At 43.5% G+C, this 143,836-nt stretch overlaps 2 protein-coding genes across 4 annotated transcripts; both read left to right on the plus strand.

Annotated features, from left to right (window-relative positions):
* Window positions 1-40,186: 40,186 nt before the first annotated feature.
* Window positions 40,187-69,693, plus strand: CD96 (CD96 molecule). 3 transcript variants are annotated; one of them, XM_086627369.1, is made up of 16 exons: window positions 40,250-40,361; window positions 43,350-43,766; window positions 47,153-47,262; window positions 48,843-49,065; window positions 55,337-55,392; window positions 57,859-57,949; window positions 58,128-58,304; window positions 59,522-59,575; window positions 60,664-60,708; window positions 61,611-61,685; window positions 62,229-62,231; window positions 64,379-64,450; window positions 66,359-66,439; window positions 67,079-67,168; window positions 68,241-68,364; window positions 69,585-69,693. In XM_086627369.1, exons 1-16 carry the CDS (start codon window positions 40,304-40,306, stop codon window positions 69,691-69,693), a joined length of 1,785 nt encoding a protein of 594 aa, XP_086483495.1. In that variant the 5' UTR covers window positions 40,250-40,303. The 3 variants fall into 3 exon arrangements, with proteins under 3 accessions (XP_086483572.1, XP_086483495.1, XP_086483432.1); XM_086627306.1 differs by lacking the exon at window positions 66,359-66,439 and having other exon boundaries at window positions 40,304-40,361; XM_086627446.1 differs by lacking the exons at window positions 62,229-62,231; window positions 66,359-66,439 and having other exon boundaries at window positions 40,187-40,361.
* A 9,407-nt stretch (window positions 69,694-79,100) lies between these two features.
* PLCXD2 (phosphatidylinositol specific phospholipase C X domain containing 2) lies at window positions 79,101-102,490 on the plus strand. Its single transcript, XM_086617304.1, has 4 exons — window positions 79,101-79,239; window positions 92,982-93,442; window positions 94,642-94,883; window positions 97,659-102,490. The coding sequence occupies exons 1-4, from the start codon at window positions 79,101-79,103 to the stop codon at window positions 97,819-97,821; spliced, it is 1,005 nt and encodes a 334-aa protein (XP_086473430.1). The 3' UTR covers window positions 97,822-102,490.
* The last annotated feature ends 41,346 nt before the right edge of the window (window positions 102,491-143,836 follow it).

A 143,836-nucleotide genomic window follows, 5' to 3' on the forward strand; every position in this document is an offset into this window, starting at 1 on the left:
CGGATCTCGGAGGGGATGAGAATGCAGTGCAAACAGCATCCTTTCTCAGGGCAGTTTTTCAGAGCAGTGGGTGACCACGAAGGGTGCGGGGCTGACATGGTGCGAGGAAGCTGGAAGAGAGTGGGCTGGTGGAGACAAGGGTAGGGAAAGCCTGGGCTTGTGATGCCAGTGACCTCCCAGCGCTGGATCCGGGGGTCTGTGTCTTGAAACTTTTCCCTTGTCAAACAAGGAGCATCGCTTTTGAAGAGTGGAAATGGGCGGCTGGAGAAGAGTAGGCTTTTCACCTCAGCACCTCTCAGGGCTCCCAGCCAGAAGCTGTCCCAGTTCAGCAGCAAAAGAGAGAGGAGGTGAGGAGGGGTGGGATCCCGCCTGGCCGTGAACATGATGATGACTAGATGATCTTTGAGGTCCCTTCCAACCCTAACCATTCTATGACTCTATAAGGCAGTGGTGAAACATTGCATTCTAGCGCGTGGGTCCCATTGTAAGGAACTGGGCTTTATGAGAGGAGGGGCTGGGAATCACCTCGGGTTTTCTCACGAATCTTTCCTCCTGTTCTTGCCCTGAACTCCCTGGCTTCCACAGAGGAGGGAGCAGATGTTCAAGAACGACCTTTTCTTGGCCAGTGTCAATGTGAGAAGCTAATAGCTGAAAATCTCATTTCTGGGAGAGGAAAAACATAAAGGAAAGGCAGGAAGAGGAAATGAAACAAAATATCTGTAAGTGGTTAAGTGTTAAGGAGCCTGCTAGGTGCCACTGAACTGAAATTATCTCTATTGCTACGAAAATATGAAAAGTTCTCCAAAGGAAACTTCTTAATTTTGAACATGCTGGATGTTCTTCCAGCCAAGAGGCATAACCTGTCAGGGAAAACAATTTTGCACAGATTACTCTGCGGAGTCCCTTTGGATGCTGAGAAACGGAGCAGTTATTCTTCAGTCTCTGGTGGAGTAGCCAGTGTTATCAAAACATGGTGAGCTGCAATGATTCCTACAATTACTCATGACTGATTTATCACTTGATTGTAGGAATTTAGTTTAAATAGATTTTTTTTTCCATCTCCCTTGCTCCCTAATTGATTTTTTTTTTTGAATGCTGAATCTTTGACTTCCTCTTGTAAAATAGATTAGAGTCATTATAGCTGCATGCTTTTTAATCATTCTGCTGCATAATTACTGTTGCTGCTGTTGTCTTCTGGTTTACACTGTTTCTTTATTAGCAGCTCTTATTGCCAGAAGCTTTAAATGTTTAATAATCTGTCAAGGTGTTAATTTGTTGGTTTTTTGTTGTTTTTTTTTTTTTTTCTTGAAGACCTTTTCAATGATATCTTCAAGCACCTGGCCTGGTCAGATGCTTTAATAGTCACTTATCTCTGTCTGGTTGGCTTCATGTTATTTTTACTTACCCTTCTTCCGGATAACCGAAGTTACCCATTCATCATATTGAACATGTAAGCAGGTCACATGCAACTGTATCAGGCAGTAGGAAAATAGGACCTCCAGAAATAGTAATAAGGCTGATGGCTGAAGATGACACATAGGCAAGCCTCCGTCTGTTGGCGCTAGCAAAAGAGCCTTATTGCAGCCTGATCCAGCACTCGTAGTAAGCACAGGCTCTAGTGGTTTTCTTAACACAGAGGGGTTATACCACCATTTCTTCTCTTTAATGCTTTTTGGGGTTTCCATTCAGGCTACCTGCAGAAATACAGTCATCCTTTTCTCCAAGCTACTGGAGCCGTTTGCTGTACAGCATGCCAGCTCTGGAGCAGCTTGCCTTTCTCAAATGCCAGATAAAGCCAGACAGTTCACGGACAGTATTTTATCTCTAGAAAAGGCTCTTGGATCTCAATTCTCGCTGTCTTGAGTGTAAGTCGCAGGGCTGCGGCTTCCCAAGAGGTCCTGAGAGGCTGTTCCCTAAGAGCTGGAGAAGCAAATAGTTCAGAACAGGTTAGTGAAACTGGGGACTTGGTGGCCTGTCGGTAGGTAAAGAACTGCAGCGGTAAGGAGATGCTCAATTCTGCTTATCCTTCGGGGAGAGGACAAAACATAACGGGTTTCTCTGGGTTAGAGGTAAGAAGAAAAACTTCTCAGCGCTGAAAGATGGGGAAGCCTGGGAACAGACCACCTGGTGACCTGGTGGCATTTCAGCTGCTGGGGGTTACTGAAGAGCACGTGAGATGTGAGTTTGTCAAGAGTGACAGAGATATAACGGGGTTCCTCCCTTCTGGCAAGGCAGCAGGTCAGGCTGCCTCTTAATTCTCTTCCCCCTCCTGCTTTCTGCACATGGAGGTGCAAGCCAGAGGAAATAGAAATGCTAGCAGTTGTGAAAAAGGAGGTAATTAATCATATTTTAAATAACATCTTACAGATTTATATGATCTTTAATTTATAGTTGTGTATTGAGGAATTGGTTACTTTTTTTTTTTTTTAGCATTCCTTCAGTCATTCAGTCATTTTAGGGTACGCTTTTTCTTTAATGGAAGTGACTGTCTGCATTTCTTCAGCACCTTGTCTGTGCCTTATTTTATCTTGCCAGAGGAAACTGGCAGATATTAATTCTTGGGGTTTTTCTTGTCTATATGATAATCCAGACAAGATTCTGATGATTTCAGTACAATAGCCTCCTCTCAGGAAAGCTTTGATTGTGCTAAAATATACTCTGAAGTGCTAATCTCTTAACCTTCTAGAGTTCATTATTTGGACAGATAAGAATTGAGTTTAAAGTGACCTATAAGATCTTCTTGCCAAGATATAATCTAGTTAAAATTTGCTCAAATTAAATTATGTGGACTGCATACCATGTATTGATTAGAAAAATCTTCTTAATGGAGTCATATAGTAAGACTCTTGACATTTTTTTTTCTCCTTTAATGGAGTCAGTTTTACAGAAACTTCATCATTTTGTTTTGTAAAGCTGTCACCAGCTTGATGGCTTCTCCATCAGATAAAGCTTTGACCTTAGGGCCACTTCCTCGTTTGAGGAAAACGCAACTGCAAAATTAACTAGTCCTGTGCCACTTAGGAATAAGTTTGTCAATATGAAGAAGTTTTGAATTATCACCTGAAGGGCTGATGCTGTGGCTTTAATTCGAGATGCATCTGCTGCCCTTTTGAAATAGGAATTTTGATAAGTGGTGCTTTTAAATGTACTTTTTGGTCATGATTTGTAATTCTTATTTCAGTTCTTTTTCAGACCAGGACAAAATCAAAGAAAGAAGCAGTTAAGTACACTGAGGAGACACCTTCAGCTATGATTCATGTTTTCTGGGAGTTGGGCAAGCAGTCAAGCAAGTTAAAGTCAAGAGCCGCTCTGTGTTGCTGGATAAATTTTTCACTGCCTTCTCTGGTCCCATCTATGGCTTCACTCTGCAAACTCTTTGTTTTGTGGATTGGAGACCTCTACAGCCATAGCCTGTGTGTCCCTGGGCTGTTCAGTGACCTCTACTAGAACAGCAGGAAGAAGCCTGATGCCTCAGCATTGATTAATTGCCAAAATATGTGGCAAAAGAGAAACAAAGGGGAAATGGAGTCTGCAGGTCTCTGCAAAGACAGTGGACCTTAGCGGGAAATTTGAATGTGCCTAAGAGTGATGAGTCTTTGAACTCTGTCTGACCTGCTCCAGTAGATTTGCTTTTAAAGACAGTAGTTTCAATAATGATATTGTTTTCTGAGGCTCTGTGGCTCATCTACAAACACTGCTTGTCTGATTGAGGAGGAAGGGAATAGATTGCTCTGTGTAAAACCAAAAACAAACAAAACAAAACAAAAAAAAACCAAAACCACCAAACAGAAAACCACCAACAAAACACCCCCTACCCCAAACAAAAACAAGAAACCAAAAATCAGTTTGAGTTTATTTTTTTAAGTGTCAAAAATCTCATATAAAAAGCTTTTGTGATAGGCAGATCCTAGTCACTTAATTGAGACAATGACTTGGTTTCGGTAAAAACAAAAAATTAAAAATTCAGTTGCCCTTTTTCTTTTTTAAGATATTTTGTAGCAAACCTGAAGTTGCCAGTATTTGTTCGATTCATTATAATTACTACAAGTGCTTCATCCACTCAGAAGCCTTCATGATACCCCCAGAGACTGCTAAGTTTTAATGTAAGCTGTATTTTTCTTTATCTCTGATTTTTCTCACACATGATTTCCCCTTTTCTCTAGATGTCTAGGTTTTGTTGCTATAGCATTTAATTTTTCACTTGAAAAGGTAAGAGCAAAGCAACAGTGTTTCATATCTTTTACCTGAATTTCTAGTGTCCAATTCTTACATAGAACTAACCTGTTTCTTTCTAAAATTATGTTGCAGGTTTGCTACTGAACAAGCTTAATCAATCAATAGTTCCTGTTTGATAGAGTAAATAAATGATGTTGTGGTGTGTGATAATCTCCAAGTTTTCCCACCTCGTAACAGAAGGCTCATACTGAGGTGGGAGTGTGGAAATGGAGGAGTTGACAGGCCCAGACAAATGAACGATTAAGTTGGTGTACTGAGGTCTGTGACAAAGCAGTAGAATAATGTAGAATACGTGCCTGGAATATCAAAATCTTACATGCTAGTTTAAAGTGTCCCAGGAGAGCTGCTGGACACATACTGTGTGCAAAATGAGCAATACTATTGTTACAGCAGATGAGGTTGTTTATCAGTGGCCTAAAACCTGGAAACACGAGAAAATGAGCCCAGAACTGTTTGAAAATAGGAACATGAGTATGTATTTCTAAACCAAAACCCTATCTATTTTGGGGAAATACATACTGAAGCAACCTCTTGTCAAAGAGGAAGAGTCCTAACATGTTGCAAGGAGCAAAGTGTGGGAGTTTTCAGCAGGTGGTCTTTTGATCCCAGGTTGCAGCCTGGCTGGTGGTGCCGTAAGTCGTACAAGTTGCACGTTTCAAATGTCACCGTTATCCAGCCACATCTGCAGTGTCACAAGTGAGAAAACAGCTATGGGAAGCCAACATATTCACAATATCTTTTGCTTCTGTTTTAGGTACAAGCCGTGCTGTAAAACATTGGCTTGTATTCATTCTTACTTAAGTTATTTCCCACCTCAGAAAAAGCAAACACGAGCAGTCAACGTAGTACACTGACCTGCACCTCCAGTTTGGACAGAAGTTGTATCATCTGCTTGAGCCGATGTACAAGCACTGCGAAAGAAATGGACCCCAATAAGGATATGGTTTTACTTTTGGGGTAAGTTAATATGCTTGCTTTATTTTTTTTTTAGTTCTGAGTTTCTTTTCTTCCCCTTAATGCCAATAAATTGCAGACTGGATGATAGAAAAGAACTTGGATTGTGAGTCGTAAATGGGATGATTGACTAAATACTGGTTGTAGGATCTACACTGCCGATGCACGAGCCAGAAAGTACATCTTGACTGTACGATTTTATTTCTGTTTTCATAGAAGCAGCAGTTAAAAAAATCATTATCACTTGCATCTGAGCTGATTGTGTTTGATTTGGAAGTGACTGGGATGCAATAAACAGGAAACCCCGGGGTGCCATTTTACTAAGGCAGTTTTCAGGGAGGAACCACAGCTTCTTCTGCAAAGCACTGTTGATTTACATGGATTTTCTTGTCATATGTTTTGGCAAAATGTATCAGCTTGTGCTTCTTAGCGTCAACAAATAATACTTGACTTGCAAACGAGCTCCTTGGCAAGTACCCAGCCACAGGAGGCTTGGAGACTTGACTGAATAAAAAAGACATTCATTTCACCAATTTGTGAACTGGCACTTTCCCTGTCGTGGTTGTCTGCAGCCCCTCTCTGATTCCTGCTCTTGATTCTTGGATATTGAAGCTATTCAGCCTGTTAGCTTCCACCAAATTCCAAGCAATGAAAATTAAACTTTTTTTTTTTTCAATTTCCATGTAAACGCCTTAAAGGGCTCTCAAGCTCATTTTTGCTCTCCTGTTTGAAATTCATCTTTTCTACCATGTGACATTGGTATCTTCTTCACTACACAGACCTTTCAAAACATTCACCTTTTAAAGAAAAAAAAAAAAAAAGAAAAGCAGCTTACTTTGTATTTTTCCTGTGCAGCCTTCTTGTTCATAATGAGCTTAAATATGAGGGTTATAAACCCATCTGGAAATAAAATTATGCGCTAGGTTCACTAAAAAAAGTAATTACATTATAATCAAACTGTCACTTTATGTGATAGTGGGAGATGAAATACACCATAAGCTGACAAAAGAAGAGGATGGCTTTCTCTTTTAGATATCATCCACGACACAAAGCAGTGAAGGGACTCTGAATTACATACAGCGTAACCAGGAAAGCTCTTGGAGCCGGGAAGGGGAAACACAGCACTAGGACCAGTGAGACAGAGATGCTTTCTTCTAGTGGAATGGGGGAACATTCAGCCCTATGCAGTTCTGGAGTCATTGTCCTTGTTTGCTCCACCTGAAGCTTGTGTGCCCCACTGAGCTGTCAGCTTGTATTCAACAGGGGCTGACTCGTGTCTCGGATTAAACATGCGAGTGAATTGGGAGAATCTAACTGTGTGAGGAGCCGCTTTGTTCTTGTCTCACCCTTTCCTGTGGCCCCTGTGACCCATGTTGCCTTAGTGTGAACAGAAATCTCCCGGTTTGAGGGGAAGTTCCCATTCCTGCGTAGCGAGAAGTACGTGTAGCCACTGAGTAGATGACCGCATTCAGCTGGAGTGATTTTCTTTAGTCCTTCTGGTCCTTGTCATGGAAACTGCTTCCCTGTTGTGGAGTGAAGTCCTTTTTCCCTCCTGGCATAATTTCTTCAAGATATGAGTCCGTTCCCTGCTTTCCTTTCTCTGGTGATGGACGCTTTACACAGGCAGTGACCCTTGCTCCGGCATTTAGGAACAAACTGGTGGCAAAGGGTGGTCATGAACGTGGGGCACAGGGAGAGGGAGAGGATCTGTTATTGTGATTTTTGGATACTGGCCTTGCCTTTCCCGCAGGGAGGAGCAGGCGGGTGGCCGTGAGTTTATTTTCATGGATGGACCGAAGCTGGTGGAAGACTGGTACCCAGGACAACCGCTCTTGCTGCCAGCAATGCATGTAATCAAAGAGAAATTTGTTTTCATATAGAGCCTTTCTTCTGGTCGCTGAAAAAAGCTTCAGAAACATGAACGGGTTCAACTTTGCGTTTCTGTAGTCTGATTTCTTTTCTATTCTAGAGGCAGAAATGGTGACATACCGGGAGGTCCATGCTGTGGAAGTGGCACAGCTGATACCTTTAGTCAGTGTCTTGCTTTTCTCTTTTGATGCTGTGAATACGGCAGCAGAGCAGCGCAGCGCAGCACAACACGCTGTGCTGGACGTGCACAGTGTCATTCTCTATGCACAGTGGATAAGACCCACTTTCTATATTCCTGCCACGTATCTATCTGGAAGATGGAAGCTGGGGGGAGCCCACTGGAGATTTCCCAATACTACGGCTTACTTTTTTGAATTTAAATCTCGAATTTGTTTAAGTACAATTAGTTTTATATTTCTAAGAGAACTGCAAACATTTCAGTTCTGAGAACATGAACATGAAATGAACCTTCATCAAAAAGAAGTAATAATAAAATCTTGTCCAAATGCCTATGTAACTGTGTAGTCTGTTTTGACAGCAGTATCTTTTGTCAGAAACAGGTTTTGACAGTAGCTCTCTCCCCAGATAAAAGTAACAGTTTTAAAGCTACTGTTTTTCCCTTCTGTCACCAGATCTCAGCACAAACAACTCCACTCATGGACTCCCAACAGTGGACTACTGATGAGCTGTAAGCTGTGTATTGAAGGACTCATGGGCTTAAATTGAGCATCGTCCTCATTTCAAGCTATGCTGCTGTTGCTGGCAATAGACTTGGTTAAAATTCCATAGTTTTCTTCTCATTAAATTCACGCTCCTATAGCCACCTTTATCATGCAAGATGTGTAAGATACCTTGAATTACAAAAAAAAAAACCCAAAACCTCAAACCAAAACAACAACCAAAAAAGAATTCTTATGACAGAGATGCAAGTAAGGTTTTCTTGGCTTCGATTGTGCAGATACTTTCATAAGGCCACTGTAGCCGGTTGAGCATAACAAGGCTATTTGAAATTAAAACTGCACTGATCCCAATGTCTTGGTTAGTCTCACTTTCCACATTGTTGTTCTGCTGCAAGGGTGAGGGCAGAGGTTCATCTCCACGCCCATCATGCTGCACACAGCAAGACTCACTGTTGAAGCCCCGAAGTCGCAGCAGATAGGTGGGTGGAATTTGTGCTCCCTGGTGCATTTGAATCCTTAAGAAAGGTGGAGGATTAGCATGTGCCTTTTGTATTCCCTCCCTTTGGGGCCCACTGCCTTTCTGGCTCTTTCTCGTTGTCCTCAAACTGACCTCAAGTTGCAACAGATGCTGCAAAAAAGGCTTCTAAATAGATCAGATGGTGCTCTCTTTAAAAAAAACCACACAACTGTTTAAACGGCTACGACTCGAGTTAAGTCGTAATGTGTAGGTAAGCTCCATCGTTTCCGCAAGGAAAGCTGAATTGAAGAAGCGGTATAATAACCTTCTTTTAGAAAACACACAAAAAACACAACAACTTGACTCTAGGATTGCTAATGCTGGTGCAGAAAGATGTAAGGCTTTTATTTCTCCTGCTGCTAGCCAAAGTGCATACACAGAAGATATTTTTTTTACAAAGCTAGCAAGCAGCTTTGAAGGTGCTGTCAAAGAATTGCCAATACAGTATACTCTCTGGCTTTTGACTTAGCCTAAACTAATCATCGTTAGAGTCCCATAAAGAACTACATCTTTCTGCTCTAGAATCCTCTTTGCCCTGTGAAGATCATAGCTATGTAATAATTTAGCGCAGATAGATGTGACATTGTAAGGCTAAATACTATGTTTTGTCTGCCTGCAGCCTGCAGCTACTGCCTAGAGACCTAAACACTATGCATGATAAAGAGGAAAATGCAAATTTTACCTTAAAAATTATGGGTTTGGGGTTTTTTTTGTAAGTGAAGTCATAGAAGTGTGTAAAGACAAAACTACCCAGCTGGGCCTGGAGCAATATTCTCGGGGTGTATCACAGTTACGGACAATAGCAGGGGACGTAACTGACTCATCTTAGCCTGAAAATAAGGGTGGCAAAATTACTTCAGTAAGTTCATGACACTGCATGTATCTAGGGAGTTTACACACAAGTTATGAATTCCGGCCTGACTCAATGAACTTCTTTTTAGATCTTGACAATTTTTTTTTTGTTTTCTTTCTTATTTTTTGTTCCACCTCTCTTGTGCCGCTTCTTGCAGCTACTATGCTGAGTGGAAAACAGACACTTGTTTATGAGCTGGTGTGTTAAAATCTATTCAGAGCCTGATGATTTTTCCTGATCCTGAAAGGATGAGAGCTTTGTATTATTTCTCTGCAGGGGCCAGGGCACAAAGTCTCTGGCACAGCTTGACACTGAGGGATAAAAGCTAGAGTTGCCCAAAATACACTAACAGACCAGGATTATTTTCTAGTCATTGGATGCATTTGCTCCATACTTTTGCTGGTGTTGCTATAGGTCCCTCAACTGTCACCAAAAGTCTACAGTTTTCCTAGAAACCAGGCCTGCATACACTAGTTTTTTTGAAAGCTGAAACTTGCATCCTTGTTTCTAAAATGGCTGAGCACCTCTGTCTCTTCAGGTTTTGTTGCTCTCCCTTTCTCTCTCCACCCCAATGCTGAGATGCATGATATGGGTGGTATGACTCTGAAACTGGTTTACTGACCATCCTCCTTACAAGAACTCATATGAAGAGTGGTGAGGCTGGTGACTCATGTAGATTCTTTCTGTCTTTTTCTTCAAGCATGCTTTGACTGAGGAAAATTAATATCACACTTCTTACAAACCTGTCCTTGTGGCTGACGCAAACCTTACTAAAAGCATGTCAAAACAACTTGCTTAAGCGTGGCAATTTGCTAAAAAGTAATGATGTTGGAAAACAGGATAAACTCATATGAAGACTTGTAGGAAAAGAGCTTTGGCTATTTCTAATCTTAAGATTGTAAATAGAATATCAGCTCAGAGGTGTATGATGAGTTTTGATTGCAGAGAAACCAAAGATGGAGGTTACAGGAATCAATCTCTGATGTATTTAAAAAAAAACAAAACAACATCTGTGCAGTGACTTTTCTCTGCATGCAGGAAAGAAGCCTTCAGTGTGATCCCTGCTCTTCCAGCAAAGGCGGCAAGGCTTGTTGACCTGGATGAAATAAATCACTGTTCTTAATACAATATGGGAATGAAATATGCTCTAAAATCTAACCTGTGTAGACCTAAAGACAGTTGGCAGTCTCACATGTACAAATGACAAGCTGCTGATCTGCTGTCATAGAGGCTTAAAAAAATCCAACTTTTTTTTTGCATGGCTCCAAACTTTCTTGTTCCTATTAGCCACCATTGGCAATGAGTTCTCTGTAAGGTAAATCCTGGCACTCAAGTTCTGGCCTTAAAAAGAGGTGGAGACCTGACCACAACAATATTTGATCTAATTACTTATTTTGTTAGGACTAAATCTCTTCTTCCAGTGGAGTCATTGCACTGCATGAAGGCATATAAATTCTGGACCCAGATTTCCTAGTAGAAAGTGGCATTCCACGCGAGTTTAGTATATGTCTTCAGCTCTATTCAGAAGCCTGTGCTTACCCCATCCTTACTGTCATCCTGATGTAAGCTTAAGCCATTTATCTCCACAGCCATATCTGATCAAGGTGTGGGCATTTGCCTTTAGCTATCTGTATTAATGCAAAGGTAAGAAATAAGCTCAAAATCTGAGACATAGATGTAATTGCTATATAGGTTTGGTGGTTTGTGTTTGGTTTTGGTTTTTTTTTTTTTTTAGATTTTCCTTCCCTTCAGTGCTATTAATTTATTTGATGAACCTCATCATGCAGACTTTCCAAACTGACTGCTTACCTCAATGCATGATACCTGCTTGTTACAAGCATGATTTACCCTTGCATACTCCAACCGATCATTTCGAGCACAACTATTCCAAAAGGGGAAATGTTATAAACAGAAAGTTAGAGCAAATTCAGGAATCAAAAAGAGAGCAGAGCTTACTTAGAGGCACAGAGTCCCAAAGGAGCTTTTTATGTACGGAACGTAAATCTAGCAAGTTGTAGTTGTTAAGACACATGGATGTCAAGGCTCGGGAGGAGTGACTTGCTAGACCATTAATAGCAGAGGCACATTACACCCAGATATGAAACTGCAAATAGAGTCAGAGCTCTGCCTTTATAAAGGTTTTGCACATTAGCACCATAACCTTGAAATTAATCTTCTCCTCCTTTAGCATTCTCATATCTGTTGCAAGTAAAGTTGCTCTGATACTCATTGAACTGTCTTTCATGCCAATGCTCTTTGGCAGCCATACTACGAAGATGCTGATGAAAGAAGAGAGGTCATTTTATGTGGAGCTGGTGTACCAGACGAGTGTTGCTCTGATTGAGTTCAAAGGAAAAGTGTGTGGCTTGATTTTATGGAAGCTGCCAACAGACCTGGTTGAAAAAATACCGCAGTCTGAAAGATAGCCTCATCTTTCTCACGGTCCGCCTAATTAAAAAGCTAATTGAAATCAGCTCAGAATGAGCTTTCTCCCTGTAGACATGATCTTTGCTCAGGCTTCAAGTGGTGCTTTTGAAGCATCAAAGTATGTAGACAGTGGTCACGGGCTGAGGCTGAGAGCAGACAGCACCCATTTTAAGCCTCTCCAGGACATATTTGAGAATGAAAACCTCGGCTGATTTAGCCTTTATTTGTCCTACAGGCAACTGGGAAACAGAGCAGTTTATGGGCTTTCCATCACTAAGAGATCTGAGAGTTATTGGCATGGAAATGAGATGTCAGGTTACAATAATGAGGCATATGTCATGAGGACATGATAAGCACCTAGTAAACTGCATGAGCTTTTTAATGGGCCTCTGCAGGAAAGACACTGTCTTAGGCAAGACTTAATATACTTAAGGCTCTGCACCAGTGAAGGTTCAGGTAGCAGCCAGAGAAAGGTAAGTGAACCACCAAGTATTTTTATGAAAAAACAGTGACAGAAGACAACCAGTAACAGAAACACAGCGTTATTGTTTTTGCACACATTCTCAGATGAATAACTTTGGTTGGTGAAAAGCAACCAAAGCCATGTCAGGCCACTTACTGAAAACGTCCCCATGTTAGCAGCCTGAAGTCCCCCAGTATTTCCTATCAGCAGCATACCTCTTCGTTCCCAACTACACCCACGTGCAGATGGAAGCCTGTTTCAGCGCTGAAAAAAGGGGTAGGGTAAAAGGTGAGGTTGACCAAAACATTCTTCTGTTAGAATTTATTGCCTGTGCAGTAGGTCCATGTATTTCTCTCCCTCGCCCGTTAGTCTCACAAATCACTTTATTTGTACCAGCCCCAAAATGATGCTCCCATGGTTATTAATTTCCAGTTCCACTAAAGCCAGTCAATAGTTTTCAGATCAGACTGTGTCCCCAGCTGTAGGCATCAGATTCATTCCATGGTTCCTCTTGCCTCTTCCCAGCCTGTCCTGATGCATTCTTGGTGATGTGGTAACACAGCAGTGCTGCAGCCTCTCCTGTCCTCTGGTTCAGGCTCTGAGGACCCACAACCGATCCCTCTTCAGGCAGGAGGCTGGACCAGAGACTCCCGAGGTCTTCTCCAGCCTGAATTATCCTGTGGCTCAGTGTTGGATCTCACAGGTACGCTGTTGGCTTGAAGCCAAGCTGGCTTTGAAATCGACGTTTTTGCTTGGTATAGCTTAAACATGCTGACTTTCTGGGATATCACCAGGTGGAACAACCAGCTCTGTCAGGCTTGGTAAGTAAGCTGGAGGGATCCTGTCCTGAAGGAGAACAGAGGGGAAAGAGGAACTCAGATTTGTGTGTGGGGAGCTGAAGCATGGAGCGGTGAAGCCAGTTCCTCAGGTTTACAAAGCCTGAGGAAGCTGAGAACAGAGCTGGGGAACTGAGAGTCTGAAAAGTATCTCTGTGTTTCTTCTCATGACTACATAGAAAAACAGACTTTTTTTTTTTTTTTTTTTCAGGAATACCAGCTGCTCTGGCTTGCTTGTGGCAGGACAAACTGTTTTCTGAAGCATGGAAGACAAGATCATTATTTGCAGCTGAACTTGTTAATGACTGAGCTTGTTATTTGTTAGTTGCCTTATTTAACATTTTTTAGAGGTACTCATAACGTCTACAGAGAGGACAGACACGTAACAGTCAATCTGACTTATGGAAATTAGAAGTAGGAAAATGGGCTTAGGTAATGGGGATGTCATAAATATCTCTGAGTTATGAAGTGATGTGTTATCAGAAAGGTCAGGAGTGGGACGCAGTCATTACTCACGACCTTGGATTCATCATGAGTCCCTTCTCTAATCCTTTTGCGTTGGTCCTTTTGTACCTTTGAAAAATACACTGATAAGCAGATAGCTGGAAATGGAGCCTAGAGAGGATCATATTGTGAGTTAAATTAACTCTCCCAGAGGTAGATAACCAGAGGTGGTAATTCTTCCCCGTGTGTTGGTGTTGCAGTGTTAGATATGGTGTATATTCAGATGCATTTCTCCAAGGAGAGGTGAGGCCAATGACTGATCGTTGCGTCACATAATCAAATAATTGTTTTTCAGCCTGCTGTAGATTACTATTGATGGCAAGAATTGCCAGGAGGCACTCACACAGGGAAAGGATCAGTGTGTGCATGACAGCCGACACAGCAAAGCTGAGAACTTACCCCAGAGAGGGGTATAAAAAGAGGGCAGAGCGGGAGGGGTTGGGGGGTGCGAGCCACCCAGTGATAACTCCAAGGTGGTTTAATGTTGTAGCTTGCTTTACTGGATTTTTGAGTGAGTTTTCGCAGGCTGACGGTCTGAGATCGCACTCTGCCTCTCTCAGGAAAGCCTGCGGTGACTGTTGTGTTCCCTCCACTTACGGGCTGTGTGATCAGGTTCGCTATCCCGAACTCGGTGAAGATGATGGCCATAAGGGCCCATTTATTAAAGGAGTAACTCTCACTTAAGGTGTCCCTGTAAGAAAGGAGGTGTAGTTCAGATGGGGGAGGTAAAGGGCAGAGATTCTGGCTACAATTCCCAAAAAGGAAGCCGGGTCAGTAGAGCACATGGGCATGTATGCTTACACATATTCGTGTCCCAGGAATACGCCTGGCGTGTACGTGCATCAGATTCAGATACCCATAATACCCACTACAGATACCAGCGCTGGACGGTTATCAGACAAGTATCGTAGGACAAGTGTGCATTCCTAATGTTTATGCCACAGACGTAGGCTGCAGGACTGAGGAAAAAATGCAGTGATTACATTTAAAATTGGAAAAGGTTCAAGGTGATTAACGGGCAATTGCATTGTATCTTTTGCTGCAATGAGCTAATTAGTAGAATTTTTATAAGCTTCTGGAAATCTTTAGATGTAACAGTATCTGTTCATTTCTTTGGAATTTTCCTCCATTGGCTTTTTCCAATTATTTAACAGCAGGGAGTACTCAGAGAGCATCAAGTAAATCAAAAAAGTGAAAACAGCATGTGGATGGACACATGTACAAACAGTCCTGTACTTGAGAAATCATTTTTTCAGACAAAATTATGGAACTAATTAACAGTAATTGCTGAATAACTTTGTTGTGTTTGTTTTACAGCTTTTCTTGCTTGGTTAAACTTCCACATAATCAATAAGTTGTCTCTCAGGTCTCACTGAGGGGTACGATGCTGGTAATTATTGACTTTGACTCCCTAGGAACAAAATCACTTCAGGAACCTTGAAGTTTAAGGTTAAGAAAGGTAACAGTATTCAGCTCTACAGGGCTCGTCTTGTTCCATGTCAGTTATTAAAAAATTAGGAAAGTGTGGAATGTGTTTGAAAGGAGTTATTCTGTGGGCTTGTAGACAAGATTATGAAGATCTGAAGCCTAGCATTTAGAAGCTGATTCAATGTCAGAGTGATGGAATTTAGGCTATGGAGATGTTATTTGTAAGTTTAAAATAATAGGAAAGGGTGACATCCTCAGAAAGTTTCTATTTGTGATTTTTTTCATTACCTCGCTGATGGTGGCTTGCTGCTGAGCATGGTTTATCATATGAAGATGACGAAGATACAGAGGATATGAAATAGAGTACCCTTCTGTGAAGTTCTGGTTCAACAAATCTGTCACTTCACATTTCTCAGTTCTGCTTTGTTATAAAACTGCGATGCCACTTCCATGATCAGTCCAACTTGTCTGACTAATAAAATACTCTGTTTAGCATAGGACTTGTAACATATGCTCAATCTTTATCTGAACTGGTGGAGAAACCATCCAGATGAGTGTAGTATGTACGTTCCTATTGCATTCAGTTGTTGAAGACACAGAGCGCTTAAAAAACCAAATCAAAACAGACAAAATTGAAAATCTCCTATTGTATTGGAATCTTTGTGTACAGATGATAGTGATTTTGTGGGGAGGCAGATCTCTTGAACAGGATGGTTGTTCACAGTCTGGATGGCAACAGGACTCTCCATTGCAGGGGCCTTTGTATCAGCATTGTATCCGTTGTTACTGACGATTTTAAGCTGCATAAAACGCACATAACTGTTCAAGAGATGGTGGCCATTTCTGCATCTGCAGGAACTATTTCTACTATTTCTAACTGTTCCACCTATGCAGAACTTGGTCGGTTTTGCAGCAGGAACTGCCTGGGGAGTCCCTGCGACAGCCGGATCCCTACCTAGGATGCTCATCAGCACACTGAAGCATAGAGATTGCTCTACCTATTGCAGCGATCTACCTGAGGGAATCTAGCATTTTCCAAAATTCCCTTCTGAATAGCTCCTGAGAAAGTTACTCATGTGTTTTGCTGTGATGCTGACTAAGAGTTTGGTCAACACAATGCCTCAAATCCATCTTTTGTCTCATCATTCCACTGATTTTTTCATGCAGAGACTAATTCGTGATCTGCCAAAATCCTGGAACCCAAGGAATTAAGGCCATAAATGTACTGGATGTGCAAGCAGGCACAGACTTGATTATACCACAATTATAATTATAGAACAAACTCGAGTTTCCTTCTCATATCTCACAAATAAATTAAATGCAATAGCTCTTGCCACATAATACACCTAACAGTAATTTACAAGGTGTATTTCCATTCTTGCTTGTGCCCCAGGAAATGATGGATGCTTACCTCCAAGCTCACACATCAGGAACTCCTTCATTTCTGTCATCACTAGCTAAAATAAGTCATTTACATCACCAAACTGAAGTTCAGTGTATCTACATGCAAAATATTGTTACCTGCTCGAAGCACTGCTCTCATGCCCTCAGTAAATTGAAAAGACAGCTTCTTCTTAAGCTGTGGGTTGAATTTCAACATGAATTAAATAAACGCAGCAACATTTTCCAGGATATTAGCTTATAAACTTAACACTAGCTATTTCACCTTTCATTTCTTGTTACTTGTGACACTTATACTTCTGTAACATTACAGTTGTTTACAATGGTTAGGTTGGTGAATAAAAACAAAATTAATAGAGCTTTTTCTGATAAGAAAATATCAGAAGACATTATTGAAAATGTCTTGACAGTTAAAGCATACGACTTAAAATGCTTCATAAAACACCAGTAATCTTTCAGAATTTTTGATCTGCAACTTCATGTGGCAGAGGAGTAAGAAGATAAAGTAATGTTAAGCAGCCTTTGGCAAACAAAAATGAACATGTAGAAGCCACACAATTCAAACTGACATTTTCTACAAACAAAGGCAACTCTACACTGTTCAATAATTGAAAAATCCCTGTGGCATGAACATACATAATGATGGGCAGCAAAAATACTTCATCTTCCTTGCAGTGCTTGTTGTGGGTTTCATGACTGGAGCTTGCTGAATTATTCATTGGAAACAGTTATTATTGTGGATGTGTCTCCTTTTTGCATTCAGAAGTCAAGAGATGCTGTGGTTCAGTTAGAAGAGGCCGTGATATCACAGGCACTGGGTCATCTCCAGTGCCCAGGTATACAGTGTTGGGATGAGAGAATCAAAACATCTCTTTGTAGAATCACAACTGTAGCTTGTAAAAATTTGATTTTCTCCCTAATTGCATTTAGTCAGGAGTTTATCATGCAATTAGCTGCCATACATGCTACATGGACTTGTTGTTCCCTAGTTTCAGGCTATATCTGGACACGCATCTCTGTGGATCTTCACACACATTTAGTGATGCGAGTGCACAAAAAGGAATGAATACAAGCTGTGAAGCTTCACCATCATCGTGTTTTCCCAGTTAGCCTCTTAACCAGTTCAAGGCTTTCTTTGATAACCTGATAGATGGACAAATATTTCTGGCAAGTGTACATGAAACTTGGTTTCAAGTAACCAGTCACCACCATGCCTGTTCAAACTAGTCATCGAGAGTTTTGTTTTAGCAGGCCACAGTTTTGCTGAGGTCACCAGCTTTGGAGCACAAGTTCCTTATGGCAAGGAAAAAGTTGCAGAAACTTCTTCAAAAGTATTGGCAGTGTTTTGCTGGGCATCAAGAAAGCTATCCCAGTCAGCTATTGCATGGTTAGTCTCCAAAGCAATAAATTGTCCAAAAACCTCATTCCTTGTGACTGTCATGATCTTTGGTGAAGTACAACCAGACTGTGACCATCTCATATATGGATAACAGTCAGCATTGTTGCATGGAAGGGGAGGAAGTCTCATACTTTTGGTTATGATGCCAATAAAGGGCTTAAGCATGTTCATCTCTTCCATTTTAATTTGTGAATAAATAGGCTACAAAAGCCAGATTCTTGCTTTGGATGGAGTCTTGTAAATCATAAGCAAACCACTGATGAGAGAGAGAGAAGCCTACCCACTAGATTTTAATAACTCTTGTGTGTAACTTTTTTTTTTCCTAGAAAAACGTTTCTAAAAGGGTGTAAAAACTTCTACCATTAAACTTCACCCATCTCTCTCTGCAGCATGTCTTTTTTAAATTAAAAATGCTTAATTACTTTGGCATATTATGGAAAGTAAGATTTTTTTAGTGCATACTAGAGTGTCTTGAGAACTGCGTGCTAAATTGTATCGATCTGCAATGTACCTGAATTTCTAGAAGAGTTTTTATGTTATTCTCATGCAGAGTCAATGAATGATGTGAGTTTATTTTTTTAATTCTTTGAAGGTGGAAAGGAAGAATTCTCTCAATACTATTTTAGAATTTGCTAAGCCTTTTGAGGATTGTTTTGTATTATAAGCAGCAAAGTTTTGTAGTTAAGGAGGGGAAGTAAAGGTAAACACTAATAAATCTACACACTATGTATTTGAATTATTTGTATTCTCTAGGGGATGAGAAGAGATAGTGCTAGGAAAAAATCCCCAATCCCAGGCATGTCTTTTTAAGCTCTAAACATTCAAATATGTTCCTTCCAGATTGCGTGTTTCCCACTGGTTGTCCTATAATTTTCTGTCCTCAGTTTTACCGTGCACTAAATATGTTGTTTTGTATTTTTTCCCTTGAGCCAAAAATCACAGATAGCTGTTCATGTACACATTTGTCAATGAAGTTGGCATGTACAAGGTGTAAGGATTTGAAAGTGAAAATCAAATAATGGATAGGAAAGAGAAAGAGACTTCAGCACTTGGGAAGCATAAGAAAAAAATTAATGTCATTAAATGTTAGTAAAAGATTCATGAGAAGTTTCAAATGAATGTTTGAATAGTCCAAGTAATTTAAAGATAACCAAAGTAATTGAGAAATTCAGCTTTTAGTTTAATTTGAAAAAGGAAAATATTTGTACAACAGAATGTTACTTTTCAATATGTGAAAAAGGAAATTACCATATATCCCTTCGAGCTCCAGCTTCTTCTAATTTTTAAAACCATCCTAAATGTGAAGTTTTCTTTACATGAAGCAAAATTAGATCCTTTTTTTGCCACCATTTGAGGGTGAGATGGGTGAACAGAGGAATCATTGTTTTCCAGACTTCATTAGCTAGCAAAGAATGGGCTTGCCTAGCCTCATCAATTCCAACACCGCATAAGCTGAATCCAACAGGAGCGTGACTCTAGTCACAGTGGAGCAAACCTATAGCTCTTTGTGTGCTCTGGTGACATCTCGCCACTGTGAGATGAAGAACCAGGGCACAGCTATGCCCCAGTAAAACCTCTCCCCGGCATATTTTTGGTTTCCTCATCCTGCCATCCTTGCACCTCCCTCTGTCATAAACACGAAGACCAAGAGGTGTGGGGTGGCTCCTTGCCAGGGCTGCTTTCAGCGCAGCTTATTCTTGAAGTTCTCTTCTGTTGGGACTTTCTGCTCTTGGCATCCCACTCTCAGATGCCTGGGGGCTTTCCCTGTCCTCAGAGTATCAGTGCTGGCATGGAGGGGAGGCCCTGGGGCCAGCTTCCTGAAGTCAAACACCACAAAAAACACCAACAGAAAACCCAACAAAAGGGACCTAGTACACGAAAACAGTGTTGTGGTACTCTGCTGTATCAATCAGTCCCCCATGTACCTCCTAAATATTTTGTTCAATGGCAAAAATATCAAAGGTAAATAAGCACATAGGATAGTTCATGTACACTTGTGAGCATAGCAGCTGAAGAAGCTGCCTCATAGGGGACCATAAATCCAATAGCCAGCTACTTTTAAAAGAGTAAAACCAGTAAGGTCCATTCGAAATATCACTGTGTTGCAATACCAATGACTCTATATATGTCGGAAATGGCTTTTGAACACCATCAATCAATCCTTTAGATTGCTAGAAGGAGAGGAGGTTTGGTCAGATGATGTCAAGAGATACCAGGTTGCAGTAACTCATAAAGGCACCTGCCTCACATTTGCAGATGGAACATTTCCAGAGATAAATATCAGGATAGCAGAGTCATTATCTAGGCTTTCTTGTTGAAGAAGAAATCTCAAAGAACTGATTTTTTTTTTTTTTTTTTTTTTTTTTTTTGTCCCCAAGAAGCAGTAAAAGAGAAATCCTGCCTCTAGCACTGCAACACAGTCTGCTGTAAAGGTGCACATTTGTGTTCAATGCTTCAGTCAATGCTTTTGAAGAGTGAGTTTAGTTGCTATGGAGAGGGAAATCTCCTCTACCACCAACAATGTCTCTCCTCCCCCTGAGAAACGTGAATAAGCAGTAAACAACATGACTTTCTTCACCCTACCCTTGCAGCGTGTTTCAGCACTGTTTGTAGGCACCAAAGGTATTAATTCCCATTTTTGTCATTTATCGAGAAGCAGAGTATGTTGGAAGCTGTGATTGCAGATCCCAAGGTGAGGACACAGTACAGGAGATGCTTGCCAGGTCTAAGTGCTGACCTCAGCCATCTCCAAAAGAGCTCCAGTTGAAGCAATAGGGCAATTCGCAGTAGCACCAATTGGCTTAAGCCCTGAGGGGTATGGGAGTCCGAACTGGTGGCCAGCCCCTGCCACCAGAACCTCCCCCCCCACATCAAACCATGATAATGGAACAAAATGCAATAACATGATTGGCTTTTCCACCACAGAGTAAAACCTACTGAAACCTTCATGTGGTAAATCCAGGTTCTGGTTCAGTAAAACGCCACATTTCTGAAAACAGTACTTGAAACACACTCAGGACAGTATAGAGATAAAGTGATAACCTTTCAGTGACTTAGATCTGGCCAGTGTGAAATAATTTTTTTGGATACAGGCACATCCCTTATAGAAAAGGACACGTTATTGAATTCTCTTTGTACAGGAAATTCTATTGATCCTTGCAAGCTCTCCCAGAGAGGTGTTGTAAACTGGAGCAGGCCCTCAAGACTCTATTTACTCTGAGCAGTCTTCAGAAGTGGTTCATTCAGGGTTAGGATAAAGGCGTGCTATTGCTTTTCTCCTGCTTTCTTGTGGGGTAAATGAAAAACTCTTTGCTTCAAAGCTGTCAGTCTAATGACCCTCACCAGAATTAATACAGCTTTTATGGAAAATATTATTTTGTTTAATTGCACCATGAAGAAAAGGGGAAAATAAAGGGGAAAACAGGATTGTAAGATGATGCCTTCAGAGATATAAATATAGCACGTAGAAATTCTAAAAAAGAGGGGAAATTAAAAAAAAAAAAGCATGTAATTTTTCCTGACAGTAGGATTAAGACACCTGATTAATTTTGTGCAAGAGACAGTTAACGAATTTTTTGAGTGAGACTTCAGTGTTTTCCTCTAAAAATGCTATTAAAAAAAAAATCCTTACAAGAGATGTCTCAGAAAATGACATTTTGATTGTTTTTCCCCTGATTAGGGGAAAGTTGAACTTCAGGAAAGCGGTTGGAGCTGCAGCTTTCCTGCTGTGGGATAATGCAGGGTATCTGAGACACATTCGGGTCAGCTGCTGAATTTACTTATTACTCAGATTTTTTACATATAGATGAGTGCTACCTCAAGTCTTAAAATTCCAGCTTTGTGCTACAGCCTGTTTTTTTAACCAGTTGTGTTTTATAACAGTCTAAGACTCTGAAGCAGAAGGTGATAGGATAAACAGGTTTTACATAGCTCTGCAAGTTTCATATGTATAAAGCATACATGGAACAAGAAAATGAAGGCAACGCGTTTCTTTTTCCAGCGCTATTGCAAATAAAATGATTGTTTATCAATAAATACATAATGCCTTTTACAACCACATTATAAACAGTGGAGGCTGAATGAATTTCAATTATGCAGGCCAACGATATCGTGCCATCCATTATATAAATCAAACCTAGCATAGGCCTGTAAGCTTTTGCTGCTTCAGTGATTTTTATGGCGACACAAAATGATAACTGGAAACCATATAGAACAAGGCAAATTAAGAATCTATTGGGGGGAAAATGCAATTGGAAATGAACATCCTGGAAGCTACATTCATGAGCCAAATGCCTTGTGAGATTTTATCTTCCATGCACAATGTGATGGTATTCCTGTGCATATATGGTTAAATTAATTTTCCCTTATCAGCATAAAAATGTAGCTGGCCAAAATAGATTAGAGCTGCATAATATGTTGGATCACATTTTATTTAGGTGGAGAAGAGGAAAATATTTAATTTCAGCCTGGAATGGTATTGAGCAGAATAAATGATTGAGTTCAAACAAAGAGATCGTGCTTCCCATGTTTTTTTTCTTTTGTCGCGTGAATGAAATGATCTGTAAATTCATGGCGAGATGATGATTTCCTCAGTTGCAGAACAGTGAAAAGAAAATAAAATTATTTCTCTGTGGTCAAACAGAAACTTCTGATCCCACTGGAGTCCAGTCTCACTCTTTGAAGGATTATTCTCTTTCTTGGGGTTGAGTCAGTCTGTTTGTGCAGTTTGAGGCTAAGGTGGGATGAGGCGGTCTGTGTCCTGCAGGACTGTCCTGTAACAGAACTCATCTTCTAAACAACTGCAAAATGCCCATGTCTGTTAACAAAACCCAACTTGGTCCACAGAGGATAAGCAGTTGGCTTCAAAGCAGCCCAGTCACGTTGTGCTATTAATGTGCCATTTGCTAGTAAGATTATATTCGCCTTTTTTAGCCAGTCATTTCGGTTCACCTCTAACTACTCTGAGCAAGTGGTGCCAGGGCCACTGGCCCAGGGCTGCCAGCTTGTCCCTCTGCTAAACACATGCAACAGCCCCTGGGACCCGGAGGACCCTGTGCCCTGTACGCAGCCCACTGAAACTCATGAAATGGATTATCATTTCATTGTGAGTCAGAAAAAAAAAAACAACAACCAGTAGGAGAAGGGTGGTATTTTTGTGTGTTTCTTTGTTTTTTTTTAATTCTGTTGTTTTACTTCTCCTTGTCATGTGTTTCTTGAGGTTGGTTAGTTTTTAATTTTTTTTCCTTCAGTCTCAATGCCATGGAGAATTATTCGACCTTCAGTTATTTTTTATGAAAACTTTTGAAGAAGACACCTAGAGTGTGCCTTAGATTCATGTTTCAATGACAAAAACCCCTTCAAACAAAACAGGCAAATGTCTGCAGTAGAAGGAGATTTACTTTGATGGGTACTTCCAGTTTCAGCCATGTAGATATTTTTAATTTCAAAATTCAATTCATTGAATTGAACAGGTGATGATTTAACCTTAAGATGATATTTAATTGCTTATTTTTTTATTTAATTGCTTATATTTGATGCTAGGTATTTCACTGTACTTCTTCAATATACCATATTTAATTCATACTTGTTTCTACTTATCTTAAACTAGGCAATATTTTGTGTACTGTGCTAAATGTTTTGGTCAATGTGCCCTTCTAATGGCCAGGACTCACTTCTCTCTGTACCCTGTGTGGTGGTAACCTCCCAATGGCATGCTGTGTTGCATAAGTAAGTCCCTCAGCGGCTGATGGCATCACTCTCCTGTGCCTGAGCTTCCCACGGACCTGAATGGAAATCTCAGTTGATCGGGAGCTTGGGAGATAATCTCTGTTCACAGCACCTCATTAGGATGGAAAATAGCTTCTTCAAACTGCATTTAAGACGACCGGTTTATCCTGAAAATGCCTTGAATAACTCCTATGGGACTGTTCATTATGCAGTAGTTTCTGGAGTATTATGGGTGAATGGAACCTCCTGAAGAAATACACATCCTGCTGCGTACATAATGGAAAATAGATGTATTTTCTCTAAATGTTGCAATGCCATCTCCATGCAAGACCATCAAAACGGTGGTAAGATGCCTTTGCTGTCATGAAAGGGCTGACCTTGTCGATATTTGGGGAGTTGGTCATTACATGGCTTAATGAATGGAAATGATCCTTTCAGAATGTAGGATTTTGTTGAAACTGTAGAGAGAGTAGATATCACTTCTTTAGAAATTGTTAGATTAGACTGTGTTCATTAAACACCAGAAGAATTTAGCTTAATAATATACATAAGCTAAGAATAATGAGACTGAGGTTTGTCCACTGTAGTTTTGTTTTTAGAAGTTTTGTATATCAAAATTGAAACTGTTCATAGCTTCTTATACTCCATATCAGAAGCCTCATATGCCCAACAGTGTACCTGGCTCTTGGTTTTTATACAGTTGTACCAACTGGTTTTGTGAAAGACATTCCCTTTCCTTGCAGATCTCACTTATATCTGTAGACCATTATGTTTCCAAGAAACAGCTTCCAAGAAACCCGATCCTATTTGGGTAACCAGATGAAATGAGAGACATTGAAATAAACAGTAAATAACTATAATTCACTGAGTATCCATCACCTGATTTTACCAGTAATAGCAATGTCTTTGGGTAAATTTAGTAAACTAAATCTAGTTGAAATAATTGTCAAAAAAAAAAATCATTCAGTTTGAGTTCTTTGTGATACAAATCAGATGTTTTAAACAGTCATTGCTTATCTTAGCGGAATTTTAAATGTCAGTTTCAATGCATAATCACTATATATTAAGGAGGAGAAATAAGAAAGAAGCATTTTCAAGGCACCAAAGATCTAGGATATAAAAGAAGAGTTCATTTTAAAAATTAATTCATGGAGAAAATTGGAAAAAAATCCCCGTTCTTGCACTCCCCCCACCCCAGCCTACCCCCAAATGGAGAGTGGAAGTGGCAGCTATTGTGGTAAAACATTCCTTGGGCTGTCTATGTTGGAGGAAATGAAAAACCATTAAATGGATAATAGAATAAAAGTGCAATGAGATGTTCACAGAATCCATCAATAAAAGGTTGGCAAGCAATTGCTAAAGACAGCCCTTTCTAAATGTAGCTTTATTGCCAGAGGATGGAAAATTGAGAGAGAATTTGCAAACAATTGAATTTATGGTAATGGCATAGAAGCGTATTGCACCACCAAAGCAAAGCACAGAGCAAATATAAAAGACAAAATACACCAATGTCCCATGGAAACCCTCGTGTTCCGCTTATTATCTCTTGGTACTGGAAACGGTAATATTCTGATATTAAAATGAAATACATTGCAAAATGCATTAGGAGGCAGTGACTGGGTGATATTCCGTGTCTGCATTAAGGTGAATTGTTGGACTAAAAGCGATTCAAGATGTGAGCAACGAGGAGCTTGTTCCTGTGCACTCAGGGTAGCTTTGTTTCGTAGCTTTGTTTCTTGGCTTCGGTGATACCTGGGCAGTCTGGTGCTCTTACCTTGTCAGTTTATGGGTAAATTACCTTGGGATAATTTCAGTCAATCTGAATTTTAAGCCTATTTGAAAATGCACTGTCGCTAGGTCTATTGCAGCAGCAGAGGTGACTGCTAAATGACAGACAGGAAGAAAATAATTAACTGACGGGCTCAGAGGTGGATCCTCCCAATAACCAGGTAAACTGGAAAGGAGAAAAACGACTTCTGCCACAGGTCACAGATATCTCTTGTGGACAAAGCCCCAGACAAAGCCAGATAGTGCTAAAACCCTGTGGTTGAAATACTACAGGCACCCAGAACCTTAAGTTTCAAGACAGCCTGCACTCGGTGGGCAGGTGAGTGTCGAGGGAGGGATGGGGAAGGCTCTCCAGTAAGGCACGTTCCGATTTTTGTGTGCAAAGAAATCGCTGGCACGTTTTCAAAGAGATTAATTATGTGTGGGTTTGTGTTTTTATTTTACTCCATGTCCTTGCCAACATCCTGCATCAGCAGCCGTTCCTCCCCTGGTGACCACAGGGGCTCCCGGCATCCTGGCTCCTACCTGGTCCCCGTTGCTGCCCCCATATAACCAGCTCCACTGCGACACGGCTGGCTGGGCCAGGAAAACACTCTGGCTTTAAAGGCAGTCTGGGTTTTTTTATTGGGTTTTTTGGTTTTTAATGCGCAGTTCCTGCTACTGCCAGGCAGAGCCAGTGAGAGGGTGATGGGATTTAGTGGGATGGGAGCGGATGCTTGATTCAACCCTTTTTCCCCCACTTTGGCGCACTTTACTGACTACACACACGGCGAGGCAGATGATGGGGAGCAGAGCTCCACTGCTGCCTCTCCTTTCCAAATATGCACCCGGCTCACAGTGACGCAAGGCTGCGGGAGGGCTGCGGCGCTGCCTTCGGCTTTCAGGTGGATGGTCTAATTCCCCGGTGACCTGAGGGCGGGCACGATGTGTTTGGGTGTCTGTGGCTAGGGCAGTGGGCATTGATGGGGTTACCTGACCGTGGTGCTGCGCTTTGCTGGGTCGAGAGTCTGGAGATAATTCTCTGCAAAGCACTGAGGGGATGGAGGGTTTGCTAGGTTTATCTCCTGCAGATTTGGGGTTGAGAATAGTGCTTGGAAACAGAACAAACGGGAATAAAATAACCCAGGTCAGTACGTGTCATTCAGAAGCATCTGCTCACCCCGAGGAGGGCACAGAGAGAGCTGAGCTTAAGTTCAGCTAAGCTGATCTTTCTGTAAGTCCTCTGCAAAGGCTGAACCTGCAAACAAGCTTCCCATACTAAAAAATCCTAGCTTGGAGGAACAGAAGAGAAAATCCATCTTTGTAAAGAACCAACAAAAATAATTAAAAATCTAATTTCTTGGAATTAGTCCCCAGACCTCAATAGCAAACACCAGGGATGGAAGATGGAGAGTTTTGAAAATGGTAGAAGGTTGCTATAAGGTAATATAAGTCAATAATATAAGTTAATGTAGGTCAATAATATCAGGTAATATAAGGCATAAACAGCGAGACACTCACTGACTTTCAAACCAGTATGGGACAAGGAGACCCCAAAGAAATTAACCGGAGAAATGAAAGCAAGTTGAGGCAACCTGTCTCAGCCTGGCCTCCCGGAAAGTAGAGCTTGGAGAAGATCCCTAAGTGTGAACAAAAACATGAGAGCGGCCGGCTGATGGCCCTGCTGCGGTGGTGGGACAAGCTACTGCCAGGCAGAGCATCTCTAAGCCAAGCCTCTGCTTTAAAGATAAAGCTTCGAACGTTAGCAGCTTGGGCTGCGGCACAGCCTTGCGTCTCTTTCCTTGAAAATGATTCCTGAAAGTCTAATTAGTGTGTATTACAGTGTTGCTGTTATTAATGACTCAACCTTTCCTGAAGTAAAATATTTATGATTTATGAGAGTTTTTTTGCTTTACACAGTTTCACCTGAAGCATAACAGTTGCTGTACCTCTGAAATGCCCATAAATGACAGAGGCACAGCAGCAAGAGTTCTGTTGAAAGATTTAAGTCTATTGTTCCAAGAAGTGTAGTTGTCTTGGCAGCAAACAAGGATTTAAGTACCTTTGAGACATTTGCCTTTAATTGTGGAGGAATGGCATCAACAGCTGCAAAAAAGTTTAAGCCTCATATGTTTGTCTTACTCATTAGCATCTCGTTGAGGCACTGATTACAAAGAGGAGGGCTGGAGAGGCACCTGTAGTGTGGTTGCCTTGGCTGAGGGGCAAGCAGAGTGAGTCTCTGGACCTCCAAATAGTTTATTTCTATGAGCAGCTAAAGGGCTGCAGGGTGGTCACGTAATGTTACAGGCAGCAGCTATCTGTACTTTAGCAGAGATGGGAAAAGTTCAAGGGTAGTATCAAGCCTGATAAAGCTGGGGAGCAACTGTGTGGATGTTGAGGGCTGGAATAGAGGCTGGCCATGTCCATTTATAGGGCAGAATGATTGGGATCATGTTGTTTCCCCTATCTTTGCCTTTGGCATCCAGGAGTTTGATGTGTTTGGCACTGTTGCCCCAGGAGCAGCGCTGTAGGTACAACAGAGTGCATGGGAAGTAGGGAAGAAAGGTTTTGGTTTTAGCCAGAGCAGCTCAAGATCTGTATTCTCTTTTTCTGTACCACCAAAGCTCTTGTGATAAAAGGTGAATACCTAGAAATTTTTTTTTTTAAATTCTATTTCCCAGATTACTTTTTGTATTAGGAAAAGATTGAGTGGCCCTGTCTACATTTTTTCAAAAAGCCACAATAGAAACTACGTATAACACCTTCACAACTGTGCCACCTCTCTAATTATGAACACTTCAAACTTTGTTTGTTAGAAAGCTGTGCCGGACTTTCCAAGTGCCGATACGCAGTCATGGCTACTGCTTTCTCCCCAGGAGCTGCTTATCCCACCAGTCACTACCAGCATGGTGGCAGTTTGACGAGCTCTGCCAAGGCTGGCTGCTTTACATCACTGGCTAGTGATAACAAGTGCTCAGCAGGCTGTCTTTGCCCCTTCTGCTTCCTCCTATTCCCCCAGCCAGGAATCTTAATTTGCTCAGCCCGTCTTTAAGCAGAGATCTGATTCAGTGTTGTATTTGTCATCCCCAACTTCCTTTGTTCGAGTAGGACAGCTGAAAAGTAGCAAATGCAACACTGCGCCTGGTGGGGTCCAGCAGTGTAGGAATCCTTGTTTGAAGGCTGGAGTTGGGCTCTCCTTTTGTATAAATGAAATCAGTTCTTCACAGAGGGAACTGTGCATTTGCTTGTCAATCACTGCCTTCTGCCAAGTGCTCAGCTTTCGTTCTGGGTCTGTTCACCACCAGCCCTGTCTTCAATTTATTCTGTAAGAATTGAGACGCTGTAATTGGACTTCTCCAAGTCTGCACAGCCTTGTCCTAAAGTACCCCAAGTGTCTTATCCAGGCTTCGATTACTTCTCTGACAGACTACAGGCATCCTGCTTGTTTGTTTATTAGGCAGCTTCTTATCTCAGTTGTAGTCTTAAGAAACTCCATCATTTCAGTGGCACAGCTCCAGTAATTAGGCTTCCTGCTTGTCTGGTCTGGCTGGTGCTACCTTAGCCTGTGTAAAGAGAGCAGAAGAGAGAGGTGTAAGAAAGAAAATGTTACCACTGGCAGCAGTCAACAGTATAAGGTAAGAACCCTGGATCGTACATGTCAGATGCTGTATCCTATAAAGCTGGGGTGCCGAGCAGACCAAAAACATGCTAACACAAGGCCGGAGACCAAAAAGACGGATAAGATAAGATAGATTAACTTTTTACAGAAACGGCTTATTGCCTTTTTCCATTGTCAGCCCACACTAATTACATATTCACTGGGAAGATGAGCTTGACTTGAGGTTGCAGATATACAGCTGACTCTTCATCAAGTGGCTACATGCACCTAACAGGCTGCTAAAGTACAAATACGCTGATTTTTCACCTGCAATAATACCTGAATTTAGAAAAACATTGAGGATTTCCAAATGCCATTTATCCCCAGGAGAAGGGAGCCTGACTTGAATGCATTTGAAGGCGCTGAAATTAGAAATGTTTTAATGATGTGTTCCCACTGGTGAGCACACATAACAGCAGCAAATATTTATCCAGATGGATGAACCCAAGAATCAGTTACGGCCTTAAGCTGTCACCGCTCCTAGCCAGTCGCATATTTCACTGATGGGTCTTGCTGACGTGCCATCTTCCTCGCTGAGAGCATTGAGGTGTCTCCAGCTGCTTGCCAGCCCTTCCCTCTCTTCACTGGGTTGCTCCCAGTCTCTCATTGGGCTGTGCCAAGTACATCGGCCACCGGAGCTGGTCCATCTGCTGACCTTTCACAGGGGAGCAATTTGGGGCTCTTTTCTGGAGATCAGCAGTACTGCCAGGATCTTGCATGATGTGATGCACTACGGGCGCTACAGGAACCTGACAAAAGGTTAAATCAGACACTTGCCTGGCACTGTTTTAATTACTCAATAGGACAGTGCAGGGTACTGCCTGCCAGTGCTGCTGCTCATTTAGCCACCCATAAATGTTATATAGGCAGGAAGGAATTTTAATAAAATATTGCCTAGCAAAGAGCATAGATATAGCACTGTGTCATAGAACAATATGTTTTTAAACTAATTTCAGTCTTTCTGGGTCGTAGTTCAGCTTCTTTCCTTTGAACTCCTGAAGGGGAATTCAATCTATGCTCAGTGTTAAGGGTTTGGAGTTTTCCCCTGCCCAGCCTTTGGCAGAGCCTTGAGTGCCTTCATTTTTCAAATAGAGAGGCTGATCTCATAACTCAGATGAGGAAGCTGCCTTATAGGCATGACACAGATCCGCAGAGGAAACTGGCCTTTATGTGCAGGGTCTGACACCCAGAAAGTGTGACTTGCATACTTAGCTTTTATTCTTTTGGCAAGTAACTGGTTTTTGTAGTAGGATTAACTCTAGCCAGTATCATTTTAAGGCTAAATCCTGAAAAAGTCTGGAAGGTGGCAGATGAAGTTCAATTGTTAAAAATGCAACGGGGTGTTACTGGAAGGCTTTCTGAGGATGATGATCGTATTGGCAGCAAATCTGCATCAAGGCTAAGTCGCCAGGGCAATTTCAGTGCAAGTTTTTGCTGCCTGCTTTCCGGCTGCAAAAAACGCACATGTGCCAGCAACCTTCTCAGACTCAGAAAACTGAGCACCTAAAATTGACTGAGAGTTAAATAGTTATGGATTACACCATCCAGGAACAAAGAGGTTTCCTTCAACTGCTTCTTCATGCAAAGAGCAGGGACCGTGGATGCCTGTTGAGCTTTCTCGTCTGAGAATCCGAAGAGACTTTGTCTGTGAAAGGTGATGCTGGAGGTGCCTGACCCAGCCTTGCTCCCCTACTCCAAAGCGAGAGCGCTGGCATTGGAGTGCAAACTAGTAGCTCTTAAAAATAATAATAATAATAAAAAAATCAAAACAAAACCAACATCAGCTACATATTTCAGAGCCCTCTCCGTTACTGACACCTCTATAATGTATCTCAAGAAGGATTGGCAGGGCGTGGGGTCTGAAAAGCCTGAAAGCTGAGGGGGCCAGGAAAAGCCCTGACATTGCTGGCCAGAGGGGACAGCTACTTGCAAGTGGCAGCAGAACCGGTGCCAAATGTGCTCAGGCAGCAGCAGCGCGTCCCCAGTGCCCTGGCAGGCAGGGCAGTGGCCCTGCTTCTTAGCCTATCTCCGGGTTTACTGCTTTGCACATGAAATTAATAAGATTTGTCATAAAAAATATGCACATTGACCATCTGTGTTAATAATTGACTTAACGAGGATCTAACCGCCTCTAGCCCATCCCAGAGAAGTTAATTGAGGGGATTGTGTTTATAATCTGCCTTGAGAGTCCTAATCTTCTGTTCCGACACTGCCAAGCCACGGATTGATTGATTGATTTTGGTCTCTTGGAGCAAAATAACAACCTCCTGAGACAGGCTTTGGCAGTTTCCCAAAGAGAAAGTACACAGCATGGGGAACCGGGAAAAAAATATAGGCTTCTTCATAGTGTTTAAATATGGGTTTGATAAATCCTGCTTCCTAGAAGATGCGAATCAGTAAATGTTGAGCTCTTAGGTGTGCTTCAGGTTTTATGAAAAAGCTGCTGCTGTTAGCAGGCAACTTGTGTCTTTTTGTAGATGACAGATGGTGAAGTTTTTTCTGAGAATTGGCATGAGGGGCTTAAATAGCACAACAAAACAGGAGGTCATCCCTGCCTTTCGAGGTGTGGCAGATGAGGTCTTACAGAGGTAACTCTCTCTTAGGGCTGGGGACCTCCTCGCCAGAGGAACCACCCAACTACTTGAGCTACTGCATGAGGAGCAGGTCAAGGGGTGGTAAAACATGATTGTGGTGAGAGAAGGAAAAGTCATCCATACAGAAAGACTGCTGGAAATGGCCACTGCAACTGAAAAATGGAAAATTGCAGGAAAAACATGCTGGAGTGCCTGTCAGGAGATCTAATTCTTCATTTTGAGCCAAAGCCAGATTAACTGCACCTAAGCCATTTTTCAGTTAATATTTTTTACAGGCAACAATTCTATGAATAAAATAGCTAATGTACTTGCTGTGTTCAATATCTTGTCAGTTTTGATACAGCAGATTAATTCCCTGAAAAGATGCTAGTTATTTCCTGTGGGCAATTACTTTACGATGTAGGTGCCGGTCCTGTAAAGCTGGGCATGTACTTTTTCTGTTCAGGAAAAGTGGGCAATCCTCCCTAGGATTCAAAGAAATAAATTTATTGCACCCGATGTATTCAAACACAGGCAGCATTCACATTGGTATAATCAAACATTTCTTCTGGGTGAACGGACCACATCTATAGACTGAGTCTTTCCCTTCTTGTTTCATATATGGGTTGTTAAGTGTTTCTGCTGTTCAAACCACTGAACTATATATGGATTTTCTTTGAACTTACATATCTTTCATTATCTACCTTGCCCTCTTCAGCTTCCTGGGAACCAGAGCCAGTGCAAATCAGGAAGCCTGCCAGGTAAGTCCAATATCTGAGGGTGATATGAGATTACAGCGCAAATCTAATAAGGATAGATTAGTTTTATTTCCCATTTAGCCACGAGCGTTGCTGGTAGAACAAGATATTAAATCAGACTTCTAAAATTGTACCTGTACTCTGAGCAGCTGGTCAGCTGTGCTGATCTCCAGCCCTGGTACTTTCTCTTGCATCCTGAAAGACCACAGCCAAGACTGTAAGCCAAATGCATCTCTGGTGTATTCAGGTAAATCACTGAAACGAGCCTAAAATGATTTTGATCCAGCCCTCCTGCAAACAGATCTATGATGCTTCTAAACTTGTTTTTTCATGCAGCTCTGTGGTGGGCTTTTTTTTTTTTTTTCTCCTTCTTGACAAGCTCTTTGCTGTACGGTGGCGTCTGTCAGAGAAATACACCGTATGAGTCAGTGCAATTTTAAAGGGAGAAGGGATGGCTGGTAATGGCTGCGGCTGCCTTAGTTTGCATGATGTTTGCTGCTTCGGCTGCTGTGCAGCTGAGCAGGGGGTAGGGGAGGGAAGTGTCCTCTGGAGAGTCTGATTCACAACAAGCCAACTTGGTTCAGTTCTCGAATGAGAGATTTTTTTCCTTATTTGCAATTAAAATGTCAAATAACGTTAGAAGTATTTGATTTGTGCTCGGTCACAGTGCAATTCTCCAGCTTACTGACTTTAAGGAAAGTCTTGCAAGATGCTTCTTTTTTTTCAATCCAATTACAGTAACAGACTGAAATTAATTTACTGAATCATTGATTTTCCAAGGGGCAGAAGGTGGCTTCAGCCTTTTGGGAAACAAGACTTGGGGAACACAAAGCAGCTTCCCTTGTCTATACAGAGGTGTTCTTTTTGGGACACACAGTCTGTAAGTGCCGAGGTGCCACCCATCGACTTGGTCAGTGCTCTGGTGAGGACCTTAAACCCACTGAGCCGCTGCATATTCATTTTGAAAATGGAGGCAATCATGCAAAATAGAAGTTAACTGCTCTGGTAGAGGTCTCAAATGATTTCATTGCCATTAGCAGCATCACTAAGCTTAATCAGCTGTAGAGAAGCTAAAGCATAACCTCATTTCAGGCAGGAGGAAGAGCAGTGTTCAGTTGAGTGGTGCTGGTGGGTGGATAGGTCAGGCGGATGTTCCTGAGAGCCAGTAGGTCACACATCAGTGACTGGAATGGAAACAGTACGTAGGACAAGGGGTCAAACTGGGAAGAGGGCTGGAGGAGGTTGACTACCAACCTGCTCTTGGTTCACAACCAAAACTCCAGTGCAGGCGACGCTCAAGGATGTTTTTCATGATGTGATTGTCCCTCCTCCACTTTGGACAACAAATGTATGATCAGTGACTCTCTTAAATCATTTCTAGTTGAGACATGGTGTTTCACTGAAACAAGAAAAAGCAGTGCAGGTCCTTCCTAATATCGCTTCAGGAGGTGACAGACTCAGCTAGAAACTGAACATCTATTTCACATGGGCAGTGACCCTTATAATCTAACCAAAAGCTAGAAATCTTTCTTAATTTTAGTGGTGGATGAAACTTCATGAACTCTTAGCAAATTCTGAAAGAAGTGTTATCTGTTGAAAACTAACTTGATTCCCCATATTTTTCTTCAGCTACCTGGCCAACAGTGCTCTGGAAATAGATTGGTGTGCAGCACACGTTGCCAGGCTAACAAGTCCTCGCTGGCTCCCGAGGGCAGGTTCACGTTATGCCTTCGAGCACAGAGTGAACCAAAAGGATCTACATCTGAAGTAGCTAAATGTCGTTCTGCTTATGGTCTGAAAAACATCATTATGCAAAAATATCCGAGCAGTTTCCTTTTCTCCAATTCATCTTCTAGCTTCTCCTGTGCTTTGTTTATCCCATCTACCTGCAGGCTGTTAACGCTATTGAGATACCTAGATTTAGGAACGCATTTGCCCTACATTGCCCTTGTATAAGGTGCACTCAGCTCTGAGTTGCCTTCTGGAGGTGACATCCCTCTTTACAGGACCGGAGCAAGGTGTCCTGCTCTGTGAGGCTCCAGGCTAAAGCATCTCAGGTGTCCAAACATGGGCTCCATTGACATATACAATTTCTTCCCTGCAGACTCAGGCTCGACATGAAAAACAGCCTCTGCTTTGTTTTTCTCATTTGTACTTCTCTACCTTTTCTGAAGAGACATGGAACTGGGATGTAGAGGACAATTTAATAGATGATGGATGAGATGGCAGAGATATCTCACTTCCCCATCGTTGCTTCTGACAGGCTGATAGCACGAGAGGTATTTATAGGGCTACCAAGACTCTGTGTGCAAACAAACTCATTAACGTCTGATGCTTCTGAAGTATTCTGTCAAAAGAACCCCACACAAGTTATGGCTTTCAATGTCACTGTAACTTGGCCTTTTATTGCTGTAAATTATTTGGGATTTTTATAATGAAAAGGCAGCTGCTGCCCTCAAATTGTCAATGCTACCGTATCTGAAGTTAACTTTCACACTTTTAATCTTTTCTATTTGATGTATTTCTTCAGTGGTGAATTCTAACCAGTCTGCTGTGTTGAGCTCTGGCCAGGCAGCTGCGTGTCTGTGTGGTGGTATTTGCATACAATAGTATGAAGGAATTTAAATTAATCGGGCAACAAAATACATTAGAGACTGTCTGCAAAGTAAAATGAGCTGTAGAACCCATCTAGATCTACAGCACTTTGGATGTGAACCTAAGCTTTTAGTTTCTGATTGAGTGGTCTGTTGCTTGTCTTGATAACTCCCTCTTTCGTGCAGACCCCAAGATAAAGCCCCACAAGCTGTGTTTATGAGAAGCCCTTTCTCAAGCAGAGTCCTTTTCTCTCTTGCTGGCGTGATTCATGAAAGCTGCTCCAAGCCTTGTCCCTGAAGCTCCTGCCAAAGTGACCAGGGGATGACATGGCCCTTCTGGGAAGCTTCATTAGAAACCTCGACCTTGTTGTCTAACATAAGCAGATGTTTCCCAGTGCTGGCATTTCCTAACAAATTCCTTTTTAAAGCTGTGGGTGCCATTACATTTTGTTACACAGTTATTAATCTAATTAGAAACATTTTCTTACAAAATGTGGAGGGTGAGGTGTACAAGTGAAAAGCCTGAGCTGACGCTGTGCAAAACAGGGGGAAAGCACCGTTTGTGCTGTAGCTGGAAAAGAGAGTGACCAGAGAAAGCAGAGCTGGTCTCGCGTGTGCCTTCCATTTCGCTTTGAAAATAATGACTCTTTGGAGTCTTAAAATTTTTTGGAAACGTCTGACTGGCTTTCACACAGTGTTTTTTTGTTGGTGTATAGTTGCTGGGTCAATGTGCTTTATGTTTGTCTTGTTAGTTGGTTGTGCTTTTTATGCTGCACTTTTTCAGTAACTTGCGCTTTGCACAGCGCCATGTTCAACCGCTTACACTGACGGACCATCGTTGATCAGAAATGGCATTAAATGGGAGCAGAGGACCACAGGGACCCGTGGTTGGAAGGGTAGACAAGGTGAGGGATGTGATTCTCTGCAGTTTATCCCTAGCATAATGTCCTCTTTCTCTGAAACATGACCCATAAGTTAGGCTTTCTAATTAGGAAAAACTGCTGCCAGTTTTTGCAGTCCCTTTCTTATATCACAGAAATGGAGAGTCAGAGATGCGTACTCCCTGTGATCCTCCTGCTTTCCCAAAAAGCCTCATCAGAAAGGCTTTGTAAACACAGAGCAGTCACGCAGAGTTTTTTCCCACAGACAGAAGAAGAGAGGATTTAAGGGCTGTAGTCCTTGCCCATCCATTCATTTTGACTCGTAGTCCTGGGCGAGGCTGTCCACAAGCAAGTTCCCTGCTTACAAAGTGAGGAAAGCGATATTTACCAGTGGGATGAGCAAAAGGCATAATTAAAGAGCCAGCGTACTGCTGGATTTGGCCCCAAAATGTCTGCAGGCTGTAATGGCAAATGAAAGGTTTGTGGAAAGGGATGTCTTGAATTCTGCTGGCGTCGGCACCAGGAGCAGCAGTGGAGCTGGGGAAGGCAATGGAGCATTGCTGGTGCCAGGGCAGGGCAGGGCCAGGGCAGGGAGGCAGCCCGGGCTGAGCACTTTCCCAGTTGTCAGTGAGGGAGAAGGCATGAGAAGTCCTTCCAGATCTTTAAACACCTTTCAGCTGGAAAAATTGCTGATGAGAGGGAAGGGCATATGCCATGCCATTCTGCTTAAACAGCCTGGCTGAAAAAGGGGCTGCGTTATGTCAAACACAGCGGGCGGACATGCGCGTGTGGCCATGAGAGAGGAGGAGGAGGAGGAAGCAGAGTGAGATACTCCCTTCCTCTCTCCTCCCCATGCAGAAGAGCCAGTGCTGCCAGCAGGAGAGAGACACGAGAGCTAAGGATGGACAGAAGGAGGAAGCGGGGGGTCACTGGAAAAGCCCAGTGGGGATCCCACCACCACCTCAGTGCCCTGTCCGCTGCCAAGCTGACCCCCTGGCCCGTGCCACCCACTCGTCCACCCCTCCGTGAGGTGCTGTGGCCGAAGTCGCCTGCCAGCCACGGAGTCATTAGTACGGTTTTCAAGGAACTTGAAAATGAAAACACAATGACAAAGTGGCAGTTTCTGTGCCAAGCGAACCTGAAAGGTTAGTTTACTCTTTAATGAAATTCCTGCTTCAAAGTCTCCATCTCTTTTTCACTGGGGAGCAGTGCTTTCTTTAAGCAATGTTTAGAGGACACCAGTCTGCAAGGGTAATCATCCTCGCCTCTGGCTGCAAGAGCTCCCACACTAACATTTCTGAAAAGGCTCTCTTTGTGAATAATTGAATTTGTCTCTGGAGCTCCAGATTTCTTTTTTTCTGTGGGGCTGACTGCAGATCTGCTTCTTCCTTAGGTGCAGCTTACTGTAATTGAGGTAGAAGAATTGTATTGTGGTTGAGGGTTTTGTGAGCATGACGCGTAATAAGGATGATTGCCACAGAAAGAGTCATGTGTAGCGCTCAAAATGCCTCCTCCAGTGGTGAACGGGTCTGCGGAAAATAATGACAGGACTCCCCACTCCCACCCAAGGAGAAGAAAATTAATGTCACAAGAGGCAGCAGAGACGTCCTTGAGCAGTGGGCAGCGCCCCGCGCTACAGTGCGCTGCCAGGGCACCCTCCCAGGGGATGCTCAGATCCCATCCCGTCCCACCAGCGCTGCCACCTCCGAGGACACAGGGACCCACAAGGACCAGTCAGGCCAACTGCTTGTCCAGCCCAAACTAAAACGTTGTGATTGACATATCGCCTAACAACATGTGTCTCTTGCCTGGGCAGAGCTTCTTCTCCATTAAACCTCCCTTCTTTTCCATTAAACCTCCCAGCTTTGCAGTGGTTTCTGGGTCTCTCCGGAAAGGCACATGTAGCGTGATGGAAAGACCTGTGCATCCCAACTCTGAGAAAAACATCCCTGCAGCTGTCTCACCAAGGAAAAGCCCGTTACAGACATGTCCTCCTCCCAGCTACCAGTGAGGGACACTGCCCCGGGCATGTGTCAGTACCTTCTCTCATCCCCCACCATCCGTAACCCGGTGTGTAACATCCCACAGTGGCGCCTACCAAGCTGCCAGTGAGTAACTGCAGGAAAGCGGTGGTGGGGGAGGAACCTCTCGTAATCTTGCACCACTGTGAGGGAGACCTGGTGGCCTGCTCCAGGGAAGAACTGGCTCCCTGCTGGTAGGCTGAGATAAGTGGTGTGTCTCAGAAGTAGTTTTTGATATCGTATGCATAGGCAGGCCTCAGCTGTTCACGCGCATCAATGTCAGCAGCAAGGTGAATCACTATTTCAGACTTCGGGCTTAAGATAGGAATCGGGGCAAAACACAGCTCTGAAGTGAACAAAAATCCATCGAGCTGGGAGGTTTCTTTCTTGCCTGTCTTTCATCACCAAGCTCAGCAACAACGCTGGGTGGCTGCATTCAGCCAACACAATGCGACATGGCAGCAGTGTATTTTTAGGATGTTATTTTAGGGGGGGAAGCAAATTCTAAAGGCGAGACATAGCCATCTAGTAACTCAAACAAGCCGCTCAGGGATTTCTGTAGCTATTGAACATACCACACGGCTCTTGGGCTGTCTTGTTGAATTGTGATGCGTGTTTCAGATCAACAAAAAGGCTCATTTGAGATTTTTTTTTCTCCTGTGTTACACAAAATACATTCTCTCATGGTACAAAGCATGAACTGATCAGCAGGAGAAGCTAATGTAACTACACTCATGAACGAAAGCCCAAATTCTAGATTGTAGTCCAATTTTGTTGGACTTTAGTTTCTGCAGATAATCTCTCAGTTCTCTGTGGTCTCTGCTCTGAACTGGAAATCAGAATACCTACCTTTTTAATATTTTTTACTCTCTTCTGCGGCTGTCAATTACAATGGCTTGAATATTCTTTTCATCCTCAACTTCAAGACTTCTTGATCCTCTGAGAGAGATCTTTCTCTGTCAGGCTTCTGAGTGACAAGCAGAGATTTCATCCCCAGAGAATATTCCCTTAGCAGTAACCCGGGCATCCAGTGCATTTACCACGACTGCTTTTAGTGCGTTTCCTCAGGCAGGGGAGCAATGCAAACAAAAAAGGAACTGTGCAGCAGCATTTATCCTCCAAGATATATATGGAGGCCTGACGGTAGCCTGGCCAGCACTATTAGCTGTTCCAGCTGGAGACCTTAGCCTGCTTAAACGTGCTACCAAGAGGTTGCATATGCACAAATCAGGGAAGTGGTACAGATGTTGTTTGCATCTGGTAGTGCATAAAATAGGGAAATGACCAGTGAGGTCTCTTTTTTTTAACTTGAACTCTATGCCTTGCATGCTGGAGCTATGGGGAACAACACGGTCAGCAAAAGTAGACAGGAAGAAAATGGAAAACAGTTGGAAAGAAAATTGCAGATGGTGGCTGGCAGTTCCCATATGCCTTGCCTGAGCAACAGAGAGGAGTAACATAAAAAAGAGGAGCACCATAAAAAAGAGGAGCCAACAAAGGCACCCAGGCCCTCTTAGAAATTGTTTTGGAAAAGAGTGTCAGGACGTGGCTCACCCAAGGATGGACCAACCACCCAAGGGAGAGCACTGCTGGTGGGCAGAGGTGTCTGTTTAAGGGACTGTGCCATCCAGATCACTTGTTTTCTCTGCCCTGGCAGGTGGACTGTAATCGGCCCTCTCCCAAAGTCCAAAGGGTGGGTTGTCCTCAGGGACAACCAGCTTCCTGCCCAGCTGCAATTCCAAACACCCATCACACATCGGGAAGAGCCAGCAGATAACGTATGTCCACGCTGTGTGCATTAGGTGTCCTGCCCTGCTCTTTGCATTTGAGAAAACAAGTGCGATAAGCAAGAACTCAAATCTGGTTCTTTCTGAAAAGCCGCCAACAGCAGGTTGGATTTGCATGAAACTTGCCTGCAATGAGATGCTTTGCTGACAGGTGTATGTCTAGTTTATGGAAACACAGTGTGCTTCGAGGACAGTTCAGGAGGATTTACAGGTGACCTGCAATAAAGACAGGTCACAGGACTGGCAGGAACCACGTGCTTCTGACTGAGGGTGCTGCCATCACCAAAGCTACCAGCTGAAGGCAGTGAGGTGCAGAGCTTAACTGCACCAAGTGATGTTGTCCCGTGTGATGCTGTAATTCTTCATCCTGCAGAAAATAATTAATGGTCTCCTTCTCAGGGGGGCAAAAAAAAAAAAGGTGAATCTGGAAAACTCTCCATTCACTCTGTTTTAATTTAGGAGGATTGGTTTTGTTATTTTGCTGTTTTTTTAAAGATAGTGAGTGTAGAGAGTCTGGAAATAGTATATTTGAATTATGTTGGACTAACGTGGGAAGAAAATGAAGCAGGGGAAAAAAAAGTCAACTTTTGCATGCTATGTTCTGTATATTCAACCTTAGACACCTGACAAGTTTTTGAGAGAGTGTAAACCAGAAAACAGCTTACTCTGAGTTTATCTGAAAAGACAGAGGGGAAAAAAAGAAAAATTATCTTCAACACAGGCTCACAGTACAGGTAGTGTTTTCAACATAACCGTTTCACAAGATGTACTAATTTTGTCGCTCTGGCAGGAAACTGAGGCTTTTGCATTTAATGAAGCATTTCTTTGAAGTCACGCTAAAACGACGAGCGTGACTGTGTTGCACATCTGCCCGTCAGCACAGGGCAGACCTTCTCGACTTCCTTTTCCGAGACGCTGCCGGGAGCAGGCCAAGGGAGCTACGTGCTTACCAAAACTTCACCAAGTGAAGATGGAAAAAAGGTGGCTCTTCTCCCTCTTTTATTTACTCTCGGTGCCCAGCGTGGCAGGTAAGCGTGGCAGCGGGACGCCTCAGCTCAGTTTACGATGGAGGATGATAAGGGGCAGGGTGGCACGTGCGGGCTGGGCTTAGTGTGTCTCACTAGAACAAGCTGTAGCTATGGGTAATGATTTTCTCTTTCCTGACAGCTTTCTAATAACTCTATTTATAATGTGCAGCTAGTAAGGAGCAAATGGCTTGTGCTGACTAGCACATTGGTTTGTTCAAAATGTCTAACCCCTTTTCACCAGAATAATTACTGAGATGAGCTCACTGGTATTCAGGGCAACATGTACTTGTCTCCAATGGGCAAAAAAGAAAACTGTTTTCCAAGAGGAAATGAAAAATATCTCTCTCTCTCAAACACACACACATACCTGTGTATGCAGAGAGAGGAAGAGTTAAAACACTGAAAGACAAGGATAAATCGTAAAGCTGCAACACCTTAAAAGATTCTTTCCTGCCTCTTCCTCATCAAGCCCTACGTGTTGTGTTGAGGGCTTCAGAAACAAGTTTGTCATTGGGAGTAAAACTTTCAGAAAAGTTGGGTAAGGAGAACTGCATCCCCATTAGAGGGAGTCTAAACCAAAAATGATCTGAGGAAAATCAAGAAGAAGCCTGATGCTCACAACCCGCTTCACTGACCCCATCCCCCAACATGCTGACCATGCTGAATGTGGGAGTATCTATTACCAGCTAGGAAGAAGAATTTTGTAGAATACACCTTCTTCTATTTAAGAAAGGAGAAAGCTCATGTATTTAACTGGCATGGTAAGTTGCATCGCAAAATCTGGCATAGGCTGTTCCTAATTTCTACATCACTGAGGCAACCTGGATTTTAAAAGAGAAGGAAATATTTCATACACATTTCTGTAGAAAATAAAAGTTCTCAAATGCAAGGAAAGAATTAGAAGCTTCAAGACATACATGAAAGCAATACTATTTAGGGAAAAATAGGACTGTTGGTGTTTTTCCTCTGAGGATGAAATCCTCACTGAAGTCACTCAAAGGTGAAAATGGATACCTCCATGCCATTTGTGGAGATCGGACATCTAAATGTCTGGGAGTCAAATTTAAAATGGAGCACAAGCATGGCCTACTGGACAGCATTTGATTTCGAAAAATAAAGTTGGCAGAAAATGAGACTATACTGAGAGGCTAACAAAAAGTTAAGAACACTTTTGAGCGAAAGGGTTTCAGTTAAAATAACCCAAAGTGCTAGGCTGCTAACAACACAAATTACAATGTTCTCTCTATAATTGAAACTTTTTCATCTTAATATAAAATATTCAAGTAATTCTTGGTAGACATTCTTTACATGGTCCTTTGACCTAATACAGCGTCAGTATGAAATGAGAGATACCTTGCTAGATGTTCCTTGCCTGCTAGTCTGATACCAAGATTGCTAATCACTTTTTACTTAACTTTTACTGATGCAAAACTCGCAGTGAAATCAGTAAGCATTTGCTATAATAAGCTCCTTAGGCTGACAAAATAGTTTTCAGTAATTTTTTTCCCAGCACTTGTCACTCAGGCTTCTTCTTATTTACCCTCTTAAGTCATCCCATCTCTGGGAAGTCGATCAAAAGATGAACAGAGAACACAGCTACAAAAACCAGGGATTAATGTTGGCAATGGCCATTCAGTAGCTTTGCTCTCCATGCACCTAGTATCTACATGTTCATGTCACACTTCAGCGGTTAGGTACCAAATCTCAGCGGTACCAGCTCTGCGGGGATGTGGGACTCTGCCCTTCTTCCCTGTCAAACCAGAGCTGCGGTTGTGTTGGGTCCCCGTCTTGCTGCAGACAGAGCTGGCGGATTGCGGAGCACGCCGGTCCCCCTGCAAGCACCGCCGAGGCTGCCTGGCCCCTGGCAGGGCATCCCCTGGCTCAGGCACCCTGGAGCCCTGTACCACGTGGCAGAGCAGGTGCCAAAGCAAAGAAATCAGTACTTGCCTTTCTCAAGCAAAGAAGGTGAGCAGTGTGCACCTGCTGCCGTGAGGAGCCAGCGGTACAGCTGCTGGGACTGCGGGGCAAGTTCCCAAAGCAAATTTACAGTGATACACAGGGAGGATAAAAGCTAATGGAGACGTTAGGCGACATGTCTCTACCTAAGAACATCTGCACAAACTCATTTTTCTGGGGACCTGCACCCCCTCTTAAAAAAGGGCCTTTTGTGTATGGCTCTGTGTGTGGGACTGATTTCTTGTCTCACTGTGACTCCCCCATCCATAAATTCTTCATCTCCTTGAGCTTGTCAGTGCTCTGCATACAGAGATTTGGGGACTGCCTGCCTCTTGTTCACAGGAGGGAGAAAGGGAGAGAAATCAATTTTACTACAGCAGCAGCAAAACCAAGCAGTATGGGCTCCTGTTGAAAGCCCCTTCATTTCACCTACCCGTTACTCCTGCATATGGCACACTAAGGACTGCCAACATGCTTTATGAAATTAATTCAGGAAGAAACCATACATACTGGGGCAGCTCACTCTGACACTGAAATGGACACTCGTTTAGGCCATGCAGGAGCTGTTTAATAATGTAGAGGTAAAAGAACAGCTTTCTCTATCAAAGCAGCGAAGGCAATGGCACGGGGCAGGGGGAACGGTGCAGGGCAGAATTAGCCAGCAGGGATAACTCATTTGTTCTTACAAAAAGAGCTGGGGATATAACTGGGCTCAGCTTCTGCTTTATTTATATGGCTTGAAAGATTTCCATTTTCACAGAGATCCTCAGAGGTCCCATTTCTCTCCTGCGAGTGTGATGGGAGCTCTCTGCCCTCTTCCAGACAAGCGAGTGTTTGCTCTCCCAGTTCTCTCTCCACAGTCTGTAGTGGTGGAGATCTACTGCAAATCTCCTCGCTGGAAAGCCTGTTGTTACAGTTGTAGGGTTTCCATGGCTGTCTGTGGCTAAGGCACCAAATCATGTCAATGATGGCTTAGGAGAAAGCTTTGTTTAAACATTACTTGCACTGAAAATGGTCCCATTTGTTTTCAAGGCCAACCTCAAGACGTCATTACGCAAACAGAAGTGGTCCACGCTTTACCGGGTACTGACGTGACTCTGGTGTGCAACCTCCCAAAAGCACACAGCACTCACATAATACAGACACAGTGGTCCAAGACTGATTACACCAGGATAGCTGTTTATCACCCCGCTTATGGCACCCATTACTTCACTTTTCCTGAGGCTTCTTACAACTTTTCGGTGTCCTTCAGCACAAGGAAGTGCTGCAGCTGGGATGTTACAGAGGCTTTGTGTTCCCCCAATCCAAACACCACGTCTGAATGCAATCAGTGGGCTCTGCATCTGAAAAACGTTACCGTCTCCCTTGGCGGACAGTACGAGTGCAGTTTTGCTACTTACCCGTATGGGACAAAGGCTGCGAAAATTCAACTTATTGTCAAGGCAGAAGGTAAGTGATTACGAATGAGATGTTGCTTTTTTGTAACAGAGATGCAGGGGTGGGAAGCGGAATATCAGGATAGATGGACATTTCTTGGTTGGTGATGGTGACATGTTTGGAGTTTGCAATGGTGCCACTAAATGATACTGCCTGCACAGTTTCCTATTTACCAGGCACTCTTTAGCTGTTATTATCCAGGTCGTGATTAGTAAACTTCATTTGTTTGGAGGACCACAAAGTTAGATAGGAAGGCAAAAAAGGTGGCGAGATGGGCAGTTTCCACATCTTAGTTTTGGAGAAACAGGCTGGGGACAAGACTGGACAAGTGGCTCAGGATATGATGGGACCGAGGATGCTGGATATCCAAACCACGTTGCACTACTACTTCTATGGGCGTGCGGCACTGGGCACCAGAAGGAGAAAACACCCTTTCCTGGTTGAGGCTGAGGGCCAGCATCTGCAGGGGGTTCTGGGTGCTAGCTCAATGGAGGGGTGTGTGTCCCCACCGTCAAAAGCACACTGTAGCAAAGTGGAGGATTGATTAGGACAATCACAGGAATAGACTTGACTGCTTCAGTCAGCCAAAAGGAAGCTGGAAAGCAGCATAACTGTTCTTGGTAAGTAAGCCTCAGGAGAGAGTGTGGATTCCAGGGAGGATATTTAAATTATCCTGGCAAAGAAACAAATGGGTTTAAAAAGGACGTGAACAGATTTGACTACGAATTAAACAACAGTGGCAACCATTAGTGAGGCAACTTTGGGAACAGCTGTTTAATGCCAGCAGTGAGGGCAGAAGTCCAAACTGCCGTGAAGATGGAGCTAGGCGGGGATGTTGGACAAGCCTGTTATTGTGCTCACAGGGGACTGGCTTTGATGACCCCAGAAACCCTTTCCTGGCCCAGGTTTCTGTTAACAAGCCAAGAAGGATTAAAGTAAAAGCAACAAACCTGGCACAGTTTCAGTTCAGAGCTGCAAAGCCAACATGTTGGCTCTGCCTCTGTAGAGGCAGCACATGTTCAGGGGTCAGGAGCAGGGTGGGTGCAGGTGACAACAGGGGCAGCAGGGAGCAGCTGCTCTTTCACTGCCTCTTTGTCCTGCACAGTGAGGCCAAACTGGTGGGAGGAGGGACATCAGTCCCTGTGCTGGATCACATTTGTCCTGCAGCAGGAGGAAGTCTTGTGCAAGCCTCATATCCAGGAATGTTTAACCCAAGGTGCCGCCTCGTTGCCTGATGGCCCCTGCACGGCTGTGGCTCCAGGCGGTCTGGTGCTGTTATCACGGAGGCAGACCTCAGGGGAAGCACCTTCCTGCCCTGATGAACTTACAAAGGCAAAATTAGGGCCAGCCTCCCTGCGCAACCCGTAGAGGATGGGCGAGTTTAAACAGTGCAGGCTGGATAACTGCGTCAAGGAGCGAGCTGCCGCTTTACCTGCTGTACAGGGGTGTGCTCCCTAGGCTCCCCTTCGGGAATCTTCCTGCACTTCGCAGGGCAGAGGGGCTGGATCGAGCAGACAGCAGTGAGTTACAAACAGTGCTGGTAACCATGTGAAACCCTCCCACGCTTCTGTTCTTCATGCGATTTTTCTCTGTTTCTTCCTTAATACAGTCATAGTGCTGATCAGGCATTGCTCCTTTTCTCTTGCTGGTGCCCTCGGTTGATACCAACATGTTCAGCGACATTATTGCTGTCAACATGTTAAACGTGGGCAGTTTTTGTTCATATCAGCATCATTGTGGCTTTTTTCATCAAGTGCATGACGCTTGCTAGAGAGAACTAAAAAATTCAATTTGCAACATACCTCTTGCAGATTTGTATTTTAAGGTAACCAGATCTTTTGCAACCAACTATTTTGCCTTTAAAGAAGGCAAAAGACCTTAATCCAGCCTATGAGTGAGATGGAGAAGGGTGCTAGTCATTAATTAAGCACAGCTCCAAACTACATCGAAGTGAAGTGAATCCAGATGGATTCAACTTCTAGATACCGCAAAAAGCCCGCAGAGCAGCAAGCCCACATAGGTCTGACAAACACGGAGGACCTTAGCCAACAGGCTGTTAATGGAGATGGGAATCAAAGGCAGAGGGAAAATAAGCAGCTGGGGCACATGACTGTGAGAAGAGGCAGAGGCTGTTTGCAGGCTAAGCTCCTGGGGTGACTACTCATCTTTGTACTTCTCATATCTTGCATGGCTCTTTTGCATGGTGGCTTGTCCCAGCAAAGTCTCCTGTGCAGTTTTCCTCCTGGGGAAGCTATAGATTTGCTTCCTTTGCCCTTTCTTTATCCTTTCCACAGTATCCAGCCCCTTCAGGGCTTGTGCACTCTGTGTCTCACTGTGATAGCTGGCTCCTCAGCTGCTTTGCTATGATGGAGAGCAGAGATGAGCTGCTTCTGCCCCTGGGTCTCCTGAGCACCCCTCTGGGTGCTACCTTTCTTGGTGGCCCTGTGGCACAGGCTGCGTGCTGGCACTGTCACTCCGTTCTTGGGCACAAGACAGAAAAGAAGTCACAGTCACCAGAAAGTCCCCGCTGCCAAATGATGTAACGGTCTGGGACTGCTCAATATTGTCCCACCTCCCCGGATAAAAAATAGATTAAATATATATCTATTTGTCCCTTCGTCCTGGCCACGTTCCCCCCAGCCTGTTGTGCTCCTGCACACTGGCAAGAACACAGGAAGCTGAAAAGTCCTTGAAGTCTCAGTGCCAAATATAAACACCAGTGTGCTGTCAACATTCTTCTCATAATGAATCCCAGGCTGAAACCAAAACACAGAGCTCTCCTACTCTGTCCCAGCTGAAAACAGGACAGGTAGGAGATGCTGAAGTGCTTTTTTATATTTATGACAAAGGAAAGAGTGACAAGTGCTCTGCTTCTGGTAGTGGGAAGGCTGGAAAATAACAAAAGGAGCATTTACACTGAAAAATGGGGTTAATCTTAACCTGCCTGACATGCTAAACACCTTAGTGAGAAGAAGGTCTGTGGATATTTTCAGAGAAAAGGAAATACAGGTGCACAAAATCAATGTGAAGGTTTATTGATGCAGAAAAAAATCGTAAGAGAAAAAGTGAAGCTTCAAATTATTCTCAGCTCCGAAAGGAGACATCTTGATCCTGCAGTTAAGAAAAGTTTTTATGAATCACACAAAAATTCAGGTAAAGCCATGAATTAGAGTCATGAAACTGCATCTAGAATCGGATGGAGGGCTTTCACTTATCAAATGTGTCAATGGGTAATGGTTGAAAATTACAGTTCCCTTCTAATCTAAAAAGTGCCTATTCCTTGAACAGAAGGCCAGTCAGCATTGGTTTTTAAAGCACAATGAACACCATGTTTCTGATTTTCCTTCTTGGGCTTTTGTTTTTTTTGGTGGTTGCTGTTGTCGTTGCAATGACAAAAGAGGAGCAGCACTACGTGAAGGAAGTGCAGTTAAACCAGACTTTAGAAATTCCATGCCTTGAGGACACAACCTCAGAAAATTTGTCCAATTATCCTTTGAAGTGGCTAGTGGTAAGTATTTTTCATCTCAGGTATAAATTTCAGAAGGAACTACTGGGTATTTTTGTAGATTGAAATAGAAATGTCAGACTTTACTGCGTCCTGCAGAATCTGCTAAACAAAAGATATCAGTCATGTTGGACTGTGATAGCAAAGGAAGAAGTACAAACGTGGCTTTGCAACATAGACACCACAAACAATAGCTGTTAAAGAAACAAAGAGGGAAAATTCCATCTTAATTGCTTTCAGTTTTTCAGGAGTACATGTAGAGCAGGTTTGTGGAAAGTGACAAAGAACTTTGCAAACAAAACAGAAATAAAATATTCCTTGCATTAGATTTCTCAGTTTCTCAGGGCTTTCTGCTACAGTAAAGCTTTAGTATCTCTGAAAAATACACAGTTACTGCATAGAGAAGTGAGACATCAGGCCACTTTGAAATTAAAAAAAAAAAAAAGGAGGGGCTGACTGTAATGTTTTTGTTAACCTCCATGTCACAGATGCACGCCAAAGACATGTAAACCCAGTCGTCTAGTTAACCACATAAAAACTATTTTTAAGCAATTTGCCGTGAGATCTAAAGCTCGTTATATTTTTGTACTGCATCTCACTTTCTGGATAAATATTTGTATGCATGTTTTAACGTTACCTTTTGGCATTAATTTCAGTACATAGACAGAAGTCAGCCAGCAGCGTCCTCAAGTTTGCCCGTTGATTTCTATCTCTTGTCACTGGGGGGCTGTAACTGTTGAGAGTTTTCTTAAAGGTGACTTTAAAATATTTTAGACTTTTTAATCTTTTGTCCCAGCTCGTATTCTTTTTAGATCTCCCTTTTGCAGTGCATTCTTAATTTTAAAATGCTTAAAATTTCTCTAGGGAACACCCTTGTCCTTACTATTTTTTAATGTTGCTAGTTTACTCTACAAAGTCAAGTAGGAGAGGAAGTGGGGAAAAAACCCCAAAGGTCAGCACAACGACATATGTGGGTCACTATGTGTTGTTCAGAGTACCACTTGCAAATATGTACCGAGGCACAGATGTTCAGGATGTGTTGGCTGTAGCTATATATAAGTACATAAGGGTGACAGGGACGCAGGCATTAAGAGGAGATGACTTTTAGCTATTATCATCAGGTTCTTGCTGTTTAAAATCTAAAAGAACAAAGATTTTTCTTGGACTTTGAGTCGTGTTTAATATGTATAGGATGTTTAGCACAACTTAAAAATTGCTGCAGTGGGAAAGTAGCTCTGTTGCCCTCTCTGCAGTCTACAGAGATCTGGACTCACAAGACATAGCTATTTACTCCATCATTTATCGGTAAGATGATGATCACTACTGGTTTTGAAGTTCTGGGGGATTTCCTCAAAAAAAAACAAGAATGTATTTGGAAAAAATAGATGTTGCAAATGTCCACTTGCTCCTACTCAATGCTAAGGGTGCGAAGGATTTTCACAGTGGGAATAGAGCTGGTCTCAAAGCCAAGCTCAACGCTAAGGGTGCAAGAGATTTTCATTGTGGGAATAGAGCTGGTCTACAAAAATAGTTGCAGGAGGGTGTCTCGTCTTCACGCATTGTGTGGGTTGCTTTTTTCACAGGGGGAAAATGGCAGGAAAGAGGAACTTGTGACCAAGCAGCCCTCCTGCCCTGCAGTGTACAGGAACAGCAGCGCAATGTATGGGCAAAGAGTCCTCCTGGGTTTGAATAATGCTCTAAAGATTTTCCCCACCGAAATCACAGACGATGGCAGGGTGTTTTCCTGCCATGTGGTGTACCACCCGGAGAGAGTCCAGAAGAGCAGCACCACCGTGAGAGTATTCGGTAAGGGGCCTATGCCAACTGCCCACCTATTTGCACTTGGAAAGGTAGCACTCTGGTCTGGTTCTGAAGGCAACAGCTTCTGAAATACGCTGGGTTTTTTTAAATATATCTGTATTTACATTGTAATTTTTTGAGCTGAAATGAGTTAAAATGTTAGTAAATAAGCCCACAGTTCATAGAACTTGTGGCATTCAATTTCTGGCAACAAAATTAGTAGATCCATTGTGCATATATCAACACCACCAGCATGCAAATTGCCACTGTTTCACCCCAATGTATAAGCTTATGTTGGCACGTTGCGGGTTACAGGTAGAGCACCTTGGTCATCAAGCTCTCCCTGCCTCAGTTAAAAAATGGCCATGCTGCCTGTGGTTAGGAAATCACAGCCAAAATTCAGTAAGCAGCTAAAACAGTTTGGAACTACCATTGTTGCAAAGTCACATCCTTGAAGGTGTGTGGTGTCCAGCCGCTGCCAAAGGCTCTGGTTCTGGAAATGAGGTCCTGCCTTGGGGTCTCAAACTGGTCAGGAGCAACAGGGCCCAAGTACCGCAAATGTGTGGGCTGGCATGTCGTGCTGGAAGCCTTCCCCATCTTAGGTACTTGCTCTGTTCCCTTTCTAGTGGCTTAGGAACTACTCCACAACTGCTGAGGTACAATCAGATCAGAGCAACACTGCCCACTGAAAACCGGGCTGTATTTTCTGCTTATAGAGCAGTGAATCTGGAAAACATATTTCCAACACTCCTAAAATGAATGAATGTTAAATAGTGGGTCTGTCTACAGTCCCTTGATTGTAGCTGCTTGCTTGAGGAAGCTTGTAGCTTGGGGACAACACGGCCATGTGAGCCCGATGTTCTGAATGCAACAAAATATTCAACAGGAAACAGGAAAAAAAAAAAAAACAATAAAAAAATAAGATGGCAAAACCTGCGTATAGGGCTGTTGGTCATTGACGCAAAAGACATAAAAATAGAAGTTAATGATCTGAAATTTCCTCTGGTGTTTGCATGATTCAGACATGGCTCTTACTTTTAAAAATCAACATTTGTCAAATAGCTACAGTGTTACCCAGGTAATCGTTCAAGTAGACTAACATACTTGAACTCTCTCTCTGTCTGTCCCTGCTGATGCTCTCACCTCGGTTTGTGTACCTGTTAGCCTAAGAGGTCGCTTTATTTGGCTTATTCTCTCAATTGCTGCGTCACATGTGGTTGTCTGTGCATGCACCCACATCAGCATCTTAGCACAACAGGGGAGAGCAGAAAACAAGAGAAGGCAACCATGGCCTTTGGTGGTGGGCTTTTCTGAACAGCCTGTGGTGCTCCCAGTAACTGCTGGCTGGCTTTGGAACAGAGCACTGGGTGGTCAGTGTCTCTTGTAGGTGCCTCCAGGGCAGGGTTGGGTAGAGGAGGTCCCTGAGAGCTGGTTTACGGTGGGTGCTGAGGAAGATGTCCCAGACCTCAGGCCAATAATAGAGTCCAGATCTCGGAGGAAATACTTTTTTGTGCTCTTAGCCCTTTCACAACAAATATTTTGCAGGTGAAATAACTGTTTTGCATGCTGCATGAATCTTTCCTGTTACCATTCGCTGAAATCACGATGCTTATGATTGCATCATACCGTCTTTTGTTCATTTACCTCTCTTGTGCTGCAATTGGAGGGGGAGACCACGAGCAGATGGTCCAGCACTGCCCCTGCGCCAGCCTGCACGCCCATACACTGGCAGGGCAGGAGCTGGCAGAGAACAGGCAGAGACAGTGGCCAGAATAATCCTGCAATACCCAGCTGACTTTTGGGGACAGACAAACAGCCACTTCAGACGACAGCACCTCTCTTGTTCCTGTGCCAAAGCTGACCAGGGAATGAAGAAATGAACTTTTATGTCCTAGCAGGTAGATCCAGCCTCAAAAGGCCAGGGCAGGACCTAAAATGTGATAGTAAGTGTATACGATGTCAACAGCACATTATATTGGTTTTATCAGTCATCCTGGCCATCAGAAAGGACGTGACCAGAGAACCAAGGCCAACTGAAAGATGGGGAGATTTTCCTATCTCAGCAAGACAGCGTGCCCCTGTCGCCCAAACACTTGTGCAATTGGACCCCGTGGGACAGGTGTGGTGAAAGCAGGGCAGGGAGGGCAGGCACTCAGTGCACCAGGGCACTGTAATGGACAGGAGGAGGAGGAGAGGAAGGTTCTGTCACCTGGGGAAAGCTCCTTGTGCAGGATCCCTCCGGTAAACACTTCAGGGCTAAACACAGCAGAGACAACCCAAGTCTGAGGGGTGGCAGTGGCACTTCCCCACAGATGCTTGAGGTGGCCTGGGTATTGACTGGGAGCTGGGCAGGAGAGGACGGGGAAGGCATGAATGAGATGCTCAATGAAGTTGAGAGTCTTGATAGGATGAGTAGCAGACATTCAATTAAGAGAGCTTTTTTTCAAGAGGACACTTTTGGACGGAAATACTTTAAAATATTTATTTTCTAGAATAGTTATTTTAGATACAGGCTTCTGCAAAAATATATGGCCTTTTCGGGCTAACTTTGCCAAATATTGATTTCTCCTTTTTGTAAGGGTAAAAGCTCAGCAGCAGAAGCTCCTATACTAGATATTGAATTTCTGCTAGACACAAAACATTGGTAAATATCCTAGCAAGACAAACGAAGTCAAACTGTTAACAGCGGCTGAGACTTTAAATGGAAAAGATCTGTTAGATCTTCCCGAAAAGGAAGAAATCAGGCAAAACCACCAGGAGACCTATATGGATAAACAAAGAACTCTTGGCTAAAATCAAATACAAAAGGGGAATACACAAAGCATGGAAGCAGGGACTGGTAACCTGGGATGATTACAAGGAAGTTGCTCGTGTACTCAGAGACCAGGTTAGAAAAGCTAAGGCCCTGACAGAGTCAAATCTGGCCAGCGATATTAGAGATAACAGAAAAGGATTTTATAGGTATGTGAGAGGAAAAAGAAAAATGAGAGAGAATGTGGGGCCTCTCCGGAAGGATACGGGCGACCTGATTACTGAGGACATGGTGAAGGCTGAAATATTCAACAACTTTTTTGCCTCAGTCTTCACTGGCAACCACTCGAACCACACCTCCCAAATCACAGAGGATGTTGACTGGGTCTGGGAGAGTGAAGAACCACCCAGGGTAGGAGTAGATCAGGTCCGGGAACACCTAGAGAACCTGAAGGTGCACAAGTCCATGGGACCTGATGAGATACATCCACGGGTCCTGAAGGAACTGGTGGCTGAAGTTGCTAGGCTACTAGCCATCATATTTGAGAGATCTTGGCAGTCTGGTAAGGTTCCTACAGATTGGAAAAGGGCAAACATAACCCCCATCTTTAAAAAAGGGATAAAGGACAACCCGGGAAACTACAGACCAGTCAGCCTTACCTCTGTGCCAGATAAAATCATGGAACAGATTCTCCTGGTAGCTGTACTAAGGCACATAAAAAATAACCAAGTGGTTGGTGACAGCCAACATGGCTTCACTAGGGGCAAGTTGTGCCTGACTAATTTAGTGGCCTTCTACAACAAAGCTACAGCGCTGGTTGACATGGGTAAAGCAACAGATGTCATTTTCCTGGACTTGTGCAAGGTGCTTGATACTGTCCCACATGACTTCCTTGTCTTTAAAATGGAGAGACACGGATTTGACCGATGGACCACTCCATCAGTTAAAGAATTGACTGGACGGTCGCACTCAAAGAGATGTGATCAATGGCGCAATGTCCACATGGAGACCAGTGTCAAGCGGTGTCCCTCAGGGGTCTGTTCTGGGTCCAGTGTTGTTCAACATCTTTGTCAGTGACATGGATGACGGCATTGAGTGTACCCTCAGTAAGTTTGCCAATGACACCAAGCTGTGTGGTGCCATGGACTCACTTGAGGGAGGAGATGCCATCCAGAGGGACCTTGATAGGCTTGAGAAACGGGCCAGTGCAAACTGCATGAGCTTCAACAAGTCAAAATGCAAGATCCTTCACCTGAGTTGGACCAATCCTAGGCACAAATACAAACTGGGCAGAGAGTGGGTTGAGAGTAGCCCTGAAGAGAAGGATTTGATGTGTTTATAGATGAGAAGCTCAACATGAGCTGGCAGTGTGCTCATGCAGCCCAGAAGGCCAACCGAATCCTGGGATGTATCAAGAGAAGCGTCATCAGCAGGTCGAGAGAGGTGATTCTCCCCCTTTACTCTGCTCTTGTGAGACCCCACCTCAAATACTGCATCCAGTTCTGGTGTCCCCACCATAAGAGAGTCATAGATTTGTTGGAGCGTGTTCAGAGGAGGGCCACAAAGATGATCCAGGGGCTGGAGCACCTCTGCTATGAGGACAGGTTGCAGGAGCTGGGATTGTTCAGCCTTGAAAAGAGAAGACTTTGGGGGGACCTAATAGCTGCCTTCCAATACCTGAAGGGAACCTACAGGAAGGCTGGGGAAGGACTTTTTACAAGAGTGTCCACTGATAGGACAAGGGGAAATGGGTTTAAGTTGAAGGAGAACAGATTTAGATTAGATCTTAGGAAGAAATTCTTCAGTACGAGGGTGGTGAGACTTTGGAATAAATTGCCCAGAGAAGTTGTGGATGCCCCCTCCCTGGAGGTGTTCATGGCTAAGTTGGACAGAGCCTTGAGTAGCCTGGTCTAGTTGAGAGGCGTCCCTGCCCATGACAGGGAGGTTGGATTAGATGATCTCTAAGGTCCCTTCCAGCTTATGCCATTCTATGATTCTATGATCATTCAGAGCCGTGCTTGAGTGCTGCCTGCCAGAATAGTCACACAGCAAACATGTCTTCTGAGAAAGCAAAGGACAGCATCCAATACGGATAGGGAAAAGCATACTTGTTCTCATCAAAAAATGAAAGGAAGAGCAGGCACTAGACCAGATATTATTTAGTCTCCCAGACAACTTTTAGCTGTTATTAGAAGATCTGGTTTACTAGACTTTTTCTTACATCTGAAAAAGTATGGTTGTCTTCTGCCAGCCTCACTACCATCTGTACAGTTTTGGCAAGGCAGAAACAAGGACAAAATCTTAAAACATTAATTTTTTTGATAGGAAGAATCTACCAAATAAAAAAAAAAGGGGGGGGGGGAGGGGAATAAATTAAATTCCACCCAAAAAGTACCCTAAGTCCAGAAAACCATAAGGCCATGATAATTAAATATAGGTCACTCCCAGGCATAATCCATCAGTAATGCTAGACAGAAAAATGAAGATTAAAAAATAGAAGATGAGAGAGCCCTTCGTGGATTCACTAGACAAATAACAGGGAAATTTGAGCAGTTCACCTCAGAGGGGAATGTAATGAACAGAGGTGACCCTATATCAATTACCAGGGTTAGGAAAAAAAGAAAATAAAATCATCTTAATGGTAGAGTTTTAGGTATGAAAGAGAAAGAAAAATGGATTTTCTAAATAATCCAGGGGCCGCACTTGTTTCCAGTCCAGTTTTAAGGCTCAGAAAGGGTCGGAAGCACCATTTATCCAAGGCTGCTGAGATTTTCTGTATGTTAGCAGTTTCAACAGTCCTAACTTACCAAGTCAGTTAATACTACTGCAGTAGTGATCCCAATGGCTAATTTAGAAATGCCAATTTAGAGAGGCTTACAGTACCTGATAGCTTTTATCCGTACAACCAGGCACATCGAGAACCGACAGGCTGTGAAAACAAAAGAAAACACTTTTTCCATTTCTTGTGGATGTGGTCGTCAGAGACCTGCTGCTCTGATGTGAAGATGAGCTCCGGGCTTCCCGGCAGGGCAGGAAGCGTCTGTGGTGTGACACTGTCACACGTCTGCCCAGGAGACAGCCCGTGGGTAGCTGGTACCCAAGATCAATGAACGTTTCTGAGATGGGTGAAAGCCTTTGCAAAAGACTTTGGTTGGTAAAAACCCAGGGGAACCAATAAATGGGGAGTGTTTTATCTAAGCAGGCCCGGGAAGGGAGGCACCGCTGCTGGAGCTGTGACTGTGGGGTGGTTTGAGCTCGCTTCTCCAGCAACGCTGCCCAAGAGTAGTTTAGAGAGACAGTGAAATACATCACAGATCTTGTGGTAGCAGCTGCTGCTAAGTGCTTGTAAACCACTTCCTTGACCTCAAATTGAAGCTGTGCAAGCTTTTGCCTTCCGAGGTGTGTGGATGGACGTAGGATTTCATTTCTACTCCTTTTACAAAACCAGGCTGTTAAGTCTCATTAGAAGCTGTTACCGTGACCTCCAGCACCCACGCCACTAACACGTTTCTCTTTGCTTTCCAGCCTACCCTGAGATCTCCGTGAGCCTGCAGGAGGGTTCGGCTGGCACCTCACAGAAGGTAAGCGATTTTGCAGCAAATAACATCTGTGACCGTCACTATGCCACCCCAGCAGGGCCAGGCAGGCTAAGCTGTATCAGACAGAGGAGAGACCTCCAAACAGACTGAGCTCACAGGGCGACAGGCGAGTCAATGAGTTCATGTCAGCCGTTCATGCCTTTTCTTCTGAGCGATTCCCATCCCTGCAGCAGCCAGCGGCTTCAGAGAGCATGAATTTGAGCTAGCTGAGGGTTTCTTCACAGTGTGGGCAAAAACTGATTTTGTGTTGGCCCTTGAGAAGGCTCCAGGGTAGGGTCGAGACGCTGTGAGGAGTGGGTGGTGTTGCAGGGGACTGCGATGCTCCCTTTCGCTCCCCATCCGCCAGCTACCCTCCAGCAGCCTCCAGTTGCCCTCTCCACGCTTCATAAAACCCCTCTCTGAAGAAGATCACTCATTACCCAGGATGCTGGTCCAAGGGGTCAGGCAGTGGCATCCCCCACCTGCCACACAGCCCCCCTGGGGACCAGAAGGAGCAGGTGCTGCTGGAGCTGTGCTCCGGACACCGGCACAGTCTACTGTGTCCATGGAAACGTGATGATTTTGTCAGGCGTAACGTGTCCTGCTTCAAGCAGAACTCACCTGGAGCAACCAGATGCCAGTGGAGGAACTGGATCTCTGTCTGAGGGCCCCTATTCAGAGCTGAGCACTCACACATGGGTTTTGGGGCCTTTGTTTTATCACCTGCTTGGTGATGGCAAAGCCTAAAGGGAAAGTCTGCCATATGGCACTGGCCGTACTTGGCATGAAACATATTTGTGGCCCACGTGTCTGACTAGCAAGCCACTCTAGCTACTAGCTATGACACTTTGCTTCCTGCTGCATCCATCCAGGTTGAAGCTTTTGATCTGTGAGCATCCCAAATTAAGGTTTTCCTTGGACACAGCACTTGTGGGCAGGCAGAACCTTGCATTAACCATATCCACCTGTTGTCAGACCATTTTCTTGGTCACCTGTTTCTAGGCGTGATGTTGGACATCGCAGGCTTTTGCCTGCGATGTCCTTCTGAGCAGAGCAATGGGTACTGCTATCATGGGACTGGGCAACAGAAGCTCTTCCAAGAGGCTCTGTCCATTCTTCACCTCCAAACAAACACTATTTTCATAGAATCATATAATGGCATAGGCTGGAAGGGACTTTAGAGATCATCTAATCCAACCTCCCTGTCATGGGCAGGGACGCCTCTCAACTAGATCAGGCTACTCAAGGCTCTGTCCAACCTTGCCTTGAACACCTCCAGGTAGGGGACATCCACAACCTCCCTAGGCAATCTATTCCAAAGTCTCACCACCCTCGTTTCCTTCTCTTTTCCACCCTTTCTTGCAGGGCTTAAATCTACTTTAGATGTCAGATTTGTATTTGTTCATAGGAAGCATTTATAAAAACGTTATGCACTAAAAGTGGCTGAAAAATAAGAGAGTAATGAAGAGAAAGGAGGGGAAAGCAATTACACAACAAGTTCAGAGGTTGTTTACCATGGCAAAGAAAGAGTTTCAGCTGGGTAGTTTCAGTCTTCATACTGAATGATTGACTTCTGCTGGCTGCAATGCATCAAGCTTGCTTTCAACTAAATGTGTGAACCACTTTCTTCGAAAGTGGGAGCAAGAGGGCTTTGTGCTGCATGAGTAATGCATGCTTTTTTTCTTTTTCTTTCTTTCTTTAAACGGACAAGGCAATTTCTCCTAATGCCATAAGCTGTTAAGTAACTGTAGTTGGGAACATCTAGGCAGCATGAGGACGAGAGCTCTCACCCTGCTAGTACCCAACCTTCCATCCAGCCTTGATTTGGAGATCACTCCAGTCCTTCCTATCTACTGCTTGATGAGAAATTAAATTGAGCACACACACAGATTTTTGGAGCAATTGGCACAGAGCCAGGACTACTACATCTGAAGCATGCAGTTCCTTGTGACTTCTGGAAACCTCTTTCATGTCATGCCCTCTACAAAGGTTGCTAATTTTGTATATTCAACGTATCAGTGTGCAAGGCAGTCTTTTTCACGGGATTTGCCTCCTTATCTGCCCAACGAAGGATTTACATGGCAATCAGGAGGCATCTCGTTCTCCCCACACACACCATGCCCATTACCGATGCCAGTGTTTTTCCACGTGGGTGTTTGCCCCCATGGTTCTCAGCTGGTGGAGGGAGTGCATGGGGAGGGCCACCTTACATCCCTTGGGCCATGACACAGGACTGGAGGGTATTGGACCCCACGCCTGACCCAGGGTGATGGAATGTCCCTGGGCTTTCATTCGGCAGTGTCTCCAACCAGAAAAATGGCAAGGGGAAGAAATGCAATAAAGAGGAAGCAAGTGCTTCCTCTTCGAGTGGGATGGTGAGTAAATGAGCTCTGTCTGTAAGGGATTTTGGAAGCCAGTAGCTGGGTGAGAAATGCCAGAGGCTAACAACTGTCTTTTACTGCTCCGTAGCCTAATGTGAGCTGCATCGTGAGGAAGGCGTTTCCCAAGCCAAGCCTCCTGTGGTACGTGGACAGAGTGAGCCTGATGGAGCAACCCGGAGGTAACGCAACGATAGCTTGGCATAACCGCGCTGTTCTTGCCAAATCTTTGGCAGCATCTCAGCAAAGAAACCTGCAGCCATATGAGCGTGCTTTTCAGTAGCGCTATTTTGCACAGCTCTTACAGTTTGGAGTGCAATGAGAGGGTCTTGCAGCTTTTCTTTTTTTTCTTTCCCCAAGATATTTCTGTTGAACAAGAAGACTCGCAAGACAGTGAAGGTTTCTATCAGCTGAAATCGACGCTGATGTTGCAAGGGCCCCACCAGGCACATAAGATGTTCTCGTGTGCATGCTTGTTTTCCTTCCTCGGGAATGAAACACGGAATATTTCGTCAGAAGAGATATTTGTTTCCTTCGGTAGGTTTTTCATAGATTGGACGCATCTGTAACATAAACCATTAAAAACACCAAACACATGTATTCTCTGTCATTTAAAATACTGAAGAAATGCCAAGTGTATGGAAGCCTTATCGTATGAGTTCATCACACAGCTTGAACTTTCTGGCAGGTTTCTTTGCTCAAGTCTTTGCTCAAGACTCTAAATGAGCTAAGAAACTCCCGCACAAACATAAGATGCTTGCTGTTTGTTAGGCAGTATCTCGCTGTGCTTCCCGTACCCAAAAATACACTAGCTTAGCCACATGGCACCAGTGAGCTATTATAATCGTGTTTCTCACTGAGCACTCCTGGTAGAAAGTCTGCACGTGTGCAATGCAGCTCTCTGGAAAATCAAACCCTTGGAATCAGGGCCAATGAAACCTGCAAAAGGCCCCTAAACCAGTTGAAACATTTTAGGCAATAGAGAACCTCCCCTGTAACCTGTAGCATAAGAATTAGCTACGTGATTAGGGAAACGCAGGGAAATACTGACTCAAGTAGTTGGCGAAAGCAGGAGACGTGGTCGTGCAGAGGTTTATGGCATTCCCAAGGATGTAGGGTGGCCAGAGAGAAGGGCTAATTTCCTTTAGTACCCTCTTGTGCATGCCTCGTCTTCAGGTGCAAATGAAGCTAGGCCTTTTTTTTATTTATTTTGCTATGCTCCTTGCTGCACAGATAGTGCCACTGAACTGCTGTTCCTTAACAGCCTCCATGACCATGCCACGTACTGTAGTGACTACTTGCAGCTGAGCTGTGTTCACTTGTGGTTGTGGATACTCTTGTTGGTATGTTTTTCCACAAAGAAAGACTGCATCAAAAGCCAGAGCTTACTCCCCTGCAAATATAGCTTCAGAGGGAAGGGAGATAAATGATCGGTTTTCTCCAAAATGACTCATTTCACCTAATTTGCAGTTTTGTAGAAATGTATTCAAGTCAGAGAGCTGTCAATTAAAGAAGTCTACATTCCTGCCTGCAGGCTATGCTAATGCTAAGATGGATCCACTCTGTATAAAAATGTTAACGTATTTAGATGTGACAGAAAGGGAAGAATTAAATTAATTCTCAGCTATGTTCTGTGAAGGTGCCATACTAATGCACAGTATGACACAAACCCCAAAGTAAATTTTCAGCCTTTATAACAAAAGCCTAACTACTTTTAAGAACTACTTTCATCTTTCTATTTTTTTCCTTCACAGACAATAAGACTAATGAAGCCTCATCTGAAGCTTTTACTACCATGGCTTCAGAAGGTAGGATAAAATCAAGAATGAAATAACTTGGGTCATGTTAGAGATGCGTCTATAAATTCCTAAAGCTGTTGGAAAAATGTTTTTGCAAACTTGTTTCTGAATGGGTAGTGAGGTACCCCTTTCTGCAGCTATGACTTTAGAGAAAATACAATAAATGTGTATTTTGGTGTGTAATCTATCATAATTAAACATAATTAAGCTCCAGCCTTGAGGGGCAATTAACGTTATTTCTGATGCTTCAGCTGGCATTTGAATGTAGTTCTTTCAGCACTGAACAGATAATTAAAAATAACAACCCCACTAATGGTTCTACCTTCTGCTTAAGTACACAGCCAAGATCCTCAGCATTTTTGCCTAATTAAAGAACTGATGGGATGTTTCTTAATTTGTGTAAGTTTGATAAACTCGCGCTCTGCTCCTGCAAGTTTGTCTTATTATCAGCTTATTGCAGGCAGATAAATTGTTCCCTCCACACCTCAGCTGAAGCCCTTTGGAGATGCCTCTCCTGGGGTGGCTTGCTCTGCTCCCCACAGGAGGCAGCTGCCTTTCAGCAGCGGGTTATGCGAGGGTGTTGGAGAAACACTGCAGAAGAACGGTGTGGAAAGAAGAGTGATTTTCACTGTAAGCTTGCTTCTGCGAGTGCAGGTTGTGGCAGGCCCTGGGGGTTCAGCCAATACACCAGGAAGCCATCCCAGATACCAGAGGTCCCTGAGGGAGAGACTTTGTCCTGCACTGGCCTCTGCAAGGCAATCTCTCCAAGCAGCCCTTGGAGCTGCGTGCTAATAAGGTGCATCTGTTCATATGCAAGAAAACCATGTAACTCGCTTCTGTTTTTTGAGTTCAGGTGCCAGGGGCTCCAAAACCTTTTCCCCCAACCTTTGTTTCCCTAGGGATTTCACCACGCAGTTCCCTCAGGTGCTTCATGTTTCTCGCAGGACCACTTGGCTGAGTGGTGTATTGAAAGATTATTCGGAAATTAACTGTGATGCACTCTCACTCTCTTGAATCTTTGAATCACCCACTTTAGAAAAGTAGAATAAACACCTTTTTCACCCGAAGTAACAGTGTTTGCTTTGATTTTCTTATAGGCCTTGGAAATTCAGCACTTCCATCAGATATCATGACTACCTCAGGTAAGGGAAAAAAAAAAAAAAGCCTTTTTTATTACTCAGTCAATATATGTAGGATCTCTGCTTGAGCATTGCTTAAGTGTGCACACAGAGGCAGAGATGTGCCAGGGAAAGGTCAGTGTGCTCTGGTACTAACAGTGCCTTTGTGCTGCTGGACAAGAATTTGTGAGCTATGAAATTACCCAAGAAGAGATCTGACACATATCCTGCTAAAACTGTCATGTTAGGACAGCGTCTAAAACAGCGTGCTGAATATCACATATTGTTCTTATGGCTTTTTATGAAATGGAATAAAAACCCCTATACAACTATGAATAAATTTTTCCTATTATGACAGAGAGGCGCATGTGGTAGAAAGGTAAAACGGCCACTTTTCCTTCACCCGATAGTTGTGCATCATTCCCGTTCACTACTGATATGAGATAAATAGCACTGCTTTACCAGAGCATGCATATGGATAGCTATATAAAACTATATCTTCAGGTATTGAGAGGAAAACCTGCAAGAGCAGGCGATCTCCTGGGCTTACGCGGCTGCCACGTGTTGTCAGGACCATCTCCGGCAAGGCCCTGGCAAGCTGGGGGAGCACCACCAGCAGGTGCCAAAGCCACCCCGCAGCAGTTAAGCTGAACTCTATATTAAACATTAATAAATAACCATATGTCTAGCCTGCATGAAAGGGTCAGCATTAATAACATCAGCTGTCTCCGAGTGCCCCTTGAATATGTGGGATGTGTTTGGAGCGTTTAACCTTAACTCCGACAGCGGGATTCCTGCTGCAGAGTCTGCGTTTACCCAACAGCTCCTGCAAGCAGTTTGATCTACGTTGCTTCATGATTTATTAACATTATTTTAAAAAGACCCTATCGACTAAATGTGATTCCACATAATCTGTTTGTCTTTAGAGCACCAATCGACATCTTCGACCTCTCTGGATTCCACAAGTCACACAAGCTTGGCTCCTGCTTCTGCAACACAAGGTAATTCAGCCAAAATGTTTTCTCTGTTTTTGAGAATGTAGGAGAAAGATACATAAACACAATAACCATCTTGCATTTTTTGCAGCAAGCAGTTTAATGTCCACTGAAGCCCTTTTCCTAGTGCATTATACGCTAGGAATTCCACAGTTCAAAAATAAATATATGAGAGAATGCTGTCCTGATTTTTACCTTTTTTAATGCTCTGTTCAGGATATATGCATTAATTTCAGCAAGTGAACAGACATTAAGTTTATCTGTTTGCAATATTTATTCTATCTCTTTAATTAACTATCATACCAAAATAGAATTACATTACAGCTAGAAAAAGTGCAACCCAAACATCGGAGCACAGGAGAACAAGTACAAAGCACTGACAAACAAAACATGTACAACAGATGACTCAACTCCGTGATTTCTTCTGGCTGGTGACACCAGAGCAGGGTGACTCACTTGGAAAGGTTTAACCTCACTTCCCTGGGGAAGAGGTACGTGCACCAGTGGCCGGCACATACTCAACAGCACATCAGCAGCCTGAATCGAGAGCAGGTGAAGCTGTGAACCTCCTGCCTTCTGATCCCAAAATAAAGGGTTGATGCCCGCCAGTCCCAGCAGGGTGTATTTTCTCATAGCACAGCCTGACTGCGAACACTTTTTGTCTTTAAAGTCTCTCTCCATTTCGAAGCCCCACTGTTGAGTCCTGTAGGACTGACTGGTTTTAAGCAGTAGCTGGAAGGACGTCAGAGCTGCCCTCACTGGCACCAAGCTGTGTGCTCGCTGCCATGTGGCCTGAGCTAACACAGACATGACACATGCTCCCATTTTGGAGACAAAACAGCACATGCAAAACGGCAGCATGAGGAAGAGGCAGTGTGGCAAGTCATTGTCAGAATCCATCTTTCCCTCCATAGCAGCACCAAAGCTTTGGCTCAGAAATGATCCACTGCTGAGGCAGCGGCTGGCAAGAGTGGATCTGGCCCTTGGTGTTTGCAGCAGCCTTGTTCTCCCAAAACAAAAATACTGATTGTAGCAGATTAACTTTCAGAAGCCTGTGGGGCATTGATCGTCCTCCTTAAGCTGCGCAATTCAATCCTGTGACCTTCACTTAAAGTAACCTACATTATGTTATAGCAGCATTTACCCAGAGATGAGCGAGTGTCATGGTTTGATGTGGGTGTGAAGACACGAATGCAAGGCTTCATCCTGCACCAGCAGAGTGCTGTTTGGGAGCCGAATCACACAGTGTAAAGCCCTGAGGCATGAAGAGGCTGGATCAAGATATGCCAGGGCAGGAACACAGATTGCAGTGGTACTGAAATGAAAGTTTGGTGCTTCTCACGCTGGCTTCCCCATCCCCAAAGTAGAGATGCTTGCCCAGCCTGGCTGACAGTGAGGCAGCAAAGCACTTGCCCAAGTGGATTGAAAGTCCTTCTGGCTCAAGAAAGAATTTGATGACAAAGTCTATAAATATACAGTGTAAATAGAGAGGATTCTCCTCGCTGGATTATACGTCTTCACTGGTTGAGGAGGTACGAGGTCAAAGTCATAGCGTAAGCCGGAGCTGAGCCATTTCTCTTCTGTAAACAGCCCAGGAAACAATTGCCTTTTACAATGCTCCTGACGTGTGGCAGGCACAATGTGCCGACCATGGGTTAGTGCTTCTTCTCTCTGGCTCACTGCTGGTTCCCACACTGGTGCCACCAGCAGCTTCTTGAGCAGACCCTTTGGCCTGCAGCCGAGTCAGGACGCCAAGTCCAAATCTGCTGTTGTAAAAATGGATATGGTTCACTTCCTGTTATTTCGCAAGTTTTTAATGAAAATCCAAGAGACAGCTGGGAATTGACACGAGGGAAGAGTGCACAGATATAGGCAGGAGAAGGAGGAGGGGAAACAAAACCAAGGCTTTTAAAACTGAAGCCTGGTCTTTGCTTAGCCATGACAGCTCCATCTCTGAGCCCAGAGATGCTCAGGCTTTGAGTGTTGAGTTACAGCTGCATGTCACCTTCTCAGGTTTGTTCACATGGCTTAATGATACTTTTCCAAAAATGAGACAGGTGTTAGGAAAGATGGACTCTTTTTAGTAAATTTGGAATAGTTCTCTTGGGAAAATAGAGGTCTACTTGCTAACCACCATCTGTCTGTGTTTGAATATCAGATAAATAGCTAGTTGAGCTCTAGAATACTTAGCACTTCAAAAAAAGATTAAAGGAAAATGCTAAATAAGTTGGCATTTCACACCAGGCATCGCAAGCGTGACTCCTGTATACTATCTTCTTCAAAACACCTCTTTGCTAGTTGGGGAAACAGTTTTGTCTCACTGGAGCTGGTGAAACCTTGTCTAAATTCTCATTTATGTAGGTTTGTTTATCGCTCTTCTGGCTTCAGGTCAAAACAAGCCAGTGCACTCTACAGAGTTTCAGCTGAAACTCAACCGAAATCCAAAAACGCATGCTTAAATGCCTCATAAGTTTTTTCAAAGTTTATTCATTCATTTCACCAAAATCCTCTAATTTCTAGCTTGGGATAGACTTTCAAACCAGACACAGAGTTGTGTGGTGCTTGTCTGAGGGAAGCCAGCATCTCAAGTAGTAGGTTACAAATGTTTGACCTCATTAGTCAGGAAATAGAGAAGAAAGAGGGAAAAATGAGAAATAAGTTATATGGTCCTCTACAGCAATTTTTATGTTTTTCAACAGGAACACTGATGTCTACTACAGAGACAAAAAGCTATACCAGCGCCACAGCTGAAGAGAGTTTGACAACAGCACGTGAGTAGCTGATGCATCTTCTTTGCTTTGTAGGACCGTAACTGGGGAGTTAAGAAGCCAATTATGGGTGGTCCAAAGTGCAAATGTGGCACCAATGTAGCGAGTGTTGGGTTGCAAATCTACAGTCATCTGGAGTATCTTCCAAAAAATACAGCGGCAGGCACTCAGCTCTACGTGGTCCTCGGTTTGTAACGCCTTTGCCAAGAACATTCGCTCTGCGAGGCTTGTTTTCAGCTGCTAGTTGATAGTCATCACATCACCACGCAAAAATTATTACTAAACATGGAAAAGTTGTGTCCGAGCAGAGGCCAAAAGTCAGGTGGTGTAATTTGTACCAACTTTTCAGTGCTTCACAGAAGCAATTCCCCTGTTGAGTTGCACTGAATTAGAAGGTAAAGGTTTGAGTCTCCAAGCCATCAGGGATTTGCAGTGGCAAAAGAGGAATGAAAAAACATTTGAGTATCCTGGTTTTATTAGACATATTTAATTTAATAATATTAAAATTGAGAGAGCTGCTAGGTAAATGTAGTGAGCACTGAAGGTAGTTTATAGATGAAATAAATTACTGGAGAAGCCAAATAAAATCACAGAGCAGCAATGAAATAATGAGATAATGTGGGGCAATAAAGGCTGGCTAATAGAACGTTGAAAGGCGGCCTCGTTAAAGATCAATAAATCAATAAAAAAAACACTAGAGGTGGATATTTTTTCACAAATCTTTCCCTTTAGAAAATCTCTGCTCAGCAGCAGAAAGCCAGAAGTGGCTTTCTTTTTTAACATCTTGTTTTGTCTTTGTGCTTTCGAAACAGGCAGGACCTGTCAATGCACTTTGGCATTTGTATGGCAGTCGTCTTTTAGCCGAAGTGCAAATGTAGCAGCCACTTTCCATTTTCTGAACACATTTTTGGCAGCGCTCCGGTGCTTATTTACCCGCGTATAACCCACAACCACGCATTTAGACCGAAACCTTGTGAACATCTTCTAATGCTTCACGGTCCTGCTCTTGCACAGCTCGACGGTTGCAATTTTTTGCTAAAAGCGTGCTGAATTACACTATTATTTGCAGGAGGTACCGTGCGTTGCACTGCTCATCGGCTTCCCTACAGCCGTGCCCGCCTGGCCACCAGCTGAGGCATGGCCTTGGAGGGTCCTCAGTCCAGCAGCTGTAACTGGGGACAAATTCAGAGCGCACAGGCAACAGTGCGCCCGCTGAGGCATATCGACACGTGTCCCTGTGCCCTCCCAGGGCCACCAGGCTCGTACGAGAGGGATTATCATTATCAGTTCAGTCCTCAGAGGCTCTAACACAAGCCATTATGTAAATAATAATAAGTAGCGCTCATCAGCGTGCTGTAGAGAGCACAGCGCTATGGGATCTCTAAGTGCATATCCTTTTTTTACATATATATATATAACTTTTTAAAATGCCAGATCTACCATGTTTATCCCCATAAAATTAAACACCTAATAAACAAAGAGAAAAGAAGAACTGAATTGAATTAATGTCCAAAACTCTCAGTGAATTTTTAGAGTGTCCTAGATTTGGACTGATTTTGATAGGGCTTTTTAATACATACATATATACACACACACACACACACACAAGCTCACTTGAGTGCTCAATTTCAATCAGAACCAGCATCTTATAAGAAAGAGATTTTCATTTTATAAGAAAGAGATTTTCCTGCCTCTGTCTGGTTGCTCATTTACATCACTTAAACAATGGATTTTTTTTCTTGGGTTTATAAATCAGCAATTATACTAGAGACTTTCGGGTATCTCTGTTATTTCGTTTGTTGTTTGCATCAGAGAAAAGTGAAGGATATAAAACAGCCAGAGTTGAGCCTAATGAAGCAGTCACGTACAGGCTTGTAAGATAATTGAAGGATATTATTCCTTTTTGTACAGATCTGAACGATTCCACCACTGAATCCCCTCAAAGCCTTGGGAATGCCACACGCTCCTCCGAGAATACAACCCTGGCGCATCGTAAGTGCTGTGGCAGCCCTGGAAATGCTGTGCCCTTGTCTAGTCGCATATTTTAGCTATTATTTCAGACGATATGAGCAAGGAGATGGCTAGAAAAAACAGGAACGTATCCTTAGGCAGCACTGATCTCAAATGTAGGTAGCTTAGCCGTATTATGAAAGGGAAAATATCTGTCTACAAATGGATGAAAGATGACTTTTGTGGTTCAGACACAGTACTTGACAGAGGAGACTGAGGTTTCACTCAGTCACGGCAAAGGCAGACCCTTTGTGTTGTTGCTAAGCCACTTAATATCTTCAGCTTTTTCATTATCATCAAAGAGGTAAAAAGCTTATCGTTCTCCCAGACCACTCTGCAGCTCAATGCTGGCTTGCTGGATCATCTTAATAAGTGTTTTCTAATACTCTTCCTTTCTTTCTTTCTTCTAATATTCTCTAATTTGATAAAAGCATAATTTTTGTCTAACACCAGGTTGTAGACCAAAAATGTAGGCGTCTTGCCGAGTAAATCTTGACATGTTGATTCTGGAATTTGATTTCCAGTCTTCAGCAGGGTGAATAATGGTGGCTTCAAAACACAATCTTTACTAAAAAAAACTTCAAAGAAGTTACTAAAAATGTTCTGCGCCCCACTTTTCAGGTAACCTGTCCTTCAGCATCACAGACCAGCCAATTTCAGTTACCAGAGGGAAAGATTTCTTTACTACCAGCAGTCTGCTCAATAGTACTGGTGAGACATTATCCTACAAATCCTCCTCTTTCGGCGTGCTGTTGCAGTAAGCAAGAAAAGCAGAGAAGCACAAAACCAGGAGTATCATGTACATTTGAACAGGGGAATTCAAAAAAAGGGAAAAGAGCTGAAAAGAGGAGTCACAACTGCTGTGTCCCCACACCACAGGTTGTCGTAGGTTTTTGGCGTTCCTGCCTGCTCCGTGCATCTGCAAGCAATGCCCCAGTGCATGTTTTCTTCCAGCATCAAAATTTGGCTGGTCACACTCCTGTGCCCCAGGTGGCACTCATGGCTCATGCAGCATGGTGGACTTGGCGCTGCGGCAAAGACTCAGGCTGGGCGATGTACTAGTATGACCAACCTTACAGAGGAACAGGAGGTGGCCCTGGGATGGTATGGCCCAATGATTCTTGTGCTCCAGCCCTCTCTCCACCCAGCCTGCTGCTGCACCCTCTGCGGCAGCTGAAGGAGGACCGCACTCCTCCTCTCCTTCCTCTCCATAGCTGGGATCCCAAGGGTGGCTGTGAAGAAGTGGGCAGTGGGGGGATCACAGCACCGTGCTGGGGAGAGGCAGCCGGGGCGAGGCAGAGATGCTGCACCTCCAACGAGAGCCCATCCCAAAAGATGTCTGTGCCCTTGGCCAGATGTTTCGGCAGGGTTTGATGTCAGAGGCGTGAAAAATAAGTTGGTGGGAAGGAGGGATGGGATGGGCAGCCCGGCTGCACCGTGAAAGGCTTCCTCTTCTTAGAGAAGTTCATGGGGGAAGAGGGAAAACCAATGGTTTTCGGATTAGACGCTTGCCGGGCTGTGTCTGCATAGTCTCGTCATGTGAACCGATGGGTGGCTGAAATCAGCCCGTGAACTCAGTCAGAACAAAAGTGGGTTAATTCCATAAATTAAAGCTGCCATGCTCGGAGTTTGGGATCCTCAGCCTGGGAACTTGGCAGTTGGATGCTCATCTGGGACTGCGTGGTCACCAGCACCATGCCTGGGGGGAACACAGGCAGCAAGCACAGATTTCTCTCCTCTCCGAGAACGTTCGGCTGAGCTCCGTCTCGTGTGTCCCATCCAGGTGGCCCAAGGAACACGAAAGCCAGTCACTTCCCCTGGCCAACTGCAGTGGCCGTCCTGCTCCTCTTCTGCAGTCTTCTAATAGTTTTAGGCATCAGGAAATGGTGTCAGTACCAGAAAGAGATGTAAGTACTGGGAGGGGAACCGCGGGGGCGGGAGGGGTGGCACAGAGAACAGCACAAACTCTAACCCAGCTGTTTGGATTTACACATTTTCATCTGAGAGTGCACGACGCCTTTAAGTATATGGATCGCTAATATCATTTTTTTTTCATACAGCGGTATGAAACGCGGAGTGTTCTCAGTCCTTTCATCTGTTCCGTGGGTTATCTATAAAATAAACTCAAAAAAAAAAGCGGCGGTGCAGCTGCAGGGTGTGAGGGAAGAATACAAGTGGATTTTTTTCCCCAGAGCCCCCCACTTCTATTAGCCTCCCTGCCAGCTGCTTTTGCTCTCTCATTTTGCACGGTTACTTGAGGACATGTTTTAATGAAATGGTACTTCTAGGGCAACTCTATTTGAGTTGTCAATAACATACGTGAAAGTAGGCTACCTGAAACTTAATCTCAGTCCAAGAAGCATTGAGTTTGTAATTATTGCCAAAGTTTAAGTCCCTACTAAAACACTCAGAGATCTACTGATGAAAGCAGTATCTAAGAGCCAATTATTTTTAATCTTATTAACATTACTAAAATGTTTGAAAAATCATGGCAATGATTTTGCGGTTCTAGAAAACCCTGTTGAAACATGACTGTAAATCCCGTGTATGGAAAGCGAAGATGGGATGGATTTTTTTCACTGATTTCGGACAGGACCTTTCTTTATCTTGGCCTATAAATCGACAAAAAAAAACTTACGAGTCTTTAAATATACCTTCAGAGAACAGTGTGAGCAAAAGATCTCTGGAAGGGTTTTGAATGGTTCACCAGGACCATGATCCACTTCTTTGAAAGCATGAATAAAGTAAAATTGTGAGGTGGGAGCTGAGAAAGCCAAATGAATACCAGGAGATACAGGGGGGCTGTAGAACAGAAACAGGGAAGTTGCGTGTACGAGAAACATCAGATGCTCTTACAAAGGCTTAATGAATCATAGAATGGTTTGGGTTGGAAGGGACCTTACAGATCATTTAGATCCAAACCCCCTGCCATGGACAGGGGTGCCTTCCCCTGGATCAGGTTGCTCAAAGCCTCATCCGACCTGGCCTTGAACACTTCCAGGGATGGGGCATCTACAACTTCTCTGGGCAACCTGTAATGTCCTTCTACCTCCTCCTGTGAACGTTTCACAAGTGTTTTACACAGCTTTTGTGTGACTGATGGTGTGTTTTTCCTCTTCTGTTTCAGCATGAACAGACCTCCGTCTTTCAAGCCCCCACCACCTCCCGTAAAGTACATCTCCATGGTGGAGTCTGACGGGACTCCCCCATCCTGCCACGAACTGGAAAACCTGTGACATCGCCCACAGCCCTTGTCGAAGGTGCAGGGCACCGACACAGTCAAAAGGCTCCGTCTTTCCAGCTGTGAGCACAGGAGTTCGGTGTTAACGACCCGCATTAAAATTCAGAGCGCCTAAATGACATTAATGTCAGATGGAAGCCGAGCACTCCTGAGGACACTTACTGCATCCCATCCCTCTCTGTGTGTGCATTACATTAACACCGATATTGAGTGTCACCATGAGATTACATGTGCTTAACTTGGATTGGGTGACCAGCCAGGAATTTGCTTCCTTTTTGACTGGAGCAGATGAACACATCACTCCGCCAGCCAGCCTGGAGGGTGGGGAAGCTTTTTGTTTTGCTGAGTGTATAGAGACAACAGCTCTGCCCTATGGACACCGCGACTGCACAGGAACGTTGGCTCAACACCAGCTTTTAGATACCTACGTGAGCCGTTCTTAGAGCTGTTATTTTTTACTATACAAATATTGACAAATAAGGCCAAATATATAATTTCCTATCACTGTGAAACCAAACAGACAATAATCAGCACCTTGCACGGAAAGAAGACAGCCTGCAGCTGTTGCCATGGGGCTGCAGTGCGGAGGGGCTGGTGAGACCAAAGGGCATAGTGCAGGTCTGATGGAAGTGTTTGTGAAGAAGACTCGGTTGCCGTTGGTGAAGTCGCAAGAAAGAGTCAACTTTGGGCCATGTACAAGCCACCTGTGGACCAGAGACTTAAGGGCTAAAGCAGATAAGGACCGTAAAGATACTGGGAAATGCCAGTCCTTTTGGAAGGGCTGTGTCTTTGAAGCAATAATTACTCTTGAGTCTGCTTTTCTGAAATTATATTTACCGTACACTTGAAGGAAAAAAATGAATATGATAATTTTGTTCTCCTTTGATCTAATGAGCTTCTGTCATTTGCTATCTTCGCAGTTTTCAAGACCTCAGGGGTAATTTCCCAAGTGGCTTAAGCCTATGGAAGGGATGGTTCGGTCTTACCCCTACCCTGTCCAGGCCACACACCTCCTTGTATTGACACTAATAACTAAATGACTGTACCGAGGGTGGGATCAGCTCAGCCCGCTCCACCGTTCTCAGCCAGGTCAGCAGCCGTGTGATCACTGATGCCAGGCACAAGAGCTGCAGCAGGAGCACTGCCTTTGGCAGCAGTGTGGTCCTACCTTGTCTGCAGCCAGTCAAGAAACTGTCCCTCCAAGCTTGTTTGAAAATATATTGTTGCTGCAAGGGTATTTCTGCAATCAATGCAAATCAACTAAAATTCAGCCATGTCAAGCTTGAAATTGGTATTCTGATTTAGGAATAGGGTTTGCTTTATATACTGCTAAACACTGGTCAATGAGTATCAGGGTTCAGAGCCCTATATTTCCTGGGACTCTAGTTGAACTTACTGGAAAGAATGATCTGACAGACTATTTTAAAGTATTTTGTTGTATTGTTTACCTTATAGCACAAGCAGTTCTAAATCCATCACTAAGGAAATATCTGTGTTGAACAGAAAACACTTTCCTTCCTACGAAACTATACAGACTTTGCACGCATGGAAGGCTGAATATTAATTTGAGAGTTTCTTGTCTGTATGGGTTTGTAGAAGCAAAATAGTTTAACTTTCACCATACTGTCAGTCACTGCAAAAGAAGGTAGCTTTTTTTTTATTAAAAAAAAAAAAAATCAGAAAAAAAAAAAAAAACACAAAAAACCAAAGCTGGATAGCCGTATTCTAAGGAATATGCAGAGCCAGGACCTTCTTCCTCGTCATTAGATGAGGATGACTGCCTGTAGCATACCTATCGAAGAGGGGTTATTTTGTCATCACGTATATTTTAATCCCCACGGTTGCTTCAGGTCGAAATGTTCCCTCCACACTGAGGTTTTCCAGACTTGGAGTGGCTTCCACCGCCACCCGCCAACGGAGCCGGGCTGCAGGGAGAGCTACCAGCAGCTTTGGCCCGGTCCCTGACCCATCCAACCTCGAAGGACTCTGTTGCTTCCACAAATCCGGACCATCAATGTGAAGATCTCCAGGTGATGCCCGCCCGGCTGGGGAGCACTTCCAGCCCCTCCAGAGGGGTCTGAGGCAGACCCCCCCACCGCCCACTGGGGAAGCACCGGCGGGCACTGCAGCCGCGCTCCCGCCGCCGCCCAGCAGGTGGCGCCGCAGCACCGCAGCCGGCGACGAGCGGGGCCCGTCCCCGCGCCCGTCCGCGCTCCCGCTCCCGCTCCCGCTCCCGCTCCCGCTCCCGCTCCCGCTCCCGCTCCCGGTCCCGGTCCCGCCCCGCTCCCGGAGCTGAGGCGGCGGCGGCGGCGTCCCCGTCCCCTGCCCGCCCCTGGCGGACCGCGGCTGACGGACGCGGAGAAGGAGGATGCTTGCCTTCCCCTGCCAGCTCCAGAGAGGGAACAGGGGAAAGGGCAGCCATCAGTGTGCGACCTGGGCGGAGAAGGAGGGAGAGGAAATCCCCACCTGCCAGTCCCCATCTTTCCGTTTTTCTGCCACTAAATTGAGCGTAGGATAGTTTGTATTTACGTTTGGCTTCATCTGTTCATCACCAGGATAAGCGTGTAACATATAGTTACTCAAAAATTGTGATTAAGTTCAAAATTGACGCCTGCTTTAATATAAAGAGGGGAAAAAAAATCTCTAAAGCCATTATTTTTGGTATCAGCCACACCAGTATGTAAACTTAAATAATTCAGCTTGGACTGGGTTCTGTAAACCCTGGAATAGTTTGGCCCTAGATGCTTGAAGATGGCTACAGATAAACGCTCTTCTGTAAGAGTAAATTGTTCAAATCTTAATGCATGGGTACGGAAAAGATTATTTTTTCAAAAAGTGTTACGTTGCTAAACACAAATCCATGACACAATGAAACCTGTAAAGCAGATCCAAACTAGTATCTGAGATCATTACACAGCTGTAACAGCAATACACTGGAAAGCTAAGCAGGAAGGTGGGTTTATGTACAAGAGGTTTTCATCCGCTTCTAGGGAGAGAAGAAATGGTGCAGGGAGAGGGGAAAAGAGGATGAAAGCAAGAAATTTGTTTCTAGTACTTGTTTTCAGTTACTATTGTGCCTCGTGAAGTCAGTGGTAGAGCCCGGGGACTTCAATGGAGTGACTTTTCCCAGTGCTCCGCGGTTTATATTCCAGCTGGTTGCATCCAGGCGGTGTCGGGCCCCGCTAACCAGCGGGAAAGGCTGCCAGCCCCCAGCCCGTGGGGTGCACGGGGCAGGCGAGTGTCCTCAGCCTCTGCCTGGTTTCCACCTCTCTGACAGCAGAGGGGACAGCTGGGAGCTGAGGGGGATGCCCTGGTCCTGGCGCACCTGACAGCATATCCTGAATTACCTTTTGCCTGGCTCTGAATCACGCGTCTTTTTTAAACAGCGTTGTAGCAGCTTTTCTTGCAAGGCACCTTTTGCTCCTGCAGCTTAATTCCGCTCGGCTCGTTTATTTAAGAAGCCCCCCTGTAGTTTGCACGGTGTGCTCCAGGCACTGCCATGCAGGCAGCGGAGCCTGGGAGTGGGCTGTAGGAGAGCACAGGCTGCCCGGTGACCCCAGAGCCGGGCTCATTAGTTAATAGTTGCTGATAATAGGCTTTGCCACCTGGGATTTCCCGGGGAAACAGCCCACCTTGACGTGAACCCACAGAGTTTTCTCTCTTCGGGAGGTGTTTTCCTCGTTGCAGCTGTGCTGAAAGCCTCGTGATGTGCTCCGGCTTCGTTTCAATGTATGTGTGTGTTTGAAAAAGCTGTGTACGGAAATTACACCAGGTATTAGTCACCTTACGTAGTCCTTGCTGGACGTAAAGCCATCGCTTCCCAGAGCAGGCGAACGTTAGGAAGGTCTGTGTGCACGTAAACTCCAAAAGAAGCAGTACAGGAAGGAAAAATTTTGGTTTACTTTTTTATTGTTTGTATTAGTAGGTAATTCTTCCTGACTCTGCAATTAACTTTGAAAAATAAGCCAACAGAAGGCTTCTAAAAAGCTCTGCAGGGGGATAATGATTACTTAATCCTGTCTAAGGAGATTTTAATGGAAATAATATGGAATCATATTATATTTAAAATGGTTCCTTAAGGACAAGAAAAAGCTCAGGGAAGTCTCCAGCACAGATTATTTTATTTCAGAGAACATCAGATTATGTCTTTAAAATTCCTTTTCCATCTGTTTTCTAGCACATGATGTTTCATCTCTTTCCTTTCAAAGTCTCCTGTACCAGGTTGCTACAGTAAGATTTTTAATCAGTGGGGAAAAAAAAAAAGCTATCTGTTTGCCCCTTGGTTCCTTTCCGAACAGGAGGACTTCCAAATGGACTCTGGCATCCTACACAGCTTGAGACACCCTCATGTGGTGTAAATTAAGTATTGAATAGCTCGCTATTGTCAGACAAACCACAGGTGCCAGGGCTTGGCTTAAAGAGACCAGTAAAGAAAGCCGAGAGAGAGAAGCAGGTGACATACTGACGAGAACGGACACGGAGGCTGAGTGGTGGACGGAAAAAGTGGGAGGAAGTCGATATTACAAAGGGTATATTATATGATAGACATCTAAGTGTTTGCAATGGACTTAGGAAATGCAAAAAGCGCTGGGATAGCCACAGTGTTTTTCTGACTCGATGTAAAAGGGAAAGTGAACGTTGCTCTTCGGTCTACTGCGCCTGAAGAAGCGGTGTTTTAAACGCGGTGATGTCTGCGGAGCTTTGTGATTGAGTGTATCCGATGGTTTTAAATGTTAAATAATTCCATTACAGTCAGGGTAATGAACAGCTTGGAAGAGCCTGAGTATACTTACACGAAATGTTGAGCAATTAGCTCCTCTCTGTGAGAGTGAACCCTGCAGTTTTCTTCTCATCAGTAGCAAAGTGACCTTTAAAATATGCGGATGACATAGAAGCCGTTTCAATAACTTATTTGATCTGTTGTCTGCTGATAAATTGCATGTAAGGATCTAGACTTTACACGGCACACTAGATTTTTGGACTGAAATGGAAGATTTTGGAAACGTTAACTGAAAGCTTTTTAACAGTAGCAATGCCTCCTGTTGAATAATGGGACGTGTGTTATTAGGGCACTCGACCTGGGAAAGGGAAGGAGGCTGAGCTCCCTGTAGCACTTGATGTTATCAGCGTGTTTTCAGCTGCTTTAGAGCACTTTCCAAAGTCCATTGTTCTGGCTTTATATGCTGTATATATACATATATATGTTAGGTGGCATATACAGCAACCTAACCACATGTTAAAATCAAAATAAACCACATCTGGGTGTTTGGAATTGTCTGACAGTGAAACTCGAATGCCTCTTAGTGCTTAAGTAGCATCAGCCCAATCCGCACGTTTTTTCTTATTATTATGTATTTGAAAATAGGAGAGCTAGGGGTATGGGAATGGGATTTGAGCTGCTAGATTTTCTGGGCTGCCCATGACATTGGCTTGTACTCTGCGCCAAGGCATGAGGGAATAGCTGAGCTCTTTCAGTAAATCCACATAAGGCATAAATACGGCTATATAATCCGTGGGGAAAAATGGATAGTAAAGTTTTAGTCAGGCCGTCCTCACTGCCGAATGTGATTCTTATGTGAATACTTCAGAAACAACCTACTGACCTTGATACAGAACTAAAAAAAACCTCAGTAGTGTGATGTTTTTCCTGCCTGCTTAGGCATTCATTTCTGCAGCCACTTAAACGCGTGCTTGAGGTGGAGCATTTGAACGGTCTCAAGTGAGAAGACCCTAGATCATTTGTGGGTTTAGTCGGTGGAAAATAAAATTGTATGATTAATGCACGTTTGTTCCCTCCAGCCATCGCAATTAACATTCATCATTGCAGGGTTTGGCACTGATTACAGAACAAAATTGCAGAGTTTTGTGGAGATGGAAAGAGGTTGAGGTCTTTCCCTTCTCCAGGCTGAATAGGATTATTATGTGGGAGCTACAGCATTTTCCATTAGTTACACTACTGGTCCATATGCCTGCAAGTTTATCTTCTTTAAATCACTATATTATTTCACTCTCTTTCTCATGTTCCCGCCATCACAGCTTGGGACTCCCCAGCAAACCAGTGCATGGTTAGATATGGTTGGCAACCATGGCTGTTTCAGTGTAGCGTAGAGGCAGCCATTTCACCACAGCTGGTATGTTCTCAAGGACTTCATTGTGTCTCTGGGGCAGTATTTCACTGTGGCCAGTGAAACTGAAAACACCAAAGGTGTAGTCTCGAGCCAAAGGGGAGGGAACAGGTGGTCCCCAGACCACCAGAGGGGAGGGAACAGGCAATTTAATACTCTTCTTTTCTAGAGAAGCACAGGGAAGATTTTTGGACCATAACAAAGTTCTGCCAGTGGTTACTGCTGGCAAGTATCTGTGCATCACATCTGATGTGCACAGCTGAGGTCTCATCCTGCGGTGCTGAATGGATGCACCTCCTCCTTCTCTCATCATTCTCGTGTTGAGCTGTTGGTGTCCCGCACAGTTGAAACGTCCTTTGTGGCTTGAAGGTCTAGAAACCATCTTAACCACCAGAGCCAGGGTATACTCATGTTGCACGTCATAGCCAGGGGATGCTGAAACTAGCTGTGAACAAGTGAGAAAGTCACCACGCTGCAGGAGTACTGGAGGACCCTGATGCTGTCACATGCTCCAATACTATTAAAAAGTGATGGCAAAGGGTCAGAGACTTTTGGGAGGCTGCAAAGGGAGCAGGTTTGAGACTCCCCCCTCTCCAGCTTTAGCCGCCTTCTTTTCTAGCTGATCTGATGGCGGAGGACTGCTAAGACCTACTCTCCTGGTAGAGGCAACTGCCCAAGGTAGTGGAAATTAGACTCATTTTCTCACAACAGAGCTCCCCTACATGCTCCCCTTGAGACCCCGCAGTCTGTCATACACACTCCCTCTTCTTTATGTCATTTGGAAGATGGGAAATGCAGGACGGGGACTGGTGAGGACACCAAGAGAACCATGTCAGCACTCAGCCCTGATAGTTTTGGCTCAAGACTACACCTTTGGTGTTTTCAGTTTCACTGGCCACAGTGAAATACTGCCCCAGAGACACAATGAAGCCCTTGAGAATATACCAGCCTTGGTGAAATGGCTGCCTCTACACTACACTGAAACAGCCATGGTTGCCAACCATATCTAACTATGCACTGGCTTGCTGGGCAGTCCCAAACTGTGATGGTGGGAACATGAGAAAGAGAGTGAAATAACATAAAGTAGTGATTTAAAGAAGATAAACTTGCAGGCATACGGACCAGTAGCATAACTAATGGAAAATGCTGAAGCTTCCACATAATAATTCTTCTTTCGGTTCAAGATATAAATTTAATTGCAAGAGAAAATGTTTATGATCCCATACCTATGGCTTTGCACAGCGTGGCCTGCTCTTTCCTACATCAGAAACAAGCGTACTAGATGGTCTTAATGGGAAGGTGGAGCAGGGTGCAGGACAGTTGAATGTCTATCAAACCTATATTCGTCCTTGAGAGTGAGGAGTCCTAGGTCAGGAGTGCTTAGTGGAAACCTGTTACTGAAATTGCACTATTTTTAAGATTGTTCAATACCAAAGCTCTAAAAGCAAAATGCCTTTGCTCCCTTCCTTGAATAGGAAAATGCAAATTTATGGAAGGAGAGAGATTCTGGTTGTATTAGGTCAAAATGCATACTTAACATATGTGTATTTACAGATACATTAAGTTTGTACTTGCTTTAAATATGTAGTTCAATTAGCATTTTACCGTGTATTAATTAAAACATTCTATGAATAATGTGCAAATCGTAATAGGTCAAATGAAAAAACTTATTTAAATAGTAGTTATTTTAAAATACTGTGTACAAATATAGTACAAAAAATACTGTGTACTATAAAATGTTTCCTTACAGATGGAACAGGGGACTTGGGAAATATACACCCTTACTATTTAATATTCAGCCTTCAGTCACTTGACTGTGAAAAATTATCTTTCAGAGCAATATTATTTTTTTCTGCTACCATTTTTTCCACTCCATATGATGAATGTCAGAAACGAGCCCACGTAAATAGTTTTCACGTTGTTTATTTGGGGACAAAGTCAGTGGAGCAAAGATCACAGCGCTGGGCGCATGACCGTAGCCAGAGGCACGCCAACACAATCCTCAGTGGGTGATTTACACTGTAATTCGTTACATAATCATAAATGTTTTTGCATATTCATTATTATCTCGGGGGACAGGGAGGAGATATTACAATTAGTATTTACACAGGTCTGCCTTACTCCCCCCTCCCACCAGTCATGCGCAGTTTGTCCTGGTGGTCATCCCAGGGGTCGGTGTGGATGAAGTCAGGAGTCTTCATCAGCATGAACTTTTCACCATGGATGAAGTCAGGAGTCTTCATCAGCATGAACTCCGCCCCCGCTCTGGTTCCAGCTGGCTTCAGTCCGTCACTTTCTTATCTGGAGTAGGGAGTTTACCATGCAGTCCCTCAGTTTCTTACCTCTGGTAGGGAGTTTACCGTGCTCAAAGATTTACAATGTACATTCCAGCGCTCTGGGGGATTATGTCTATTTTTATGGTTTTATTTTAACTGTAAGTGTCCTTGTTATGCAGTCTTAATTAACTCTAGGTGAAAGCAAAATTTTTTAACCACTTCCTTACTTCTCACAATGGAGCAGACTTCGGTGTTGTATACCTGGTTGTCTCTCTGTCCTACCGTGAAGTGCACGGAAGCAATACGTTTATACATATTTGTAAGCAGTTAAGAAGAGAACTTGCTCACAAAGCATTATCCTCCAAAGATACGTAGTGACACCATGGAGAAAACGTGTATCTTGGAGGAACCATGTCATGTATCACTGCAAATTCAGGAATTGTTTTGGACGAAACGCTTTCTGTGACAGCAGGAGCCCTACGCGGTGCCACCGGCGGCGAGGGGACACTCAGGCCCTCGGCGGACGTTTCTCCAGTCCCAGACCGCGCTCCCCCTCCTCTGACCCGGACGGACGCTACGCCAGTGTCGTCAGTCAGGTGGCGCAGGAAGAGAAGAGGAGCGATGGTGACGGCTGTTTCGGCGGTGGCCGGTGTGCGGCAGGGAGCGCTTCCCGCCACCGCCTCACAGACCGGCGCCTTCACCTTCCCCTCACAGACCGAACGACACCGGGACGCGCGCCGCGCTACCGGCGGGGCGGGGCCAGCAGCGGGCAGCCAATGGCTGGCGGCCGGACCGCGCTGGCGGCGCCACGCTACTGGCGGGGCGGGGCGGGACCAGCAGCGGGCAGCCAATGGCTGGCGGCCGGACCGCGCTGGCGGCGCCGCGCCCGGCCGGGCAGCACCTGTTACATAAGAGGGGGCGGGCGGCCCCCGCCGGCCCCGTCCCGCCGCCCCTCAGGCGCTGCGGCCCGGCGCGGCCCGGCCCGGCTCCCCAGGCTGGGCATGAGGTCGCCGGCCGGCAGGGAGGGCCGGCGGCGGCAGCAGTGGGCCATGGGGGCCACGGCGGAGAGCAACGCGGACTGGATGGGCTCGCTGCCGGCGGCGCTGCGCTCCTACCCGCTCTCCAACCTGGCCATCCCGGGTAGGGCGGCGGGGCGGGACGGAGAGGGGAGGCGTAGGGTTGTTTGGGTGCCGAAGCCGCCCGGGCCCGTCTCTGCCGGCAGGGCCTGTGCACGCCGGGGCGGCCGGTGGGGCCGGCGCTGAGGGGAGTCGCCTCCCGGGGACGCGCCGGCGCCCCGTAGCGAAGCGCTTACAGGTGCTCGGGCCTGTCCTGCTGTGTCCGGTGCCATCACCGCAGGCTTGGCCCTGAGATGCGCGCCTGTGCTGGGGAACCGGGGCTGGGTGTTTGCTTGGGCTGTGGCGACCGTGTGGGAGGTCTGTCGTCAGGCGTCGGAGCGCCTGTTTGCGGCTAAGGGCTGATAACATGAGCCCCGTCCGCCGCGGGAGAGGAGGGAGGAGGGCTTTATCCTCTGTAAATACAGCTGCGAATCTCCAGCCCTCTGGTCTGCGTGTTGTCATGGGCTTTTAAAAAGGTAGCTGTGACCTCTGGGGGTCCTCTGTGCGGTTTCTCAGGTTGTTTAAGCGAGGCTAAAGGCAGGCAGGGAGAAAGGTTTGGTTACGTTGAATCTAACAGCTGGAGGTTCATCAGGTGAAAACGTCTTTTATGGCAGAACCTACGTATGGCTTGTCAGAGGGGAAAAGAGTACAGCATGGTTATGAAATATCCCAATACAGGATGCTACACTGAAGACACTAAGATGCTGTGTTTACTTATAAAATTTTCCTCCTTTCCAGCTAAACTTAACTTACTTTTAGGTTCTGTGAAGAACTTCTAGTTTAAGAAACTGATAAGGGTATGTGTCATCACTTCTGATGTATGGATAGATAAACTGACAAATGAGGAAGATGACAGATGACTCTAAAGTTGCCTAGGAATAGACTGAATTACCATCCATAAATGGCAAAAAATAATCTAGTATTGCTTGTAGATGTCAATAGGGGAGATTTTAGGGGTGTCTACTGTAGCAGTTTATTCTGATACTGGATATTAGACTGGCCTCAGCTTGTCAAAACCCTTTGGGCATGTGTTGTAGAGGGGACATGTGGAGAGACTTCCCTAGAAACAGAGTGACTGACTTCCTTTTTTGTGCCAGCAGAGATCACCAAATGGCATTTGAAGCATGTAGAGAAGGTGCTACACACTTCCTGTGAGTACTCACTCACATACTTACTGCTGTAGCTCCTGAATTAAAACAGTTGAAATGCCTGGTTTTAATCAAAAGTAACACCTTCCCTGCCCCTGCCAGTAGCAAGATCACTTTATGTAACCCTGTTCTTTTGAACAGGGAGGCAGGATGGAAAGGAAGTGGTGTCCCTATAAAATTCAAGTGGGTGCAGATTTTGAAACTTCATTCTCTGTTTTAGTGAACAGAAATAAATTGACTTTTTGTTGCTGCAGCAGTTTAAGGCTGTAAAAGTTTGTTTGGAGAAGGTTATGATGCTGATTCATGTTAGGTGCGTTTTTGCTGTTCGTCACTTACAATATTGGTTTTGTGATGTTTGTAGCGGAGGAACCAAGAAAATGAGTTGTTGTTTCAGTACTGCCACACTGTTTCTAAAATGAGTAGTGGTTTTTTGAAAATGCTTCTAGTGTATGTTTAGTTGTAGTCAAAGTCGCCATATTTTCCTGCCCCTTTCCTGCATATAGCCTCTGAGTAGGGAAAAGACATTTTGGGAAGGTGTTTAGGGATTTATTTATTTTTTACTTTAGTCCAATGATTCTTTTGCTGAAGTGGATTTTTGGTGTGTTGCTTGACAAAGGAGACTTTTTGATGTTACTAGCAGTGTGCAAGGAAAGGAGGTTGCAGTTGAGACATCCGTTGACAGATGCTGAACAGCAATGAGGGCCAATGCCACCACCTTCAAAAGAGAGATGAAAGGCAGGCTTCAGGTCAAATGAGAAGCATTTTTGTCTGCACTTAATACCTGTGTACGCATATGACAGGTGTGGCTGGCTTTTGCCTCTGTCTGGATGCATTTGTTTTCACTGCTGGTGTGGTGGACTCATCTTCTTGGCAATTTATTTGTTTTGTTTTCCCTTCCCTCTTCCCAATCCCTCTTTGTGCATAGGAATGGAGATGTAACTGTAGCAAAGGTGCTGGAGCAGTTGGAAACTTTAAATAAAGTTTAAAACTTTTATATTTAAAACTTTAAATAAAGTCAGCACTGGGCATCCTGAAACTGTTTGAGTTTGGTTTTTTTTGCCTTGTTGCACTTTGGAGAAATGCAGCATTTGAAGGTTAAAAGATTCTATTTAAAAAAAAAAAAAGGCGGCAAAATGATGGCACGATGGGACTGTTTCAAGTGAAAGAATTATTAGTATAGACAGAAAAGAAAACATTTAGATTTAATTAATTATATGATATTATATGGGGGAAAGTCTTAGTCTTCTCTTGTAAGAAGCTAAGGATGTCTGTATAGAATTCTTTATTTCTTGCAAACAGTTGTGCTTTTAGAGCTGCTTGTTTTCACTGGCTTTAAAAAAGGTAGTTGTGACTGCTGAGGGTCCTTTTTAACATACACTATTCTATGATTCCCTGAGCTATTAAATGTGTGAAACATGCTACCTGAGGACAGAGAAAGTCATTATCTGCTCAGTCTTTAGAACTAACTGGTAACAAATAATGTGTCAGGTGGGTCTTTCATGAGGTATACCAGTTTGGTGCTTACATGCTGATTTAACTCAATGCTCAAAACAGAGGAGAGATTTTGAAAAATTCAGCGTCATCCTCCAAGGTTTGGATGCGATCACTTCCAGCGTTCAGGCTTTTCTGTTATTTCTGTTGGAAGAACTCTACACTAAATACTAAACCAGCAAGGAAAAGAGATGAGGTCTGCTGTGTGATGTGATGAGAGAAGGAATCTTTTGCAATGAGAAATTGCCAGATATCAAATAACTAAAATGTCATCAACTTACATGCATACAATATGGTCAACAAAATTAACCTTCTTCAACAAATGGAGTGACCTTGTGTGAAACTCTAGAGGGTTTTCTCTTAATTATACTCCAGACTAATCCTCTTTGAATGTGGGTTTAAAAATGAGCTCTTAAACATTTTGATTGTGGGTGTGACCCTTGGCAGGGTAATGATTGGGTACTATAGTATGTGTTTAATCTCAAGCTGGTTTACTTTAAACAATTTTCTGAAGTCATGTACAACTGTGACACTACTTTCCTTGGTCATCTCTTAATCTGCATCTGTTGGGGTTTTTTTTTTACCCCCCTTGAGAAATGAAACATGAGAAAAAGCTGCAGTGCTCTCACTGGTCTGCTTTCAAAGTAAATCGGCTATTTAATGAGTTTACTGGAGAAACCTAACCTGTTTCTTGCTTGTATGCTGATAATGCATAGCACCGTGGCACGTCCAATTTGTACTGTTTTCATTTTGGCTACTTGCCTTTCTAAGTAATTTTTGCAGTATCACAATTAACTAGGTGCTAAAGTCTGAGAAGTCTCTCTGCTTCTGAAGGTACAGCACCACTTACCAGTTTCATTGAGCTTTTACATGAATACTTGGATTAGGAGAGCTGATTCAATTAGATCCACTTTCTGAGATCATAAGCTTGTCCCAGTTGTCTTGAGACAGCAAAGCAATCTAGCAGATATTAACTGCCAACTATCAGTGTTTGCTTGTAGAGTGTTTTATTAGTCCAGCCTCCAAGGTGCTGGATGAATGTGATGAGCAGAAGAGCAGGCAGTTCTGTTTTCCTTTGGGTCTTGGTAATAATGCTTTTACTTAATCCTATCTGGGTTATTCCATCTTTAAATAATTAAGAGTCATGACATAACTGGTAGGCATACTTCACTGTTTTTGATCTAACTGTATTCCTGGATTGGTCACCCGTTTTGGTCAGGATAGTTAACTGAGTTTTTCCCTAGTGCTGATTTATTTTCTTTTATCTTCTAGAGGAAATTTATGGTTACTTAAGTTAGGATCCCCTGGTATATGGGAAGATAAGCGAGCTCTTTCTTGCAGGAGCACCCAGAATAGTTATGAGTGCCATTTCATAATACAAATAAGCTAGTCAAATGCCTCTTCTGTCCCCTGCCTTCTCTACTCCATTCCTTCCATCTCTCACCACCTTAAAAAAAACCCAAAAACAGTACTCCCATTTCCCTCCACTGGTGCTTGTTTGGTCCTACAAGTGTGGATGAGTGCATTTGGCAGGCTAACCTGATGGAAAGCTTTACTGTGTGGATGATAATGGTTTGGGGAGATTTTCTTGGAGAAGTGATTGCTGCCAGAAAAGCTTCCCAGAAAAACTGTTCATATGCTTGGACAAAGCCCAGGATGGATGCTGGAGCACGTGGCCGTCCTGAGGGAGCATGGTGGTGTGTCACAGTGCTGCAGATGTAGGCAGGAAAGAAGAAGAGGGTAGGATGGCCATATTAGAAAACATTGGGGATTGTATTTTCTTTCACATAGCTTTAGGGAACCTGCTATTGCGGAAAGAGCTAAGCTTAGTTGGGAACAAATTAATTTGACTCTAAACTTACTTCAATTTGACTTGAGTCTCTGTAGAAGAGAGCTGAAAAACAGAAAACTGGGAAAAAAGCAAAATGTTTTTTAGTTGAACACTTGGAAATGTGATATTTAAAAAACTCATTTAACACCAATGTTCATGTCCTAGATTGTTAGCTTTCTTTTTTTTTTAATCTTGAAATAGAAATGTTTGTGTTGTAGGTCAAACTTTGTACATCTGAGTCTGATTTGAAACATTAAAGAAGTTTTTTTGTCACCAAAAGTTGATTTTTCAGATATTGGTATGCCCAGAGCTGTATGTAATGTTAGGCAGGGTGTCCTGCTGGTGTGGAGCATGCGGGCAGAGCAGCCTGCATGTCTGGGGAGAGATAGGGTGGCTCTTCAGTCATGGCTTCTGGTGGTGCACAGAGCCTTTTCTGTCATCATCTTGGGTATTAGCTCAACCTCTGAAGGTATGTGGAAGGATGGCCAGGATCTCATTTCTAAGCAATGCAGAGTAGCTGCTACATGGTGTTGCTTCTGCCTGCGTCAACCTGGGCAATTGGTGGAGAGTTGCCTGTGGGTTATAGGCAGCTGAAGGTGGTGGAAGAGCTGAGTTTCACAGTTCCAGAAGCAATTTTTTTAACAGAGAAAATAATCTTGGCTCAAACATGGCTAAAATAAGACTATAATGGAGAGCCGAGATAGTTGTTGAAATGTCTTTAATTTGTTTTTTGCTGATCTCTGAAGAAAGATACGTCCCTGGCCTTCTAAAATAGCAAACGTTGATCTTCTGCTCCAAACTACAGCACTTGTCAAGCTGCTCAATTCCCCCCTGCAACACACGCACCCCAAAAGCCTGAGGCAGAAACCTAATGGTTTTGATCTAAATGATCAAAGTCCTACAAAATGATCAATGCCGGAAGACAGAGCCTTATACGCACAGCTAGCAGACAGCCTTAATGAGGAGCAACCCTACCAGCCAAGCCTGCAGTTAAGCCTAAAGGGGGGACACAGTGGAGGGTTGTGTTTCCTGTGATGATAAGCTGCTGTGGGTGACTCCGTGGTGCCAGGATGCTTGCTGTGGTCACGTCTCAGGCACGTGGAGAATGCATGGAGCTGGTGGGGCCCTGGGCATCTCCTGCACATCTCCCCACCCACCAGCCCTGGCCAGCTCTGCTGTCCTAACAGCGCAACTGTTGACCAAAAGCCCTATGGGCTACTTGCCTTTTAGTTGGCCGAGCAGAGCTGAGATGGTTCTTAAAAGAAGCAACAGCCCTGTCCAGTTAAGAACTGGCCACTGGGATCTTATTAGATGTGATTTTTTTTTTTTTTTTCCTGTTTGCCTGCATGACCCTGAGGTGAGCTGCTGAACTCACTGATGCTATGGTTTTCTTGTTTCTTTGTTCCTGGGCTGGTGCGCACTACGGACGTGCCTCCTGAGGGGAGAAGCAGTGGTCAGCTTGAGACTGCATCCTTCTTCCAAACAGTATTCCTTTGGAGCCCTAATTAAAAGGATCATTGAATCAGCTAAACTGGCTGTCTGTTGGGTTAAAGCTCAAAGGGAGGAAATATATAAGGCTAATGTTCTGATTCACCAAGCTTTATTTTCCTTTCCATTTTAATTGGCGTCTAATGGTCAAAGAGGTAGTGACCATTAGAAGAGAACATCTGCATAAGTATGGTGATGTTGGATATGGTTTGTAATTGCAGAATTTTCAGGATGAACTTTCCCTGAAAGGACAAGTTATTTTATTACCTTAATAGTCTACTTCATTGTAGCAGCAAATCTCAACTCTTGTTAGAAAGAGGCTATTAAACTGTCTGGACGACTATACTGATGAGAAAAGTTCAGTTCCACTGAAGTTGTTCCACTATTCCTAGGTAACAAAATTTTCCTGTTTCTCCTTTCAAAGGACCACTGTCCTCTATTTAGCCAAAACCAAATTGTTCTCGAAATGCCACGATATTTTCTTCAGACAGTACGTGAAGATCTTGATTATTTTTTTTAATCAGGAAAAACTTTCCTCCTTTTCTGTTAAAATCTGTGCCCTTAGAGAGTGACTTAACTGCCTGGTAAATGACTACAGAACATGCTAAAGTTTTACTTCAATCGAAGAAAACCAGTCATAATGTTGATGTAAATGGTTGTTGCTCTCATGTGTTGTGTGAAATTTCTAGTTGGCTTGCTCTTCCAGAGAAAATTGAAAGAGAGTGAAAAGTACTGTGTGATGAAAACAGGAAAAAAAATCCCTAGAGCTTTCTCAGAAGAGAATGAGCCCTTGGTCTGCACATTTCTGAGTGGTCACAAAAGAGGAATATGGGACTCGATACTGAAGGTTTTTTTTTTTCAGAGAAGGTGGATCCATTCAGGCTTTGAAATGGTAGAGAAGTACAGCCACTTTCTATGTTCCCCGTGCAGGCAGTCCAGGTTGCTGATAAATGGGAAGTCATTGCTGCATCACAAAAAAAAGTTAATGGCAGTAATCTGCCAAACAGATTTCTCCTGGCTGGAAAGAAAAGTGAACTGCTGTGTGATATTGCGTCTGGGACAGTTTTAAGTGGTCCCTTTCTCCCTGTACTGCTTTATTCCCCCCTACTCTACCTCCCACCCTGAAAGAGGCATGGGGGGAAATCAGGGTAATTCTTTGATGGGGGAGGAAGCTTTCTTAAGAGGATTTGGTCTGTACTAGGCTTTGTCCTCCCTAATGAGACTGCATTAAGAATACCTAAAGGATTCTTTTAGGATTCTATTAAAACATGAATACTCATGTCAATAGTTTTAGATAATTAATTATCAATAGTGTGTTTGTTATTCCTGCCTCTCCTCCTTTCGCTGGGCAAGTTAATGTGAACTATTCAATTTACTTTTTATTAGTGAAGAGCTTTTAAGATGTTAATCTTTTGATTAGAAAATCTGGATTGTTGGTGACCCGAATCCTGAGGACTTCAGGGCTTTGAGAGGCACTTTTTTATCCTGTTTTTCCCTGTGCGTGTTCTGGCACACGCAGGACATTTGATTTAGAAGAACATTTGTGGGACAGTCTTAACTTGCTAGCACTTGCATCCTGTGTTTTTGGAACTTGATTACTGTGCTAGATGTTTTGGCTATGTAATGCTTGCTATGCTATGTCATGTGCGGTGTTTTGTAATATATGGGGAATGTACTTTGTCTAGTGAGCAAGGCTTGCTCTAAGAAGTTTGGCGTCACTACAGCTAGGGTGATTGATTCTTTGTCCAGAAATGACCCCTTAATGCTTTTAGGGGGTTGGTATAGTATGTTGACCTTGCTTCTTAACAATTGTTTAACATAACACAAGAGATTTTCTTGAATTTTTTCATCCTGTTAATATTCCATTAACGTGAAGATCAAACCAAATTATTCTGATATAGTTAAACTTACTGACACTGCCCTCTCCCACCCTTCTGCTTTCGTTTGTTTCTTGGTTCGCCAGATTTTTGCAGAAAGCGTCTTTAACTGCTGCTGCTCAATAGTCCACAACCTTTCAACCAGAGAGTTTAGTGATAGGCTAGTAGACATGGCTGTGTATGAAAACATGTTTTCAAGTAATTTGCAATCCACAAGTATGTTCTATATTGGAAGATCTCTGCACTCTGCATACCATGTAGTCATATTGTTAACATCTCTTGAAGGTAAATTTACAAGCCTGTGAAAGGACACCAGGGTTGGTGAGGTGATGCTCATTCCTATCCCTGAGCTGCAACTGTATACGCAGAAAGTACTGATGTGGAAATAAAAGATAATACAAAGTGACATAGCTAGCAATTGTTGAAATTCAAGGCTTAATAACATTCTGTTGATGGGTGTCGTTTATCTGAGCTGCACCGTGGGTTAATTTGACTATCTGTGACTAAGCGGCATGACAAATAGACACACTGGAAACTTAGACTTAGCTGCAGATGTGGTGATAAAAGGCTGCTTTCTAACAATTAGCACAAAGGCTTCAACGAAAAAGTCATCCTCAACAGTGAAATACAATCTATTTAACATACAAATTGAAATGAGAAGTGATCTGTTTAACATACAATTAACTTGAGAAATTAGTGTAGGGAGCATAAAAAGGGGTTTAAAGATACGAATGAAAATTAATCCACAGTTGCAGTTACTGGGATAAAATTAAGAGGACTATCCATCATTTTAACAATCTGGTGTCTGGAAAATACCTCTTTAATAACTATTCTAACCATATCATAGCCTTTGACAGTTAAATATCTGGGCATTTGATGGAATGTGGCTGCTTTCCTTGAAGCTTCCAGTCTGTCAGATGAAAGAAATGAAACCAAAATAAAGCAGCCTTTGTCATCTTGCTCTGTAAAAGATGCCAGCTAATTAACAGTCCCTTACTTTTTTTTTTTGGCATGTGTAGACACTCTCATGCTTAAATTTAATGCTTGATGCTTCATGCTATGCATCTTTAGCCTGTTGGAAGCAATTGGCAAGTCATCATTTTAGTTTTGTTTCCTATGCCTAGCTCGGTTTCAGGAAAGGCCGAGCACCAGACTGATGCCGTGTCCCTGGAGCAGCTCAGTAAGGCTTGCAATCTGAGTTCGAATCCATTCTCCATACAGTGACTCAAGAACCGTGCTGCACGTGCAAGAACATGCCCTCAAGGCGGTTCAAGACTGGGATTCTGGCCTCTGTTTGCCTAAAGGACAATGAAGACAAAGTTTATTGGCTTTTTTGTGCCTTTTGTTTTCTCAGTCTGTAAGATGGAGGTTATAAATACCCAAGTTCGTTAGTTGCTTTGTTCACAATTAGCAGGTTTAAGGAATGGATTTATTGAATCAATATAGGGTGTTACTTATATTTAAGATGTCAGGTATCATGTGAAATGTCTTGCTGACAAGACTTCTTTAGCTTTTTTTGTTTCCTGAGAAAAGTGGTCAGTATAATTTAGGGAGACACACGCCATATGCGTGGTGGGGAACACAGACCGCAAAGGATTTTACACATGGAGAAGACTTTTCTGTGTATGTTGCTATGAGAGTTTTGTGATGCTTGCTCTGTTCAGGAACTGCCAGCCTTGTTGCTCTTGCCGTACAACGTTACAGCATCTGAGTATCTTCACACATCCTTGTGTTAGATGTGAATTGAGACTGTGGTTAGCAGCACTAGCACTGAGCTGCCCACAAATTGGGGTGGGTCTGCTCCGTGCTTCTGGTGTCGACTCTGGCCGTTGCCTTTCGAATTGTGCAGAATTGGATTATTTTAGGTTATGCTTTCTCAAACAGAAATCATACTGTACCAGCAACCAGCCTGGCTCCTGCCATAGCTACAGAACACCCAGGCCTGTCGTGGAGTTTACGGGTAGAGTGAGCGAAGGAGAGCAGGGATTATTTTGACATCATGGTGCAATCAGCTTAGCATGTAGCTTAACATCACAGCTAAGCTATATTAAAAGCCAGTGGCTGAGCTGGTAACATAATACAGCGATCTTAAATTAAAGAAGGGCCTGGTGGATGATGTGAATCCTCACCTAGCTCTTACCCCTCAGCCCAACACGTATCCAGTGCTGTTGCTTCAGGTTTTCAGTTTGCTTTTTTCTCTTACTGGAGTAAAAATGTTCTGGGTCCAGGTTTGGTCTAGGTATTTTCTCACAGTTGGTGGCTGGCCTTATGTACGTGACCACTGAAAAATCTAATCAAACTTCTGTGTCTTTCCAGACTCAGTATTAGAATCATAGAATGGTTAGGGCTGGAAGGGACCTTCAAAGGTCATCTAGTCCAACCCCCCTGCAAGGAACAGGGATATCTCCAACTAGATCAGGTTGCTCAGGGCCTCGTTCAACCTGGCCTTGAATGTCTCCAGGGATGGAGCATCCACCACCTCTCTGGGCAACCTGTTCCAGTGTTCTACAACTCTCATGGTAAAAAATTTTTTCCTAATATCCAACCTGAATCTACCTCCCTCTATTTTAAAACCATTACCCCTTGTCCTATCACAACAGGCCCTCCTGAACAGCCTCTCCCCATCTTTCTTGTAGGCCCCCTTGAGGTACTGGAAGACCGCTATAAGGTCACCCCGGAGCCTCTTCTTCTCCAGGCTGAACAGCCCCAACTCTTTCAGCCTGTTCTCATAGGAAAGGTGCTTCAGCCCTCTTATCATCTTTGTGGCCCTCCTCTGGACCCTCTCCAACTGGTCCCTGTCCTTCTTATGTTGGGGACTCCAGAACTGGACGCAGTACTCCAGGTGAGGTCTCACGAGGGCAGAGTAGAGGAGGAGAATCACCTCCCTTGACCTGCTGGCCATATTCATGATGCTCCTCTGTCCTTAGGAGGTGGTCTCTACCAACTGTGAAAAGGAGAGATTGTTTTTCAGATGTTCCTGTTCATGCTCTCTACTTGGCTATATCTAGGCATATATGTTGACTTCATTGTAAGTGAAAAGTTCAATTTCCTAGGCTTTTAAGCAGAGCCACAGGCAGGAGTTCTAAGGATCTTCTCTAACTGTAGAAGCATGTCACGTATGGTTCAGTTTCTCAAATAGCTGTCCTGTTAAGGAGTGCAGTTCTTAAAGTATGTGTTGGAAAAGTTGCAATGTGCTTGTGGCTTGTTTTCTTTCTTGTTGCTTTCTAGAGCTATAAATAGATTTTGTTTTGTGATAGCGCAAGGAGAAATTTGCTCTTTATATCCTTAAATGTGCTTTGTATGTGGCAATCCGCAGAGGAGAGGCTTTTGTAGCTGTGAAGTATGTGATCAGCCTTGGGAAAACAAGCTGTTTCTTGGCTTGGATTTGCTTAGACAACTCTGAGTTGACAACAATATATTTGATGCCAGATAAAACTGTCATTCCTTCTTAAATCACATTTATCAGTGATGCTGTCTGAGGGAGCGTAATGGTGTGAGTGACTTCTGTGGGCAGCTTTCTAGAGGCTGCTGTACACTCTTAGTTAAAATGAAAATAAAATGTTTCTTATGGCCTTATTCTAGCATGTTAAACAATTTTCTACAGTGACCTAAATAGAGGAAGAAATTAAAATGGGTAGAATTGAAAACTTAAAAAAACCAACACAACACACCAAGCAAACCAACACCTACACAAAGGAAAACAAAAACCTCCATGACTACTTTGTGCAAAGTGACTCATTCCGAGACAAAAGACAAGCCCCTTGCGATTGAAGTCTGCTTTCTAAATAGTGTAGAAGCTTGAAAGACTCATTCTGCTGTATGGGGAGGTGTATGAAACTCACATGTCTGAGTTGCAGCTTGCAGGATGAGCCAGGCCTTATATGACTTTGCCTGAAACGTCTTCACTAGATGTTTGATCCTGTGTTTTGTTTAGGGTTACACGTTTGGAGGTGGGAAAAAAAAAATCTAGGTGTCACTCCAAAACCGACAGCTACTTTTTGATGTTACTAAATACTTTGCAGTTACTAAATAGCTTCTTAGCTGTTTTCAAAAGTTGTCAGTTTTTTAGTTACTTGTCACTTGTTCCTAGAAGACTGAATGGAAACCCACATAAAAGGCATGCTTTTACAAAGACTGTGAAGAATTTGTGAAGAGTTGATCAGAATTAGTTTGTGTTCTTTTGCAAAGCCTGAAAACTAACCTTCACAGTTCCTTTTCAGTACTTTTGAACTAGTTGAAATTCTTGGAGGAGGAGTGCATTTAAGGCTGTAGTAAACTGATGTTTGATTTGCGAACAGTCTGTTCTTCCATCTGGATTAAAAAATCCTGGCAAGATAATCCAATTGAGATCATAATCTTGTTTATAGCTCTGACCTTGCATCACAGAAAATGCATCGGTCTTCAAGTGAGCACTGGTACACTAATAAAAGGTCTGGGTGAGAGACTGTGGATGCCTTGAACATTGTCTTAAAATTGGAAATGACAAATTAGGATTTTTTTTAACGGCGTTGCAGACTGAGATAGAGGAGGAAATTGTAGAAAAGTGTTGTCCTAGAAGCAGGATCAACAGCCCTGGGGCACACCGGAAGGGAAAACAGCAGATGTTGGCAGCATGGTGCAGGGTCACTGTACCCCTGGGGCAGCTGGAAGAGTTGCTGCTTTTGGTGGCTGGAGGTGAAGATGCTTTCCCTGTACTTCAGCAAAGTAGACGTGCAGGAAGCGAGTGGGATTTGGCTCAGTGGGGAACCTCTCATCTGCTGTCCTGAGGAAAAAAGGCAAGCAGGGCTGTTACTGCTCCTGTAGCGTTTTTCCAGTCTGGGGCTTCACAGGGAAGTCATGCCTGGAGCAGTTGCAGCTTCTCAGCCAGAACGCTGGTGCCTGGTGTAAATGGTTAGAAGCTCTTGGTAAAACTCAGTCTGTGGTAGATCTGCTTCTGCCCATCTTTGCTTTATGCTGCTCTGGTACAGTGCAAACAGAGATATACTGCCCTGTTTCTCTTTGTTCTGTTATTGACTTGGCTAAGCTAGGGATGTTTCCTTGACTCTGAAGCTATTATTTTGAAGGAGTTTTGTTCTTTCTCAGTTTTGTTTCCATTTACAACTGAATTTTCAGTTGGAGGGTTTTTTTAGTAAACAAAAATTTTATACTGGAGGTGCAGTTTCCCTGCCAAGGTACAGGTTGTGTTACAGGAGGTTTGTTAGATGCATATTGTTTTGACAGAGACTGGCAATTTTGATTCTTGGTCATTGTTTTTGGTGCATTTTATATTTGCCATACCTGTGCTTACTTGAAGTAACACAAGGTAACTGGTGATATACTCAATTTTTCCACCTGTAAGTTCAGCCAGTTGTTTCCCACTGTTCAAACTACCAATCATTTATTTACCATCTCGGGGCTGAAATGAAATGAGCTGGTAAGGCACATGCATGTACAGATCCCTCTGTCCATCACATGAATAAATATATCTGTTCCAAGAACTTTGCTGTATTAGGTCACAACTGGATTTACCAGATAGAATGAAAATAAAGCCCCAGATGCTTTCAATAAAACTGGAGCCTCATCTCAAATCAGTGATGTACCAGGCTCTGGGAAAGCTCTGGAGGTAGATTTGTAGCTTGTACATGAAGGAAGGTTAGAAGGAAGTTTCCATTTACCACTGATGTTTGTCTTATGGTCATGATTTTCAGAGTGCATTGAGATTGGAAGCTTACACAAGAAAACAGTTCAAACCAAGAACCTTAAGCATAGCTCTTGTACAGTCAGGGAAAATTAAGGTGTAAAGGATAGTCTGAAAGACTCACGCTTGAGCATAACTCTTCTGTGACCCTGCCACGCATGTAGGACTCTTTTCAGATCACAGGGCACATGGGTATATGTGTTTTAGGGGGGAGTCAGTTTTCTAAAATTAATTGTTCTTGGCTTTTGTTTCTAGGGTCACATGATTCTTTCAGCTACTGGGTTGATGAGAAATCTCCTGTGGGACCAGACCAAGCCACAGCCATCAAACGTTTGGCCAGAATTTCTTTGGTTAAAAAGATCATGAAGAAATGGTCCGTGACTCAAAATTTAACTTTCAAAGAGCAGTTAGAAGGTGGGATCCGCTACTTTGATCTTCGTGTATCTTCCAAACCTGGGGAAATAGAACAAGAGATTTACTTCATACACGGCTTGTTTGGCATCAAAGTATGGGATGGGCTGAAGGAGATTAACACCTTTCTTGAGCAGCACCCCAAGGAAGTAGTCTTCTTGGATTTCAATCACTTCTACGCCATGGACGACAGCCATCACTACTTCTTGATCAACAGGATCCGCTCAGCATTTGGATCCAAACTTTGTTCTGTTGAATGTGTGGAATATGTGACGTTAGAGTACATGTGGGAGAAGAAACACCAGGTAGGGAAAGGATGTGTCATGTTTTTCAAATCCAAAAGGTTAAGATTTAAATAGAGAAGCTGGGTGTGGTTCCCACTAAGAGGTACTGGACAAAAGACACTGCTGATAGTCACTTTGAAGCCTGCTGGGGCCGCCTTTATGTAGTGTGCACGTTTCCCTCCGTTTATGTGCCACTGTGTAGCCCCTCCATCCATGGTGTGGCTAGACTCCGTCCTGCTCCCAAGCATGTTTGTTAAATAATTAAATGATAGTATCCCTGGGGCCTTGTGCTCCTTACAAGTGCTTTTTCTTTCTTCTTCTGGATGAGCATGTTGTGCTGACTTGTATTGCTGAGGATTTGATAAAATGTCATCCTTTTGGCCAGTGTAAAGCATCCGAACTTTAACGTGACTAAGATATGGTACGGAATTTTGCAGCCATCCAAATCTATAGTGGCAAGATCAAATGCCTCTTCTCCGTGGTAACTGCTCCCGTGCATACACACAAACCAAAACCAGGGTTTCAGCAATGGCACGTAATTCTTAAACTGTAAAATACGTGAGGCTTTGAGGTGTTCCTCTGAACCGATGCCGTCAGTGCTAGAGTCCAGAATGAATCACTTGTAAGTTTGGGTGTGAATAAAGTGTTGCATCTTTGTGTTATCCTCTTGAGAATCACCTTCCAAGGCGTAAAATACTGACTTTTGATTTCAAGATTTTGGGGACAGCAAGACTGACTTTGGTATGTGGCGCAGTAAGTGCGAGTGGAATGCCGTTGCGCTGGTCAGCCTGGTGCACTTTAGCCTCCTCACAGGAGTTGGGCAGGAGATGGCACGACTGCTAAAATCCTTAACTTCCAAGTACAGTGGATATATTCCCTGACAGTGCTTTGAAATGCTTTTAAGCTGGATTCTTTGAATGATGTTCCAGTATATTCCTGGCAACTTTTTCATTCTAAACTGATGATCATTAAAGCCTGAAGCAATCGTGTCCTCAAAGCTAACCAAAATAATCTCAATCTCCTTTGTTGGCAATAATGCAACAAATTTACTGACACTCATGACTCGGGAGTGGCTTCTTTTTGCTTGGTCCTCTTTTCACTGCTATGCTAGCTGCAGCAGTACTGTATAGGCATAAACCAATGCAACACAGTATTGAAATAGAAATAACATAGTTCTGAGGTTTTGTTTGTTTTTTCTCCTTTTTCTTTTTTTCTGTTAGGTTCTCATATTCTACCACTCCCCTTTGTATCAGGAATACTCCTTCCTGTGGCCAGGGAATAAAATGCCGGCACCGTGGGCTAATACAACCAATGTGCATAAACTATTACAGTTCCTGGAGACCACTCTTGAGGAACGAAGTCGTTATGGGACTTTTCATGTTTCTCAAGCAATTCTCACGCCTCGAGTGAAAACTATTGCACGGCATCTAATTCGTGGTCTGAAGAACACACTTGTTCATAGGTAAGGACTTGTCTTGGTTTCTCAGTTCTTTACTTAACCACGTTTCATGTTGAAAGAGGCACAGAGTAAGCAAGAAACTGAAATATTAACTTAGAAGTAAGACTTGATGAAAGCACACAGTTTTGCTTTATTACTGTTGCTCATGAGATGTATTTGCAGTCATTAAAAATAAAAAATTATTGAAAATAATAAAGTAACAGGGTAAATATGTAAGTGTAAGTGTGTTTGCTCATAAGTGGAGCTCTTTCTGAATGTGATGTGATTTCACAAAGCATGGGCTGGACCTGTTGTTTCAAAGCAGTAATTCATTCCAAATTGATTGAATTTGAATTTAGGAGGGAAAAGCCTGTGCCACAAAGGAAAAGTGCGTATTTGTGGGCTCAGTTTTGCATTTGTCTGTATAAATCTGTCTTGGTAATTTCAGTAATGGCCAAAGGTGTTTGACCTTTTTATCTTGTTTGGTTTTTTTTTACCACATATTAGATTAACAATTTGTCGGTATTTAAAAAAAAAAAAACAAACACTGACTGTTGTACAATTTGCCTATGAGTAAGATCATTAGAAGAGAGTTTTGCTTTGAGTAGCAGAGTGGCAGCAACTTTTAATAGTGTGAACAGCATGACCAGGGTAGGATCCATGTGACTTTGTCTTACGGCATTATCACCTTGTAGCCTGTTTGCCAAAAATTGCCAGAACTTTAACAGTCCTGGTGGGATCTAGTCTCTTGGCTCACTGTTTAGTGTTACCTGTTTAGCTGTGACTAACAGTTTATCTTGCCATAATGATATTAAGTTCTAAATTACACTTGTATAGGTGGTCACAACTGGTATAATTTGATCAGCAACCAAGCTTAATAATAAGCAGTGAGGTAAACACACATCTTCAGCAGCCAGTTCATGTTCCCTCTGGGAGAGTCATTGGTCACTTTAGAAGTAACTACAGTATTATTATTTTGAAGCCAAAGTCAATATAACTTATTTTCTTAAAAATCCTTTCTAGAAAGAGCAAGTGTCATGCTTTTGCAGTCACAAGTTGTTGATAGAAGTAAGGCCGTTCCAGGTGATGTATGTAAATCATTAGACTTTTCAATCCTCTTCCTGTTTACAGACATTATTCTAGCAAATGTAATTAAATCCAAACGATGTTTGCCACAATGCGTTCCGGTCTCTGCTCTGTCCTGCGCGTTGCTCACGCCTGTACGGTCAGCAGGACAGCGTTGGACACTAGATGGTGCTCGGGTGCTTCAGGAGCGGTGTTTGCCGTCACAAGTTGCTCAAATGTAAACATTTATGCATGCTTGGTGGGGATACTTAACAGAAAGCACGGATGTAACTTACGTCTGCGTGCTGTATATTAAATGTACTGTTGTCTCGTGATTAAAGGAAAGATGGTACTGAATTTCTATTTTTAAGCTAGTAAAGGATCATCTAATTTCATGGAATGGGCGAGTGGTTTTGTTGCAGGTGACTCCTGGCACAGATCTGGGCTGTAAGCCACTGGTAGGCTGGAAGCTTTGCTCCATCCCTTTCCCTCAGCCCTGTCATTACTACTTGTTTGGAAGTAAACTGCGAAAACTTAAAATGGATGCTGCTGTTTGCTAAAGTAGATTGCTCATATACGTTTGCACATGCTAGCTGATTTGTATGTGTAAATCCGTCTTTGCAGTTCTCTGGAGATGTCTGCCTTCTCATATGGAAATTTTGCCCTGAATATGAATATTTAAGTGTTCTTGAGCTCTTGCTGAAAGAGAAATATGCAACTTTCACACTTAGCTGGTTAAAGTCTGATGTATCCCTTGCTTGGGATACTAATTATGCCTTCACTCAAATTCTCTCCTCTTGGTTCTTGACAAGATTTTTTTTTTTTCTGTAACAAGAGCTGTGGGGTGGTTTTTAGGGTTTTGGGTGTTTTGTTGGTTTTTTTTTCCTTCCCCATCCTGTTAGCTAATTTGCCTACCATCTTCTTGTATAATTTTGTATGTGTATTATGGCACTAATTTAAATAACTCTAATGTATTTAGTCATTTGTCTCTAACTGTGCTGAAAACTCTGGTGTTTGCATGTTAGAGTGCAAAAAAGCTTGTGCAGACTTGTACTTGCATTCTGTCCAAGAAATGACTTCAAATTTCTCCCCACAGTAGAATATCTAACTCCATTTAACTCAGTTCCTGATGAACTTCACCTTTCTCTGGTTACAGTGATGTATGGTGGGATGTTCAAACTATGTAAAGCCAAGGGCTTGTATCTGGGTGTGGGTTCCCTGATCTTGTTGCTCTGGCTGAGTCTGGAGGCTGAAAGGAGTTTGGTAGAAATGCAGCGTGCTGCCCCCGACAACTTTCCTGCCCACCCTAAGGCAGAGGGAAACATCTTGGGCCAGATACAGCCTCATGTTGTGCTATGCTGAAGTCTGCTGTGAAATTAAGCTTTCGGTTCAACATATACTTAGGTAAAAACAAACCAGGATGGAGGAAATTGTAGTGCAGCATTAAATCCTGAAGCATTGTCTGCTCAGTGAATGTGGAGTTCGCAAATGCTATTTTGTATGCATGATAGTTTGGATTGACTGACCAATATTTCTTTGATAGCTAATGACCGCGCTATGTTAAGCACTCTTCTCATCAGCAGGTTGCATTTTGGGTGGCAGTCAGGACCTGATCACAAATGTGAGATAGTAACATAATTCGTAAACAGCATATTGTATTTGAAGTAAGTATAGTATGTATAGAGAAGAGTCTCTTTTAAAATGTTTTAATTGTCTTTATTTCAATTTCTTTAGGAACCTCCCCATGATTTTGAATTGGGTGAAAGCACAGAAGCCAGGTGTTATGGGTGTTAACATTATTACATCAGACTTCGTGGAGCTGGTTGACTTTGCTGCTACAGTTATTGCATTAAACGATCTCCTTCTAGAAGAAGATGAATCTGCGAGTAAATCCTGATTGCTGTATCCCACTAGTGCTCCTCAGTGGACCTTTTCGACCTACGCTGACTATTTTATTTATTAAGTGAAACCTATTGTAATATCTAGTTATTTAAAAAAAAAAAATTCTAGAGAAAACATGACATACAGGCGGGTCCCTTCTCCCAGCAACGCGTGGATCCGAGTGGAACAGAAGGTGCTGTCTGAGTGCCGCTGTGTGTCTGCAGCTCCGAGTTTGACGGAGTTACACACACATCTGCTGCAGTCCGGCGCGGTGCCTGCCTGCCAACAAGGGGCTGGCCTCCGGAGCAGATGGACCCGATTATGGTGTGCGTCTCCCTGGTGACCGGACTCCCCGTGCCCGTGTGTGCGCGTCCTGCTCGTTTCTCAGCACCCGGCCTCTAACCAAGGATTGCTGCCGATCCCTTCGCAGCAGCGTGGCCAGGCCTGCCGGGATGGTATTGTTCCTGGGCTACCTCAGGCGTAGCTGGGCTCAGCTGGAGGCTGCTGCTGTATTCATTACCCTGTTTTAGACACTACCTCTGACTTACTTGAAGAAACAATATTGCTGTTGTTCAGGGGAAGCTGTTAACACTGTTGAATATCTGAACCGTCCTTTGGGCCTGAGAGGCAAAGGCTTGGCATGTTTTGCCTCTTTCGACTCCAAGCTCTTCTTCTGGACCTCTTTATTTTACTTTAATACATTTATTGCAACCATGTGTAAGTGTGTTTCTTTTGGCATTAATTTGAAGGATATTTCAGTCTTCAAATTGTGAGGATTATAACTCACAAGTCTGAATTCCTGTTGAGACATTTAAGAAACCGCAGCTCAACCTTTCTCTTTCACTTGCTGATCACTTGTTTTTTCCATCCATCAAGTTTTCTTTAGGGAAAGTCTCTTACCCTGATGGCCTTTCTCTGGAAGGAGGTGGGCTAAATGGGAGTTGGTTTAGTATACAAAGAACCAGAGCTGACAGGGACAGCTCAAAATCCAAATATTGAATCTCTGATTTGTAATGTGACAGTGAATTCTGAAATCGGACCTAAAAGCTGTGCTTGTAGTCAGAAAGCCACAGCTATGGGGGAGAAATTTCTCCAGCCTGCACCCACTTGTGACAAAATAAGCAATAGTCACACAAGCACAAGCAGGCGTCAGTGCTGCTTCTTTCTAGTCGTACTCATTTTTGTGTCAATTGACCAAAAAATGTGACCATATGTGCTTTAGGCAATGCAGTCACATGTTGGTACTTAGGGTTTAATTGACTATCTGATTGCAGTCCTACAGTCTGATTTATCTTCTTTTTTTTAAAAAAAAAAAACACAACACAAAACACAGAAGTGACTAATTAGCAGATATTCCTCTGCTCAGTCATCTTCCTAAAGCAACTGTTGGTGCACTAATTATTCAGTGGTTATGAATTTGTGTTAATCTCTAAGTTATTTATAATAGAATAGATTGTCTTTACAGATATTTTATTCAAAAGAAGAGTGAATCTCCAGATTTATTATTTATTTTGTTATTGTATCCTGTGTCTGCCATCATAGTCTTGACAGCCCAGAAAAATCCGAAGCCTTTTTGCTTGTCACAAACGCTGAACTCAGGACAAGTTTATCTAAAGGTTTGCAAGCCTTCCATGTGAACTTTGGCTGAGTTCTGAGCAGACTGTAATCTGATTTATCTGTTTGTTGCATGGTTTTCATTAGAGTTCCTTGAATTTTTTTTTAACTGAATCCTTTTTCTAAGGGAGTTGGGGTGGTGGGGTGTCTGTCTCTCAAGCTGTCTTTCTCCTTTCCTCTTATGTTTCAATGACGGGGAGCAAGTCATGAAAATCAGTTTTTGGGAACTAAAGCTCAAACTTCTAGTTTAAAACTTCCTTTGAAAACTCCAGCAGAAGGTTTTTATTGGTTTTGATATTTGTTTTTCTTGTTGATGAAACAGTTGGAACCTGTTTTGAACATGCACTATTTTGCTTGCAAAGTTATTTAAAATACCTGAATTTTCTTTAGCTGAATTTTGTGTTAACCTACTTTTCTCATGGCCCCAACTGAAACTCCTTGATAGTGCTAAATGTATGGGTTTGGCCTCAGTGGTCTTTTAGCTGCAAGTTGTCTTTAGAGCTCAGAGTTGGAAAAACTTGGTTTGAATGCTGATGAGGCAGAAATAATACGTTTGCAAGGTTTCCTGCAGAACTGGAGGACAAGGTGAGAAGGTGAAGTTTGATGTTTGCATTAGACCCTTAATGCATTTTGTACTGTATATGGCTACCTCAAGAGATTTATCGGGCTTAACCAATGTTTATGTTGTGCATGCACGGTAATGGCTAACGTTGTTAGTCCTTCTGTTGTATTTATTTGAATGGAGATGTGATAGTTGTAACTCAGGGCTTTGGTTAGATAATTTTGTGTACAAACTCAGAAGTTTTCCCAACCTATTTGCTTTTAGCTCTTGCCTCTTGAAATAGAACAAAGGCATGCTAGTTATTAAGAGTGCTAGCAGGGGGAGAAGAAATGGAAAATAGCTTTAGGATTAATGATGAAGTGAGAGGGGAAAAAACGTTTCTGTAAGGTTGGCCTGCCTGAAGAGACTCATGTCATTTCAGAGCAGTGCTTGGTGTTACACCTCCTATGAGGAACCTGACAGCCTCACTTTTGAGTCGGGCAGTTGGCAGATACCTCCTGTGGACACTCTGGGCAAGGTTAATGCTGATGTTTAGAATCAATTTTACGATAGTTGTAAACTATCCTAAGCAATATGAACTACTTTTCTTCTGTTACACGTTATAGCCCATAACAAAGCTACCAATTGTAGTAGGCTTATCTCTGACACAGCACCACCGCATATCCAGATTCCCTCAGGCTTTGTGAAACAGAGCTCATATAGACTTGGACTTTGGGCTGCAGACTCTGTTTTCCGGCATTATGAAAATAAAAAGGTGAGCTGGGCAGGAAGGGAGGATCAAGGAAGTAGGGCAGTAGTTTGCATCCAGTGCCCACGTTGAAGGTGTGGCAGCATTTAGCCGGGTTCCAGGCAGCAGAGTGGAGCAGGTCTGGCAGGTGAGTGACAGTGGCCGCAGCTCATGCTGAGAAACTCAGCTGAGAGTGTAGCTCCTGAGCAGGCTGCAGCTGGCTAGGGCATGGAGCAACTAACAGCCTGCAAGGTCATGTACGTCTGAGCTTGAGGAAGATAAAGACTAGTAGGAATGCAGAAGAAGGCTGGGGGTTCCTTGCTGTTGGTGTAGAACTGTATCTGTTGAATGCAGTGATTGCCTTGCTTCTATCTTCCCCAAGCAGTGGAGTTCACTTTTAAACAGTCTAGGTGGAAAGAAGAATTGTTTTGATGACTTGACCATTCTGTAGGTGCTGGGAGAAGAAAAGCCAGGAAACTAGTAAGTGCTTGTGGCAAAATACTTGAATTGCATGTTCTTGGGTAATTACTTGTATGGTTTGTTATTACAGATTCAAGTTACTTACATGTTGCGTTACAACTGTTGTTTCTCTTGTAGCGTGCAAGCGCCGAATGCCGAGCACGCTGGTGGTATGCCTGTTCTCCTGGTGCTGATCGCTGCCGTGTGTGATTCAAGGGCATACCTGGGGCACAGGAGACCTCTGTATGTATCCCCGATGGGGAACAGCAGGGAGAAGGCTGTTAGGATGCATATATGAGTTTTTAGCATCTTAATGTGTGCTTGTAGGTGAAAACATTAGTATTAGTACATTTTGCAGACTATCAATCACTCAGCTCCTTATTTGGGAACTACTGTCCCAAATATATTTAACATCTGTGGAGCTGGTAGTTGTAATGTTGTTAACTTTCTTTTGAGAACAAAAGATAGATTCTTGCTGTCCAATTTTATCTCAAGAACTGAAGGGGTACCAACTTCCATGTGTGTTCCTGGATGGAGAGGATCACACTGGAGACAGTGTTGGCAAGGCAGGTTTCAGGGGTGCTGTAGTCAGAGATGTCAGACTAGGAGTCTCTAGAGCTGAGTTGCTGATTGGAAAAAAGCCTCTGTTCTGCTAAACAGACTCTTTGGAGAAGAAAGTAATAATGGGAAAATGGTATCTTTGCCCCTGACACATGCTGTGTTCTGCCGTGTTGGTACTGAGTTAGTATGTTGGAGTTGAGAAAGCACCTGTGCTGTAAAGCTGAAGAAGCACTCTTGAGCAGGGATTTTGGATCATACAGATGTAGGGCATCTGCCAAGATCCTTATCTATTGTTCTCATCTGGCTAAGCTTTTGGAAATATTTTTATTCGGGTGCCTGTCTCAGGTGTCAGAGTTGGTTTTTGTATCATCTAGCAGACCAGGGTTTAGGACTTATGTAGATAAACAGAGGACATGGCTGTTTTGATTTAAAATTAGGTTACCTATGGAAGTCTGACACAGCATGTGTGACTTGAGGTTTACTTGAATGTACAATATTTAATATTTAACACAGAGTCCAGATGCAGTTTTAGTAAGACTTTCATCTAGGCTTGAGCATATTACCCATCCCTAATAACCAAATTCTTCGGTCAGAAAATCATTGTTTGAGACAAAACTTGAAGCAAATTTTCAGTGATTGTTTAAACAAAGAAATTGTCTAATGTGAAGAACAGAACTGACCGAAAACTTCATTCAAAATCCAAATCAGGTTAAGACGTAATCCTTTTGGCAGTGGAAAAGATTTTTTTTTTTGCTTTTTTTTTTTTTTGCTTTTCTGTGTCTGACAAATTCTTCTTCCAGCTTTGGTTTTTCAATTCAACTAATGGTAGAAGAGCCAGAGCACATGATGAAGAGCAAATAAATTTCATGCTAAGGACATGTATATTGGGCTAACTGTGGTCAGAGCAGAGTGATTTACTAAGTCATACTTTCCAGTGATGATCCTATTAGCTGTTTGGTTTAGATTGTTAAATCAGTCTCTATTTTGTATTAAAAAAAGTTGGTCTCACTGATTCAAAACATCTGTCTTGTTGAAGAAATGTATGTATTTCTGTAAGTGTATTTATTTATCTACAAGTCTTATCAAGTAAACAAGCTTTAACTTTTAATTGTAGAGACTGGAATAGGGATCTCAGCTTTAGAACTGTTTACTGAATCTAATGATATTTTATATTTCTGAATATTTATGTATCGTGTGTTGTTCATTGAAACAGTATTTCTTACCTTTTGTTAGACCTGTGATAACTTCTTCTGTATCTCACTTAAATTGAACTGCGATGTGTTGTTAATTCTGAAAAAGTATTGATCAGTACATCCTATATAAAAATAACTTCGAGCAAAATCAAAGAACCATCAATGTCAGATGTATTTTGCAGTTGGATTTTTTTATTTGTCCAATTTATACTGTGGGAGGGGGCAGAGGAAGCCAGGTGAAGAGTTGTTACCTGTTCTCAGTTTGTATTTTGTGCAGTTTCTATTCTTTCTCTTAGCAGCTTGTGCTTTACCTATCTGTCCAATTCAGTTTTGTGAAACCAGGATGCCTCATTTGAACTGCAGATGAACTTGGGTTGACATCTGTTTCTTTCTGCTTTACCCTACATCTATATCATTGGGGTTTTTAATCCCGAAAATAAAAGTACAACTTGAGTTAATCATCTTTACTGCGTGTTCTGTACTGCTGGTTCTTTCAATACATGATGATTACCTTGTGCGTCAATGAACATCAGTTGAGCTCAGTTACTTTCCTGATGCAGGATGGTGTCATTGAAGGTTGTTTTTTGAGGTGCTGTATCTTGCTGCACTTTTGTCCCCCAGGTAGTCAGACCTGGACAACATCCTTATTTTTAGGATGTGCTGAGAACTTCTCTGTGGAAGTAGTAGTGCAAAGGGATTAGAAAATGGGTATGTTTGCACATTGCATATGTTTGCCTGAGCACACTGGGGTAAAAGCACGGATCCAGTTGTGTCTTGAAAGGCAAGTACAAATTCTGTGCAGCCTCTACTGCTATAATAGAGGTGATGAAGCTCTGTGATGTAACACTTGATCAGGAAACAAAATATTGATAATGATTCCCAGAGCCTGGGCTAATGTCAGATGCTTGTAGTCCAGTGAGATCAGTGAGACCTTTCTTTTGGTTTACTTCCAGCTTGCCTGTCTTGAGAATGTGGCAGTGGTGAAGGGAGAAAGGGAGAATGGATGACCCCAGTTCCCTTGTGTTTTCAGACACTGGTAACTCATGGGTGCTTTATTTGTAGATTTTGGTTTGTTGGGGTTTTTTTAAATCCTAAAGGCACAGCTGGGAGTTCAGACCCTAATCACTGCTGTCCTTTCCCATAGTCCCAGACCTTGAGGTAAACGTTTACAAGCCAGACTAGATAAACGGTGACTCACGTCCATAGCCAGCCAGTGGTTTCAGTAGCCTGCCTGAAATGTGCCGTAGGCAGGGAGCCTCCTATCACTTTTTACGGAATATATATCTATACAGCGTAAATCTGATATGAACAGCGTAAGCTGCCGCTGTGTGAAAACACGGATAGTTAAATAGCTTGCAGTAGCAGTGTTAATTTCTTTTTCCCTCCTCCAGGTACTGTTTCCCCAGTCCAGGAATCACAGACCTTAGAGGGGACTTCAGGCACACGAGTGAGCATGATTTCATCACGTTGCTTCCCTGGGGGGTTTAACAGAAGAGGTTTTTTTCCATCTGTGTGCCTTTCGGCCATGCTGCAGAAGGGCAAATGTGCCTATATGTGCACATATATGTGCAAAGGAGATACCTTTTATGAAGTGTATAATGAGACTGCGAAAACTAGACGCACGTTCAGCGACAAATTTATGCACGCCCTTTACACCTTGCTTCACTATTGCCACAAACCTGTGATTAGCTGTTCAAACAGAATCGTTCCTGAATTGTGTGTGGCTTAGTATTTGCCTCTTAGGAGATACTGCTGAACCTGCATGCGGATTTTCCGCAGTGGAGGACAAACTCTTCCATGCTGTCTGAAGGAAAGCCAGCTTGAAACCCGGTGTGTGCTGCCAGCTGCTCTCGTTACACGTGTGGCTGGAAGATGAGCAAAATGCTGGCAGGCTCTGGAGCTGAGCAATGGTCATGTCACCGATTCTTCTGATGGGTTAGGTGACACACCAGTCATTTGCACAGACTAGAACAGCTTTTGACCAAAAACCCTCCCTCCAATTTAAATGCAGTAAAGTGGGATCAGTTTGTCAAGCTCTCAGGTGAGCAAACGCTGGAAAAAGAAACCAAGTGATTTTTGAACTACTGCTGGTTAGTGAGTCCAGCTGCTCTGCTCGGGGATCCAGAGTTTGATGCTTGTTTCTGCTCTGCACAGCTGAGAGCAGTGCCACCGCCTGAGTCCAGACGACGTGGAATCTTCTGGAGAAGACGTTGACAGTGACCAGGATCATTAACAGGTAACTTGCTGTATGGATAAACTGTTAAGATAATCGTGCTTAAAATCAACTTTTCCTCAATTTAGAGATTTGCTTTAAATTAAAAGCAAAGGTTGCTTAGAATAGAAAACAGCTGGTTGGTTTTGTGTCCTTTCTCATATATCTCTTATCTGCAGTAGAAATAAATATACCTCGGGGGAAGAACTGCAGGATGACGCAGGGTCTGCTTGAGGGAGAAGCTACTGCCAGACACGTAGCTGTGAGAACATGCAGAATGGTTTGTGTGGCCAAACTTTTGGATTAAAAAGCTTTCACCATAACAACCTATAGGCTGAAATTGTGTACAGTTGTGAAATTAGGTAGTACGTCAGAGATGAATGCTTCTCTTGTCTACTTTTTTTTTAATTTTGGTAGTTTAAAAATGAAGCGAACTTGTTTGTTGCAAGATACCATTGTTTAGCCTGGCATCAAACTTAGCAGAATTGGTACGGGGTGATTTCGTGCTGCCGTATCTGTAGTGAGCAGCTTCTTGGTGGAAGAAAGGAAGAGACCAGCAGTACCTTCAGCACTGGTGCATCAAGGTAGCTAGCTGGAAGTTGCATAAAGTGGGAACTGTATGACACAATGTCAGAAGACTGTCCCTTTATAATTGAAGCAGACACCTTAGCTGCTGGATGAACCTTTCAAAGAGTTCTGGTGACTCAGGAGATGCTGAGCAACAGATGAGTTGGTCTTTGTGCAAATACTTACAAGTTTCACTGAAACGGCCTAAAAGCTTGACTGGTGCGTGCAGAGCCCGGATGGTGTCTCATGACGGGGTTTGAAAGGATGGTTTCTGTGTTTGATCAGAGTCGTAGATGCCTTTGGCGTTTCACTTCGTATAATCAGGAGGAAGTTTTGATGCTGTTAGTGGCAGATGCTGTTTGGGTTGCTCAGCAGAGGGGCAGACAAACAGCAGGCTCGGCCACCTCCCCCCAGCCCCTCACTTTGTGCTACAAACAGCACTTCGGCACTACAGAGGGTTTTGTAACTCTAAGACCAATTCCTCTTGGGTTGAAAATTTGGGAAAGTAGAGGAGAATTTGAGAGCTGAGTTTTCTATCATGTTGCTTCTTGCAAATGTGCTTTAAGACAAGGGAAGTAAAAGACTGCCTGAGGGAATGTTCTTCCCTGCATCAAAGTCATCATTTAGTAGACTGGGTGGAGAAAAACATACGCTGTTTGTTTGCTGAGCTCTGTAAACGAGAATTAAAGATGGTAAAAATACTCTTCTTGAACTTTCTGCTACGGAGTGCTCACTTTTCTTTTTGCTCATAGCAACTGAGCGAAGGGTTGGCTTTCGGTATTCCTGGGTTTTCTTCCAGCTTGAAATTGCAAACCTAAAATCACGAGTGCGAGAGAAAGAAAAAGCATCCTCAGAAAAAGGCTGGAGCAGTGGAAAGGGAGAAGGAAAGGTATGCAGTAGAGATGGTGCTACAACTCGCCCTTTGGAATAGAAAATAAAGCTCTTCTGGTTTGGGGCATTTTTTTGAGACAGAACAAATTATTACACGAGGTTCACTCTTTGAATCTCATCCAGTACAAAGTTCATCTGATATGCTAAATGCAGTTCCATGTTTACAAAAGTGCTGAATTTGACTTGATTGCATCCTTTGAAAGACTACACTGGCAGCAAACAAAATACAACGTGCCAGGCATTTCTCCTGAGAAAAGTAACAATCGCTAGTATTCCAGCCTAAACGTCTCAAATGCCAGCGTTTTTTCCCCTCTGATTTTGCATTTCTTAGAGGAATCATGATTTGAACTCTGAAGCATTAGAAGTGGCCAACTCATCCTGTGTGATAGTGGTTATTGCTGGAAAACGTGCTTTGGTCATTGCCAAAACAAAAAAAGCGTGTATCGCAAGGATAATCCTCTCCTGGCCCTCCATCAATCTGTCTTGAAAACTGCCCGTAGTAAGAGGATTGTCTGAGGTTGAATGGCACAAGCTGTCTCACCACGTCGCTGCCTTTGTTGCACGCCACAAACGTGTTTATAGGGTGATGAACGGGTGTTTCTCAAGGCCGATTTTTTTTTTTTTCCTCCCCCTTTACGGCGGATGCATTCACTGTGCAGCCGTGTACAATGTTGACAATAACGCTTGAAACCAGACAAATCCTTACAGGCTTTTAAGATCCAAAATGAATCCAAAACCCAGTGCGGCTTTGCTGAAATGGTATGTCCACGAGGGAAGAGCAAGGCTGCTGCAAGGACAGCTTACACTAGTGACAGCTAATGCAGTTTGGAGGACTCCAGTAACTCCTACCAGGTAATCGGGTTTTTTTTTCATAGCACTACATCAGCAAAGAGATTTGGCAGTGCCATCTTCGTGCCTTCTGGATTTTGTGCACAAGAGGGATTGTGTTCTCAGATGGTTATTTGACTGCCATCTCCTGGAAAGAATTACCAAAAACTAGAGTACTAAAAAATTGTTTGTTTATGGCACTAAACTAGATTAATTACAATCCTGTCCTCTTGCATTTAATGCCAAGAACAAGGACTTCTGACTAGCTTAATTTCCCTTCTGCATTTAGTTCCTTCCTCCTGTCTTGGGGCTAGGTTTGTTCCCTTTCCAAGGCTGAAGGATAATGCAGGCAGTGTTAATAACATGCACCAGGGAACCGGCTTCTCGAGATGATGATGATTATAGTGAAATTCTGTTTACCCAAAAGTGACGTGAAAGAGAATTGCCAGTGAATTCGTTCTCTGCTGTGTTACTCTGCAACTCTGGGAGCAGAAGAGGCGGTAGAAGCTGTTACAGCAATGCTTTTAACAGAGAACGAGGGAAACAAGCTGAAAAACAAGCCTCTGGAGGACGCTGGAGCTCCCATTAAATGCAACTGCTTCTGGAGATGGCTAACACGCAGTCAGCTTGAAATCCTTGTTTTCCTGCCCCACTGGCTGCGAGTGTTTGGTTAGGGCATTTTGGAAAAGATGAGAAGGAAAATCCTTTTTACTGTCCTTACATCTGCTGGAATATACTGTTTAAATAGACAGGTATGTGCTGCTGTTCCCACCTGCCTCCCAAGGGTTACTGGTCAGTAGATCCAGAGGCTCACCAGTGTGATGTCCCAGGTCTCTACCACATACTTTCCCACTGTTAGAGATATATAGATGATGTTAGGTTGCCCCGGCCTGTTCCCAGGATCTTGCTTTGCTTGTGTCTTTTTGGTTTTAAGGGTCTTCATGCACCCTTTGTGCCTGCGGAACTGATAGGTGGGATTCCTTTTCTGGATTTCAAGCCTTGCCAAAATTAAAAGAAGTTCTGAAAGGGACAAACTGAAATAACTTGTGTTGTTGTGTTTGTTTAGAAGAAAAATATGACTACCTTCTAATAGGGCTGAAAATTACAGTGGCAATCATTATACCTGCCCAGATCACAGAGGTGTTGCACTACATTCATTAAAGCTTGAGAGACGCTCCTACTGTGGTACCGAGGACTTGAAAATATGTAGACCGAAACGGAACTCCCACGTAGGGACTCGAAAACGCCTTCTGGGAAGCGCAGGGGTGCATGTCCCACCTGGCTCTTCCTGCAGGAGCGGGTGTGACACACCTCCCTGGGGAATGTGGACCCCCAGCCTCAAAGTTAGGCTCCAGCATATGCTCCGAGATACCATCTCTAACATTTCGGAGTGCCACACCTTATTCTTATCTTCTTGAAGACTCCTGTGCGTGGTGGGTCAGGAGAAGAGAGGCAAGGTTGATAGCTTCTCATCTTGGGAATCTCAAGCCCGTGTTCAGACCTCTCTTGTCTCTCTCTTGCTGGATTCCTGTTGGTCGGGAGACGTCTGCTCTGCCCGGTGAGTCTCATCGTTAACGCTGGTGCTGCTGTTTTCCTAACTCGGAGGTAGCTGGCGCGTGTAGTCGTGTTCCCCAAGAGAGTTTAATTATATTAGGTATGGCTTTCTGGCTCCAGGTTGAGACAGTGTTCAGACTGACTTTTTTTTTCCAGAGCTGATTGGCCTCAGACTAGCGTTGAAAACTGTGTTTTAGTTTCAAAAGCACTTAACAGCTCTACTCAATTATTAGCATTGGCAAGATGCCACCGAATGGGACGGAGTCCAGTTCCAGCGAGGTGGTAGAGCTCTTCTCTTACTACTTTGCTGTTCTTGAACAACGACGACAAAAGACCACCTAACACTCATTAAAGTTTTCCCTCCTGGTCCGATGGGAGCAGGATATATTAGCACTGAGTCTGAGGGAAATGTGGGCTCCTGCTTCCTGTGCTTTTCTCTTGTGTGTGTTGAGTAGAGGAAAAGGAGAATTCGGAGAATGCAAGGAATTCTTGTGTCGCTTTTCTCCTTGCTTGTTTTTAAGTGCCTGAGAGCGAGAAGCTGGTACCTTAGCAGGCTTTCTAGAATATAATTACGCCACGATATGTTTCATGCTGGTTTTGATGCCTGGGGAGGAGGCATCCTCCCCCAGGGGTATCTTGGCCTCCTGTTGTCATCCTGCCGGATGAGTGGATTTGCTGGTGTTTGTAAAACTCCATTTGCTGTCCTGTCTGTTGGCTGTTCTGTTTCAACACACCTTCAGCTGACCTGTGCCCTAGAGCGCTGTTAAACACTGCAGGCATGCCAAAGGGAGGAAAACAAGCTGCCTTTTAACGTGGAGTGCAGTCTAAGTAGACTCCCTGGTGTGGCAGAAGGAGCAGTAGATGCACTGTGGGTGGTGCTGAACTGGTTTGGAGAGAACCAGAAGCGGCACAAGGTTTGGAACTACGAAATTTATACCACAGTGAGATGGTTAGGTTAGCATCTACCTGCTGGCAGACCTATTTTTGAGGGGATATTAGAGCTTCGAAAGTATTTTGGGTTACAGAAGGAGCACTTGGAAAGGGTTTGAGGTTGAGCCCCAGTGTTGCCTTTACCTTGCTCAAAGAGAAGGTCACCAGAGATGGTTAATAAAGCTTTAGCTGCTGAACTCACTAAACATTCTTCCAGTTCAATGGCCTATGCAGAATGATATGTTTAGTCAATGTTTAATTCGTAAGCAACAAATGGTGGTTGTCATAGTAGAAGGCACTTGTGGTGTTGACTGAAGTGATGGAGGCCAAGGATTAAAAAGGTCATGCGAGGAGATCTCTTTTGCAGCCTGAAAGCTCTCTCCTCTAGGTATGATCCCTCACAGTGGGAGAAAACGGGGAGAAGTTCATGCTGCCTTAAGGCCAGAAAAGACTTTCCACTAAGAAAATGAACCAACCCTTGTTAAAAAAAAACTGCTGTAGGGGGAAAAACAAAAGAACATGTTAACTGTAGGATGGTCGAGGGGAAAGCAGGACATCAGGAGACATCTACCCTTGCCCTGGTGACAGGAGAGACAGGCTATGACAGCAGAGGGGAAAGGTGCAGAGCAGCTAAAGCGGCAGCAGCTGTCGAGGAGGCTGAGGACTCCCTGTACAGCTTGGATGGGGAGAGGAGATGCAGAGAGAAGAGTAAACAGTGCCCTCACGGAGCGGAGGAGACCCAAGTGGGATGCCAGGTAGAAAACTTGAGAAGCTTTCCTGTTGGATGAGTCAGAAGTGAGAAGAGCCCTCTCTCCTCTCAGCCGAGGGCCTCTAACCCTGCCTCACCCTTCTCCAGGATCTACCAGCTCCCCAATGGATATCCTACCTGCCCTTTCAGCAAATATTGTGTTCAAAAAAAGCCACAGTCCGCACAAAGCACAGACTTCAATGCACATGCAATGCTTTCCAGCAGAAGACAACTCAACGTTACTACCACCCCTGCTAGAGTGCTTGTCAGGCACTCAGTACCGAAGAGGGACTGTCATGGCCAGGCCCGTGGGCTCCGAGCAGTTGGCAGGGTTGTTTATCCCTAAGTCTGGCCTGTTTTAGTCTAAAAATGTGTTTTCCAAAGGGCTTTGTTAGCTCAGGCTTCGTGTAGGGGTGTGACGATCCCACCTCCAATGAAACCAGCTCAAAGCCTTTGAAGTTTACAAGTTTGTTGATAAAGTTTGACCCAGGTCAATGGGACTGGCTTGGCTGTTTTGGCATACGTGCCAAGAGGATCTACAGGGCAATCCCTTCTGCATAGGTGCTAGGAGTATCAGGGTGATTTGTCCTTGATTTTCCATGTTTTATACACCAACATGTATAATAGCAATTATTCTGTGCTTTTCTAATTCTAGAAAAGACTAGACTTCTAATTCTACACTTTACTAGTGTAAAGTGCACTAAGATTTTGATACAAAGTGCTTTTCAAACCACTGCACTTTCCAGATTGTGACTCAGTATTTGGGATTGCTTTGTCTTAAAGGCAGATAGAGCTATTGCTATTTTTTTTTTTTCGTAGGCTGTTACTGAGCCTGGGCATGTGTAATACAGACCAGAGTTCTGCTTCAGTTTTAGAAGATTAAGGCACGACTGAGTAGATTATCTTTGCTCTGCTAAGACCTCTGCCACTTAACTCCTAAGAGAGAGCAAGACTGCAAGCTACTGGCAGGGCTTACTAGTGGCCAGGACATACTTCTCCTTCCATCCTAGATACTGACTCAAGCAATGATTTAGTGGGCACCAGGAGAAAACTTTCACCCATGCAATTTCCAGCTGCAAGATAGCTTTTGTACTAAATTACTGATCTGTGAGGATTTCAGTTATGGCAGTGATTTATTTTGCTATTGAGTTGATGCTCCCATAAACATGTAGCTCTGCGAAGGTCGCTGTTTGAGATCTTTGCTTTATATTTTTTAAATTTCATGCTGTTTACCTTGAGCATGAAGAATGCTGTATAAAAGTGGCACGTCCTATGAGCCAGTATTACTTCGCTCAGTGTATCAGCAGGAGCAAGCTGTTCCAGCAGCCAGGGTGCACATTCCAAAGCAATTAGAACAGTTTCATGAGTAAATAGTGCTCAGCAGCTGATAAAATGCCTTTCAGATGTCTTCGTAAAACAGATCCAGGTGACCAGCAAAGAACTACTTTCTTTAATCTTTGCAGTTGAATGTGAAAATACTTATTTTGATTTTAACAACCTTTTAATTTAAAAATTGCTGTGAATTGAAAGTAGCTAATTTGTCTCATTGGAATGGCCTGCAACTGAGTCACAGGAAAGAAAAGGTGACAATCACAGATTCCCCACTCCTGTCTGCTTCCCCGGGGTCCCTGCCCTCTCGGAGCATAACCACACATTGAAATCATTTGATGCTTGGCTCAACAGAGAGGATGAAAACTTCTAGGGAGGAGGAACAAGTCAGGGGGTGGAAACCGTAAAAGAAGGATTTCCTCTGCCTATAAACCAGCATGTATGTAACTGCAATTCATCTGGGAAGCTCAGCAAACTAAAGCATGCCTGTTCGCTGCTTAGGAGCACGGCTGCAAGCTGCTTCTTGAACTTCTTCAACTAGAAAACCTCTTAAATCCTCAGTTTTTCCCCATGTTGTCCTTTGTCATAGAGCTTTGAATTCCTAACCTCACAATAGTGGTGTGATCTCCAGGCCCTCTCACAGGCATACCTGTATTCCCCAGCTGTGAGAACCTCTGGCCCAGAGTACCTTTTGGGTTCAAACGGAGAGAGTTGGCCATTATGTACTCCAAGCCCTAAGCTAAAGCTCTTTTTTTTTCCAGAAACATGCTTTTAGAAACTAAACAAAACCAGTGTTTTAGATGTTGATTAGTTGTTTTTTTTTCTCCTCTGTTGCCCTGGTTTTCTTCCTTTCCTATCCTTCATACCTCTTGGCTACCACCTTCTGCTTTCTCTGGATTGATTCCTTTCTCCATGTTGCCTCTTTGTGAAGGATGGACATAAAAACCATGGAAGGATAGTTTTCTTTCAAACGCTTTTGCTTCTGGAGAGCGTTGCTGTGATGAGTTGCACAAGAAAGCAGTCAGTGGGGAAGTTACCTGGAGCACCCTCTGGAAACTCCCAACATAAGGGTGAAGGAGGCCAAGCATGTGAAGGTGGACCTCGAGTGAAGCCAGCTGAAGTTCAGCCTGGACAGCATGTGAAACCAAACCCCAAATGCATTTGCTTTGACTGGGTAAACTAAGACCTGCACTTGGACGCTGCCATCCAGGCTCTGGCCAAGCACATAGAGCATCACCCTGCCTGAGTGTGGGGAAGAAGTCACCAGATTCGTCAAGCTCCATCCCAAGCCTGTCATTTAAGCATGCCCTGGACTTTAAGCATGTGTGTAGCCCTGGTCCCAGTACAGCATTTGAAAATGTGTCCTCACATCCTTCATCCTGATGAAGAGAACAGAATTTATAGAGAAGACACTAAGCATAAAGTTGCCTTTTTGTTCTGCACTGTACTGAAGCATGCAGATAAAGAATGTACACAAAGATGTGTTTCATTTCGTTTACACCAGCTGGCAGAAGTAGGACTAACATTGGTTTGGGCATTTTTTTTTGGTGTTGGTCTTGTTCTGTTTTAATGCAGCTTTCCTGAGGAGGGTTGTATGTGATGTAGTAGAATGAGAAATGCAAGCCAAACAACCAGGCTTGGCAGATTTCTGTGGGCATCCCGTGGGGTTGCTGGTGGCACATACATGGCGAGGTTCCAGACATGACCAGTTATGGGAAGACATTTCTGCTGCCTCTTCCCAAACGTTTTCCACCCCACGCTCTCTTGTCAAGCGTGATTCCAGAAAAGCAGCTCACGGTTGCACTTGGTGGAGCCTGATTCTGCAGCAAACCTTTGCCAGCTCTGTCCTGGACCTGGAGCCTGATGTGATACCCGGAGAAGTCCAATTTACTTTTTCTTTCCCTGTTTCCCAAGTCTATATATAGTATCAGTATTTCCATGTGGCCTTTTTTTTTTTTAAAGTCTGAGTTGGACTAAATAGGGAAACAACCGTTGATTAAGTTATGAAGCCTTATTTACAGTAAAGTTGTTTACCTCAACTTGACTTAGTTTAATTAAAAAAAACCCACAGACGCTTCCAGAAAGTGAGGTGACTGTGGCTAAAGCTTTCCAACACCTCTGGGGCCTTCAGTTCACAAGAAGTGTCCTGGTTTTGGTTTACTGCGAGTCGAAACCTAAACAAAATCATAAGCTCAACCTTACTCCCACCCCTGAGCTCTACTACGTTAGAGGCATGTGTACAGATTTCACCTGGATGATTTGAAGAGCTTTTACAGGACCTCACTCAGTTTTAAAACCTTGTGGAAAAGCAAGAGGGAGCTTCTATAGTTTTTACATTTAGTTTCAAGCTGCAGCCAGAGCCTCTGTAGTATTTCCTTGCTTTGGCTTGGAGAGGGAGCTGCCCTGGCCACCAGCCAGCTGGCAGAGCTGTAGCTTTCAGGTCTCCCCATGGAACCCCACTTTCCGTGGGCAGGAAGGCTGGGTCCCAGCCAATTTGGCACACTCTGTCCCTGCTGGGGGAGGATGCAGCAGGCGGAGGCTCCCAGAAGCAGGGAGAGAGGGTCTGTGTGACCCTTGGGACCTGGTGTTTCACACCAACATTGGCTCAGAAGGAAGGAGGTGTCTCCGTCACGCAGGACTGGATGGGGGAGATTGCTATGTCTGTTTTCAAATCCCACACTGAACAGGGCGAAATCTGCTGAAAAGTTAGCTCTGAGCCCTCCTGCTCTCAAAATGATATTCAGACTCATAACATTATTAAAATCATTATAGTAATTTTCACCTAGAGAGCATTACAGTACTCTTCAAACTGAGAAGTGTTTTGGCTGGGGAAGACCCCAAAATCAGGCGGTGTTCAGATGGAGGCCTTTCTCAATTGGACAATTTTGTCTATTTAAAAAGAAAAATTCACCCCTCATGCTGCTTAAAAATCTTACTTCTACGTACTCCAAAACTCTTGTGTTGGCATGACCAAGAGAAGTCATGCAAGTGTGCCTACATGATGTGCAATGTAATTCGCCATAGAGGAAGAACTTCCCAATTCTTCCTGTGTTGACTTATCAAAAATTCATGAGTTCGCATTGGAGTTCCCTCTCGAGTCTTTTAACCACGTGAAACCTGGATGACACTGCTGCAGCAGCATAGCTGTTTGGTTCTTTGCTGTAGGCCACGGTCTTGGCTTCAGGTACAAAATGGTACGATGAGGTCTGCAGCTTTGGGGGTCTGAACTCAGTGACCCTGGATAAACCTGGCCTATAACCCTTGTATGCTATGTGGCAGAAGGTATGTCTTTCTCACTTTTAAACTTGTTGGTTTTCCACTTTGATAAATTTTCTTTTGCATCACTTGCTGGAAAAAAGAACCTCTGAAAGCTGCTTTTTCACCCTTAATTTGGGCGAGGAGGCTTCGTGCTGCTCATATGACAATGCTTAAGGGGATTAGTTAGCACATTAACAGTTTCATTTGCTAATCTCCTGTAGAACATGAGTTTTTGCAACTGAATAGCTGCTGCTTTTCCCTTATGACCTTCAACTGCTTGTTTTGCATGGATACAGAGTTTTTGCTCAATATCTGTATGAGACTAGCAAGCATTGTGCAGAGATAACTCAAATGGTACGGTACTTCCACAAAAATTGGTAGGTGGCTGAGATGCTGAGTCAGCTTTAAAAAACACCTTATGGAAGACTACTGATGATGATCAAAAAAAGAAAATGGTTGATGGCATGACTGTGTCTTCATTTCTCAGGGAAGTCAAGAGAAGCTTCTCAGTCACACAATACCCACAGTGCATAATCACTTCTCACAACTCCTCACTAAGTTAGAACAAATAGCAAAAATCAATTGTTCTGAGTTTGTTTTCGCTTCCACTTTGTTGAGAAATCTCTTCTTCCTCCACCCCCTTGAAGGAATGGTTTGGTCCATGTATTCATCTCCATGGTGGTTTTCTTGCACTTGTATGTAAAGCTAAGTAACTCCAGCATTCACATACTTGAGCTGGAACTGTAGGAAGCTCCTTGCTTTTCCCATGTCCCAGATGCTTGTAGTTTCGATGCACATTCAGAACGGGGATCTTGATCTCTGGGTTCCCATGAAACAGCTGTATGCTTCTCAGATGTGGCAGGTTGCGAAGCATAGAGCGCTGGAGGGCAAGAGGTAATGTATTTGTGGTCAAAAAGGCACAGAGGAAACGGAAGTCAGAGTTCCTCCTTAGGAAATGCTTGCAAAGAAGATATTTCACATGTAGTCACAGAATATTCATCCCACCTTTTCTCCCACAAATGCCTAATAGTTGTCCCACTAGAGAGACAGACATCTCTGGCTGCTTCTGCAGAAGAAGGTAGTGAAGCTCAACAAGAAGTTAGGACTGAAATTCTCAGGGCTGTTCAGTATGTTACATGGCCTCCTGGATTCCCTCTTGTGGGCGTTTCAGAAGAGTGGTTGCCTCTAATCTGGAGAATGTCCTTTCAGTATCCATTGGCAAATCACACCGTTTTCATTTCAGGTGAAGCCTTAACACTGTTTTCTTTAATATCACTTCCCAATGCTGCTCTCAACCCTGGTCTCCCACTGCTTCATCTCCTTAAAGCTCACTTGTGTTCTAAAATACTTTTTTTGGAAGTTTGGTATTCAGGGAAAAGTAATAGAAAGAAGGCCTTGAAGCATCCCCTGATGTTTAACAAAAGGTTAACAAATTCAAAAATATCTCCTCGAAGCTGTGGGCGATTTCAGGCCAGGTTTGCATTTTTCAAATTCTTACTTTACCTTATTTGGCCATGCAAAATGGGATCCAGCAATCCCTGGGGACTCGACTGTGCAGAGATGGGGCTTTGTTAAGACGAAAGTATGTGCTTTTTACTTTGGAGACACATGGCTAAATATGGGCTGTGTTAATAACAAATGAGTCTGTTTTCTGGCAGAGTTACAGCTTCCCAACATCCCTCCAGTTGGAAAGGCAAACACGCAGCAGCCCTTCTGCATCAAGCTTTGTGACTTTGACAGCGACTGTACTGGAAGGTGGAGGGGAAGGGAGGGATGTGCCAACATTGACAGTGACAAGGCTTGTTTTGATTTCACTGAGAAGTAATTTGAGTACAAAATAGCTAGAGTTGTCAAAAACAAAGACTTGAAATGAAACCAAGCAGACCAGAGAAAGGGAGTTGGGTATTTTTTGTGAGACGAGACTGTACGTCGCCTTTTTCCTTTTTTGTTATATTTTTCCTTTTTTTGGTAGTCTTTTTCCTGCGAACAACTGTTCTCCATCCAAAACACACAAGGAGACAAACCATAAGATGGCCAAATAACATGCATAGTTTTAGGGAATAAATATTGACTTAAGATCTGCTATTGGTCAAGTGATAGGATTGAGGTGTGCCTTATAAAATGTAGCCCTTGGGAAAGGCGTAGCACGAGTTTATGAAACCTCTGCTGGCTGCACACTTTATTTACCTATTCACAAGTGTTATGACTAAGATATTGCCTCTCAGTGCTTTGTTAGGTATGTAGATGCTTGGGCCGAGGTGAAGAACGCAAAGTGGACAGTAACGCAGAAGCATAGATGTGTTAAAACATGTGTTGCATAAAGCGTTAGATGTTTAACCGCTTCCTAAAATCTTACACCGAGGCTGGGGAATTCTGGCAGGCAGCTGTCAGCCCCAGAGCAGATGTCAGGAAAAAGGTGCAGGTAATGAAACAGCTCCTGCTGCTTGCTTGGACACTACTGATGGGACAATATGAGCTAGATCCTCGTACTAGTTAACAGAGAGATTTAGCTCCTGAGAAATAATTGCAAGCCAAAATCCTTATAGATGGTTTTCTGCTCACAAAAGAAATTTAGAAAAAACAGCAAAAGCTTAACTTTTATATTAAGCAGGACTTAAGGTGCCTCATCGAGGAAGGACAGAGGATAGGTCCTAGTAAGACTGTGATTAGGAACACATTACAGCTCAAGTTCAGTTGCTTCACAACCTTATTATGCAGGTGATGAAAACGTGGATCATCTAAAACGCTTTTTGGAGACGTTGAAAACAAGACGACCACAAGAGCTTGCAGGCATGTCGGTGACATGGCACGTGTTGGTGCAGCTGCGTCGTGAGCAGAAGCAGATGGGTGGTTGGTTACTCCACGACTGCAGCCCTGTCTTTAGCAATTCTTGAGAAAGTAGTTTTAAACTTGGTGCAGCCTCCTCACGTGCTTATATATTAGCACCTGGATTGTGCAAATGTTTTGAGTAGAGCTGATGGAAATTTTCTGAGTAAGAATCTCGCAGAAAAGGATTTCACTTAAAAAATAAAAATTTCATAGGAAACTGGAAAATTCCTTCTGGACAGTTAATTTGGGGGTTTGCTGCTCTCTCCGGTCAAAATATTTTCCATTAAAAGAGAGGATTTTTAAAGTTAAGGGTTTTAAAGGAGTTCTTGCTTTCAGACTTCTTGCAAATATTCATACTTTGTAGTGGGATGGAGGAGAATATTGGTTCCCAGAAAGTTGTGTGGATTGAAAACTTGACAGATTTGAACATGTGAAGTGTTACAAAACCTCTGTTATTTTTGATGCGAATGACATTATCAGACTTTCTGTAAATGGTTTTGAAAGTCAGAGAGCAAAGAGCTCCAAAAAAGCCATGTGCTGGCATTCTTTTTGTAATGTATTTTGCATGACCAAGGGCAACATTACTGGCCACTGATTTTTATTTATTTTTCCCTTCGGTGCCTGCGTTTATACCTGAATATTTGTAGGAATTAATTACTTTGGTTGGAGTTGCAGGTGGTTCAGGACTATCTCAAATTATGCTCAAGGTCTCTCAGGCTCCGCGTCAGGATTAGGGACTCTGTCCTGGAAGTTTTGCTGTAACTTTTCATCATAGCTGGTGCTGCTTTTACACCGCTGTTGCGTGATGATGAGCTGATACTAGGAGAAGGTGACTGCTGAGGACTGATTTCACTCGGCTGTATGATAGCTATGACTTTGAAATGTGTCATCGGTTCAGGAGCCTGCTCTAGACTGAAGTTCTGAGGTGGCTGGAGAAGGGGTGAGCGAAGGACTGAGAGCTGAATATAATCAAAGTCTCCTTAAAACGGTGTCTTGTCTTACTGTCTATGGTCAGCACCCGAGGCTAGTGATTGTGGCTGGTTTTTATTCTGCATCACATCTACAGACAAGCTGTAGGATTTCGCTCAGCTGTATCTTCTCATGCACCCAGAAGCTGTCAAGAAACTATATATCTGTGCAAAGGTGTGGATGCAGCAGGCTTGTGGCATTTCATGACCTGGGTAGGCGCCAATCTATTCCTCTAGCCTGGGCGAAGTGTGCCATAGAAACAAAACAGCTCCCGCAGCCGCTGTAGGCTTTTCAGTGCGTTTCAGTAACGTGGTTATCAGATTTCTGTAATACTAATGTTATCGCTGTTCGTGCCGCCTCTGTTTTGTCTCCGCCTACGTTCTCAGAGCATGGAGATGGTTCGCGAGGCTTTCTCCGCGCCGGCTGGCTGTGCCCACGTCCAGAGGTACGTTGGGACAAGGCTGGGATTCATGCCTGAAATGCCTGGCGCATACTTACAAACCCACTCCCACTGCCCGTCTGTTTGGAGGAGGCACCGGCAGACCAAAGGGCCCTCGCAGCCTCCGATAAGTTAATTACTGGTGGCTTAAATCTTTATGGGGTGGAACGTGCCTCCTGTTCAGCGTCTGACCTGTGTGGAGAAGCTGTCTTTGAGGCATTGTTTCACGGGCGAATGGTTTAAAGCATCTGTGCAAAGTCAAAAGTTGTTCGAACGATGTGTTACCAGTGCTTCTGCATAACACTGTCTGTTTGTGTTCTTCACTTCTTCACTGTCTCTTTTAAAATTTTAATAAGCACAGTGCGCTGGAGCTGGGCACATAAGCTCATCGGGCACAAGGGTTGCTGTGAAACAGCCGTGTAGCCCCATCGAAACCAGTGTACTTTCCGTGTTGTTGCACTGCTGCTAATTACAAGGTAGTCATTGTTTATAACCTCATCTACCCTTCCAGCTTCCTCTTGGAAGGACGGGCATGGCTCCATCTCCCTGAGGCAACCCGAGGCAACGTGCTGTGGCTGATGGTGCTTGGCCGCACAAGCCAAAGCAAGACGCTTGGGAGGGGAATATCCGAGCGGGGACTCAGCGCTCGCTCTCTGGATAGTCCTAACTGAGAGTAGGACAGGGAGGAACAGCCCATCGTGTGGAAGGGGAGGCTTGCAGGATGAGGAGGAGACTGAGGGAATGGGGTCTTGTCCAACATGCTGCAGAATAAATCTTTTTGTAAACTAGAATGTGAACTCCAAGCAGAATAATTAATCTGAAACAACTCCATGGATAAATTAATGTTAGATTCTCGAATCAGAGGATAGATTTGGTTGGGTTTTTTTTTTTCAGGAAATGAGAAGAAAGAAGGGAAGCATGCTTTTCCTTTAGAAACAATAATGTGGGATTTGAATTATCAGATAGCAGCTGTATGGGTGCAGACATAACAGCTGTCTGCCAACAGCATGCAGACAGCTTAAGGACAAAATTACAATGATCCTGGTAAATACTGGTATCCACTGTGAGAGGCATTGCTGATGGCTCTGGATGAGGCCTTTCCCAAGTGGAAGGTTTCTCCAGCACTACAACTCAATGTGCTTGGGAAAGCTTCGATGAAAAGGTTTTCTGTAGGATAGAGAATGCGGTTTTATCAAAATTAAAACACTTTCTATGAAATTGTGGATCTCAGGGAGGAAAAAATATTTGGGGAAAAAAAAAAGTAATTATTAATCTCCTCTATTTGACTTTGGCTGGATAAAATCAGAATACCTTATTTGAAATAGAACTTCTATACCTAATTAATCATGGTTTGGGAAGGCATCATGTTTCATTTGGATTATTAGAGAGTATATTTGCACCAAACTGTATCTGATATTTTAAGGCACATTTGAAAGTGAAAAAGAATGTTTAAGACAACGGTTCCCTTTACTGAAATCAGAAATTTGCATCTAAGAGAGGTTTTTTTTGGTCTTAACTTAAAATTGGGAATTTTTCAGCCTTTCATTCTTGTTAAGACTAAACTATTCTTAAACATGAGAATGTTTTTTGAGAACAGAAACTGATTCTTGACTGGTTTATCTACAAAAAAATATTTTATTCAAATATCTACCTAACTGCTGAAGAGCCTTCGGGATGCTAGTCTCTTAATTATTCCATTTTTAGGCTGTTAATTTCTAAACTTTAAATAGCATCCCCCTCTCCAGTCACAGCATTTCACCAAAAGCTTATCATACCACGTGGGAAGAAGGAACAGGCAGAGGAGACATAACCAGCCCGATGTCACCCGGCACATCCGAGCTTGACTTGGTTTAGACTCCTAGGAAATGGGGAAAAACTGATGTGGCACTGGTAAGCTGTGCAGGCTCCAAGCCCACGTCCATGTTAGTGATGACAGAGGGGCTGACAGAGGTGTCCCTATGACTGTGCTGATGCTGGGGTGTTCGGGCCCCTTGGCTGCCATTGCTGCCTGGTGGATCCACCCGCTCTGCCACGTCTCGTCAGGCCGGTTGCTGCGGTGGGCATGAAAAAGGGGAAGAGGGAAAGAGGTGGGTGTGAACACTGGACCACCACCTGCAGGAGGCCCTGCAGGTGCCTGACCTGCCTTCTCTGCTCTTCTGTGGAAAATGACATTTGGAACGGGGTTGATAGTTATACTATTGTCGTTGCAGGGCATCTGCTTACAGACCTCGCGGTGGAGCTGTCATCTGGGGCTTTGTGGGCATCTTGCTGCTGAAAGCAGAGGGAGCAGCAGCCTTAATGGAGAGTAGAGCCTTTTCCAGAGCTGACCCTCGGGGGAGTGATGACAGCATGTGCTAGAGGTGTTGCTGGGGAAGAGGGAGGAGTGTGACTAGGACTCTCCTTAAGAGCATCCTGCAACGTGAGGGAACATACCTGAAAGTTATTTCTTTTGTGGATGCCTCTTTGTCTTCTTGATATGCTCCTCAAGCATGGGTAGGAGAGCAAGGACACCGGTGTCTGGTTATGCTATAGTGATCTGGGAGGATACCAGGGTCGGGTGGAAAAAACGTGAGATGAAAAGATTAGAAATATGTTTTTGATCAGGAAATGAAATGCGAGAGGCTTGTGAAGAGAAGTAGAAATGAAAAATCCCTGACCAGCATACCTTGCTTTAGGAGTCAGAGATGACCCCCTCCCTGGCAGCAGGGCCACCGGCCTCCAGCAGATTGGAAAACAATTATGGATGGAACGTTAAGCAAAACACAGGGCCTGGGAAAGGGCATGTTCTCTGGTGGGGTTTGAGAGCTGTTTCCCTCTGTCTGTTCTTGTCTTGCATAAATATTCTGAACTGGCACCAGTCTGTAGCCAGTTTCAGCCAATGTTGCATATTTTACACGTACCAGCATTTTGTAAATGTGACTTAGAACCGCTTAGATCTGAAATTTAAGTTTAATTTTAAAATGGGAGGAGTGTCTTATAAGCCTTCGTGTAAAAGGAAATGTTTTAGTACACGGTTATTTTTAAACATGTTTTGGCATTGCAAAGTGATGTGAATCAAGCACTGATTCTTACATGGTACCTAGAAATAGGCAAGGCTGTATGGAAGAGTCTGATAACACTGAAATTTAAAAGGTTAAACTAGCAGCAAAAAGAGGTTAACACAAGAGAAAAATAACATGATTTCCTAAGGAAGCAGAGCCGTTTGATCAGACTGGCTACTGTGTCTGCACGTCTTTTTCTGCCTGAAAACTCTTTGCATGTTGTCCAACTTTGATTAAGTATGATAGAGGGTGGAAGGTACTCAAGGTAATTACCTTTTGCCAAAGTTTATGAAAGCCAGCGAAAGGATGGAGAAACCATTGCTGTCCCCAAGAGAGCTTAGAGGTGATTGCAACCTTTCATAGGCACCAGAGAATCCCGTGCAGGGGGCCCTCCAGAATGCCTCCACTGCAGGGAAAGCTGCCTTGGGAGGTTGCTATCCCCTCCTCGGGCTTCATCAGCCCTCACTGCCTTGGGAACTGCTTCTAGTATAGCTGAGAGATCCCTGTGTAGTCAGAGAGGAGCACAGGCAGTGTTTGAATAGATGTACAGATGCCATAAGGCTTCATAAAAGAAGCAATTAAAAAAAGATTAAATAGAAGCAATAAGAAGCAATTAAAAAGCAAATCGCTGTGAGTAATGTCTGTCACTATCCCTGCCTGCCTCCCTTGCATCTGTGGCTGGTTGGTGGGTCCACACACTTGCCACCACCACCTTGCTACCCCACCAGCTGGGGCAGAAAGAAGCAGCCAGTTACCTCCACCTTGGTACTGGGGACAGGCTCTGTTCTTTCTGCATACTGATGGAAAGTATTTGTAGTGGGATGGTCGCACAGTGATGTGCTGAGCAGAGCCCTGTTTGCAGGATGGAGATAATGATGGTGGAGTGTGGCAGTGCTGATGGGTGCTGTCCCCTCCATGCATGCCCAAAGGTAATACGTACCCAAACTACTGTGAACACAGAGCTAAGATTGCTCAGTTGTCTGAGCTCCTATCAGCAATGTGGCAGAGGGGAAAAACTGTGCCTCTAGCAACAAATGTGAAGTCAAGATGAGCAAATGCCCACCGCGGTGACTCAGGGTGTGAAATGGTTATTGCAGAGACCCTGCTGGGGTCTCCATGGCTTGATGTCTGCAATTACAAACATATGTCTCTGTCTTTCTGAAAGAATCTTCTAATATAAACACGTTAAGTTAATGAATATTATTGATAGTAATTCTACAGACCATCTTCTGGTGAAGAGGACAGACTTTTTAAAAAAAACTGTAAATGTGTAAAAATGGGAATAGAGAGAGGGGAAGGGAATGTGCCTTTTACAGGGTTGCTGTCGTGGGTTAGGCCGCTCCAGCAACCAAACCCTGCACAGTCGCTCACTCACCCTCCCGTTCATCTGGGATTGCGGTATCAGGATTTATCTGATGCTGAGGAGTGGGGAGATGGGATGCCAAGGTGCCAGAGAAAACAGGAGACCTGTGGGTTGAGATAAGAACAATTTAATACAGGTAAGTACTACACAGTGTAGATGCTAACCACCCCTTGACCGAGGCCCGTCTCTTCCCAAAGCTGCAATCCCAAAACAGATAAATCCTAATACCGCAATCCTGGATGAACGGGAGACCCTGAGACAGAGAGCGAGAGAGAAAGAGAGAGAAAACACTCCGAGAGTCTGAAAGTGAGAGTCCCGGAAGGGCAAAAGCCCTTCTTCCTGGTTGACCCTCACTTTTATACTGGGCATGACACTGCATGATATGGAATACTAATTGGCCAGTTTGGCCCTCAATCTTAAGTCCAAGTACAAATCATAAGGAGAGTCGTGGGCTCCCCATCCCAGCCATGCTCCCCTCTTATCCTGTTGTGCTCCTGCACACTGGCAAGAACGTGGCAAGCTGAAAAGTCCTGGAGACCTCAGTGCCAACTACAAACATCAGCCTGCTATCAACATTATTCTCAGAGCAAGCCTCTGAGTAAAACCAAAACATGGAGCTCTTCTAGCTGCTAAAAGGAAGAGCTAACTCTGTCCCAACTAAAACCAGGACAGTTGCTTTTCACAGATGCAAACTGTAGCACATTTCTGCACACTTTTCCCAGTACTCTTTTCCAAGTACTAGATGGTCGAGTCGTTCACTGGACCTGCTAAGGAGAGGTGCAATGTAGAGGTCCTGCGTAACCTGACTCTCAGCCATCTCATTGCAGTGCTTGGATTCAGAGCCCTTATTGCCATGGGGATTGACTGTGGGTGCTTTCAGGTGGCACCTGTGACCGCAGACTTTCAGTGAGAGGGGGCAACTCTTTGAGAGGGATGAAAAGTAACTCCTGCAAGCTTGTGTTGGTTTGTGTGGAGCAGGCTCGGTGTTGGGTAACGATCCTGGTGTTAGTACTTTCTCTTCCTTACGGCTGATCCTAATCTCATTGTTGTGCTTACAAGGAAGAAACCTGCTCCAAAGTGTCCTGTAGCCTACAGGAGGGTGGGATGTGACAGTGCTGGGACGATGCTCAGCAAGAGTGAACTTGAAGCATCCCACACTGTGGTGGCTGAGTTACAAAATGGTGTAAAGCCTGTTCTTTAGCAAGCAGAGCTTGCATGTTCCTGGTGATGTCCAAAATAGGAATGTTTTGCTGCGGCAGGAAATCCTGCTAAAGCAGCAGTACAGTTTAAGTAGTAGTTTTGCTGCTGACGGTTTTTGCTCTGGAAAAGCTCTGCTCTCTTAAAAGATTCTCATAAAGACCAAGTTACTGCTTTATGGTTCGGTTCCTGTACTGTGCAAGTGATGTGCTAGCCGTATTATTTTATGGAGTAATACGTAATGGTGTTAAATTTTTGGCTTTAGCAAAACAGTATGATTTATGAAACACTGACATTTATAAGCAAAGGAAAAATCACAGGGAATTGCAGTAGGCAGTTCTTAAATCTCTTTGAAACTGATTGTAATGTTCTAAAAGTTTTCATTATGACAAGGTGCCTCTCTTGATTTCCAGAGTCAAATGCCTTTTGAAGGCAAAGATAATTGTTTTTCATGCAAATCTAATGACTATACTTGCTTTGGTCTTCAAAGTGAAAGATCCACTGACCCGTGTTATTGAGAAATAGTGCCATTAGGGTCAACAAGGAATAGTTTCTGCAATGACATGCTTGACTGAAGAAGAGGATAGTACAACTGTGAGCAGTAAAACAGAATTTTGCTGCAAAGGGGTTTAACTTAGCAGTTTTGGAAATCCAGATTTCCAGTTTCTCTGACGGTGGTGGAATTTTTGTGTGTGTCAAATAATAGTTTTAGATCCAGGCCTCTTAGATCTCTGGTTTCATTATGCTGCTGTGCTCCCCTTGGAAATTAATGGGAAATAAAACCAGGCATGTGCAGTCAATGTCCAAGTGGAGGCCAGTGATGAGTGGTGTTCCTCAGGGGTCAGTGCTGGGGCCAGTCATCTTTGTTGGTGACATGGACAGTGGGATCAAGTGCACCCTCAGCAAGTTTGCAGATGACACCAAGTTGTGTGGTGTTGTGGACACGCTGGAGGGAAGGGATGCCATCCAGAGGGACCTTGACAGGCTGGAGAGGTGGGCCTGTGAGAACCTCATGAAGTTCAACAAGGCCAAGTGCAAGGTCCTGCACGTGGGTCGGGGCAATCCTATGCACAAGTACAGGCTGGGTGGAGAATGGATTGAGAGCAGCCCTGAGGGAAAGGACTTGGGAGTGCTGGTGAATGAGAAGCTCAACATGAGCTGGCAATGTGTGCTGGCAGCCCAGAAAGATAGCCGTATCCTGGGCTGTATCAAAAGGAGTGTGGCCAGCAGGTTGAGGGAGGTGATTCTGCCCCTCTACTCTGCTCTCATGAGACCCCACCTGGAATACTGCATTCAGCTCTGGAGTCCCCAACACAAGAAGGACATGGAGCTGCTGGAGTGAGTCCAGAGGAGGGCCACGAAGATGATCCGAGGGCTGGAACACCTCTGCTATGAAGACAGGCTGAGAGAGTTGGGGCTGTTCAGCCTGGAGAAGAGAAGGCTCCGGGGTGATCTTATTGCAGCCTTCCAGTACCTGAAGGGGGCCTACAGGAAAGATGGAGAGGGACTTTTTACAAGAGCATGTAGTGACAGGACAAGGGGCAATGGATTTAAACTGAAAGAGGGGAGATTTAGATTAGATATAAGGAAGAAATTTTTCACTCAGAGGGTGGTGAGGCACTGGAACAGGTTGCCCAGAGAAGTTGTGGATGTCCCATCCCTGGAAGTGTTCAAGGCCAGGTTGGTTGAGGCTTTGGGCAACCTGGTGTAGTGGAGGGTTTCCCTGCCCATGGCAGGGGGGTTGGAACTAGATGATCTTTGAGGTCCCTTCCAACCCTAACCATTCTGTGATTCTATGATTATTGACACTGTCAGCAGATATTTTTAAAACTAAGCTGCACTGTATTTTTGGCACTGTTCCTATTATTTTTATTTTCTTTTTGGATCCTGGCTTTGTTGAAACTGGTTGGACCTTAAGCCTTTACGCTTATGAGTACAATTCTTCTTTCACTCTGCCTTCTGCAGGGTGCAGCAAGCAAAAATATGTTGTTTTTCCATCCAGCACAAGCACTAGATGTAGCCTGGCCATGCGTGTGCGAGGCGGAGCGGGACCCAGCATGCAAAGGAGCAGTGGCTGCCTGTGAGGCTGGCTTGTTCCTCGTGAGCACTGCAGGCATGTCCTTGGTCGGCAGTTAGTGTGGGCTTTGCTGTCAGCCCAACTCCCTCGAACTGGGTAAAAGGGAGTTTTTGTGTGATGCAGCAGCAAAACAAACCCCTCTGGTTCCCTTGAAGAACATCTCAGGGCCTGTTCTCCAAGGAGTTGGTGGAAATATCTGAGCAATGGTGAACCTGCATTGCTTCAGAGAGCTCCGGGACAGATATTAGGAGAACGGTTTTTGGAGGAGAGTGCAAAAGGTGGCTGTGTGTTCAGAGAGGGAACATGGGACGCTTGTCACTCTCTCCCTTCCACTTGGTAAATCCACACTTGCTAAAGATGTTTTAATCTGCTGGTTTTATGGAGCACTCTGCTGAGGGAAGTGTTTTGACTGTCCCTTTTCAACACCAGAGTAGTTTACGTCAGTCTCAAATAGATGATAAAGCCAGTGTGAATGTGTCCTTTACTAATCAAACCTTCTAACTAATCATCGGTATTGTCTTGCTTGATAAGTCTAGGGAAATATGAGACAATTAAAAACAGTGGATCAGAAAAGTGCTCTTCAAGGAGTTGCCAAGGGATCGTTATCCAGGTAAAAGAATGCATCAGAGAGGCCCGAAGTCAGTCGGTATTTTCCCCAGTGACTTGGACGGAAGAGCGATTCATGATTAAATATATTTGATAATGGAAAATTTGGGCTAGGGGGTGGGGTTCAGGAATTTCAGGCAACAGACTTCTGATCCAAAATAACTGAGGAAAACCTGGAAAAATTATTTGAAAAACCATTGTAGGTGAGGGAAGACAAAGTTGAATTTCTGCATTGTAGGAAACGGGAGTTGGTCGGTTGGTTACAAGGCAGTAAACAGACAGATAGGTTGCAGTTCTGCTGAAAAAGATCCAAAAATGACAGTGACTGAGACAATATATTGTAGTGAAAAAGCCAGTTATTTCATAAGGTTAGGTGGACAGAGGTGACAGGACATGCAAAGTGATCCTACTCTATGTGGAGGTAAGAGTGGTAATTCCTCTGTAAGACCAATTGAAGGGACTTGAAAGAAATAAGAAAGACCAGAGCCCTAGATTGTGAGCAGAAAGACATGAGGCTGCATAATTTAGGGAAGGTAAGGCTGAAAGAAATATAAGTTTTCAAATAAATGAATTGATCGCAAAGAGAAAAGCAATAATCTGTTCTCCGGTCCACAGTGGCCAGAACACGTATTAGATGATTTTGCTGACAGTGACAGTAGTTGGGACAGGCAACTTGCAGCATCTCTGTTCCAACCACGTAGATCACATCTGTCGAGAGCGACGTGGGTGCAGCTGATCCTGCCCAGGTGCGTGGCTGTGTGACAACAACTCACGAGGTCCCACTCTGCCCTGTGCTTCTGTGACCAAATGGTGTTGGGGAGCAATAAGCCTCAAACTGTGATGATGGAACGCTTTGACCAGCGCTGCCTTCTGCCTTTCTTCAACCCTATGCTTCCGATTCCTGAACTCGGACTCCTTTTCTTTGCTCTGCCTGTTTGTTGACATAAATTATGCGGCACATCCTTTCAGGCTGGGGCTGTGTTTACCTGCCTATTTATCTGGCATCAGTGGGACTCCAGTTTTGACTGAAGCTTCAAGCATAAACAATAACCATTGTCAGAGTAGATTACTCAGAGCAGAGCAGTCTGAAGTCATTTGGTTGTGAAAGGCTCCCCAGAGCATGAGTGCTTGCCGTGACCCAGAAATGTTGGCATGCAAATCGATTACATGGTAGGATTTATGTGGCATACTTGCAGTTCTTCCTTGTGCAGACAGCACACGGTGCCGTGGAGATGGCATCTATTGTGTGAAATGTATGTGCAGTCTTCCTAAAGGGAGCAGGGACTCCAGCCATGGGGAAAAAAGGGCTGAAGGAGCCCATTTGTCAGGAAAAGGGGTGACGAAGCTGGAGAAGAGTCTTTGGAGTTCCTGAAGTGCGGAGAAATTATAATTGCTGGGGAGGGGATGAGATATAGGGGCCAAAGATGCAATGCGTGAAGCCAAGTGACACCCTTCAGACACATTCTTGGAAGGGATGGCAGCTCAGCTTGGGTGTCGATTAGACAAAGTCCTGAAGAATCCACAGCTGTTTGAAATGGGCCAAAAACCCTTTTTCTTTTCCATTTCTCTGCTCTGATGCTGTGTGCCTCTCATGAGCGTTCCTGCCAAATCTGCTTTCTGGGTTGGCAGGGAGAAACCAAGTGTGATTATTCACATCGTCTGCTCTGTTTCAGACAACTTTGCCTCTGCTACTGCTGCAGCCTGGCAGCAGCTGGAGGTGCAGCGTCTCTTGAATCAGGATTCAGGGCCTGGAAACTGCAGTTATGTTCCCCACCAAACTTGTGGGAGTTTGGGAGAAGGAGTTTGAGAAGGACCCTAGATGTTTTACCCAGTGGGTGTCTCGGATCTGTTAAAGGCAGCCACCTGGGCAGACACACTGTGGGGCAGTATGCAAAAAATTCTTGAAACAAAATTCTGGATTTCTCTAAAAATAGTTTTAAAATGCAAAATTTGTACTTCAAAAGAAAAAAACCAAACAAACCAACCAAACAAACCTCACCAAAACTCCCAAAATGGCTAAACATCTTCATGGGGACCATGTTAAACCTTAATCTGAAATGATAAATCTGCCCCAAAGACTAAATGCAGGAGAATAACTCTGCAGATGATCAAAGCCACTCTTCCAGTGCACGTTAACTAGAATAGCAAGGGAATTTCCTAGCAAGTCATTATTAGTATGTGAAAGTGCAACATGCAACATGAAATATCTACGGAATATGTTCAGCTCAGAGCAACAAAACTGTCGTGTTGATTTCTGCTCTGGACAAGTTTCAAAATAGGGAGCCAGCGAAATAAAGCAGCAAGGAGGTGATGCATGTGTCTCGTGTTCACGTCTCCAGCTGTGGCAAATACCCAATTCTAGAGGCTACAGTAAAGAAAACACTAACAGAGCTATGAACTTGTGTGAGAGTTGCATATGCAGTGAGACACAGTTTCTTTCCTAATCCGTACGGTTATCAGTTTAAACCATGAAGTGTGAAATGTGATTACCCTTGTCCAGGGTTTGAATTAAGGGGCTGTAAGGAAAGGCTCAGCGATCTGGTTTGCGTGAGGGAGGGGAAAACAGACGCGAAGGCCAATTGCTGTTTCTGCAGGTCTCAGGGCAGAAACAGGATCCTCTTCCATGTACTTGTTGAGATTTAAGTATGATGAAATAGAAGTATTACAATTCTCTCAAGAGGGGTTTAATATGGATCTTTGGTACGAACAACAGCTGCTATGGAGGATGAATGAATGACGTTAGTCTTTCCCCACAAATGGGAAATCAGTTCTCGGGAAAAACAAGACACTTGGAAGTGAACATTTAACTAGTTCCAGGCTTTGTTTAGCTCATAACCACTTATGCCATAGATGTGGTCGCAGTCTTATCTTAGCTTTACCTGAACATCTGTTAGTTGGCACGAAAGTCAGAGCGCAGCTGCCTGTGAATTAACCTGCGTTTGCAGATTATTTTTTCCCCCTGGTAACCTCATCCATTTTGAGTGGGCCTGCTGGTTATATTAGGAGAGAAGTTGATGGGAACCTTTGTTTCATTTGTCAATAGCTGACAAGATACTGTGTCTGCTGTGGCACAGTTGTGACGATGCTGTATCTGAGTAGCAGCAGTGATGTGGAAAGACTACTGCTGCTTCTGTCTGCTGCGGACCAGAATGGGGGATGCCTTATGGCGATGCTTTGAACTGACAAATAGATGTCAGTTTTGCCCTAAAAAGCATTTTACACCGTCTAAATGCAACGGATACAGATGTGTCTACAGAAGTACAGAAAAGAGTACTGACAGCGGGCTTCGGTTTGCAATACGCTGACTTGGAGCCCCTGTCCCAAAAGCTTTCTGGTGCTAATGAACAGAAAACCTAGTGTGCTCTGCTGTTGATCTAACACTGATGCTTTTCACATCACAAGGCTGGGAAATTCACTTTGGGGTTGGATAACCTTTCTTTTGAGTCTGTGCTACCATTTGAGCTGTTAGCTTTATAGAGAAGCCACAGTATTCCCCAACTCGTGTACCTATTGGGCTAGAATGTGTAAATCAGAAGAGCTGAAAGCTAGTGGTGGCTGTCATGGAAATACCAAGTGAGGTTTCCTATTTCTTCACTTGTTTTGCTTTTCTAGACTGAATTTCCACAGTTATCTCAGCAGTTATGGTAGTTTTTCAGAGTCAGAAGAGTCATTGCCCTGCTCTGGAGCAGATGTGTGAAATGTTTTGGTTTTAACAGTGTGGTTTCATCTCAGTGCACTGGCATCCTGTGATTGCCTTTAGTGTGACAAATCCCACAACTACCAACATTCATGGCTTTGTTTGCTGTAATTGCTTGCAAGCACTTGACTCTGCTTGCAGTTGCTAGGGCTTGGACATGTTATAATATTCATGAGATATCAATGGTCCGTATCAAAGGGAAAAAAACCCACCATTTTGCTAGCCAAGCCTGGAAGCTAGACTTGAAGAAATTCACATAGAACAAAAAAAAAAAAGAATCTCAGCTTTAGTTTGGTGGGCTGCTAATATGTGCTTGGTCTATCTGAGGACAGAATGGTGTTCTCCACCTGCCTGTGAAATGCTACACAACAAATGCGTTAACGGTAGTAAAGTCTAATGGTCTTTACTCTTATTTTTTTTCTCAGAGACTTTCTGCTGGCCTTTGAAAACAAACTTATTTTTACCTTTTCAATAGTTACTTAGCACAAGCTCTCCTGTAGGCTATTTGCAAGCTACCTACAAAGAGATTCCATTCTGGTTGTGTGTGGGCCTTTTCTATCACATTATTGATGTATTGGTGTCTTTTCAAGCATAAGTCTACGCACTGAGATGTTTCAGGGCTTCTTTTCCTGGTCTGCTGTGTCCTTGAGGAAATTCTGTAGAGAGGCTGAAGAGCTGCCGTCACGCTGGGCGAGTCTCGCTGCTGAGCACAGGGATTTCCATTCGTGAGCTGAAGCCTCCGACCTGCCTCCTTGACCCGATTCAGTGGCTTTGCTGCTTAAAAAGAAAAGGCAGTGGAGAAAATGGGATGGCTTCAGGCTGGAAGCTGGGAGAAGTGGAGAGATCACTGTTCTTGGCCCACTGTGGGTTTGGCTGGGGTTCTAAGGTGCCTTTAGTGAGCCCCTCTATTCAGCAGAAACATCCTTTTTTCATTAATACCCTGTCCTAAGCTTGAACTGTTGGCATGTAACTGCAAGGCTGTGGATCCCATGCCAGTCAGGCAGTATTTAAAAAGTCCATTATTTATTACAAAATAAGTGAGTACAGATAGGAATGACATAGCTTGAGCTATGAATCACGTCTGACTCATGTTAAAGGTTACAAGTCCAATTCTACTTTCATCTGTATCAAGTGCTGTTCTGCTCTTGGTGCTAATACATGCGAAAACAGACGTTAGTACAAGAAAGCTTTTAATATGAAGTATTCATCTTATCTTGTTTCAGACTAGGTATTTCAAGTGTGTCATCACCTGTATTTAACAGTTGTCAAAACAGTCGAATACGACAGAGGGGTTGTTTCTCACCAGCAAACTGCAGCCTGCCCGACTTCAGATAATAAATCCCTTTGTAGCATAAAATGTTTTCCTAGGGAGAAACCAGTTATTAGCTTTTGCCTTCGTCGAAGTTTTAATAATATGGTGCATACAGGAGATATCTGTGGTTCATATGGGAGAGAGACGAGAAGAAATGTAGCAATTTGTATTTACATATTAAGCAATATGTCTGGATGATGGGGGATGTGATAGAATTAATTATGTAGAGCTACAGTGACAGCTAAAAAATGGAGCATATAAACATGGATGTATCTTTTGACTGTTGCTAGTGCTGGCCACCATAGATAATAGTGACTATGAAGTTGGCCCTGCTTGGTTAGTTCATTATTTCAAATTAACTTTAATTTCCTCCACATGTATGTGGCATTAGTCATTTTTGTGTGGTATATATAGTTTGCTTAATATTTTTTTGGATTATTTGCTATTTTTACTCTGGGCTCAGTTTAGTAATCCTGATGATGCTATTTCTATTCCCCCACTAACATGACTGAAACACACTGGAGAGAGCATAAGGGGAAGAAAGGAAATACACTTGGGCATTCTAAATTTTTTTAATCTTGTTAATATTGATCAATGTTTTAGGAGCCACAAACACTTGGCAGCCTCCAAATATTTGCAAGCAATTCATATTCTGGTCTGGGAAAAGAACACAAACTAAGCTATGGTTTTAATTTTTTTTAAGTTGTGCTTTATTTTTAGCTTTTTCTGCTCCCATGCTACTGTGTTGGAGGAAATTGCTACTAGCCACAGGGGTTTGTGTTTGTCACAGGCTATCATTTTCCACAGGAAGCTAAAAGCCTTTGGGTTCATGAGGCAGGGAGCTCTCTTACCGTGTTCCTGTACAGCACTTCACTCTAGTTGGCCTCTGCCATAAGCAAGGCCATGCTCACAATTGCTTTGCTGCCTTCTTTTCTTTTTTTTTTTGTTGCTATTACATGAACTCAACTTAGTGCAAGTAATGCAATTTTGGGCATTGGCAGTGGCTCTCATGATCCTCGTGTGTGCTGGTTCGTGCACAAAGCACAGGAAGCTCCTGACCGGTGCCTCTAGATCACCTCACATCTGGTATCAGCAAGCACCATCTTCCCACATAAATCTTTTATCTTACTGCTGGAACTCCCTCAGCCCTCCACCATCTCGTAGTTGTTCACCGCTGATGCTAGATCTTCACTTAGAAACATGGTTCACAAAATTAGTTTACAGCAGTGTTGCCACTGGTAACAGCAGCACCTGGGAGGTGCTCTGGGCTCTCCACTTTGTGCGCAAACAGAAAGAAGCGGTGGTCAGTTCAGACAGAGTTTTAGTAACATGTGAAATATCTGGCATGCAACTTGTCTGGCAAACCCTAATTAAGACTGTTCAGGTCCTGCAGCATTGGGCATCTGTGGCTGGTTGTAGAGGGTTGAGGAGATGTCGTGGACATCAAAGCCTCAGCTGTGAGCTCTCACTCTTGGTGCCAGAGCTCAAAATACGCTCTTTTCTTGAATCCTTGGAAAAAGTGAAGAAACAAGTGACATCTGTCTTGCACATCCCTTCTTGGCATGCAACTGATGGATCTATTGACTACCAAAGGAGACTTTAAGAGTGGAACAGGCAACAGAGAGGCATAGGCTCAAAACTTGGCAAGAATTTTAACTGTGTAGCTTCTCGGGATGTTTGTTTTATTTGTGTGGCTTTTAAAATTCAGGATAAATTATTTGAAATGCAAGCTAAGCAGGATATATAATTATATAAGTCCCTTAGTAGCCTTTGGAAATCAAAACTGTTTTGCTGTTAGGTCCTGCTAACCTGGGGAGGAAAATACACAGCTATTCTGATCTGAGGGGGAAAATACAGCTTTATAATATCAAGTAATAAAATGAAACTTTACCCTAGCTGAGACCTCCTTGGATATTTGTACAGCTTTGCACGATCGTTTGGGAACGTCTGATGTACACGAGCATAATAAATCTCTTGCTGCGTCTCAGCTGTAGGCAAATGGCTCCGTCTCTGAATGGTCCATGCAAATAGTTTGCTATGCTTGAGGGGCAAATTGTATGATTAGGCAATTAATGGTAAAAACTTTGCTCTTCCCCACTGGAGTGCAACAATATTCAGCTGACTGTATTGCTCATTTGCTCCTTGAAATTTTTTTTTTCTTCTTAAACAGTCAGCACGGGTTGAGTAATCTTTTTTTCATATGAGAAAAACAGCTCTGATTGCAGAGTCACTGTTTTCTGTAGTCCCATACTGAATACATCTCAGACTCATTTCTCCTTTTGGGCCTACGTGTAGAGGAGTCATCAATACAAGTTACTTCCCAATTACCTCTGCTTGTTCAGAGAAGGCAATTAAGCATGTGATTCTTCAACTTGCAAAGCAACGCTTTGTCTTAACGGATCATTTTACAAACAAGTTCTGATGATCTATTGAGCCCGTGGGTTAAAGTGCCACTGTTGCATGCTGGATACTGCTGCAGCCACAGGTGGTAAATAAGGCAGAGGGATATGTAGGCAGTAGTGGTATTTCCATGATGTTATATGATGTGGTTAAGGGAGAAAATTATTAGCACAGGGGAAAAAAGTGATCTTCCATCCCTCACAGAGTCACTGGTATCCAGAAGTAATTACATCACTGTCTCAATCTTTCCAATGTCAGCAGTTTTTATAATTATGTATGTTCCTGTTTCTAATATAAGCAGTAGAACTTACCTAAACCAGAGTATGTCTTTTTGGCAAGCCATTACTTCTGCTTGGAAAGGATTATGTGTGTTTGTGGACTCATTTGGCATAGGTACGTGATTATTTTACGTTGTTAGACAGTATTCGAAGATGGTTTTCCAAGAGGATTTGGTTTGTCAGCTTAAACAGCCCTGCGACTGGCACAAGGAATAAATAGACTGGAGGAGGGTGTTTAATCTGTCATTGTTCTTCGTTAACAACACAAAATCTAAAGAAAAGAGTGAGGATGGGCTCTAGTATGGCTGAATTCAGTCTGGTACTGCAAGGTATTGCCTGTTCACGCTGTCTAGCTTGGGCTTCTCTGCTGCTTATCACAAGTTGAAATGCCTGGTATGTGTGAGCAGGACCTCTGCCCAGTGCCTCCCAGCCTCTAGGGACAGCTGTTTCTGATCGGTTAAAAAAATACATGTATTAGTCATAATTAAAGAGTCAGCCAGAAAAGCAATCTTTTCAATTTTATAAGGACTTCAGATACACCTGCATAAAGCCTGCAGCCGATTTAGGGTTTGAATCAATAGGAATGTTCCTTAGGCTATTTCTGCTGACAGATGATTTTTGCATAGGAACAGTTCTTCAGCTTATATAAGATCTGCTTTCAATTTTAAATCTCATTCTTTATTTTAGCTAACTTTAAATACTGACACTTAGAATGTATTTATTTTCTTTATCCACATCATCTCACTCTGTGTCCTTACCTTCTCTGCTCCTCCATAAGATAATCCTGATTTTTTTCAACATCTGACCATATTACTTGGACTCCTGGTTGTGAACACGGGCAGCCCTAGTATACTGAGGGATGGAAAGGGAGGTGGCTGAGTGCCTCCTGTCACACCAGCTTACAGGGCTGGGACAGCCTAGTGGCCTGGAACCTGGAGAAGACATCACAGGCATGTGTACACCCATGTCTATGCCTAGCTTCTCTGCAGACATGCAACTCCTCTGGCATTTTGAAGGACACGAGCATGCAAGAGATGTCTGCAAGGACGGGAAGGTAGAACAGACATGAGGGGTAGTGGGAGAGGCTGAGACACCCGGTAAAACCCTGCACACATTGGAAGCTGTGAAGGTCAATGACTGCACTCCTGACAGCGAATGTCAGCTGGCCGGATAATCCAGGACTCAGGCTGGATGTCTGCAGGGTTTTTATATTGTCCAACTGAGTGCCTATGGCATTCGGCCCACCTAAACAGCTGGACAAAGTGGGGAAAGCCTTTCCTCAGGCAGGCAGCTTGGAGCAGGAGCATTGCTTCAGTGAAGAATAGGACAGTTCCCTTCATCTTACACATGATGGGTACTCAGCAACTGTTGCAGCAGCTGGTTGGGGGTGAGTACTCTCATGGCACCCAGCAGTCCCATGGGGCTCACGCGTAGGGTTCAGGTCATTGCTGTCCCAGGCAACTTCTGCCATGAATAATCTGCAGAGGTGGTCACCTTATGCTGTTGCTTCCTCCAGGGAATTAAAAGTCCTCTTGGACCAGAGCTGCTCTTGCCCTATGGCGTGGGGCTGTTGGACAGGTATCTGGCAGGTCATGAGGGAAGCAAAAAGGAATTCTTGTGACATGTAGTCCCTTCTCCAAAGGTTTATCGGTGTTTGTTACCATTTGCTTATACATCTGTGATGTCAATGATTAAGAGGGTGCATGAGGAGACTGGTCTTGTAATGTAACCTCCTACAGAAGGTCCCTAAGTTAGATGCTGTAACTACCCCATCCTTCCCTGGCAACGAAAATAGCTGCTTAAAATTTGCTTGGAGTACTGTGACCTAAACCTGTATGTGGATCGTGGGTGACCCACAATGACATCCTTGCTGAAGGCACAGGCTGAAATTGCATGGCGTGGTTTTTCCAAAGTGACTACTGGCGTTGTCTTCCGAGTTTTAAGATGATGTGCAGGATCTGGGTTTTCAGAGGGGAAGTCCTCAATGCTGTCTGAAAACCAAAGCCGCCTGAGCTGCTCTGTGTGTTGCATATGCAGAATCAGAGAGATCCAAACTCACGGTTACTTGAGAAAATATAGGCTGGAATATTTCAAAATGAATTCTTGATCTTTTAATCTCTGGCAATAATTCTGTTGACATCGCCGCTGACAGAAATTTTCAGTCTTTCAGTTTCATTACTGTCATTGTTGGTACCATAGCAATGGGAGCGTTACAATACTTCCAACTCTTACAGTGCAGAGAAAATCTCAGCCTTTTTAAAAGACTAGTTATCTCTGAGTTCAGGGAAAATTCTAGCATTTGCTTTTGTTCGGTTTGGGTATCAAAATCAAAAGTTTGGTTAAATGATGACTTTTTGCAATCTTTTTTCTGCAAATCTAAATTTTCTTGCATATCACAAATCAAAAACTAAGTGAAGTGTAGCAAGACTTTAAAATATTAGCTTTTCCAGATGTGATGCTTGAGCACAAGATGTTGAAAGAAAAGGCTTTTTTGGCTTTCTACCAAGATGTTAAAGACATATGGGATGAATTAACATAAATTTTGTTAATTGCTAAAGACTAAATGAAAAAAGAAAACAATTTGTGCAGAGATAGAAAATTATTCTGACTCTTTTCCATCACACTGATGATAAAGTCTGTTTCCTACTCAGATCGATACAGATCCATAATAATACTCCTGAAATCAATACCTAACCTGTATTTACACTGCTGTTGAAGCAAGTGAGCTGAATATCACTCAGGTACGTTCTGCAGCTCTGGTAAGACAAATCACCTCAGATTAAGCTTTTAAAAGGATTACATTAGACTTGAAATGTATGTTCCTTGGTTCATTATTTCAAATTGAAAGAAAGAACAGACCAGTCTGTGCAAAACAAGGCCATGTTTTAATTGATATTGGTTGCATTCTGCTAAAATATTTTCTGAAAGTTAATAGTAAGTGGAAACCTATGTTTAAAAAACCAAAAAGCTGCTTATTGGAGAGACATCCATGCCTCATGCCAATGCACCATATACCATTAATTTAATTTGTTTTAACAGCCTAGTTGCAAGCATGGAGCATTAGAAGTAGTAACCAATGAAAAGGAAGACTTTAAAGAAAAATGGTAATGGAAAAGCCTTATTTTTGGATTAATTTCCAAAAGAACAACATGCTAGTCAAAACCAAATAGAAAAACCTATTATTCTTTTACTGCCCACCCGCCCCCCAAAAAAAAACCAAACTAAACCAATCAAACAAACCTCCCCCCCAAAAAAAAAAATGAAACCCAAACAGCAAAAAAACCCAAGGCAAAAATCTGGTAAAATCCTGGATGATTCTCCCATTACAATTCTTACAATGATTCCTAGAAAATGGGAGTTATTTGAAGCAAATAAATCCCTGATTTTGCAAATTATCACTTCACCAGATTTCCCAGACCCAACAGGATACACCTTGAGCTCATGTGCTGACATAAAAGATAACACTTAAAATTCACCCGAACCACATGGGATGTCTTCTCTTGCAAACTGGAGGTACCTTGTTGATGTTAAGGTTTCTCTGGGGCCAGTCCTTTGTGGCAGAATCCCTGCTTGGTCGTTTGCCCCTTTCTGAGCCGCAGCACAGCTGTTTGGACGGTGTGCATCCATGCTGTTTGTCCGAATGGTTCCTGCTTGAAGATAATAAAAATCAGAGAGGTTTGCTGCTGGAGATACTGTTACGGAACTGCATCCTTCTGAAATGTGACTCTAATGGACTCTGAATGAGCTAGGCAGTGTTAAAGTGTCATTAGTTTGCCTTCTAGAAAGTGAATCTAAAAAAACTTCCATGGTTTGCTTTTCTTTCTAATAGCAAGCATTCAGAGTCCAAGAGGAGCACACAAAACTGACTTGTTGGTCCTTCTGCTCTTTCATATTTGGCCTAAAATGGTTAATCAAATTTGATCTGAATTTGTGTTTTTAGTTTCCACAAACTTGTGTATTTCTGCAAATAAATTGGTCACTATATTGCACTAATACTTATTCCTATTGCTGATGCTGAGTAGGAAAAGAATTTTCTTTGTGCATCAGATTTCATCAAGCAGGAGTGCAGAGCATGCTCCAGGGTTAAATTATTAAATATAGTGTATAATACAAATGACAGAAATAGCAGGGTAAAGCAATTTATAGATGGTACTTATTGCATGTTAAGCAAGAAAAAGGCTTCAGTTGTGATTAATACAGGAGAGAGAATAAAATCATGAATTAGAGGGGAAAAAGTAGACAAGATCAGATTTTTAAAGTTTAGTTAAAGGAATATTAAAGTTTTTAAATGCAAATCTATCCTAAATTGTGCTCTCCTCTCCTAAATCAAAGGGGCAAATTGAACATTAAAACCTTACCTCACAAGGCAGAAGATTTAGAGCTCTTCTCACTGGGCCCCCAGTTGTGTTCCTCCAAGAAACAACATAGCTGTATGTCTACCTTTGCATGAGTGCTTTGAAGGCAGAAAAAGCACCACCGATTACTTTAGCTTCCGGAGAAATAATCTAATCGTGCAGAAGAAATGATAGCACTGAGTAAAGAAAAAGATAGAGAAATATTTTTATTGGCCAGTGAAGCTCATTGCACCTTCATTTCAAAATCACAGATCTTCTGTGATTTTATATTTTGACCTCTTCTTGTGCACTGAGTTTGGAAATGTGCAAAGTGGAGAACTTCTGTGAGCCTGGTTTGCTATAAGCATTCTTGCCGTTGCCAGAGGCAATTCTGCTTGTGGTTTTCTGCAGAAAAAATAATGGGATGTTTGTTAAAATTGGGATCTGAAAGCAAAAGCTGATAGGACTTGTATGGGTCACTAGCTGTCACTGAATCTTGAGAAGCCAAAATACACTACTTAAAATTGTAAATATGCACACTATAAATTATTCTACAATTATGATTAAAAACTCTGATATGAGGAAGAAATATATCTTAGTTTTCCCCATTAAGGTCCAGGTAGCTATTTGCAGCAAGATGAACAGAGCACCTGTGGTATCTTGTAGACTGAACTCCAAGACATACTGATAGCTTTAATTTTGATTAATTTCACCTGGGGGCAACATATAATATGTTGATAACGTGGTGATTCATAAAAAATGTCAGAGGGAAGAATGCACGTTTCTTGGAATGTTAGATGCCAAGAAATGCATGAATGCCAAGATGCATGAATAGATGGCTGGCTCCTTTGAATGACTGAGGTGACAGCACCTTCTTAGGAAGCGTTGAGTGAAGGATGCTCTGTTTTTTCATTATTATTACCTCACTGCTATTGTGTTACTGTTGAATCTGATTTAAAGTTAAAAAGAAAAAAAACAAGCCCAAAACAAATGTCTGTGGAATAGGCCATGGTGGGAGAGGAAGCCGAGTAACTGACAAATCAGCAGTTGGTGCAGTCTCAAGACTATGTTGCCCCAAAACTCATCTTGGGAAGTAACGATTAAGGTCTTTCAGTGAAGCTGTGCTGGCTTCCCTGGGTCTTACAGGCTTGAGAGCTTCTGGAAATATTTGGTGCTGCTTGGTTGCCTGTTATTCATGATTAGGTTTCCAGACCACTTTGTCATCATTTGTGTTTCAGCGAAATCTGAGAATAAAAACCAAATACCTCATCTTTTGTTTTTCAATTGAAATGTTTTTATAGAAATGAAACGAGCCCGCTTTTCACTTTTAGCTCTGGGAGAAGCTGGACTTCTCTGAGGGACAAAATAGGATAGCATGAGAAATGGCATGTTTGAGTACTTACTTGTTTTACACTAGATAAAGATGGCAGATATCACTTGTTTTCATTCAGAAGCCTCCTTCGATTAAAGCCACCCTTGTTTCAGTGTGGACACTACCTTTGCACAGCAACTTACTGTGTAAAATTAATTCATTTAAAATATGCAGTTTGTGTTAAGCCTGTGCAGGTAGATTACAGCTTCAGGTAGATTTTTCTGTTTTAAGAGTTTTTAATCTGAATCTTCAAAGATTCTTTGACCTGAGCAGTCTATCTCGTTCTTCTCCTCTTCCTTATATTCACTCCAGTTTTCATTCCATTTGCCTCACTGCCTCATGCAGATACTAAAACACATACTATTCTTATTTACCTTGGGCTGTAATTTCTGTATCTCTGCGGGGTTTTTATCCCCACCCCCAGCCAGGAAACAAAAAACAGAGTGTGCTTTTAAAGGCAGGAAAGTAGCTTTAAATATCCTGATGGCAAAGCTGTGAGATCTGAGTTTTTTCTTTTTTTAAAAAAAAAGCATGATTCTCTTGAATACTCGCCAAATTTGTAGCTTTGTGAAATGTTTATTTTAGAGTCCTTTTCTGAGTCTAGAAGTGAAGCTTCTTCTGACAACACAAGCAGGACTTCCTTTTGTCCTCTTGTCCCCCTGCCTTTCTGGGGCCTTACAAATAGCATTTTTCCTGTAGAATAAATAACTTCACCGAAATAGATACATAAACCCGCTGTAAAACTAAGTCTGTTTATAGCTGAAATCCAACTGTTATTTTGCAGCTGGTCCCTAGTTTATGCTGAGCCTCACAGAAGGTTGTTCGCTTCTCCGAGATTTTTGTTTTGCCCATTAGTTCCTTTTGAATGAGAAATCAGCCTTGCTCCTGACCTTTCCTAATGCTCGTTTCTACAAGCAATAGGTACAGGAAGGCTCAATAAAAACAACTGGGACTTTGTTAAGGCTTGCAAACCGTTCACCCTGTACACTTTCCTAACTGGAAGCTGTGCCAGAGGCAGGAGCTGGTGTCAGGGCTGGATGTAGCTCTGGCAGCCATCGAGGGGAGCCAAAGAAGGTGATGACCAACATGATTGTGTCTCAGGCTGTCCCCGCGGTGGTCCCCAGGCAGGCGGTGTGAGTCCTGCCAGTGTGCCTCTGCCGCTTCCCTGCCCTTGGACAGCAAAGGAAACAATTAAAATTGGGGTGAGCCAGAGGTTGGAAATCACGTCAGACAAGAGACGCGCGTGGCACTTGTCCATGGTGTAACACCCATGAGGCGCACATGTCTCTAGGCTGTGTCTCATGCGGTGAAGGTCATTAGTCATGTGCTCGGTAATGGAGTCCATAAAGACTATTGGTAGCTCAGTACCAGACTTCCTTTGCAGCCTACTACTTAACTCATTTGAGACAGGTAGCTTAAGCCTGTACAATGATGCTTGTGTGGCACAGCCCTATTTCAGTAGGGAACATGAAGGGTTCAGGCAGAGCTGGTACCCTGAAGACTCCTCATTTGTAAACAGAGCTGGGGCCTTGCAGTGCTGAGGTAATACAAATGAAGTAAAAGCAGCACCAGATAATTGTCATTATTCCCACTCTACTAAGTGATGTTGCTTTGCTGCTTGCGTTTTTGAGGTGGGGGAAGAGAGATACAGACAAGATTTAAAGATGTCATCTGTGCAGGACCTTTTGTGAGTGAGTTCAGGACAAGAGCTAGCATCTTAATTTCATAATAAACTGTAATTTCCAAGCTACAGTTCATGGTCATGAAAGGTTCATGATCCTGGAGGTGATGTTATGTGCCCAGAAGCACAAATAAGAAATGTATTTACACAGCAAAAATTTTTGGGAAGCAGCCCTCTCTTTTTGTCAGAGCTACTCTTAGGTTCTGACCACAAGAAAGCAAAGTGTGGAGACAACTGGAAAATTATGTTGCTGTTCCAGTTCAGGTGGTGTCGTCAGAGTATGCAAGACCTAACAAGATTAGAGCAGTTTTGCTCTTTAATTTGAACAGATGCAAGTTGGAGTCACTAGTAGAATTGCATCATAACTCTGGTTCAACCCTGAGTCATGGGATTATTTCAATCTGCTATATTCATTTTTGATGAACCACTTTGCTCCTTTTTTTGTGAGGGTGGGTTAAGAAAATGCTAATTCCTCAATGAAATACTTCTCCCTTGTTGAAACTTGAATGGGATATTTTCCAGAGTGCAAGATCAGAAACCACCCTTCACACAATAGCTGTGCCAGAAATGGCTTACCAGGAAAGCAGATTGCTTCGGGGCAGGTAACAGCAATGAAACAGGCAAGGGGGGGGCTTTTCATAGCGTATTTATAATTTGATGTTTCTTGCGTTGTGACATGAATCTAACTTTTTTTGCACCCAATCAAGTCAGATGCCACACATTTCTTTGATTCAAGTTGTTAAAATTCCCAGTTCTTGCTCAAGCAGACTGTCATTCCTGCTTTTCATTAAGGTTGTTTGTCTATTTCATGTCATAGAAAAAGCGGTTATTCAGACTGTGGCTTTCCTACTTGTGAACAGCAGATGGGATCGTATCTACCTGACCGCTAAAGCAAGTTCAGGACCAGGCAGTGACTTTGTGGACTTTTATGGGAACCCCTGTGTTGAGATGCCTAGAAGGTGAAATGGGCTGGGGTGTGGGAGCACGGCACCCACCTCTGCCC

The sequence above is a fragment of the Tauraco erythrolophus genome, chromosome 1, assembly GCF_009769465.1.
Source record: "Tauraco erythrolophus isolate bTauEry1 chromosome 1, bTauEry1.pri, whole genome shotgun sequence".
Taxonomy (NCBI): Eukaryota; Metazoa; Chordata; class Aves; order Musophagiformes; family Musophagidae; genus Tauraco; species Tauraco erythrolophus.

Coding starts and splice junctions, on each gene's coding strand:
- CD96 (XM_086627369.1), top strand. CDS start 40,304: ATGGAAAAAAGGTGGCTCTTCTCCCTCTTTTATTTACTCTCGGTGCCC. Junction 43,767..47,152: donor ACTTATTGTCAAGGCAGAAG/GTAAGTGATTAC, acceptor CAATGACAAAAG/AGGAGCAGCACTACGTGAAG. Junction 64,451..66,358: donor AGAGAGTTTGACAACAGCAC/GTGAGTAGCTGA, acceptor CTTTTTGTACAG/ATCTGAACGATTCCACCACT.
- PLCXD2 (XM_086617304.1), top strand. CDS start 79,101: ATGAGGTCGCCGGCCGGCAGGGAGGGCCGGCGGCGGCAGCAGTGGGCC. Junction 93,443..94,641: donor TGTGGGAGAAGAAACACCAG/GTAGGGAAAGGA, acceptor TTTTTCTGTTAG/GTTCTCATATTCTACCACTC. Junction 94,884..97,658: donor AAGAACACACTTGTTCATAG/GTAAGGACTTGT, acceptor CAATTTCTTTAG/GAACCTCCCCATGATTTTGA.